Source organism: Pleurodeles waltl, chromosome 3_1 (genome assembly GCF_031143425.1).
Source record: "Pleurodeles waltl isolate 20211129_DDA chromosome 3_1, aPleWal1.hap1.20221129, whole genome shotgun sequence".
In the NCBI taxonomy this organism is placed as follows: Eukaryota; Metazoa; Chordata; class Amphibia; order Caudata; family Salamandridae; genus Pleurodeles; species Pleurodeles waltl.
The window spans coordinates 121944146-122088324 of record NC_090440.1 but is presented as its reverse complement, the minus strand read 5'-3'; positions in this window follow the sequence as shown (position 1 = coordinate 122088324).

Below are 144179 nucleotides of genomic sequence, written 5' to 3'. Positions count from 1 at the left end.
AACCTACAGCTTAATTACTGGTTCCCTGTTAAGATGAGGAGGATGTTCCCTAAGACCATGGACGTCTCCGCATAATGGTACTTATGATACCTGTTGTGTGTGAGACAGTGGTAACCAGGGTATCCGTAGATTAGTTCCTAAACACCATCATTGGGGGTGCCATGTCATAGATTAATTCTTGCTCTGGGCAAGACTGCTGGTTTACGGACAACAGTACTTATGTTTGCAGGTGACTATGCCTGTCGCAACTGTCTCCCAACCCTTCCGGCTCACAAGCAGTACCTCACCAAAAATCCAAATAGTAAAAGGTGATTTGTGGCAGCCTTTACACATGGACTCAAGAGTGCAACATCTCAGGGAGTGTTATGGTTAAACAGAGATTACCCCTTTCTCAAATTAACAACATGTCTCAATCAAGCACAGGCAATGAAGGAGATGCAGTAAAGTTTTCAATAAGTTTTAATACCAAAACTGCAATCTACGATAAGCTGCATGGGCTTCAGTGATTAGGATAATGAACAGTGCAAGAAGCAGAATTGTGAACACAAGAGTCATTAAAACAAAGATCTCCACCATCTTGCAATAACATGAAATGACATGAATGATTAAATATGTCCTAATACCCTAGTATGATGAACCTAAGCTCTAACCTAAAAAGAGCTAGGTGTATTAAATCTAATCTGTCAATGCCTTGTCCATGAGAAGAGCGCCCCTACCCTCGTTTTCCTTGGAATGAGGTCTCTGGATCAGACTAAGTTGGGACACGAAGACTGGGTCAGCGTCAAGGCGACGTGCAGCTTCGATAGCAGCGATGGCATCTGGTCGGAATCCCTCTGACTATCTGTCTGTGTGCAATGTATTTATACAGATCTGATCTGACCCCTGATGTAGGTCTGTTCCCAAACAATAGATAACAAGTTATGTTGGGACGGCAATTTATATAAATATTACCCTTGAAAGCGCAAAGAGGGAAAGTACCTAAAGTGAATACCTACTGCTTGTTTATCTTTTGCCACTTGATAGTGACCCCTTAGCGCGGTCTTACTGTTAGCATGAAATGAAAACATTAGCTATCTTGAAAAATATAATTAAATAAATGTGCTAAAACAGAGCAAACTAAGTAGGCTAAAAGTCACTGGGTGACGGGGGCATGAGTCTACAAGCCAAAGAGCTAATCTAACTCCGGCTTCCCATTAAAACAAGATAGGATTCACTACACTACAACTGTGCCAAGTTTGGTGAGCCTGCGACCTCCATTAGCTGAACTGTGCAATAGCCAGCTGTACTGGACCCTCAACTTCGGACATGCAAAAAAATAGTCCACTCCGGACTCTCCAAGTACCAGAAGAGAGTACCAGTCAAGGGACTTAAGGACACCCAAGAACCACTCCCCAAAGTGGCCTAACTGACCTGCAATCCACCCTCCAAGTGACTTGCCCCCTGTTTTCAAATGCTCCTCTGCTCACAGCTCTTGGCTGACCTATCTGCTCTGCATCCGATCTCCCTGGCTCTTGCATCAGAGAACCAGCTGTGCTCTAGGGGTCTTGGACACGCTCTTGGACAAGCTCTACAGTCTAAGGGGACCCATCTGACTCACCTTTAAGTCTGCCTGTGCAGTGCACTTCCTAGTGGTTCCCCTTGACTTGACCAGCTCTAATATTTTCAGCCGCTGCTCTAGGAAAGAACAGGAAACCACCTGAACTTCCCAGCTAGCCCACAGGACATCTTGATGACCTCAACCTAAAACCACAAGTCTGATTTTATATGCATTTCTAAAGTTTTCCCCCATAGACTTTTCTGGTGCATAATTAAGCACAAAAAGACTATTTTTGCTGAACATTGAAAAATCATAACTTAAAAAATGCTTACCCAATTTAGGTGATCTTATTTTTAAAAGGTTTATAAAGACATAAAATGTTTTTGTAAATTGGTCTGGAGTTACTTTTGTGCGTGTGTTCACATTTATTGATGTTGTCAGTACAACAAATGCTTAGCACTTCTCCAAGACTGGCCTAATTGCTCGACCAAGTTACCAGAAAAAGTAGAGCATTAGGTGGTCTAGTTTTTACCTCTGTGAACCAATGTAGGGTTACTCTGACTCTCTGCACAGTGCTTTTCATTTGTGTACACTATATAGAGAGCCAGCCTTCTCCATGTTCTGGTAACATTATTACTTTAAACGTTTCATTTATTAATGCACTCTTCTTCATGTGTTTATCCAATAGTTTTGGGAGCACTTCAGACATCTCCATTTGAAACTTGGATCAGGAATCACTTTCCTGGTTGCCACCGTTGGTCTCTCTAGTAGAAATAACTTTTGCCAGTGATTGAGTTAAGTAACTGTTCTATCACTACTCCTTACAACATTCTTTTAAATGAGGTGATATTACCTCCTTGCCAAGAATTAATTCTCAAAACAGACTCTGGCTTTTTTGAAGGTCAGCATGTCGTGTTACCTTCTTTTATCCTGTTACTACACATGATAACAATAATGACAAGGAGGTAACAAGGATTGAGCAGAGATTTATGGGAATATGAAAGAAAAAAGAGTACGGCCCATTCCATAAGTCAGAAAGTCTATTTTCAATGTAATCATTTAACTTGTAAGGATGCCTGTGTCGAGACAATGATCCTCATTATGACCCTGGCGGGACATGGACCGCGAGTGTTGTGGTGGCAGTCTCACTGCTGCAGGTCCTGCGGTGAACACTGCCATATTATGACCTTGGCAGTTTGGCCACTGCCAAGCCACCGCTTCCCCGCCCGTCCTGCCGCTTTAGCACAGCCCACCGGGCTGGAGGTTTACACCTCCAGCCTGGAAGGAGTTGAATAACCAACAAGGCTATTTCCACTCAGGACACTGCCATTTTTTTCTGGTGGTCTCACCACCATGAAAATGCTGGCAGAAAGGTATCCCAATGACAGAAACTTGTGTACTGTCACCGGTGTACCCCCGAAACACCTCTGCACACATGCATGCATGCACCCACACACACACAATCACACAGAGACACACTCCCACTCACACACACACTCACAACATTTTCCCCATAGGCACATATACATACTCATTCACATCACACATGCACAAATTCACTCCCATTCCCCACCCCTCACCATAACTACATAGAAACATACATAACCCCCACCCCCTCACTCATCTTCACACAATCACCCCCCACCCCCAATCGTACCTCACTGCATGCACACAAACACACCATACACACATACAAACATACACGCACACGCACACACTCGCACCCCCCTCACACCTTACTCATTCACCCATGCACACACCCCTACTCCATCCACATGCAAACAAACACACATCACCATCACCACATTTACACACAGACACACAAGGATGCATGCACAAACCTTACCCCACATTCATGACACACATACACATGCACACACACCCCACCCCTCTTCCCTTGCACATGACACTTACCTCGTCCGACGAGGTGCTCCTCCGTGAGGAGACGGGACTTGGCACTCCCACCGCTGGCAGCACCCCACCACCAGAAGACCACCACACAGAATTACTGGTCATAATTCCATGGGTGGTCTTTTTCTGACGTGGAGGTGCCAGCAGTGGAACAGCCTAAGTGCCGCTGACCACCGTCACGAATGCTGCTGGATATCTGACTGCCGGCGGTGCGGATATCTGGTGGCAGTAATGTTAACGGTGCTCTTCTGGCAGACGCAGCTGGAGCGGTCTTCGGAAAAGACCGCTCCATTCGTAATGAGGGCCAATGAGTCTCAAAATGTAGAACTAGGACAGAGAAGAACTGGATTCAAAGTAATGAAGACAATGAGTAACCAATCAGCTCCTGTAAATTATTAAATAAACAATGGAAACATGTTAAAACTTAAAAAGGGTACTTGTAACTTTTGTCTGAAACAATTAAAAAATGAGTAAATGTCATAGATAACTTTTATGGTAAATAAACTTGCACCTTTTGTTAATGTTCTAATTTTAGTTCAGGGTGTTTCTGTCTTAAGTTTTCAAGTTCCAAAATTAATTAATTAACAATACTTAGATGTCCTTTTGCAAACTTTCACAGTTGTTTCTTAAGTACTCAGTAATGTCTGACACCTAAACATTTGGGGCTCCTTTTCTTTTTGTGAAATTAAGACCATCATTTCAAATTTTAAAACTTAACATAATAATTAATAGTTAAATCAGTTAAACAACCCACCTTCTTTAAAAGCTATATAGGTTTTTAGATAATTTTTTTAAAATTGAATTTGGTAGTTAAAAAAGCGATGAATGATTGTTAAAGTTGAATGTCAACTATCAGTCAAAGACTAAGGGGCTGATTACAAGACTGTAGGCCACAAGAGCGCCAGACTTGCGGTGGCGGTCGGCCCACTGCAGCTGTGGCAGTCCGACTCACACATTAAAAGGTTGGCAGGCAGACCCGCCAACTGACTGCTGTCCTTGCCAGGATCCTGAAGGACTGATAGCGGCCCTGGTTGTAATCAGCCGTGGCGGTGCTGAACTCAGCACCACCCTGCTGACTGCAACTTTGTTCTCCACCAGCCTTTTCATTGCGGTTTCACCACTATGAAAAGGCTGGTAAAGAACAGGTTCAGTGGGTTGCAGGGGGTCCCTGCACTGTCCATGCCTGTGGTATGGGCAGTGTTGGATTCCCCCTGCCCAGCACCCTTGAAATACGCACTGTCTGCTGTGCAGACAACACACATTTCAAGGGTGCTGGCGCACCCTGCATACAGCATCATTGCCATGGCTCTATTATGAGCCACGAACATTGCGGTGGGGAGACCGACAGCACCGCATCAGTTTCCTCGTCTGGAGTTTGGCGGACAGATACTTCTAATGACCCCCTAAATTCTTCAAACCTTTGTTATAGACATTGTAAATGGATAATATGTTTTCCACTTAGAGAATAATTATATTCTACGTTCTGAAGTTGAATTTTTAATCCAACTCTTCTCCTATTAATAAAAACTTCTAATCACTGTAGATTCCTATAGGAAATATTCCATTCTATCCTATTTAATTGTTTTTCTGCTAGTGCTCAAGGAATCAACCATAGAGAAAAAAAGCAACCCTGCTCAATAAATGCATGGACTATCCATTCCCAAAAGCAAAATGTGCAAACCATCTTACATTTTGGCCTTACTGAGTCTTATCAGCGGGATGAAGCTTGTGTCCAAAGGGCTCGGACCATCATGTGGCATTCTGCACTTCTACTTATGAAGGCTGCCTATGACCACAAATCAGAGACAGATGGGTGAAAATGATTGAGCCACATGAAAACCTTTACAGGTGTTAATGAGTGATATATATGGAAAAGAACAATGTGGTTTAGAAAGTCACAAAGCTTACCTGCAGCAAATGGAGTGAAGGCATTGATTCTCACAAATGTCCCTTCTTTGTAAAGGAAATGTCCTGAATTGAACTGATTAGGTGTCACCCAGTATTGTTTTTATTATTATTATTATTATTATTATTATTATTTATTTATTTATTTATTTATCAGTGTGTTCAGTTAGTTAAAAACATTACATTGAAAGAAGGGAAAAAAGAAGAAGAAAAAAAGAAGAAAATCATAAAATACAATAATAATAATCGTTTTTGAGTCAAAAATATTCATCTGAGTTGTGGAGTATTACAAAGTTGCTTGCTGGCTAGTTCTGCACATTTGTCTTGCTTGTTCGGTCTCTTGGAGATGGTGCCTTAATTTTCCAAGACTTTAGCCAGTCTGCAGCTGAGCTGCATGTCATCCCCCTTAAAGCCTGTAAGAATCACCGGTCTGCCCCATTTGAAGCCAGACTGGTCGTAAGAGCCTATTACGATCCATTGTGGTGCCTTTGCACAGGCATATCTGATAGATCAGTGTTTCCTGAGCCAACCTACATAGTCAACAGGTACCGTTATATTGACTTGTGTCCACCCAGGGAGGTGGGTGTATGTTGGATGGCAGCCCAACTGGTATTTCATAAAGACTGCTTTGGTCCTTGGATTAACTGCCGCTCCCAGATAGAATTGCAGGGTTAGAGTGCCGTATGATATTAAAAACAGCCAAGCATGGCTTTGTTTTGATAAAGCCTCTTTATCCTGAAGATGTGAGAGAGGCTTGATACTTGCTTTCATTGCATGTTTGACAAGCTGGTGTGAGCTGAGTTGCGGTAGTTGGTCTGCCAGGCCCAGTGTTGTCAGAGAGGACTCAAGGTAGAGACGAAAGGGGGAATTGGGGTCCGTAGTCATTTCCACCCAAATAAAAGAGCTTCAAGAGCTTATGGCTTAGGTTGATAAATGCCCCTTTCCTTGCTAGTGACTGCCTAATCAAGCCGAAGGGGCCGGTGAAACATAATTTGATAAACTGAACAGCCTCTTGAAGAGCTTGGCGGTCATTTTGTCCACGTGCTCGTCACCACAGCCTCTTAGAGCTTCGCTGCCATATGTGCTTGTTGGAATTAGTTTAGCTTGGATGACTTTTAATAGCGGAATTCAAGTTGATGAGGAGAGCATTTTTTTCTGAGAATTAAGCTGTTGCGTTGAGTAGCCTCTGCAGGCCTATTCTAGTGTGACTGAAAAGGATGAGATCGTCAGCGTACATTAAGCTTGTCATAGCAGTTTGCCCCAACCTTGGTGGATGTGAATTCAACTTGTCCAGTTCCGCCGGTAAATGAGCCAAAAACAGATTAAAAAGAAGGGATGCAAGTACACATATCTGGTGCTGACCCTGGAGGGTGGGAATTTTCCTAGAGAGGTGCGTCCTGCCACCCAATTTGACCCTCACCCAAGTATCTGTCTGTAGGAGGACAATTGTTTTCAACAGCTTTGGTGGAATGGCCCAGTTTGCGAGATTAGATCATAGTTTGCCTCATTCTATTAGATCAAATGCAGCTTTATAGTCTATAAACAAAAGAAAGAGGGACTTCTTGGCACATTGACATTGATCAAGTAATAGTGCGATGGCCATGAGGTTGGCAGTCGTAACCATCTCTTTGGAGAATCCAGTTTGGGTAAACGGGATCAGGTTATGGACAGCAGCCCAGGTTTCAAGCTCCTCCAAGAGCATCCATGCAAAGATTTTGATTCAACATCTAGAAGTGCAATTAGGCAGTAGTTTTCCAGGTTGTTGGTCACACCCCTTTGAAGATAGGAGTGATGGTTGAACATCTCCATGCTTGCGGAATGATGTTAGTGGCGAGAATGCAATTGTAGAGTGTCGAGAGGTGCTTTGCCCAAAAGTCTGGATCCTCTTCGTGCAGGGCAACAGGGATACCATTGGGTCCCAGTGCTCCCTTCTTCCGGAACTTAATAATTCTCTTCCTCGCTGTATCTCAGAGAAACGGAAAGCAGCTGCGTTATTGTTTTAAAGAGCCAGTGGGGCTTCAGGCTAATGCTTTTGCATGGGGAGGGTGAACTCGCCTGCGGGGCCCTTAGTTTGAAAGCCAAAATGGCAGGAGAGGAGCTGATACCAGATGGGGTCAGAGATGTTAATTATGGGGCGGGTGTGTGTTGCAGAGCTTAGGCTATTTATAAACCTTCAAAACTGTATTTGCTGATTTGTCTTTGATGTGTGCAGGAGTTTTCGTGCTAGCCTGGCTGCCTTGTCTCTTTGGTGTGCCCATAGGTGGCCTCTGTAGGCCAGTCTGTTGGTGGAGACCAGTGCTCTCAAGGCCTCATTTCTAGGTTCTTTCTGAAGACGGTGGAGGGTAACGTTTAGTTTCCGTTTAATTGTCTTTGTGTGCCTTCTGGATGTAAATGGTGCTAGTAGGATGCCACAAGGTCTGCTACAAACTTGTCAAAGGCTGCTTGTGGTGTTTGCACAGGGCCTGTGAGGTTCAGTCTAAGGGACAACATTTGCTTGGCTATTTCTGCCAGCGCAGGAGTGGTTTTTGAGGACCACTTAATTCGCCTACTGTTAGTTGTATTTGTTGCTCGCTGCAACGCATCTGTAGGTTTGTGATGTTCAATTGGATGAACAAAATGCAGCTCTTGTGGTAAGTGGTCACTCTCCACTCTTCTTGCTACCTGAAATTTCAAAATTTTGCCAAATAGGGGTAGAGATAAGATTGTATAATCTATTATGATTTGCGCCTTTTGATTAAAAAATGTAAATGAAGGAGGTTGATCCGTATTGTAGCAGCCGTTGACGGATCGAAGGCCCATTGCTTCAAGAAGAGTTGTTTCTCTGGCACGTCTTCTTTGCAAATTCCAGGTGGAATTTGGGGCCAGATGTAGCAAGGGTTTTGCGACTCGCAAACGGCGAAAAACGACATCTGCAAGGCGCAAAAGACTCTCCGCGATGCAGAAATGCATTTTGCGAGTCGGATCTGACTCGCAAAATGCGTTTCCGACTCGCAAATAGGAAGGGGTGTTCCCTTCCTATTTGCGACTCGCAGTTACCATCCACTTGAAGTGGATGGTAACGCATTCGCAAACGGGAAGGGGTCCCCATGGAACCCCTTCCCCTTTGTGATTGATCACAAAAAAAAAATTCTGAGCAGGTAGTGGTCCTATGGACCACTGCCTGCTCTGAAAAATACCGAAACAAAAGGTTTCATTTTTTTTTTTAAATGCAGCTCGTTTTCCTTTAAGGAAAATGGGCTGCAGATAGAAAAAAAAAAACTGCTTTATTACAAAACAGTCACAGACATGGAGGTCTGCTGTCTCCAGCAGGCCACCATCCCCGTGAGTGCCCATACTCGCAATGGGGTCGCAAACTGTGACCCACCTCATTAATATTAATGAGGTGGGTCTTTGCGACCCCATTGCGAGTTGCAGAAGGTGTCTGAGACACCTTTCTGCATTGCAAATTGCGAGTTGCAATTTGCGAGTCGCACGGACTCGCAAATTGCAAGTCGCAATTTCCGTTTTTCCTACATCTGGCCCTTGGTTTGGTATCTGCAAGAAGAAGCTCTGCAGTGTGGTGGCTTCATCAGAAATCTCGGATCCCAGTAGGTTCATGTTGAAATCACCATTTAAAATCAATTGGGGACATGGAACGTTATTAAATAGTTCTTCAATATACTCTTTCCACAGTCATGCAGCTTCTAGTTTGCAGGTTTTCCCGGTGGGATACAAATGTTTATTAGGGCTAGATGGAGGGGAGAGGAGCGTTGTGTCGCAGAGAGAAAAACTGTCAGCAGATTTTTGCACGTGACTGGAGGCATGTGGTGGTGCCCCTTTATTGTTGAACTGAGATATGTGATAAGCCTGCCAGTCAGGTACCCAAAGCGAGCCCTCCTTGTTGCCGGGACAAGATAGCTCACAAGTCCTGAGATTGTAGGTCGGGATTCTGTCCAGGTCTCTTGCAACATTATTATGTGGAATGTTAGGTAGTTAAGCAGGCACTTGTTCTCCAATTTGTCCAGCAGCCCATTAATGTTCCAGGACCATATCACAAAATTAGATTTTTCCTCTTGGTTGCTGGTATGTGGCCTATCCCATTATGATTGCCCGGGTCCTATGCTCAGGATGCTGGGTAGTCAGCCACACTCTTTAGAGAAGGGTGAAGCTCTGGAGCAGGGTGGGGGTACTGTGCTAAGCCGGACTTCCCGAGGGGAGGGCATCCTACCGTGAGAGTTCCTTGAATTCTTTGAAGTTTTATTGAAGGCGCTGGGTGATTGTTGAGACCCTCAACCGCCCTGTTGGTTTAATAGAAGATGTGGTTAAGCGAGGTGTGCTGCGGTGGTTATATGTATTCCCCAGCTCCTGAGAGTTGCACCTACTCCAAGCACTTGCTCTGCTACCTCTGTCGAGGTCCAGGTCACTTTGGTTAGTTCATTCGTCTGGGGTGCCGAGGGTGGGATAAATTCCCCAGAGGCCATATCTGCCTAGGTAAGATTTGCAGTCTTGGGAAGCTGTCCTAGAAGCCATAGAATGTTCCCGCAGGTCAAATGTGCCTCTCCATTTGTATTCTGGGTGCAACAAAGTTGCTGTAGAGCTTGTGCCACAGTTGCGCAGGATCAGCGGGGGCTCGTGGGGGCTGCTTGAGGCAGAGGCATTGTGGGGCTGATCCTGTTTTGAGGTCCGTAGTCTCGAAAGTAATTGGCACTGTCGGTATGAGGTTCCTCTCTTGCGCCCTCGTCCTGAGCCTTTCTTGACTTACTAAGTTCTAGGAGAGTTGGACCAGGCAAGATATTTTGTCAGTCTGCTGTAACAGTGAGGGGCATGTTTGATGAAGCACATTTGTCAGTTGCCGGAGAGACAGTCTGGGAAATGCCTCCTTTGGCAGTGGTGTTACTACTAAATTCTCAGATAGAGGCGTGTCCTCAAGATTGGTTTAGTAAGGATACGGAAGTAGGGCAAGTTGTCATTCCGGGAGGGCTAGCTGTCCCACCCTTAGTTTCTGATTGGGATGTATGTGCTTGGGTCTGAAGCCCTAAAGGAGAGCAGGGTGATATTTTGGGACTCCCTGCCTGGTTGCTGAAGAAGGAAGTAATTGTCTTCTTCTTGAGTGCTCTTAGCCTGTGCTTCCTCCCTTTCCATTCGCATTTCTTCCAGGGTGGTGTGGCAAATGATTTTTGGCTGGGGTGTCAATTGTGGTAGAAGGAGGAGGGGCCCCAGGGATAGGAGGAGGCCCTGAGTTTTGGCTCCCAAGGAGGCATCTCGACGAGTGTAAGTTTTGCAAGAAAGTTTAAGGGAGCCGTACTGCCTGGTTGTTTGCTGGCATTCGATGTCCATGTGTTTATTCCTGTGCATAGGGCTTGGAAGGCTCCGAGGGCATATCCTGCAGACATGTTGTTAGAGGCTGCCGGGGTTGTCGCTCATAGGGTTGGAGGCAAGTCTGGGAATAGCCACCTCAGTTTGGGCCAAATCTCTTTTAAGTCCACAAAGACGCTGCTTAAGGTTCCTGATACAGATCCTAGTTTATCCAAGGTTTATCCAAGATTGAAGAACGTTTACAAGGACAGGCAGGTAGCCAGGAATCTTCAGAGTTCTGGGCTCTAACTATCAAATTGTTGAGATCTGCAATTTTTTAATCAATTCCTGAAGTGAAAACTGCAATGTATTCAGCAGCTAGATTTGAGTGTCCATTTAGTGGACTGGAGGTTTAGGGCTTCGATGGTGAGATGGAGGGTGCTCTGTATGATGTTCGAGACTGATGGTATATCTGGGGCTGTGTCAATCTCAAAAGGGATATCGGTGTCCTATTAGAGCTTAGTGTTGGAGCAGGGCCCTGCAGGTGAGCGCAGAGTGCAACAGGATTGGCTCTACCCCAAGGCGCCATCTCCGTCTCCATATTTTGCCACAATTGCCTCCCATTCCAGAGAGGTAAGTGGTGACGGATTCTGCTGTGAGCAGCTTGCTGGTTTGTCCCAGAGTGCAGAGCTGTCGGGAGTAGGCTGAGGCAGTGTCCGCCCGTTGAGTGCTTTCGGTGCTTTGATGATTGCTGGCTCAAGATTGGGTCTGCTCGCACTGTGTTAGGAAGACTATTGCAGGTACAGGCTCTTGGTAGATAGTTTGGGCTCAAGCCTAATTAGTCTAATGGGCATGGATGGACTAAGCTGACATGCTGGGATGGCTGTCTTGGTGGTGATGACAGCAGAGAGGGAGAGAGAAGATGGTTGGGGTCTACTAAGTTAAATATGACTGTGCAGCTGTTGCTGCTGCCAGTTTCGTCTGTGGGTGTGCACTCCATCCTGGGGCCGTGTGAATGGACCTGTGGCACTATAAAGGATTTATTTGTCATTTTTAGGGAAGATGGCCCAAGAGGCAGGAGACTGATGGGCTTGATGGGTGCCCAACAGTTTTAAGGGTGGATTTGGAGCTAAACCAAAGGCGGCTACTTGGCTGGTAATAGTTGGTTCCAGGGGGGAAGGTAAACCTGGAATACTTGGGTTTGTCACATAGATAGTTGAAGCTGGGTCCTTAAGAAGAAGACATTTTGCATCAGTTTTGGACTGGCACTTTGCAGCTGTAAGAATGTCTTTCACAGTCCTCTGAGTTCCTAGGTTGATCCTGCCGTGGGACCCTTAACGGTCAGTTGTGTTGATCAAGTTAGAGCAGCTGTTCTGTAGGGACAGTGACGGATCAATGGTATCAACGACACTGACTAGAGTCTCAGGTATGTCAGTCCCCCCTGTCCAACTTGGCTTCTTCCTTTGGCGAGAGGTGGTGGGAGGCCTAGTTCGTCCAGGGAGCATTTTTAGGCTTGCAACTCTCTCGCTCTCTTGCTCACCCAGTTGTCAGAGTCATTCAGGAAAGAGTACAGATTATATGCTACGTATGTCACCTGCAAGTAATAAAATTAAATAGTTTGCTACAGTGACATACACAGCACAAAACTACACTCTGTGTTACAACACATATAAAAATCAGAAAATATCCTATTTTTTATAGCAAGACTTGTAAACTCTGTTTAGGCCATTTCTTATTGATGATCGTTGAACTAGAAGACAAAGAAAGCTTTGTCAGATGTTGGTAAAAAAAAAAAGTTGGAAGAAATTGTGATAAAATACTAAGGCCCTCATTATGACATTGGTGGTAAATTCCACTCACCGCCACATTGACTGACGCCAACATACCGCCGCCACTGCGGACATCCGTTCACCATATTATGACACACACACCCCAATCTGTCACTATTCAGCCACATACACAATTCTACCACACCAAAGGTCAGTGATAAAGTGGCGGTATGCAGACCCACACCATTACGCCAACAGAACTACGTACATCACATTATGACTCACAAATCACCACAGTGGACATTCAATGGCGGTAAACCATTGGTGGTACATACCGCCACACTCAAAATACATACACCTGACACACATACACACACCACACCCATACACCCACAGCACTAAAAAACACACACCCACATTACCCACAACCCCTTATGACCAAACCATTGGCACGAGACAGACACCACGACCACAGACAAGACCAGAGACACACACCACCATCACCTATACACCACCCACACATCCTACATCACAACACCCGAACACATCACCCAACACACCCTCACTCACATAACTCACACAACACCCATGGCACCACAAAGACATCCCCAATTCTCAGAGGAGGAGCTAAGGGTCATTGTGGAGGAAATTATCAGGGTAGAGCCACAGCTATTTAGAGCACAGGTGCAGCAGATATCCATTGCAAGGAAGATGGATCTATGCTGGAGGATCATGGGCAGGGTCAATGTCGGTAGACAGCCCCAAGAACCAGGGAAGACATCAGGAAGAGGTGGAAAGACCTACGGGGGAAGGTGCGTTCCATTGCAGCAAGACACCAACTTGCTGTACAGAGGACTGGCAGTGGACCCCCACCTCATCCCCCACAACTAACACCATGGGAGGAGCAAGTCTTGGCATTCATGCATCCTGAGGGCCTGGCCAGAGTAGCAGGAGGACGGGACTCTGGTAAGTCAACTCTCTATTACTATCAACCTCCTACCTGCTTGCCATCACATACCCTCACCCTCACTCCCAGTACTCTACCACCTCCCACACACCCCACCATCACATATCACTCACCCCAATGCCAAGCCGTGCATGCCATACCAATGCATGGACATCACTCACAGACCTGCATGAACACCTATTACCAAAGCATGCACGCTAGAGATAATCAGCTAGCCCACCACACACCAACTTACACAGGTTAAAGCTGCCAGGGCAAATACAAACAAAGAGGGAACCTACTGATGCACAATATGTCATGCACAGAAACAGTAACACTGCATTTACATCCCCACAGGTACCCCAGCCAATGTCAGTGGCGAAGAGGTGCCAGCACTATCCAGTCCCCTAAAAGAAGAGGCCCACAGTGATGACAGCAACTCTGGTCGCCTGGATCTGGATGACCAACCTGGTCCATCAGGGACCTCAGGACAGTGAGTTACCCAGGCACAGTCACACACTACCACAGAGCCTCCCCCCTCAGAGAACACCACAACAGCACCCACCCAGTGTACCCATACCTCTCTCCCCAGGACACATCAATCAGCAGTGTGTCCACCACTACAGGGACCCCAGGGCACACCTCATACACAAGACAATCAGGGAACTGGGGTCAGTGGCAAAAGGCACACGGTTCAGGGGAGAGAGGCACAGGACAACAGGGAAACTTGGAGGAGTGCTGTGAGCCAGGGGGAGTACAGGCCCAGGGAACCAACTCTCCAGGAGGCACTCACCAAGATCCTGGGAGCATACCAACATTCCCAGGAGAAGCTGGGCCAGTTCTTGGCCAATGTGAAGGAGAACAGTCAGCTGCATGAGGGACAGTACCAGGGGATCAGGGAGGACTTGCAGGCCATCAACACCACCCATGTCTCCATAGCAGGGGTGCTGGCAGACATGGCCAACATTATGAGGGAGGCATCCTCACAACAGCGGGCACCTGCCACTAGCCAGAGCCAGACATCTGGACTGCCTTCCACCTCCGCTGCCACTAGTGAAAAGGAGGCCCCGCCACAGGAACAACAGGCCACCAGCGCCCGTCCCCCTGCAGAAGGTGAACCACCCTGCATACGTTCCCTGCGATCCAGGCAGGAGCCAGAGGCTATTGCTAAGACCCCCACCAGGAAATGAGACTCTCTTGATTGTCTCCCTTGTGTCCCACTCTGTCACCCTGTCCACCTTCAACTGCCATTGCTGCCCTTCCTATGTCCCCTTGGACAATGCACCTGTGCTACAAATAGACTAGAACTACACCCTGGACTTTCCTCCACCATCACCTCATCCCAATGTGCTTGCACCTCTACTTCTTAGCACTCTGGAAGGCTCTGAGTGGCCAGTGCCAGTAGGTGACGTCAGAGACCCCTCCTGATAGGTCCTTAGCTGATAAGGTAGCCAATCCTCCTCTCAGGGCTATTTAGGGTCTCTCCTGTGGGTTCTCTTCAGATTCTGCGTGCAAGTTTCCTTCAGGAAACCTCTGCAACAACTTCAGACTCTTCTGACCTCAGATCAACTGCAGCCTGCTCCAAGAAACGCTGTAACTGAAACAAAGTGTTTACACAAGGCACTTTTCTTCAGCAACTTCAGCTCAAAGTCAGCAACTGCAACAGTTTCCATGGTGTGCACGTTCTGGGGACTCCCTGTCTTTATCCTGCACCAGAAGGACAAAAATAAATCTCCCTTAAAGTGACAGAGTCACTCCCCTGCTCCAAGCAGACACCTTCCAAGACGACGACTGGTACCCTGGGACTCCTCTCACAGCTACAAGCATGCTCCTAAGGACACAGAGGGTAGACATCATCACATAGACTGTCCTGAGGTCCTGCTGACGCAATTTGGAGGAGGTAAGACCTTGCCTTTCCTGAGAGCGACGGTACCCCTGTGTATTGCATCTTCTTCGTCTCCTGAGGCCTCTGTGCACTCTTTGCAAAGTTCCTTCATGCACAACCTGGCCCAGGACCCCAGCACTCTATCTTGCGATGCATAACTCGCTGAGTTGTTCTCCGGCGGCATGGGACCTTCTTTTGTTGTGCTGTATTAACCATGTTTTGCACCTCCTTTGAACCCAGATCCTGCGACTCCTGGGGGTGCTAGCTGGTATCCTGAGGGCTCTCTAAAGTGCTGAGAGCCCCCTCTTCCTCCTCACATAGGGTTGAGGTCCCTCCTGGGTCCATCCAGCGCCATTTTGACACAAAACGCACTTTTGTCGTAGCCAAGGCCTGTTGGTGACTTCCAAGACAAAATCTTGTCTGCAACGATCTTCACGCCGTGGGGCATCTTTTGCATCATGCAGGAACCCGCTGGCATCTTCCTAGGGTGCATTCCTGTAGTCCTCGACTAACTGGGTACTCTTTTTTTGCATCCTCTTCTGGGTTGGCAGGGGCTCCTGTCCTTCCTGGAACTTCTCTAGACTTCTGGACATTGTCCCCTTCCTTTGCAGGTCTTCAGGTCCAATAATCCAGCAGTTGTTCTTTGCAGACTTGGTTGGCTACTGTAAAATCCCCAAACGAGGTTTAGTGTGTCCTAAGGAAACTTGCAGTACTTTACTCCTGCTTTTCTGGGCTCTGGGATGCAGTAATTTACTTACCTTTACGGTATTCTTACTCTCCCAGCGATTCTGCACACACTAACCTTGTCTAGGGGGGAATTCGTGATTTGCATTCCACTTTCTTAGTATATGGCTTGTGTTGCCCCTAGACCTATTTTCTATGGGATTTCCTACTGTTTGCATTGTTCTATGATTATTTACTTATCTAATTTTGGTGTCTAGTGTATATATTGTGTATAATACTTACCTCCAGAAGGAGTATTGTCTCTAAGATATTTTTGGTACTGTGTCACCCAAATAAATGCCTTTATTTTTGGTAACACTGAGTATTGTCTATACTTGTGAATAAGTACTGTGTAACTATAAGTGGTATTGCAGGAGCTTTCCATGTCTCCTAGTTCAGCCTATGCTGCTCTACTATGGCTACCTCTATCAGCCTAAGCTGCTAGAGCACTGCTACATTTCACTAATAAGGGATAACTGGACATGGTATAAGGTGTAAGGTGTAAATACCCAAGGTACCCACTACAAACCAGGCCAGCCTCCTACAGCATGATGTTCATTTTTAATGCATAAATGGCATTTGTCCTGTATGTCCAATTTTAGAATGTGATGCAGTTATTATTCAGGGCCTGCCCCCCCCTGAAATGGCGTCTGCCTGTCCTATGTGGGGGGACACGTGGAAGTGAGGTAATTCCGCTGTTGTGCGCTGTTGCGGTAGGCGGTCGGGAGTTGCCGTGCAACTCTTCATTGGTTAATATTGGGCCCTATGGGGTACAGTGGCCAATGGTGATGTACGTCGGTGGTGACGGTATGCAGCGCCGTGGACGTAACCGCCATTTTCTATCTGATCACTCACTTGCTACGAGACCTTCAACAGGAGAGGACCAACACTGTATGTGCTGCTGTGACCTGTATCTGGAACCTACTATGGCTCGTGTGACTGGGGAAAGGGCCCCTGCCGTCACCTCAGCGGAGTTGGAACAACTGGTGGATGGGGTCCTACCCCAGTATGGACTACTATATGGGCCTCCAGACCAACAGGTGAGTACACTGTAAGTATGATGCATGGGGCATGAATGCATGGAGTGGTGTGTGTGAAGGCTTCGTGTAGGGGGGGGTTGGTGGATGTATCCTGGGCGGTGTGCAGCTTGTGTGATGGGCCCTGTGAGTGCAAATGGCAATGTGAAGGGATATGGTGGGCCACAAGTGTAACAGCAGGGCGGTCTGACCGATACCTTTTCCTTTGTGTATTTCACTTCAGGTCAGCGCCTATCAAAAGCACGTGTGGACCCTGGGGGTCTGCAGGAGGTGGGGCACCCACTGTCAGAAACAGTGGGAGGACCTGAGATGCTGGGCATGGAATACGGCGGAGGCCCAGCTGGGGACGGCCTCCCAATGAGGAAGGGGTGCCTGTCGAACCCTGACTCCCCTGATGGCCTGCATACTGAAGTCCCACAGGCACTTACACAAACACCATCCAGATGCAGACATACCAGCATCCACTGCCTCCACTGTGTCCCCCTCCTCCTCCTCCTCCTCCTCTTCTCCCCTAGTTGTGTGTAAACTCACACCTGCATGCACTACATCCTCATCCGCTACCACTACCGCCATCACCACCACACCTAGCAGAACACACACCTCACTGGTAGACACCACCACAACAGCCATGCACACGTCCCATGTGTCCTCTCCCACTGTGTGTTTCCCCCCTCCCAAGGTACACAACTGCAAGCACTCAGACACCCAACAGCCATCCACCTCACAACAGCATCCAGCCCATGCACCTGCACCCAAACACAGCAGACACCTCCCACAGCCACTCCCTCTTCCTCCACTCCCAATCCTTCTTCCTCTTCCCACCCCAATGTCCCTAAGAAACCTTTTCTCTCCACCATTGACCTCTTCCTTAACACGTCTCCCCCCCGCCCTTCACGTCTGGCCAGGGTGGCAAAAACCCAGGCAAGTACCTCAGTCACCCAGTCCATGGGCCCAATAGTCTCCACACCCACTTGTGGTGGGAAAGGATCCGGGGCACCAGGCAGCATCAAGGAAAGGGTGCCTGCCCCAAGTGCTGCCCGGAAGGGCTATGAGCCATCCCCAGTTACTGCCATGAAGGCTAAGGAGCCATCCCCAGCTGCTGCCAGGAAGGGCAGGGAGCCAGTACCAGCCTCTGCCAGGAAGGGCAAGGAGCTATCCGCAGCTGCTGCCAGGATGGGAAAGGAGCCTGCCCCAAGTGCTGCCCGGAAGGGTGAGGAGCCATCCCCAGCTGCTGCCAGGAAGAGCAAGGGGGCAGCACCAGCAGGCAGGAAGGACAAGTGGCCTGGTGCAGGGACTCAGTCGGAGCCCCCACCACCAACCATGGTTGAGCATCCGTCCGAGGCTGCCGGGGATGGGCTGGAGCCTCCCCCCACCACCAGCAGCAGCACCACCACCATCAGTGGGCAGCCATCCAAGGCTGCAGGGGATGGGCTGGAGCCTCCCCCCACCACCAGCAGTGTGCAGCCATCCACGGCTGCATGGGATGGGCTGGAGCCTCCCCCAACCAGCAGCAACAGCAGCAGCACCATGACCACCAGTGGGCAGTCATCTGAGGCTGCAGGGGATGGGCTGGATCCTCCCCCCACCAGCATAAGCAGCACTACCATAACCAGCAGTGGGCAGCCATCCGAGGCTGCAGGGGATGGGCTGGAGCCTCACCCACCACCAGCAGCAACAGCAGCACCACCACTGAGCAGCCGTCACTGCCGGTGGACAGTCTGTAGTCCTGCCTCCATGGGCTGCTGTGCAGCCTGCCCCCTGCAAATCCTGTGGGAATGACACCCAGCTTAGAGACTGTGACCTTGCACCCCACAGGATCAGAAGCACAGGGCTTGATGCCCCCCTCCAGAACCAGTGGGGATGACACCCACTCACCCCATCCTCCCCAGGATCAAAAGAACAGGACACAATGCCCCCTCAGAACCAGTGGACAAGTCACTCACCTGAGGGACTGTGGCCTTGCACTCCCCAGGACCAAGCACAGGGCATGTTGCCCCCTCCAGAGCCAGTGGGCAAGTCACACACTTGAGAGACTGTGGTCTTGCACTCACCAGGACCAAGCACAGGGCATGCTGCCCCTCCAGAGCCAGTGGGCAAGTCACCAACTTGGGAGACTGTGTCCTTGCATCCCCAGGACCAAGCACAGTGCATGTTGCCCCCTCCAGAACCAGTGGTTTTGTTCTATTTGCCAGCTGAGGTGCCCCCTATTCCAAGTCCCCCTGAGGTGCCTGCCTTTTTCCAACAGATGCCCCTGCAGTGTTCTCTCCATGTTACTGCAGGTGACAAGTGGGGGCTTGGACTTTGGCCTGTCGCCCACACACATTGAGGACTGGGCAGTGTCCCTTGAACTGTACATATGTATATACCATTAGATTGAGTTGTCATATTTCTACTGGATTTATATTGCTACACTTTCATCAATTCCTGCAGTCCTTGCATTATTCCTGAGAGATACGGGTCAATATGTTTAATTACTGCATCTGATTGTGTGTTTGGTGTTGGGGGTGGGGGTGTTGCGTGTTGCGTGTGTGTCACTCTCTTTTCCTCCCCCATCCCCTGTGTGGTAGGCAGCTGTACTCACCGTGGTCATCTTCGCCATCGTTGGTGTTCGTGGTGGAGTAGGATGTAGACAATCATTGGGAAGATCAGACGTTCAGGCTCCATGGCGGCATGGTTGTTCCCTGTGTCTCCAAATGTGAGTCCATTCCCTTCTGTGTTCTGTTTCTGCCAGGCTTTCGATGTCATTGGTACTACCCCTGAAAAGGTGGCAGATTTGTGTCTCTTAATACTGTGTTCCACCTGGCTGTAGAGGCTATTGTTTCCGCCCTGGAAGTCGGTGTGGTAAAGTGGCCGTCTCTTTGAGTTCGCACCGCCATGGTCATAATTCGGCGGTAGTTACCACCAGCCTGATGGTGGTATTACCACCACTTTATCAATGACCTCCAGGGTTGTAATGAGGGCCTAAATGTACTGGACTACCACAATTGTGGTGGTATTTAGGGATCAGGAGGTTGAGCAGCACTCTTGCATTTAAGAAACATGGGGCCAGATGTAGCAAAAATAAAAATTGCGACTCGCATTTTGCGAGTTGATGCGACTCGCAAAATGCGAGTCGCAAATTGGAATGTCAGAAACAAAAGCGATCTGATTTTGCGACTCGCAGCCAGACTCGCAACGCTGTGTGCGAGTCGCAATTTTGCGAGGTCGCTGTTTGTGAGTGTGCAAAAAACGAACTCGCAATTAGCGAGTGGGTGTCGCAAATTGCGATTACCTTCAAAATTGCTTGCAGGTGCAGCAGAACACTCCAGAAAGCATACCAGAACACTCTGGAAACACTTCCTGGCACATGATGATGACATCACAGCCAGGAAGTTAACAAATACACCTGGGAGGAGGGCTCAACAGTGAGCAGTGTCTCTGCCACTGACAGTAGGGTGCTGAGGAGTGGTAGGCACAGCACCATGGACGCAGCAGGGACCAGCCAGGCTGGCAGGAGGGGCAGGAGATCATAGATAACAGCCAGGACAGATTAATGTGGCACATGGCGTTAATGTGCCACATGACTGGTTGGCATTTTCCTGCCCATGGACAATTTCAACTTGTATATAGTTTCTTCATGACATTAATAAAACAGTTATTTTTGTTCCACTTAACAAATGGTTAATAGGTGAGTATGGTGGGAGTTGACACGTACCGTCCAAAATATTGCGTTGAAATGTGGTCCAGTCTCAGTCTGCCTTGATTAGCTAGACTCCTATCCCCATGATGGCGATGTGGTTGTTCTTGCTCTTCATCATCAGGATCTGGGTCTGCAGGGGTGAGAGGTAGCCCACGTCGGGTGGCTATGTTGTGGAGGATGGCGCATGCGACCACAATTTTGAAAGTGGTAATGGGGGTGTATTGGAGGGCGCCTCCACTGCGGTGGAGGCATCTGAATCTTGCCTTCAGCAGTCCGAAGGTGCGCTCGATCAGGTTCCTGGTCCTCTTATGCGCACTGTTGTATTGCCTCTCTGATTCAGTTCTTGGTGTTAAAAACGGAGTCATGATCCAAGGCCTTAGAGCATATGCACTGTCACCTGTTGGGCACAAAAGTACACTGTTAGGAAGTCCAGATAGTCGTGCACAGTGACCTGTGTGTATGTCTGCAAGTGTCTGTGGCTCTACCTAGGAGGTAGCCGTCTCCGAATTCCCCACGTTCCAGGCGTTGATGTATCCCACTATGCCTAAAAATGTATGAGTCATGGGTACTGCCTGGAAACTTAGCTACGATGTCCGTGATGACGTAATGGGCATCACAAACAACCTGTATGTTGAGCGAGTGGGTACACTTTCGGTTGCGGAAAATGTGTTCCAGATTAGCAGGGGGGCATATTTGAATGTGTGTCCCATCTACACATCCAATGACATGGGGAAAGTGGGCAATGCGGTAAAAGTCCAGCTTGGTGCTGTTAATTTCTGCCTCATTCCTTGGTAAGTATATGAAGTGAGACCTGTGCGTGACTAAGGCATCTAGGAATGCCCTGAGGAACCTTGACACTGCACTTTGGGATACCCCACCTGCCACGGCAATGACCCCCTGATAGCTCCCTGAGGCCAAGAGGTGCAGTGCGCATAGTACTTGCACATGCGTAGCGATGGCGCAGCCACGCAGAGTCTTGTGTTCTAGCTGTGGTTTGAGTAAATCTATTAATTCTAGAATGGCTGCGCTGCTAAGGCGGTATTTATCATAGATCTCCTCTTCAGTTTGCTGGAAAAGAGTATGCCTGGTTCTATATATCTTCTCCTGTCTGTGGCCCCTCCTCCTCCTCTGCTGGGCTGCATAGACTCTCCTCCTCACTGCTATCAGGTATATCTCCGCCATCTTGAGTAACCCAGATGGCTTCTGGGTCTCCTTTTATACTTTGGTAATGGTTACCACCTGCTATGAGTTAGTGGTAAATGGGACATGCAAACTGGGCTTTTTGCGACTAGTCGCAATTTGCGAGTTGCTATTGCATATGGGTTGCGACTCGCAAATTGCGACTCGCAATTTGCGGGTCGCAAAATGGGGTCGCAACAGATGCGACTCGCAAACGGATCCCATCGCTTTTTGCGAGTCGGAAATGGGCTTTTTGCATCCCATTTCCAATTTTGCACTGTCGCAAATTGCGATTCGGCCCGTTTGCGAGTCGCAAACGTTTGCTAATGGTCAGTTAACTCAATGAGGATTCTTGTTTTCTGTTTAAACAGTAAGGTGATTTTAAACATATTGGCCCTCATTACAACATTGGCAGTATTGACCACCTACTGCCATGGCGACCGTAGATGACATAGGGCCTGATTACAACTTTGGAGGAGGTGTTAATCAGTCCCAAAAGTGACGGTAAAGTGACGGATATACCATTAGCCGTATTACGAGTCCATTATATCCTATGGAACTCGTAATACGGCTGGTGGTATATCCGTCACATTTGGGACGGATTAACACCTCCTCCAAAGTTGTAATCAGGCCCATACTGTCGCCGTGACTACCAGCGGCCCATCCTCATTATGACTGTAGACGGAATTCCGCCAGAAGGCTAGCGGAATATCGACGATGGTCACAGTGGTGGACGGCGGTAAGGTGGTGCTGCTGTGAGCAGCAGCGCCACACCAGCAAAACACTGCCGACCATACAATGAGCAATGATACGGCCTGGCAGTGTTTTGTTAGTGGGTGCTGCTGTTGGAGAACCCCCTGCAAGCAGGTAAGTCGAGTTCTCAGACAAGGGAGGGGGGTGGGGGTAGGGTGTGGTGTGCGTGTTTGGGGGTGTTGTGTATGTGTGTGTCTGGGGGTGTGTCTGTTTTTGTGTGCATGCATGCAGGTGTGAGTCGCATTGAATGAGTGCGTGAATGACTGAATGTGAGTGTACATGTATGTTGTGTGTTGTGAATGTGTGTGTGCGGCAATGTATGTTGGTGTGTGTTGGGGTGTGCGGTTATGTATGTCTGCATGAGTGGGTGGATATGGGTATGCGTGTGTGTCTGAGTGTGCATGTGTGCACGTGTGGGTGTGTAAATGTGTGGGGGGCAGGAGATGGAGGGGGAGGGTGGGGGAAGAATCTGAGGAGGGTGAGGGGGGCGTGGGAGACCCCTATCAGTGCCAGGGAAGGAATTCCCTGGCACTGATAGTGCCTACCGTCTTGGTTTTCGTGGTGGTACGCTTGCCATGAAAACCATGGCGGTAGGCGGGGTCATAATCCTGAGGGAAGTCTCCAGCCCAGCAGCCGTTACCACCCTTGCGGACGGAGTGGTACATTTGCAGTTTGGCTAGAGCCAAACCGCCAATGTCATTATTTGAGAAAAGGTACCACCAGCCTGTTGGCAGTACCTTACCCCAAATTACAGCCGACCACCAGGTTCATAATGAAGGGATTTATGCTGTAAGTGCTTGGGAAATTTGAAACTCAGAGATATTCATAATATTCCATTTAATAACCAATTGAAGATTTATAAAACAGACATAGCCACAATAACTTTTAAGTCTCTTTAAACATGTGCATTTGTTAGTACAAATGTTTTTAAACTAAGGTGTGGGGTTGACATTAGGAATGCTGATGACATCAGCTCTTATATTTGATTACTTTTGATGTCACTTGTATGATGTTTTATCCATCATACAAGGATGGTTACATTTCAGACTCTCACATTTTCTGAATACCAGGCACTTGTAAATCTATCTGTTCATACTAGGTTTTGCGAATTGTGCGCTTTGTGTCCACAAAAACTATTTATAAAAGGTTTCATAACACACTGTGCTCTGGGATGAGATGAGCAATACGAATGACTAGGCTCAAGTTGGTATATGAATATGTTGAAAATGTCTAGCTCATGAGATGTTATAAATGCTGTCTGAAGGACTATTACAGTATATCTCTTACATTAAGGAAAGAAGTATGTGAGTGACTGAATTCAATAGTTATAATAAACATGAATATGTAAGGACATGCCAACAAATTACTAAAATATTTAGGCTTTTATAGATAGTATCATGTTTTGTTTTCCTCTTGCTACTCCTGTTTTTTTTACTGATCTATGTGTTACTTCTACAATTAGAAATTCATTGATAGACCCATTATACCAAACTAGACTTGGTATAGGAAGACAAACATGAGCAGCGGGGTACAGATCTTTGTGATATAGTTTAGGGCAGATTTGTTTTACCACAAAATGGCAGAGATGCAGCCACTTGTTCAAAGACACAGAACAAGACGGAACCCTTTTAATTTACTAGATCCAAGGAGGATCTTACATTCATATCACTTTTCAAGACTTGCAGAAATGGTTCTTATACAATGGTGTGAGACAGGAATTATTTAGTTGCTGATATTCCAGGACCTTTGCTAAGCAACCTCACAGAAATCTAAGATGATCCCAAGAATGATACTGGAAATGAAATATCTTGCACATTTACACACATTGTAAAACTAATTTCTATTTGTGCATTTTGGAATTTTAACTTTGTAAAACTAGAATATGTCCAGGAGGTACAACAGCTTTAAGTCCTTACTATATACACTGTAGCTTTTCTACTTGTACATAGTGGCATGTTCTTTGTCAAAGATTTAGCTCTGATTGGACCTTGAGTTTATTAAAGCTAATTTCTTATCTCATACAATTTGTAAGTTTCCAAAGCTCTTCTTCCTCCTGGGGCAGGCTGAGTTAACTCGGCTATCCAATGGATGTGCAATATTGTCTGAGTCCCTGGGACATTAGTGATAAACCAAAGTATCCATCATCAATACTTCCCTTTAGCTTTTGCTGAAGCACTCATACAAAATTACTCAAATACTGGCTGAAGCCTAAAGAGACCTACAGTTACTTTGTGACCCATGGCAATGAGGCCACATAAAGTAACAAAGTAACATCCTCTTGTGTTGAAGAGCAGCAAGGAGGTAAAAACTAAAGCCCAATTTTAGAATATATAGCGGATGGTCTGTCGGTCCATCACAGCAGCATAGGGATGTAGTCTACTGCCCTGGTGGTAGAGCAATCACCATACTTTGAGGTCACTAGGGAGTTTTTTTTTTCTTTCAGAACAAACTCCCACAGCAGGAGTTTTTTATTGAAAAATCAAAAAGAAATTTAATTGACATGTTGAGTGTTTCTTCTGGCAAGTGGAGATGTTCTGGACTGCTAGCTTTCCCAGCTGGTCCCTAGTAAGAAAAAGAATGTTGGAAGGTCCACCCTAAAAAGTGCTAATGGTCTTTGGTACTTTGATCAATGACTCAATGTCCGACAGGCAGTGTTTTTTGCTTCAGCAACATGGCAGTTTCCCTCAATATAACTAGTGCAAGGGAACCACAGGTGTTTTGAAAACGCAAACCAAAGGCACAACTACACACACACCACAAACACCCATTCATCAGTCACGCACCCCACACCTCACCACATCATGGTGGAGCAAATAGTCACGGTAGAGCCACAGCCGTTTGGAGCACAGGTACAGCAACTCTCCATTGCAGGAAAGATGGAGCTATGGCAGAGAATCATAGGCTGGGTGAACGCGATGGGACAGCATCCACGAACAAGGGACAACATCAGGCAGAGGTAGAATGACCTCGGGGGGGAAAGTACATTCCATGGCTGCAAGGCACCAGCCCGCCATCCAGAGTACTGGCAGTGGACCCCTTACCTCTTTCCCCTCAGCATGGGAGGAGCAAGTCTTGGCAATACTGCATCCTGAGGGATTCACTGGAGTTGCCAGAGGACTGGACACTGGTGAGTCTATATGGAATACCTATTCCCCCCATCAGTATCCAACACCATAGCAGCCACCAAATGTCCTGACACCTCTATCCCCAGGACACGTCAATCAGCAGTGTGCCCACCTTTCCAGGGATGCCAGTCCACACCTCACAGCCAAAACAATCAGGGTCCTGGGGTCAGTAGCAGTGGGCACACCATTCAGGGGACACAGGCACAGGGGGACTGGACACATATAGGACAGCTGTGCGCCAGGGAGAGGACAGGCCCAGGGAACCGACTGCTCTGGAGGCACTCACCAATGTCCTGGGGGCTTACCAACAATCCCAGGACAAGATGAGTCAGGTGATAGACATCATGCAGGAGAACCAGCGGCAGCAGGAGGAACACCACCAGGAGATCAGGAAAGAATTGCAGGGCCTCAACACCACCATGGTCTCCATTGCAGGGGTGCTGGGTGATATGGCCAACATAATGAGGAACTACACAGCACACCAGCGGGCCACTACCACTAGCCGGTCAACTGAACAGCCCTCCACATCTGCTGCACCTAGTGGACAGGAGGCCCTGCCAAAGGACCTACAGGCCACCAGCACCCCTCCCCCTGCAGAACCACCCCACAAATGTTGCCTGCGACCCAGACAGACATCAGAGAAACTTGCCAAGACCAAGACCACCGCCAGGAAATGAGACCCTCCTGAATGTCCCCCTTGTGTTCCACTCTGTCATCTTGTCCACTTTGAACTGCCATTGCTCCCCTTCATATGGCCCCTTGGACACTGGGCCTGTGCTATAAACAGACTGGACCAATATCCTGGACTTACCTCTACCATCACTCCATTCCATTGAACTATTCCTTCTATATTTTTTACTTCAATAAACACCCTTGAACACAACTTGAGTGATAGTGCTTTATGTGACCAAAATGTACAATAATTTTACCTGTTTCATCTTGTGCAATTGTCCTGAACTTTGCGATTCCATCCACAAAATGGCCTGTAGAAGTTTGTAGTCATCACATCAGTACACAGATGTCACCACACCAACATTTGCAAACTGGGAAGGCATAGGTGACAGTCAGTTGGGATGCTAGGGAAGTGACTGTCATCATGCTACAGCCACACAGAAAAATAAATAATCAGAGGAATGGTCAGTTCCACTGTCTTACCTGTGTATCATTGGAAGTACTGCCATATGACTGATGTCCTGTTGTCCACATCCTCATCCTCTGCCTCCTCACCCTCACTGTCCTCAGGGTCCACTGCTGCCACAGAAACAGATTCACTCTCCTCCTGCTCCTGCAGATAGTGCACATGTTGTCTGATGGCCAGGTTGTGCAACATGCAGCATGTAACGACTATCTGGCAGGCCTTATCAGGGGAGTAGCAGAGGGATCCACCTGTAAGATGGAGGTGCCTGGACCTTGCCTACAGGAGACCGAAGATCCTCTCAATTATTCTCCTGGTTTGCCCATGAGCATCATCATACCTATTCTCAGCACCTGCCCTGGTATTCCTTACAGGAGTCAAGAGCCACAACTGGTTTGCGTAGCCAGAGTAACCTACAAGAAGTGAGGGACAAACATTAGCCTTTCACAATGGAGTGGGGGATGACTTCTGAAGCCATACACTGACATACATTGGGTGGGGACTCAGGCTGACCTATTAGCCACACCCTGTGCCACTGTAGTTGTGCTATCACATGTGGGATGCTGCTAGTCTTCAAGACAAAGGTGTCATGCACTGACCCAGGATACTTGGCAGTGACGTGGGAGATGTACTGGTCCGCCAGGCACACCATTTGCACATTGAGTGCAAAAGGGTGAGCATCTCCTTCACCCCAAGCACCTCATGGTTTTGAACCCAGTGAGCCCTGTTGCCCTCAGTGAGGAGGCTATTGACCACCTGAGATCCATCTATGCAGGATAGTCCACCATAGTGAATGCCATCCAGGTGCTGGCATCCCAGATGCAGCAATGCAATGCCTACCTGGAGGGAATCCACAGTGGGTTGGCGTCCCTACAGATATCGTTTCAGGCTCTGGCGTCCTCTCTGATTGCAGTCAGTGTCCCTGTTCCTACAGTCCCCCCTCCAACTACCACTTCCCAATCCCAATCTCCTGAACCCCAACCCACCTAATGCACACATACAGACAAGCATGACACAAGAGTGGCACAGACAAGCACAGGCAGCAAACCTCAAGCCTAAATCACTCACACAAACAACAGACAGTGGCACACACAAGATCATCCACTGCCTCCAATGCCTCCCCCTCCTCCGTCATAGTCACATCCATACTCAACACTGCACGCACTGCATCAACAGCCACCACCACCATCACCACATCATGCAGCACACCCACCTCACTTGCAGACACCTCCACAACATCCATCCACACGTCCTGTTTGTCCTCTCCTATCCTGCTTGCCCCCTCCTAAGAGACACAAATGCTCACACTCAGATATCCAACAGCCATCCACCTCACACATGCACACTGTCCATGCACCTGCACCCAAGTCCAGCAAATTGACACCCCCTACAAACACTCCCTCTACCTCCTCTCTCATCCCTCCTCTACATCCCACCCTAATGTCCCTAAGAAACTTTTCCTTGGTCTATCTTGACCTCTTCCCTCCCCCTACCCCTGTACTGCCTGTAAGAGCAGAGTCCCATAGACCAAGCCCAGCACCTCAGCCAAACTGTCTGCCACTGCTCCCACCAAAAAACCCGCTGTTGGCACTAAGGGGGCCCTGATTGTGACAGCAGCCACTCCTGGTAAGTCCACACCTTTGCCTCAGAAAGGGTGGGCTAGGGTGATGAAACCTAAGGGACAGAGGACCGGGTCAGTGGAGGCACCTGGAGGCAAGGACATAAGTTACATGACAAAGGCCAAGGGGGGGCCGTCACAAGAGGTTACACAAGGATCCCCCTGCACCAACAAAGAAAGCCAAGGATACCCCTCCTCCACCAAAGAAAGCCGAGGAGCCCCCTCCATCACAAAGAAAGCCAAGGAGCCCCCTCCACCAGCAGAGGAACCCAAAGAGCCCCCTCCACCAGCTGAGGTCAAGGAGCCCCCTCCACCAGCAGAGGACCCCAAAGAGCCCCCTCCACCACCTGAGAGCAAGGATCCCCCTCCACCAGCAGAGGGCAAGCAGCCTCCCCCGCCAGCAGAGGAACCCAAAGAGCTCCATCCACCAGCTGAGGGAAAGCAGCCCCCTCCACCAGCAGAGGGCAAGGAGCCTCTTTACCAGCAGAGGAACCCAGAGAGCCCCTTCCACCATCTGAGGGCATGTAGCACATCCTCCAGAGACTGTGGCCTTTTACTCTCCTCCAGAGACTGTTGGGCAAGGATCCCCCTCCAGAACCAGTGGGCATGTTACCCACTCTAGGGACTGTGGCCTTTCACTCCCCTACAGAAACTGTTGGACAAGAAGCCCCCTCCAGAAACAGTGGGCATGCTTCATACTCCAGAGACTGTGGCCTTTCACTCACCTCTAGAGACTGTTGGGCAAGAAGCTCCCTCCATAACCAGTGAACAAGAAACTACCTCTAGCTGAGGTGCCCCCCACAGCTCGTTCCCCCTGAGGTGCCTGTCCATTTCCAACATGATGCCCCTGAACAGTAGAGTCCGGATGTTCTCAGGAGTCAAGTTGGGGCTTGGACTATGCCCTGTGACCATGTGGCCTTTGGTACTTTGGACTGGCCAGTGGCCCAATGTGTACATTGCCGTCTGCATTTTGATTTCATGATTCATTATGATGGCTGTTGGCAGCAAATTACAGTGTTCGTTCTTATGCATTGTGGTCCTTACATTTTTTGCTTGTGGATCATGTGACAGTCATTTTACTCTGCAGCAGGTTCTGTGTATGGTGGGTATGTGTATGGTGTGGGTTGTGTGTGTCACTCTCCTTTTCCTCCCTCCCTCCCTTGTGTGCTAGGCAGCTGTACTCACACTCGTCATCGGAGTTGGTGCTCCACGACGGCTATGGCGTGGAGAGCATCGGGAAGTCTTGGAGTACCGGTTCCATGGCGGCTGCGGAGTCCACGGTGTCCCTGATGGTGAGTCTTTTGTTTTTATGTACTGTACCACTTCAGAAATCCGGGTGGTTTTCTATTTCATAATATGGTGGGTGGTACCTTGACTTCCGCCTGGCTGTAGGTGGCTACCGCCGTGGTCAGTGGTGTTAACGCCCTGGCGGTTGGTGTGGTACATTCGCTGTCTATGGGAGGTATCACTGCCATTGTCCTAATTTGGCAGTAATTACCACAAGGCTGTTGGCGGTATTACTGCCACCTTAATAGTGTTGGTCAGTACACCGTCAATGTCATAATGAGGGCCTAAAAGTGTGAATCTAGTCATTTGGTCGCACTAGACCAGGGCAAAGTCAAGTCTGAGGATGACTGAGATGGAGCCCTGCTCAATTACAGCAAGCGGGAGGCCTCTGTCAAACATTTAGCTTCGCACTCATTCTTTCCTTGAAGATTTTCTTCATTAGGACGAGGTCACCAATCCGATGAGACCTCCCTGGAGCCCTCTTTGGATACGCATTGCAGGAGACCTCAGTGAATAATTCTACCTTCGGACTAATATGATTGTTGAGGACGGAAATCTTCGCCAATGCCAAAGCTTATTTCTTGATCTGACAAGCCTAGAGACCTCCTTAGATACGCTGCGCCAGACGTTCCAGTCAGTTTTTTATGTTCTGATTTTATCACATTTTTGGAGCTTTTCACTTCTGATGGTGGTCGACCTTCCACAGCAAGCCAATTTAGATGCAAGGTCGTCGGATCTCCTTTCCTGGAGCCCCTGGTGAAATCATGGAAGTTTTCAGCGGTACGAACCTGCAAGTCAGGCTGGGTCGTGGTTGAGGCAAGCCAGCTTGACACCACAGAGGGTCTGTCCCTTTACAGAGCTTTTTTCAAAGGTTTTCCAAACTTCTCCAAACTTCTGGATCTTCTTTCAGGAGGTCTTTGAAGGTCCTTTAGGAGTCCACAGGTCACCCCAAGGTTCCAAAAGCTCTGAGTTTCTTCTTGAGGGTTAGGACTCCAACTCTCAGAATGCACCTGGTTCAAATCCAAAAATGACCACTTGTCACTGGTTAGTTGGTTTCTTCAGGTTTTGATGCAGGGGGCACTGGTTAGCTATTTCTTACCTATAGAAAGCAGGGAGTCCCTTTTTCAACCAGTGGAAGACAGGCAAAGTCCTTTTAGTGGAGAAGCCCAAGTGTGCAGTTGATGCAGTCCTTCAGAGTGCAGTGTCCAGGTGCAGGTCTGGGGTCCAGCAGTACAGTACTTCTTCTTCTGATGTTGTTCCATGTAGGGATCTGGGGTATGGGTGCAGTTCTGTCATTTTTTTTTTTTTTATATATTTTTATTAACATTTTACTTACAAACATTTATAGTTCCGATACTGTTTTCGTTGTTTGCTTCCTTGCTCATACATGTTGATCATTATTACATTTAGGTGTTTGAAAAATCTTTATCTTGTTAACAAGATGCTCGTGATTTAGGATGATTCTTAAGCATGCATACATTAGGTATTCATAGTCATTTCTTATAACAGATATCAATCCGGTTCTATGTGAAACTATATACACGATGGTGACATGGGGTGTCTGTGCAGTGTTGTGAGGGGGGAGCTGTGTAATTAATTTATTCAGTTCTGTGTTATTCCCTAATTTCTGAGTCCAGAATTCTAAGGGGCGGGATCTCTGAATGTGATTTATGATGCACTGATACTATCATACTCAATCCCCTTTAAGGCCTGCTGTGTTGTGGTGTTGTCTGACTCTCTCTCTCCTGTGCCTGCTGTGCTGGTACAGGCCCCACCTCTATGTTCATTATTTGGCGTCGGTGTACTACCATATACTCCTTCCCCTGTTGTTCTAGGCTATCGGTTGTTGCTCAGTGAGTTCCTCTTACATGGTCTCCGTGTTCCCACTTATCTAGTATTTCCTTCCAGTAAGGGGCAATGGGTTTCGAGCGTAATCCCCTCATATCCTCTTGTCTCAGTACCTGCAGCTCTGCCCTACCCCACTTTGTGACATCCCTTCTCCAGCTCCCTAGAGGAGGGCTATCAGAAGATCTCCATCCAAGGGCAATCTGCCTCCTAAAAAGAACCAATGCTAGGTCCAGGAATCTAGCCCTTACCGACCCAGCAGCTGCTTCGATATGCAGCCCCATCAGGCATACCGATGGGGACCGTTCCAGTTAAAGCTCCAGTAGCACCCCCAACTCATCCAGTACCTCTTCCCTGGCATGCCAGATCCCGGAGCACTGCCATAACATGTGGTCCAGGTCTGCATCCAGCTCGTCACACCTGGGGCACATTCTAGTTTCGCCTCCGTAAATGATGTTTAATCTATGTGGGGTGAGGTACGTCCTGTATAAATAATTATATTGAATGTTCCATAAGCGTGTGTTTCGTGATACCGTCTTGGGGTATACTAGTGCTCTTTTCCAGGCCGATTCTGTCAAATCTTCCCCTATTGTTTTTTCCCACTGTTCCCTTAACGCCTGTAAGGGTACCGTGGAGCACTCAACTTGGGCCTTATATAATTTAGCGATCAGGTGAGTTTCTTTACCCAGTGTCAGGAGGAGATGAAGGATCTTCTGTATCTCAGGTTCCGCATTGACAGTGTCCCACAGTGACTTTATGCGGTGTGTCAGATATTGATACAACAGGAACCTTCCACCTGGTACATTATTCTTATCAGCCATATCTGTAAATGATCTCAGTATACCCTCCTGGAAGAAGTCGCCAATTGTCTTCACTCTGGCCCTGGCCCAGATTCCCAGCCTGTGGCCCATCAGTGATTTATCCGGTGAATCCTGCACCAGCACTGATAATGGCAGGGCCGGTGAATAAGCTACTCCCATCCCCACCCGCCGCAAGGAATGCCTCCAGCAACATGTCGCAGCCTTCATTAGGACGCTTTCCTCTCTGTGTGCCCCACCTCGGAAAATCATGTGTGCCAGTATCCTATCCACGTCCTGCACCCTGGTGTCAGTACATCTATCCAGCCGATCTCTCCCCGCAAGTCATCTGGCCACCCACTGTAGTTGACAGGCCAGATAATAGAGCTCAAAGTTTGGCACACCCAGAGACCCCAGGAGTACTGGCCTAGAAAGAACAGCCAGTGATGTGCGTCTGCGGCCTCCGTCCCATATAAGTTCCCTGAGAAGTGTGTTTAACTCAAGGAACCATGCTGAGGGCAGGGGTACCGGCAGATTAGCAAAGAAGTAGAGAAGGTGTGGGAGCATGATTATCTTAGTTAGGGATACCCTAGCTGATATAGTTAGTCTGAGTGATCTCCTGAATCTCACCGAGGATCGGAGCGAGCGCAACGCTCTACCCAAATTACCCTTGCGGAAGTCCTCTAAGTCATGAAACACCTGTACACGAGGTACTTAAAAGTGCACGGGCCCATACCACATCCTCAGGGCAAGAAGAAGGTCGCTCCCCGCCTGCCGTCATGGGAAATAGAAAGGTCTTACCTCGATTCAGGCGGAGTCCAGAGACAACACCAAAATCATCCAATGCATTCAAGGCCCTATCAAACCGGTCTCCCCATTTCTCAGGTATATTAATACATCATCCACATAGAGTGAGATAATGTGTTCAGTCTGTCCCCATTCCACCCCACGGTCTCTACCTTCCGTTCGGAACCGGGCTGCAAGCGGCTCGATTGCCAGAGCAAACAATAGGGGGCCTAACGGACATCCGTGTCTAGTTCCCCTGTGTACGGGGTATGTCTCGGAGATTCGCACTCGTGCAAGGGGAGTCGTGTATAGCAGGTCCACCCAGCGCACCCAACCCTCACCCAGCCCCATCCGGAGCATCACCAAGCGTGGGATGTCCCATCTCAATGAATCAAAGGCTTTTTCAAAATCTATTGCCAGCAGCATCGCCCCGTTGGGTTTTGCAGCTTGCGGCATATGTAATAGGCTAAACAGGCATCTCAGATTAGGGAGTAGCTTCGCGCTGGAATGAATCCATTTTGATCTTCATGTATTAAATTGAAGATATAACCAAGCAGTCTATTGGCCATTAGTTTACTCAAAATTTTACAATCACAGTTTAACATTGACAAAGGTCGGAAGTCTGTCACTGAAATCTCACCTGTGTCTCGTTTGGGCAAGGGGACCACTAGAGCTTCCCTCAGTGATCCCGGTAGAGAACCCCGCTGGAAAGCCTCTGCATACATTTCAACTAGCTTGGGTGCCAACAGTGTGGAATACTTCTTGTAGAAGTCTATCGGGAGCCCATCCGTACCTGGAGTCTTCCCTGCCACTAGTTGTGCTATGGCATCTTTTAGCTCTTCTAATGTCAAGGGCCCCCCCCAGACCATCTCCTTCTTGCTCCGTCAAAGCATTCAATGGTAATGCGTGTAGGTAATCTTGAAACAGCTCGGTTTCCAGGCTATCCGGTCGCCTATTCAGGTGGGTGTAGTACTCTCTAAAGGCTCCATTAACCTCACTGGGTGTCTTTTTATGTATTCCCTTTGCATCATGCACACTCACTATAGGCGTCCCCTCTCCTCCTGGTCTCACCAACCATGCCAGCATCTTCCCCGACCTACCCTCCTCCGTTTGTATTGAGGTCAGGTATTTCTGTGTATTGTGGCATCTTAACTGTTCTTCGGTCTTAGCATGTGAGTCTTTCGCCTCTTTGAGTCTATCGCATTCTGAGGCAGTTCTGTTCCTCTTCCTTTCTTCTTCGTGGATGATTTTTTCCAGGCCTATTAACTCACGCTCTAGCAAGCGCATAATCCCAACAGTCTGGCTCATGGAATGACCTCTCACTGCAACCTTTAGCATCTCCCATTCCACACCTCTAGTTGATGCAGAGCCTGAGTTGGTGTTAATGTGGTCTGTAAGATAGGAATGGAGTGTCTCTCTGTATACTTGTTCCTCTAATGCTGCTGGGCCCAGTCTCCATAATGGTATAGGGGGTCTGTCTCCAATTGCTCGCCGTGTGCAGAGTAGTGGGTTATGATCAGACAGGGTACGCCCTAGATACTCAGTGTGGGTCATGTTCTGGGCTACAGCAGCGGAGCAAATCACCCTGTCAATTCTGGTGTGTAACTGGGCCAGGTGTGAAAAATAGGAGTAGTCCCTATCGTGTGGGTGTTGCAAGCGCCATACGCTTAGCTATCTTATACGTTGCTGCTCCAGCCAGTGGTGGGGTGGAGCGGTCCAATTCCGTATCTAATACACTATTAAAGTCCCCTGCTAATAGTAGCTTCCCCCCATTGGCGTGTGAGGTGGCTCGTGTGAGGTGGCTCGATAGGCGCTGCATAAAGGGTATCCTGGTTAGGTGCGTAGATACTGCTAATGGTGATTGTAACTCCATGCAGTCTGCCTTCCACAACTACAAACCTGCCCTCTTGGTCTATGTCCACGGCTTTAACCTCAAAGGGGACTCCCGCTCTCACCCATACCAGTGCTCCCCTAGCGTAAGCCGAATACTTGGTGGCAAATTCTGTCCCCTCCATCTGCGCATAAGTTTATGTATTTCGGTGGAGGTAAGGTGAGTCTCCTGTAACATAGCGACGTGTACCCCCCACCGCTTCAGATATAACAACACTCTGTACCTTTTAGAGGGTGATCCCATTCCCCTGATATTCCAGGTCAGAAAGTTGTATTCATGAATGTTAGCCTATTTAAGGTGGAATTGAGTCCTTCCGTACCCCCGTGTGCCTCGACCCCCCCTTCCAGCTGTTTAGATTTGTGTAGAGCGTTCTCAGTGCTTCTGTCACCATCTAGGAAATACAAATGTAAACCCCAACGCCCGGACCCCAGGGCGCCTCTCAAAGTGTAGGTTGCCCATAAAACATTGCAAAAGTGAAGCAATAACAACAAGTTGAATAAAGTTCTCGCCATCCTGTCTTGTGGCCGAGAAACTGGTAGGGGGGTGGGTGCATGTCCGTCGGGCCTTATCCATATGACACTCCTCACCTCGTGATCAGGGTACAAAGTTACTTAGCCCAGCTTGTCTGCCCTCTGTGGGGTCACTCTGGGTGCTTCCCTCAAGTTGCCAGAGCCCCCCCAGAGGACACAGATGCCCGATCCGAATCTCCACTACTGCTATCCACTGATGGTGCACCCCACACACGGACGCCACCTCGTTCAGTGCATCTATTTTCGCCAGCTCCTTTTGGGCCGTGGTTGGTCCCGCCCGGGATCTGTTTCTGTTATGCTGTCTCCTCTGATCCCCTCAGCCTGTGCGGCCCGCGCGCCCGCCCCAGCTGCACGGTCCTTCCGCCACTCCTCTCGCTTCTAGCCATTCCCATGTCTCCTCTGGTGTTTGGAAGAACATGGTTTTACCGTCCGAGATCACCTTTAGTTTGGCCGGGAAGAGAAGGGAGTATGGTATCCCCGCCTCTCGGAGTGTCCTCTTCACTGCCGTGTATGAAGCCCGTTTCATCTGTACTTCCACAGTGAAATCGAGAAACAGCGTCACTGCACCATTTTCGACTTTGAATGACCCACCTCCCTGGCCATCTAGAGCAGGGTATCTCTATCCCGGTAGTGCATTAGTTTGGCTATCACGGCCCTCAGTGGCCTTCCCGGTGCCAACGGGCGCAAAGGGACTCTATGGGCCCGTTCCAGGGAGAAGAAGGGTGAGAGGAGCCCAGGGGCCACGACTGTGTGCAGCTATTTCTCTAGGAACTCCACCATATTCGGACCTCAGGAAGACCCACGGCCCGTATGTTGTTTCTGCGGTTTCTCCCTTCTGCATCCTCCACCCTTCGCTCTAGACACTGCATCCGGTCAGTCAGGTGGAGGACCATGGCAGCGAGATTAACATGTTTCGTGTGAGCTCCGCCAGTGTTATTTCTGTTTCTTTCACTCTAACCACCAATTTGTGGTGGTCGGCTCTCAGTAGTGCCAGTTCATCCACCACCTGGTTAATGTCATGTCTCATAGTTGTTTTTGTGTCTTCTATTGCACCAAGAATCTCATCAAGGGTAGCCTGTATCGTAGACTGTGTGAGGTCTTCCATCTTCTTTTTTTCATTGTCACTGGTGGTTTTACGGTGCAGGGTTTTGTTTCTGGCCTGCAGCTGGTAGTCATCCGGGAAAAATTGATTGGGGGCTAGTTGTCAAACAGTTAAAGGATCACTCAGCGCCTTGTCACCCAGCCTGCAGATTCACCGCCGGTCATTCTGCTAGGCTCGGTTGCCAAGTTCCTCTGTAAGGGCTCTGATCAGGGATGTTCCAACCAGCTATCTCAATCTGGTTTCGGCCCAACACTATCCATCCACATTAATGTGGCATGGGCGCCCTTAGGAGAACCATGACAGCAGCTTGGGCGGTTCCAGTGGTTGGATGCTGCTTCCAATTTTTTGTCCGTAGAGGACTCCGGCGGCTGTGATGCCGTATGGCGGGGCGCCCCACAACCGGGGGCACCACTCTGGACAAAGTCAGTCCCGCTCCAGTAGCTCACTCTGTCTTTTCCGGTGGGGTCCCCTCGCCCACCATCAGCAAGAGTGCTCCCCCAGGTCGGGCCACGACCCCCGTCTGGTTGTTCCTCTAGGGGCCCCACCACAAACCACCGATAGTGTAGCCACCCATAACCTCAGCGGTGCAGGAGGGCCCAGCCACAGCTCTGCGACCCCCAACAACAAGCCGGGCACGCACCAGAGGCCCAAGTCCAAACCTCACCGTCGGCGCCCTCCGTGGTACGCCAGCTCCGCTCTCCACCGCGGCGCAGCCTCCTCCGAGCCGACCCAGTCCGGATCTGCCGACGTCACAGGCAGGCAAGGACAGCCGGGAGGCCCCCGGCTCCGAGCCGCCGCCGTGGGAGCACACCAACTAGCTGGCCGAGGGGGATCACCCCTGTCGACCCGACAAGTCTAGGCGCACCGGCAATCCGCTGGGAGCGCGATCCATCCCCCATGGCAGCGTCTCACCTCCTCGGCCCAGTGAGGCGCACCTGCGCACCGCGGGCCCGTCCGGGCCCGGTCTCCAGCCATGCCCAGGCCCGCTCCCGAAGTCGTTCGCGGGCACTTCCGAGCCCCAGGCACCAGCCGAACGTTCCACGTAGGGGCCCCGGTATTCCCCAGCATGGCCTGCGTTATTTGTTCACAGGAGGAGTTGATTATTGCAGAGCCTCAGGATTATGCGTCTGCCATGTTGGTGCGGTTGGCCAGGCCCACAAGTTCTGTCATGTTTATTCTTTCTCCTGAGGTGAAAAGCAGGGGAAGCCACTTGTCCAATCACAGGCAGGTCACTACCCTCTTGGATGAACACTTCCAGGGAAGTGTGGCAAAATCAATCCCAGGGAGCATCATTCCTTAAAAATCCAAAATGACAGAAACTGATTTTTGAAGGTTAGGTCTGGCAGAGCCTACCCACTGGTATAGCAAACAAATCCTTAACACACCCCTCTCCTGCCCTCTCCTAATCTAAACAACAGGGCACCTGGTTGTCTGTGTTTGCATTAATTGGGGGAGGTCCTGAGCTGCTCCAAATGTCCTTCCCTCCATTAAAGACAAATTTGGCTGCTCTTTCCCCATCCTGTTTCACCATCTGCTGAGGCAAATCTCCTCCCCCAGACACTTCCTTTGTGTTCAGCCCAGGCCACTTCACACCTCATCGAGGCAGCCTGGCCAGGCTACCAGAGGCTGGCCAATCGGAGAATGGCACTACAGGGCTGAAACTGGAAACTTTTAGGAAGAGTTCTAAAACTCCTCCCCCAAAATGTTATATTAAATCCAACAAGGGCAAGTTGTTGCATTTATTATACCATGTGAACAAACTTGCCATATCTAGCTCCTTTGGAGGCTTTATTAATTAAAATACAAAATCTCCCCATTATAGCCTATGGAGCCTAGGGAAAAACACATTTGTCCATTTTTCCTCACAAGGACTTATAAAACATATTTTATAAGGTTCCTGCTTAAAGTTACACTACACTACTCACAACCCTGGGGGCAGCTAGGGCACACCTTAGGGGTGACATATGTAAAAGTAAAGTAGTTTAAGACTTTGGAATTACGTTTAATTCCAAAGTCGAATTAGCATGTAACTTTAATTTCAAAGCACCCAGCAAGGCAGACCTGCCTTTTAAATTACCCTGGGCACCTCAGCAGTGTACCTATGGGGGGGCACTACCTATGTTGGAGTCCCTAAACATACATGTCCTACCATATGCTAGGGACTTATAGGTAGGTTTATGTAGTCAATTACAATTAGTCTAATTTGCATGCTCATTTTACACCAAGCACCGGCCCCGGGACTGGTTAACAACACCCAGGACACTATCAGAGTCAGGAAAACACCATCAAAAACTGAAAAATGGGGGAAAACGTTAGGGGTCTTCTGCAATCAGCCTCATTTTCTCACAGTCCTCTGGTTACATTTACATGTAGTTGAGGTGATTCTGATGTCCCACATTTGAGAAACTTCTGTTTTTTTTCAAGAAGAGATTCCATCCGCTAAAAGCAGCCAAAATCAACTGTTGCAATTCTGGGTCATAATAAGGAAATATAGAATATTGAGGCATGGGAAAACTGATTCCTGTGATCATTGCTATTTGTAAAGGGACAGAAAGGTTTCCCACATATAAGTCCCTCACAACTCTGCCCTTTCAATGAGGTGGAGATGAACCTTGAATTTTGTAGGGCATATACAATATGGGTTTTGTTGAAAACAAATCTGATTTAAAACCAATTCAGATTTTGGAATTTCTATGATTCCAGGTGGATACCATGTGTTTCTTTCTTGCCTTCACAATTCCAACTTGGTGATCATTAAAAATAAATATTGCTATTGAATTAAAAAAACAGTTTGCCATTTGAAGTTTGTCAAGGGTTATTTTGTTTACTTTCATCTTCAATTTATGTTGGGTTCCATGGTATTTTGCATTTCATGATCCTGCAGTGTATGAGGCTTTGGTCACTTTAGCAAGGGTTGTTAGTATGGAACTTAGGTAGTTTTAGGTCAAGTCTCGAGCATGGAATTGATTTGATGGTTAGAGATCCTGGAATGTTGCAATGGTTGAACAATCTTTGACTCCTTAATGGATTTGGTAGTGGAATTACATGACAGTGGCTAAGGCTGTGGAATAGGTGTATGACAAAAATACCAATATAAAAATATAACGTACAATAAATTATTTTGCACAAATATCATCACTACTGTTGGGAATGGCTCATTTTGCAGGGTCATCCCTAAACGTTTTGCATCCTTCCTCCTAATTTTTCTGACCTGTTTTTGGTGGCTTTAGGACTCTGGGCACTTTATCACTGCTAACCAGTGCTAAAGTGCATATGTTCTCTGTATAAATTATATTGTTGATTAGTTTATCCATGAATGGCATATTTAATTTATGATATATTCCTGTTTATGAATAATCCCCTAGGGCTTGACCTGAGCTTGCCTCCTGTTTTGAAGTCTCAGGGCCATCAAAGACTTCCTCTGCTAACACCTGGACTCTCTCTCCTGAGGTTGCTGTCCTGCCAAATGGTGTCCAATCCAGTCCCTATGCCCTTTGATGGTGAAGTTGGCAGAACAAGAGCTGAAAATCCACCCACAGAACGCTGTGCAGGGAAATGTTCAATGCACCATCTGCAACACGGCTGATAAACATTGTGCTGCCGGCTATGCGGCTAAAATCAAAGCTCCACCTGTATCATGGCTGGGAGATCGATGCATGGTGGCTGGAGAAATGATGTGCAACACCCACTTGCGGCTGCTGATAACAACACAAACCCCACACAGCGTGGTTTTCTAACACCATGCAACTGAATTTCCCAGGCATCGTCTATGGGCGTCAAAGTCATCCTGACTCTGCGTGGAGCCGAGGTGCTCTATTGAGGAACTGATGCATCACTCTCTTGCGAGGGAGAAAAATGATGCATCACCGACCCAACCGGAGAAGAAACGATGCACAGTCTCCCTTGGGAGGAAGGAATCAACGCATTGCTGGCTTTTCTGACGCACACTCGCCTGTGCAGATTTATTTTAGACCTGAACCAGGCACTTTGTGTAGAATCAACTTTTCCATTGTTTTCTATGGAGTAAGGGACAGATGTATCAGGCTCCCGGTTTGCATTTCTTAAATAGCAAATTGGGATGTATGAAATTTGCAATTCGGTAATAGTGATTCCTTAAAAATCGCAATCACAATTTGTGAGTTCCAAATACCGAATCGCAAAAATAGCGAATCAGTATTTGGAAATAGCAAATTGCGATACCGGCAATCTGGAACAGCCTGATGACATCACAACCAGGAAGTGAGTCAGTGCATGCTGTTTCCAGAAGCCTCAGCCACAGGGGCAGACAGCCAAGCACCTGGGAGGCAGTCTTGAGAGTCAGCCAGCACCAAACAAAATAATGGCTACTGATGGGAATATGAAGGAGAAAGGAGAGAGGAAGTGCAAACTTAAATTCAGTGAGCAGGAATTGGAGTTGCTCACAGAAGAGGAGGTCAGGAACCATGACAAGTTATGTGGAAAACACTCAATACAGGTGCAGGAAAGTGAGAAGAGAAAAAATGTGGTCAGACATCCAGACCAAAATATGCGCAGTGGGTGTTGTGCAGCGCTCCATTGAGGAGATACGCAGGCGTTGGTAAGACTTGTGTTCACGTGCCAAAGAGAGGGTAGCAAACGGGCTGAAGGAGGCAAGGAGCAATAGAGGAGGATCACCCAACCAGACACCGTCTACACCAATGGAAGACATGGTGGAGTCAACATTGCTTCCTGTAGCTGTCAGTGGTGTCACTGACATTGTCACCTCAGGCACACCCAGCACCAGCAAAGGTAAAGTCAGTAATGATGTGTTCCCCCATATGTACATGTACAGATGGCCCTTAGAAAATATCTATGGCACTATGCAGTGTGATAAGTAGTCCATGCCACATTTTACATAAACAAAGCAATGCATAATGTGATTGGTAGTCCACCACCCTAAAGTGCATCTACCACATAAATAGAGAGATAGTGTAAAACCAAACAGATACACAACACAAAAGACTTTCAGAGATACTATGCCAGGGTGAATTTAATCCCATTACGCAAGTATGAGAGTACATATCCAAGAATGATATGCTGTGCATTGTTGTTGCAGATGTTCTGGGCCCTGATGCAGCAGAAGGTGGAAATGTGGGGGATTGTGAAGGTCAGCCACAGATTGACTCAAACACCGGTGAGACCATCATACAAGCACCAACTAGATGCAGAGCAAGAGTGCTACTCCTCCCTGAGTATAACCTTGACTCAGATGAATTGCTGGGTGAAGTACCCACACCACCCCCAGGGGCTAGAAGTACCAACAGACAGCAGTCCCTGCCCCAGCGTCAGTCCACTCCCCGCAGAAGTCGTTGCAAAGAAGGCAGACAGTGTACAGAGGAGGGTGAGGGCCCATCACTGTTTGGTGGCCTTGAGGCTTCCATGCTGGAAGAGCAGTGTCTGCAATGTAAACACATGAGGGCAATGGGCAGGCAGTTGGTGTCAATCGATCAGAACATGGGAGCAATGCATAGGGAGTTTGAGTCTCTCAATGACAACATGAAATCAATGCACAAGCAGGTGGAGTCTCTCCATGACAACATGTGAAAGCTGCATGAGGGACAGAAAACAGCAGCAGAACATGCAAGGGAGATGACAAATGCCATTAGGGAACTCTGCAATGTGATGCAGCAAGAGCATGACAGTCACCGTAGACACCATCACCAATTGATGGGCAGGTCAGAGGGGTTCTGTAGATCTGTCAATTGGCTCACTACCACAACTGCTTTGGTGTCACTACGTGCTGTGGGCATGCAAGTGGAGTTGGCACATTGCAGTCGGGACATTGCACAAGGATTGGTGCAAATCACCAATGTTTTGGGGACAATGCAGACAGCCCGGAGTGCTCCAAACAGCGAACTGGGTGGTGGGGATAGTGAGGAGCTCTCTATCCTTAGCAGTCCCACAGCACTTGTGATGGATCCTAGGCATCAAAGTACCAGACACAGTACTTTCTCTGAACACACAACAAGAAGTGCCACCGAGACCACTGAGCACTCAAGTGGAGTGCTTGGACGTAGAAAGTAATGTTGGGAGGTACAGGGTACTTTCATATCATCTAGCAATGCAGTGAAACTATGATGCTAATAGTGTCACATTGTAACTAAGATCTGTTTGTGTATAGTGCTTACCTATGTCCTAATCACACATATATTACCTGAAGTCAAGGCAATAAAGATGCTACTTTCAGCAAAACATAAAAGTAGACGTGGTGTTGTCATTACTTACATCAGAAATAGTTGCGTGTGATCTCAGCACGTCTTTGTCTGCCCTCTGCTGCACTGCTTCTGTCTGCTGGCTGAAGGGGTGGCAAGGGAGCATCATCCTCATCGGTGTCAGGCTTTGTGGGTTTCACTGGTATGCCCCTCATTGTTGCGATGTTGTACAACATAGCACATGTAGCCATGATTTTGCAGGAGTTTTTGGGGCTGCATTGCAGTGCACCACCACTCTTGTGCAGGCATCAGAAACGTCTCATCAGCAGGCCGAAGGTCTTCTCTACAACACTGTGTGTCGTCCTGTGTGATGCCTTGAACCTTCTTTCGCCTGGCGTGGCAGGATTCAGATAGGGTGTTAAGATGAAGGACCGCACTGCATATCCACTGTCTCCTCGAATGACAGGAGAGTAAAATGAGTAATTTTATCCGTGACATTACATATACATTAAGGCGACATTGTCAACTATTACATTACCAAGTAGGTATCCTTCGCCAAACTCCCCAGCAAGTAGTCTTGTGTGTATTCCACTGTGCCTGAAGTTGTAGGAGTCATATGTGCTATCTGGCCACAAGATCTGTTATTACGTTAGAGGCCTTGCTTATGACTTGTATGTTCATGGAATGTGTACTCTTTCTGTTCCGATAATCATACTCTGTGGCAGATGGTGGACAGAGAGCTACATGTGTCCCATCGATGCAGCCAATGACATGTGGAAATAGGGCAATCTGGTAGAAATTGTATTTTGTTTGTTGCAAATCCTGTGGGGTGTTGGGGAATCTTATGTGCAGATGGATTTTGGTAAGCATGGCATTAAGGAATGCATTGAAGAAGCGCAAAACCGCACTCTGTGAGACACCTCTGGCTGCTGCTATGAACCTTTGATAGCTTCCTGAGGCTAAGACACACAGGGAGCATAATACCTGCACATGGAGTGGATATGCTATTGGTCCTGTGTGTGTTTCACTACAGTAGGGGTTGTAGATCAGCTATCAGGTCAAGTATTATGGCTGAGTGTAACCTCCTTCTCTGTCTGGTCAAACATAGTAATGCGCACTCTGTAAATGCGCTCCTGTCTCCTCCTTCCTCTCCTCAGATCTGCCAGGATCCTCATCCTCCTCGCCATGATATAGAGTGCAGACATTGTGAAAAATTCTGGGCCTCTTTGTATAGGTTGCACCTGTTTACCACCTGATTTCAATTCCTGGTAAATTGCAAGTGCAAAACCGATTCAGTGAAGAATTGCAATTTACGACTGGTTGATGCATTGCATTGCGATTTGGGTTTTGCGATTCGCAGTATGCAATTCGCAATATCTCGTCACAATTGTATGGAATTGATATTTTAGCGATTCCTTAAAATTGCACTGCAAATGTGTAGTAAGGTAGCCTCTTTCTAGCATTGTTACCCCCACTTTTGGCCTGTTTGTGAGTATATGTGAGGGTGTTTTCACTGTCTCACTGAGATCCTGCTAGCCAGGACCCCAGTGCTCATAGTGGAAACCCTATTTGTCAGTGTGTTTAACCAAAAGGATTGTTACATCCTGCTACCCTGCCAATCATGATTCCACAAGAAAGTTCACTTACACCAGCTGTGTCAGAGATGATTCAACAACTCCATCAAACCCAGAAACAAATCCAGCAACATCTAGATAAAGCTAAACAAACGTATAAGAAGCACTATGACAAGAAACATTGTGAAGGACCCCAATATAAGCCAGGTAATAGAGTGTGGCTTTCCACACGTCAAATCAACTTCAAGAAAAAGCATATGTTTAATCCCAAATTCATAGGTCCTTACACAGTCCTTTAGCAAATCAATCCAGTGACCTATAAACTGATGTTACTAAGGTCACTACGTATTCATCCAGTGTTTCATACTTCACTCTTGAAAAGAACTGTCCAAAAAGTCCGGTCCCAACCAGCTCCAGTTCTACGACAGGGAGAATTGGAATATGAAGTTAAACAGGTCCTGGATTCAAAATTTTGAGGTCGTAATCTCTGGTATTTAATATCTTGGAAAGGTTACGGTCCTGAGAGCAACTCATGGGACTCCGCATCCAATATTCATGCTCCACGACTAGTGAGGCGTTTTCAGTGCCTACATCCAGACAAACCAGGCCCTAGAGCGCGTTTGGGAGGGGGGAGTACTGTCAAAATCAGGACAATGCGCTCTCTACGGGCGACGTAGATTCAAAAACCCAGTCCTTAAGCAAAGGCATATTTCATGCATTATGTTTTTATGCAGTATGTTAACCTTTTGCATTGCAGAGCTTTTACCTTCTAGAAGCCTTTCTTGCAGCATGGTTGGGTGTGGCTTGTGGGCGGGGCTTGGCTCTATATAAGGGAGCCAGCCCAGCTCCACGTGCTCACTATTCAGAGGTCCCGATGCAGAGCAGTAGCATTTTCCAGAGCTCCTGTCCCGGAGGCCTAACCAGTCAATTCTAGGCCTGCTCTTACTAATTTGGTGATCTTCAGGCAGGGTGGTAAGGCGGAGGTCGGGTTAGGCCCGACTCCGTTTTCCAGTGACATTCGAGTTTTGGGCCTAAACTTGAAATCACGTGTACGCAATCATTTCATGCCATTTGCATTGTGAATTCCAAATCGGCAATAGTGTGCGCGATTCTTTCCAGGCATTTATTTCTTGGCTTTCAGATCGGCAGTGTGCGCGATCATTTCATGGCATTTGCATTGTGAATTCCGAATCGGCAACAGTGTGCTCGATTCTTTCCATGGATTTATTTCTTGCCATTCAGATCGGCAGGGCGTGCGATCATTTAATGACATTTGTGTAGTGAATTCCGAATCGGCAACAGAGTGTGCAATTTTTTTCCTTGCATGCAAATCTTGAATCATAGATTGCGCGTGGTGCACAATCATTTCATTGCATAATAATCTAGATGTTCGAATCGGCAACATAGTGCGCGATTCTTTGCTGATGTTTAACATTTGAAATACAGATCGTCAGAGTGCGCAATCATTTTCACACATTGAAATCTAGATGTGCAGTTTGATTAAGGTGCATAATATTCCCTGAGCATTTAAGTCTTGAAACTCTTAATTAGAATGATGTAGCAGTTTTATTCATGATTCTAGTACAATTCATTCATACAGAGAAAACCAGGTGTTCTTTAACCTTTGTTATAATACCGTGACTATTCCAGAACTAATTAGAGAGTATTACTCAATGTTCATAGTACTCTTGAAACACGGATTCAATAGAGTGTTATTCAATGTTCATAGTATTCTTGAAACACTGATTCAATAGAGTGTTATTCAAGATTCATAGTATTCTTAAAACACAGAGTCAATAGAGTGTTATTCAATGTTCATAGTATTCTTGAAACCCAGATCCAACACAGTGTTATTTATTGTTCCAAAAATATAATATGTTAATTCTGGAATGTTCATGAGAAAACCTTGTATAACCTTTTCTTGATTTCCAGGTACCTAGATTCTTGAGGCCTAGTTATAGTTAAGCCTTAGTCCATTCATGTTTTCAGTATAAGTGTTTATTTGAAACAAAACTTATTGAAAGTCATTGTGATTAATCTTGCAATTGGGTCTTCTTCCCCGCTGTTCCCAACCCCAAACCCATTCCCCCACCTGGCCATTCTTTAACTCTGTGCTATATAACTAGTGGAGTTTGGAAGTGCCAAGAGGTGGACATGTTGGGAAAATGCGCAAGCCCTGAGGATCTGGTCTCCCTGACAAAACCTGAACCAGAACCTGCACCCTGCCAATAAGAACTACCTGGCTGCCTAAAAGACTCACCTGACTGCTTTCTGAAGAGCACTGCTGCCTTGCTGTTGCCCTGCTGTCTTGCTGCTCTCTTGCTTTGCTGCAGAAGGGCTCTCCAAGGGCTTGGATAGAGCTTGCCTCCTGTTCCCTGAAGTCTCAGGACCAAAAGGACTTCTATCCTGCAGCTGAAATCCCTGTGCGGCGAAAATTCGACACGCCGCCTGCCAAGAATGACGCACAGACTGCTTGCGGTGAAAATTTCACCGCACGCCGAGTCCGGAATGCAGCCCGACTTTGCAACAGAAGATCGACGCAGCGCTAGCGACACTACCAGAACTTCAATGCACAGCCGTACTGGATCGACACAAGCCGACTCAGAACAATGACGCCTGACTTCCTGAGAGGAATCAACACAGCACCTGCTGTGCGGAAGAAAATTCCACACATCGCCTACCGGAATCGATGCAGCTGCTGTGACTTCGCGCCGCAACCCAAGGATTCCATGCATCACCCCAGGGGCGTCTCAAAACCCCGGAACCCGAAGAGGATCCAAGTCCGTGTGCTGGAAATCGATGCAACGTCTTCCCCACATGAAAAATAATGACGCAAGTCCGTGTGCGAGGGGGCGAAACCGACGCATACTCACCGTTTTCCATGCATCTTCTCCTCCGCGGTCTCTTGTGAGGATTTTTCAACACATACCAGGTACTTTACCCTGCAAGAGACACTTGTTGTTTCTAGGAGAACTTAAGACACTTTTTATTGCTTTTACAGTAATCTTTTAACTCTAAAGACACTTGATATAACTTTCAGTGATATCCCTACATTTGCTTATTTCATCTTTAATCGTTTTGACCTGCATTTATTCAGATAAATATTATATATTTTTCTGAACACTGTGAGGTTTTTAGTGTTATATTGTGGTATTGTATGAATTATTGCACAAATACTTTACACATTGCCTTCTAAGTTAAGCCTGACTGCTCAGTGCCAAGCTACCAGAGGGTGAGCACAGGATAATTTGAATTGTGTGTGACTTACCCTGACTAGAGTGAGGGTCCTTGCTTGGACATGGGGTAACCTGACTGTCAATCAAAGACCCCATTTCTAAAATAAACTCTCTAAAAGAACATACTTTCCCTAACTTTGATTGTCTTGAGAATAGTAAATATACCTTCTCTGAAGCCCAACACTTTCCCTTCTGTTGCTTAGACCAGAGAAGGAAGACTAAATGTAACCCCTGCAAACTCCAACACCTTTCCACGCTTTACTTTAATTTGAAGTATAAATAATACATCTAACCCCTTCAAAGTCCAAAACCTCCCTACTGTTCCTTAGATCAGAGTTGGAATAGTAAAGCTAACACCTTCAAAATCCAGCACTTGACCAACTATTGCTTGGATTGAAGTGGGAATAGTAAAGCTAACCCCTCCGAAGTCCAACAGTTTTCCTACAATTGCTTAGATTGGAGTGGGAGTGATACATCTAGCCTCTCTGAAGTCCAACAATTTCCCTTAGTTTGTTTCTGTGGGAGTGGCAATAGTAAATGTAACCCCTCTGAAGTGAAATACTCCATGATTTTGATTATGTTGCAGTGGTAATAGTAACTCTAACTCTAGCAAAGGCCATCACTTTCCCAACTCTTGAGCAAGTTGGAGTGGGAATAGTAAATCTAACCTCTCAGAGGTCCAACAGTTTCCCTGCTTTTGGTTACACCACATTGGAAATAGTAAATGTAATCACTCCACACCCTAACACTTTTCATACTTTTGAGTAAATTAATGTTATATTATTTATTTTTTCTATTGTTTATTTTCTCACTCATTTTTATTTATATTTTCTGATTGTTAATATTTATATCATTTTTTTAATGTACTTTTTATAAGAATGAATGTTTACATTACATTTATTTAATTGATTAGTTGAATATTTTTTTTTATATATTGTATGTAATCTTAACTTTTTAGTTAATTATAATAATAGCAATGTGATTTTTGAAGTATTTAAATATTGCAACTCAACCTTCCAATGGGGCGGCTGTTGAAGTGAGCTAATTATTGGATGCCTATTTGAATCACTCAAGCTGCCAGGTGAGACCCTCTCTCTCCTGTTGAGAAGGCTCTGTTTATCCTTTATTATGTCTAGAATAGCTCTAAGAAATTAAATGCTCCTTAAGGGTGTAGAGAAGATTGTTCTTTGTTTAATGTTATCCCTAGATCATTGAAGAGCTGCAGACAGTTTGCTGTTGACTCGGTAGCTGCTCCTAATGTGTTTGCTTTGATTAGCCTAGGTAAGGCAGGTACAGTTTTGTGTGGCAGGGGGTGGCGCGCGCCACTGGGGACGTCGGAATTGCGGTGCGTTGGCTGGTTTGGGGCATTTTTGCATGTTTTTTGGTTGTTTTGCATTTGGAACACATCAGAGATTGGCTGGTTGGGGACACTGTGGTGTTGATGGTGTGTGTTCGCATGTGTGGCATCGTGCTGCAGCGGGGCATCGTCCACTGCACCCTTCGCAGTGTGTTTGCAGATGGCTGGCGTCGTGGATGGTCGTGTGTGTGGCTCGCATGTGTGTGTGGCGCAGGTTGTGCGTGTTTGCCATGGGGAGAGGGTGGCAGTGTGGCGAGCGTGTGTGCAGTGCCTGGTTGCCTTTGGCTCGGGGTGTGTGCTTTGGCGACTGGTTTGTTGGTTGGCCGGGTGTATGTGTGTGTGCATCACATGGGGCATTGTTGTACGTTTGGTTGTGTGGATGTGGCATCCATGTGTCCAACCCTGGGATGCGGGTGGAAGTTGGAGTGAGCGGGGGCATGTGTTGGTCGTGTGTGTGTCGGCACCCGCAGGGTGTACTTCTGGGTTTTGGGGTCACGTGGACACCGCATGTGGCGTGGCGGGCGCCGGATGGATGGCGGACGCGTGTTCGTGTCGGGGGTCCACGGTTTCTGCATCCTATGTCCTGGAGTGTTGGTGGGAGCTTCCTGGGCCCTGGTTGATTAGCCTATTATCTAAATAAGGGGATACTTTGCAACATTTCTCCCAAAGCAAGCATCTATTGGTGAGATGCACTTTGAATACATTCTACAGCAGATTTGAAACTGAAAGGGAATGAACTTGATTTTATGACAACAATCATCCACCTGGAATATCAGGAAGATGTTATTTATGGGATTGGTAGGAATATAAAGTATGCATCCTGTAGGTCCAAAGATGTCACATAGTCTTTGTTTGGTTCAAACTAAGCCCAGCATGATCAGCAATGATCACTTTTTTCTGACAGAATCATAAGTGTTGACAATAGCCTCTTTACACGCAAGTGTAGCCTCCTAGTAGGGCATTGAAGCATGCAGCTTATTAGACACATTGTGCACCATGTGCTAAATGACTATATAAAATCTATAAAATGAAGCTGTCATACATGCCATGAGTGTCATCACGTTTATCACCTCAGTCATATCATACAAGGTCATGAACGTTCTTTCCAGCCTCCTTACGTGTGGACTGTGGCATTATGGGAAATGTAGTTTGTGTTGCAGTTTGTGATGGTTCTAACACATTTCTATGTATAATAGGTTAGTAACCTAACATGATGAGCACGCTGGTTTTCCATACACACCATGTAACCTATTCACATATGGACTGGTTACAACCTAGGCAGATGAGATTACTCTGTCACAAACATGACGGATATCCTACCCACCGTATTACAAATTCCGTTATATCCTATGGAACTTTTAATACAGTGGACAGGATATCCATTAGGTTTGTGATGGATTAATCCCCTCCACCAAGGTCGTATTCAGGCACATACAGTCTAATGGTTCTAGCTGGTGAGTGAGCACTAATGTATTTAGCGCCTCTTTCAAATCATCCGACCCAGATGCTTACTTTTTTCCTCCGACCCCTTCTCCTACTTCAACCTTTTCTTTGGGTTGATTTGGTCATGCTGACATTGTGAATCTCAATTATGTTACATATACAGGTATAGTACCAGTTTAACTGTATGATAAAACTGGGATACTGAAGTATGCAAACATACTACAGGTCATAGTACCTGTTAGAAATGGGGTCTTTGGTTGACAGTCATGTTACCCCCTGTTCAAGCAAGGACCCTCACTCTAGTCAGGGTAAAAGAGAATCACCCTCAGCTAACCCCTGTTTACCCCCTTGGTAGCTTGGTAGAGCATTAGGCTTAACTTCAGAGTGCTAGGTGTAAAGTATTTGTACCAACACACAGTAACCTAATGAAAACACTACAAAACGACACAACACCAATTTAGAACAATAGGAAATATTTCTCTAAACAAAACAAGACCAAATGACAAAAATCCAACATACACAAGTCAAGTTATGAATTTTTAAAGATTAAACTCAAAAATAGCGCTTAGAAACACAAAATGCTTCGATGAGGGGTTAACACGGCATTGTGACGGAGTCGTTAGCAACAAGCCGACACCAGCGGTGCCGGACCCAGAGTCGCGTAGACCCCCAAATACAGTAACTTTTGTGAAGACTGAAAACAAGTCGTTGCGCGAAGTCGGGGAACGCCGCATCTGTGCAAAATGTTGAATCCACGCACTTCGAGTGGCGTCGGTGACGATGTGGTGCAGCGACTTCCACAGAGTAGCGGACTTCAGCGGGGCTGCAGCGGTGTCGGGCCTGGGAAGGTCGTTGCGTTCCAGCGAAGATCACAGAGTCGGTTGCAGGCGGCGTCACCGGAATCAGCAGCGGCGTCGGTCCGAAGTCGTCCGTAGTCTATTTCCTTGGATTTCCACGAGCTTTCCTTTCAAGGGCCCAGGGACTGGATAGGGCACCACTTGTCAGAGCAGGAGTCTTTCCAGAGACTCCAGGTGCTGGCAGAGAGAAGTCTTTGCTGTCCCTGAGATTTCAAACAACAGGAGGCAAGCTCTAAATCAAGCCCTTGGAGATTTCTTCACAAGATGGAAGGCACACAAAGTCCAGTCTTTGCCCTCTTGCTCTGGCAGAAGCAGCAACTTCAGGATAGCTCCACAAAGCACAGTCACAGGCAGGGCAGCACTTCTCCTCAGCTCTCCAGCTCTTCTCCAGGCAGAGGTTCCTCTTGTTTCCAGTCTGTGCTTAACATGTCTGTGTTTTGGTGCCGCGGTCGAAATACACATACTCGTACAAAACACTACCACATTGTCCAATTCGAAACACACACACCTGATACACATACACACACCACTCCCACACACCCAATACAATATAAAACACACACCCACATCACCCACAAACCCCTACGACCAGAAATTCTGAGAGAAGGCCAGAGAGAGACACCACAGTCAACTACCAAGCATCCACAGGCACACAATACCAATACCCACAGAACTTCCACGCACCTCACACAACACACCACTAAATAGCACCCCACCTATCACTACACACTCCACCCCACACATCATCCACACCACCCCATGGCACCTCAAAGACACCCCAGGTTCTCAGATGATGAACTCAGGGTCATGGTGGAGGAAATCGTACGAGTAGAGCCCCAGCTGTTCGGGACACAGGTGCAGCACACCACCATTGCCAGGAAGATGGAGCTATGGAGCAGAATAGTCGACAGGGTCAACGCTGTGGGACTGCACCCAAGAAATAGAGACGACATCAGGAAGAGGTGGAACGACCTACGGGGGAAGGTGCGTTCCATGGTATCAAGGCACAACATCGCGGTACAGCGGACTGGCGGCGGACCCCCACCTCCTCCCCCAGAATTTACAACATGGGAGGAGCAAGTCTTGAACATCCTGCATCCTGAGGGCCTCTCAGGAGTCGGTGGAGGAATGGACTCTGGTAAGTCTCATCTTCACTACTTCATCCCCCCCACCCCACCTGCATGCCAACTCATACCCCCACATTCACCCCCACCCCATCACAACTACCCCTTGCAAATGTCTCACCATCACAACCCATCCATCCCAAAACTTAGCCCTGCATGCGGCCCCAAAGCATGGACACCCATCACCAAAGGATGCCCAATGCACATACCCATCACCCCCCCAAAACACCGTCACAACAGCCCCCACAAAGGAATGACAGCACTGGGGTACACGGGCACCCACCCATTGCACGCCATTGGCACACACAGAAGCAATAACCATACTTTTATACCCCTGCAGGACCCGAACACCAGGTAACCACGCAGGAGGGTCCACAAATGTCCACTCCACCCCCAGAAGAGGCCCACAGTGATGACAGCAGCTCTGTCTCCCTGGATCTAGATGACCAGCCCGGTCCATCGGGGACCTCGGGACAGTCGGTTCCCCTCAGACAGTCACAGGCCACAGCAGACCTTCCCCCCTCTGGGAACACCAGCACAGCACCCACCCAGCGGGCCCATACCTCTGTCCCCAGGACACGTCAATCAGTGGTGTGTCCACCACTACAGGGAACCCAGGCTAACCCACCACCCCAACAACAACAGGGACCTGGGGGCAGTGGTAGTGGGCACACAGTCCAGGGGACGGAGGCCCAGGGAAACAGGGGAACTGGGAGGGCTGCTGTGCGACAGGGGGGGGACAGGCCAAGGGAACCCACTCTCCACGAAGCCCTCTCCTCCATCATGGGAGCATACCACCGCTCGCAGGAGACGATGGCGACGGTCCTGGCCAGGTTTCAGGAAATCCAGCTTCTGCAGGAGCAACAGTATATGGGGTTCAGGGAGGAACTGAGAAACATCAGTTCCGCCATGGGTACCATCGTAGTGGCACTGAATGAGTTAATCACCACATTGAGGAACACTGTGGCACCTCAAAGGGCCCCTGTCACTAGCATGGACCAAGAACTGGCTACCACCTCCGCCGGCGCTAGTGGACAGGAGGCCCCGACACAAGACCAACAGGCCACCAGAACCCCACCCCCTGCAGAAGGAGAACCACCCCGCAAGCGGACCCTGAGATCCAGGAAGAAGACAGAGTAACATGTCAAGACCCCCGCCAGCAAAGGATACCGCCCTGATTGTCATCCCACTGTCCCACATTGTCACCCTGTCCAACCTTAAACTGACCCAGCTCCACTTCCCACAGGCATTTGGACAATGCACCTGTGAACCTGATAGTCTGGACTCTGCCATGGACAATGCTCCACCATCACCCCTCACCGATTTGCAACCATCCATCCAAATTAGAGCACTTGAATAAACACACTTATTGCACATAAACAATCTGGAGTCTGTCTGTGATTTTAACAAATGTATTAGACATGACAGTGCCAACATTTTTATTCACATTGTGATGCCAACAAACCGTTATCACACAGCTGTAGTCCATGGGGAAACAAAGCAGATGTCACGCAGTGGGGCCCACAGCTCTGAAAACGGAAGGGAAAGTCACAACACAGTTACCATAAACTGGGGGAAAAAGTCAGACAGTAGAGAGGTAGGAGTCTTTATGTAAATGTAATATGCCGGTGTGTACTCTTACCTGTGTGTCACTGAAAATATTGCTCTATTACTGTGTTCCTGTTGTCTATGTCGTCCTCTTCGGCTTCCTCTTCTTCACTCTCCACAGGCTCCACAGCTACTACAACACCACCATCTGGACCATCCTCCTGCAGAAAAGGCACCTGGCAGCGCAAGGCCAGGTTGTGAAGCATACAGCCACGATGCCACAGGCCACGATGATCTGGCACACCTTCTTTGGTGAGTACATTAGGGATCCACCTGTCATATGGAGGCACCTGAACCTGGCCTTCAGGAAGCCAAAGGTGCGTTCGATCACCCTCCTAGTCCGCCCATGGGCCTCATTGTAGCGTTCCTCTGCCCTGGTCCTGGGATTCCTCACTGGGGTCAGTAGCCAGGACAGGTTGGGGTAACCAGAGTCCCCTAATAGCCACACCCGGTGCCTCTGGAGTTGACCCATCACATACGGGATGCTGCTATTCCGCAGGATGTAGGCGTCATGCACTGAGCCAGGGAACTTGGCATTAACATGGGAGATGTACTGGTCTGCCAAACAGACCATCTGTACATTCATCGAATGATAACTTTTCCTGTTCCTGTACACCTGTTCACTCCTGCTGGGTGGTACCAAAGCCACATGTGTCCCATCAATGGCACCTATGATGTTGGGGATATGTCCAAGGGCATAGAAATCACCCTTCACTGTAGGCAAATCCCCCACCTCAGGGAAAACGATGTAGCTCCGCATGTGTTTCAGCAGGGCAGACAACACTCTGGACAACACCTTGGAAAACATAGGTTGAGACATCCCTGATGATATGGCCACTGTTGTTTGAAATGACCCACTTGCTAAGAAATGGAGTACTGACAGCACCTGCACTAGAGGGGGGATCCCTGTGGGTTGGCGGATGGGTGACATCAGATCTGCCTCCAGCTGGGCACACAGTTCATGAATAGTGGCTCGGTCAAGCCTGTATGTCAGTATGACATGTCTTTCCTCCATTGTCGACAGGTCCACCAGCGGTGTGTACACGGGAAGATTCCTCCATCTCCTCGCATGTCCCAGCGGACGGTGCCTATGAAGGACAACAGCGAGCACAGAGTCAATCAACCCACAGGTACGTAACCACAGATTGCACACAACACGATTCACTATGCATTGAATGGTTTGTATGAGTGTTGAGGAAAGGCCTAGGTATGTGTGACGCAGTAGAAATTAAGCCATGTGGACCCTTAAAATGGCGGCTGCCTGACCTGTGAAGTGTGACAGTGGGATGTGAGGTCAATGCGCTGGCGTGGCACACCGTGGCGGTAGGCGGTCGAAGACCGCGGCGCAAAGCCGCATTGGTTAACATAGAACCCTATGGGTTTCACGAGCCAATGACGATGTGCGCCGGCGGTCGCGGTACGCACCGCCGCGGTACGCACCGCCGCGGTACGCACCGCCGCGGTACGCACCGCCGCGGGCGTGACCGCCATTTTCTATCTACTTAATCACTCGATACCTGATCTTCCACAGGAGAGGACCTACACTGCAAGTGCTGCTGCGACCTCCGTCTGGAAGAGACAATGGCTGCTGCGACTGGGGAAAGAGCCCCTGCCTTCACTTCTGAAGAATTGGAGAAACTCGTGGATGGGGTCCTCCCCAGTATGCGCTACTCTACGGTCCTCCAGACCAACAGGTAAGTACACTGGGACCATGCTTTGTGGGCAATGCCTGGATTGAGTCTGGTGGATGAAAGATGGTGGGGAGGGGAGCGATTGAGGCATGCATCAGACGACAGATGAGAGCATTGGCCACATGGCAAGGGTGGGGATGGGGGGCCACTCACATCAAGCATGCAGAAGGTGATGATTTTTTTTCTCCCCCTGTACATGTCACATAGGTCAGCGCCCACCAGAAAATCGCTATTTGGCGTGCCATCGCCAAGGACGTCCGGACCCTGGGGGTCCACAACAGACGGGGCACCCACTGCCAGAAGAGGTGGGAGGACATCCGATGCGGGAGCAGGAAGACGGCGGAGGCTCTGCTGGGGAGGGCCTCCCAACGTAGGAGGGGTGCCAGTCGTCAATTGACCCCCCTGATGTCCCGGATCCTGGCGGTGGCCTACGCCGATTTGGATGGGCGCGTGAGGACATCACAGCAGACACAAGGGGGTGAGTACACTCATTCTGGTGACTTTGCGCGCAGTGGAGGTGTCAGGGTGGGGGAGGTGGGCTGTGGGTATCCCTAGGCCAGGGCGATTTCTGTAGGCTAGGCTCCTCCGTAAGGCATGGCCCTGTGCCCCCGCCCCCCACCTCTGTAGGGTGCCAAGTACAGCTATTCATAGCCCTGTGTCATCTATGTGTGCAGTTGTCGTCCATAGGCTTGTAGGCCATGTCCCACTGATTGAATAGTGGACCCCAAGTGAGCAGCGTAGTGCAGGGGGCTTCTGTGTCTGTCCTCTCCGCCAACGGTAGCGGTAATCCATGCACTCAACATGTCTTTCTTTCTCCCCCCCCCCCTTTTTTGTGGTCTTCCTGTTCATGTGTGCATTAGCATCATCAGGCGGAGGAGAAGTGGCATAGGAGCACGAGGGAGCTGCATCCCACATGGCCCTGGAGGGCCATGCAATGGACTCTGAGTACACCAGTGGGGCGGAGGGCGAGGGGAGCTCCACAGCGGGGACTCGTGCTGATGTCAGTGGCAGCGACTCATCCTCTGAAGGGAGCTCCCTTGTGGTGGCGGCAACATCCGTGCCCCCCGCAACAACAGGTACAGCCGCCACCCAGCGCACCAGCACCGCCCTCCTAGCAGCCCCTCAGCGTTTGCCCCATGCCCGCTCACCCAGGAAGGGGGGCATCTCCTTCGCCCCAGGCACCTCAGGCCCTGCCCCTGTCACCCCTGCTGCCCTCAGTGAGGAGGTCATTGACCTCCTGAGGACCATCATTGTTGGGCAGTCTACCCTTTTGAATGCCATCCAGGGTGTAGAAAGGGAGGTGCACCGGAGTAATGCATAACTGGAGGGCATTCATTCGGGTCAGGCTGCCCATCAGCGATCGTTCAACGCTCTGGCCTCAGCACTGACGGCAGCAATTGTCCCTGTCTCTAGCCTCCCCCCTCCAACTTCCTCCACCCATACCCAATCCCCTGTACCTCTGCCTATCCCAGACACACCTACAGACCAGCCTGCACACACCTCAACACCCAAGGGAAGCTCATCCAGACATAAGCACCACACATCACACAAGCATTCACACAAGCAACATCCACGTGCAGACACACCAACACCCACTGCCTCCACTGTGTCCCCCTCCTCCTCGTCTCCCTCCTCCCTCCCTCCACTCACACTTGCATGCACAGCATCTTCAGGCACTACGTCCATCACCAGCACACCCACCAGAACACTCCGCACACGTGCAGTCACCACCCCCACTACCATTTACACGTCCCCTGTGTCCTCTCCCAGTGTGTCTGTCACCCCCTCTTCCAAACCACACAAACGCAGGCAGCCACCCACCCAACAGCCATCCACCTCACGACAGCCTCCAGCCCATGCACCTGCACCCAAAGACACCAGACTTCACACTCCTACAACCACATCCTCTTCCTCCACTCCCATACCCATTACACCTAGCCGTCCCTCTCTTTCCAAATTGATTTTCCTTTCCAAACTTGACCTCTTTCCAACAACTCCCCCACCTCGTCCATCGAATAAGACTGCAATCAGCACCTCAGCAACCACCAAACCAGGACCTATCAAGTCTGTTGTCCAAGGACTGTGGAGTACCCCACCCTCAGGGCAACTAGTTCTGCTAGGAGCCAAGGCACGGCCAGCCCACCCCCGGAAAAACACTCAAAGATTACCAGTGCCCGGCGCGAGAGGCAAAGGACACCAGGGACCAAAATCCCTACCCTGGCTCCGGCTGGAAGTGGGGTGCCACCTGGCACACCGCCAAAGGTGGGAAAGGGCCACAGACGACCAGGGAAGGGTGGGAAGGGCAGCACGCCCGACAAGTCAGGCAGCAGGCCAGCTGCCCAGGAGGGCCCCACCAGCCCCAACCCAAGTGTGCAGGAGGACACCCAGAGGCCTGGAACGGCAGGCCTTAACGGCCCCGCAAGCCAACAGACAGATGGGCAGGAAGGCCCCGCCAGCCACATGTCAGGTGGCGAGTGACATCCATGCCTGCGCTGGAACCGCTGCACTGGACACTCATCTCAAGCACCGCTGAACTGGGCCCTTTCACTCATGCACCGCTCCGCTGGGCACCGCCGTATCAAGCACCGCTGAACTGGGCCCTTCATCTCAAGCACCGCTGCACTGGGCCCTTCATCTCAAGCACCGCTCCGTTGGGCCCTTCATCTCAAGCACCGCTGCACTGGGCCCTTCATCTCAAGCACCGCTGCACTGGGCCCTTCATCTCAAGCACCGCTCCGCTGGGCACCGCCGTCTCAAGCACCGCTGAACTGGGCCCTTCATCTCAAGCACCACTCCGCTGGGCACCGCCGTCTCAAGCACCGCTGAACTGGGCCCTTCATCTCAAGCACTGCTGCACTGGGTCCTTCATCTCAAGCACCGCTCCGCTGGGCACTGCCGTCTCAAGCACCGCTGAACTGGGCCCTTCATCTCAAGCATCGCCCCGCTGGGCCCTTCATTTCAAGCACTGCTGCACTGGGCCCTTCATCTCAAGCACCGCTGCACTGGGCCCTTCATCTCAAGCACTGCTCCGCTGGGCACTGCCGTCTCAAGCACCGCTGAAATGGGCCCTTCATCTCAAGCACCGCTGAACAGGGCACCGCCGTCTCAAGCACCGCTGAACAGGGCACCGCCGTCTCAAGCAGCGCTGAACAGGGCACTGCCGTCTCAAGCACCACTGAACAGGGCCCTTCATCTCAAGCACCACAGAACAGGGCCCTTCATCTCAAGCACCGCTCCGCTGGGCACCGCCGTCTCAAGCACCGCGGAACTGGGCCCTTCATCTTAAGCACCGCTGAACAGGGCACCGCCGTCTCAAGCACCGCTGAACAGGGCACCGCCGTCTCAAGCACCGCTGAACAGGGCACCGCCGTCTCAAGCACTGCTGAACAGGGCACCGCCGTCTCAAGCACCGCTGAACAGGGCCCTTCATCTCAAGCACCGCTGAACAGGGCCCTTCATCTCAAGCACCGCTCCGCTGGGCACTGCCGTCTCAAGCACCGCTGAACAGGGCACCGCCGTCTCAAGCACCGCTGAACAGGGCACCGCCGTCTCCAGCAGCGCTGAACAGGGCATCGCCGTCTCAAGCACCGCTGAACAGGGCCCTTCATCTCAAGCACCGCTGCACTGGGCCCTTCATCTCAAGCACCGCTCCGCTGGGCACCGCCGTCTCAAGCACAGCTGAACTGGGCCCTTCATCTCAAGCACCGCTGAACAGGGCACCGCCGTCTCAAGCACCTCTGAACAGGGCACCGCCGTCTCAAGCACCGCTGAACAGGGCCCTTCATCTCAAGCACCGCTGCACTGGACCCTTCATCTCAAGCACCGCTCCGCTGGGCCCTTCATCTCAAGCACCGCTGCACTGGGCCCTTCATCTCAAGCACCACTCCGCTGGGCACCGCCGTCTCAAGCACCGCTGAACTGGGCCCTTCATCTCAAGCACCGCTCCGCTGGGCACCGCCGTCTCAAGCACCGCTGAACAGGGCACCGCCGTCTCAAGCACCGCTGAACTGGGCCCTTCATCTCAAGCACCGCTGGCCCATTGGCGGAAGGGGCAGTGCCGCATCTGTGTCGGGCAGGGCTGCACGAAGCACTCTGGGCACCAGTCCCCCTCCAGAACCAGTGGACATTGTCATCCACTTGAGAGACTGTGGCTTTGCACTCCGCAGGATGGTACAGTGAGCAACCCACCCACTGTAGGGACTTGAGAGACTGTGGCTTTGCACTCCCCAGGATGGTACAGTGGGCAACCCACCCACTGTATGGACTTGAGAGACTGTGGCTTTGCACTCCCCAGGATGGTACAGTGGGCAATCCACCCACTGTATGGACTTGAGAGACTGTGGCTTTGCACTCCCCAGGATGGGACAGTGGCCATGGAGGCCCCTCGTGGATCTGGCGTTGTGTACTCATGTGGCTGAGGTGCCGCCCCTTCCCTTCCCCCTGAGGTGCCTGTAGTTTTTCTATCTGATGCCCCTGCAGTGTTCTCTCCGTTGGTGTCAGGTATCCTGTGTGGGTCTTGCCCATGTGATTTGGGCCCAGTGGTCCACGGACAATGACTGCTAAAAGTATTCGACTTTTACTATTTATGTATATATTAGTTTTAAATGTGTGATATTTTTATATGCCAATAATACAATATATTCGACTGTTTATGATCATTTCATTTTGTCTTTGCATTCTTCCGGGGGGTTTGGGGGTTGTAACAGTGATGTATTGGTATGCATTGATGTGTGTGTTGTAGTGGGTGAGGGTGGTGGTGGGTGTGTAACGTATGTGTGCCCGTAATATTTTCTCCTCCCCCCTCCCCTGTGTCGTAGGTGCAGTACTCACCGTAGTCTTCTGCGCCGGCGTTCGTGCTCCTGGTAGAGGAGCAGGAATACAATAGCTGGTAGGATGTGTAGTTCGGGTTCCATGCTGTCCAGATTCCTCGTGGGGTGTATGGAGGTGAGCCTTTTCCGTTTGAAATGTCTGTTTCCGCCGTGTTTTTATCGGCGGGGCTACCGCCCCGGAAAAGGTGGCGGATTGGTGGGTTGTGATAGGGTGGGCGGTACATTGACTCCCGCCTGTCTGTTGGCGGTGACCGCCGCGATGTTTGTTTGTCCCGCCGTGGTGGGCGGAGTGTTAATGTGGCAGTCTATGTTGGCGGTTTCCGCCAGGGTCAGAATTCCATTTTTTAACCGCCAGCCTGTTGGCAGGTTAGCCGCCGCTTTAACACCGACCGCCAGGGTTGGAATGACCCCCTTAATGTGGCGGTCTCTGTTGGCGGTTTCCGCCAGGGTCAGAATTCCATTTTTTTAACCGCCAGCCTGTTGGCGGGTTAGCCGCCGCTTTAACACCGACCGCCAAGGTTGGAATGACCCCCTATATGTCCTACCTTAACCATACACTGCATCCTGCCCTTGGGGCTACCTAGGGCCTACCTTAGGGGTGTCTTACATGTAAGAAAAGGGAAGGTTTAGGCCTGGCAAGTGGGTATATTTGCCAAGTCGAATTTACAGTTAAAACTGCACACATAGACACTGCAGTGGCAGGTCTGAGACCTGATTACGGAGCTACTCATGTGGGTGGCACAACCAGTGCTGCAGGCCCACTACTAGCATTTGATTTACAGGCCCTGGCACCTCTAGTGCACTTTACTTGGGACATACTAGTAAATCAAATATGCCAATCATGGATAAACCAATCACATACAATTTACACAGAGAGCATATGCACTTTAGCACTGGTTAGCAGTGGTAAAGTGCCCAGAGTTCAAAAGCCAACAGCAACAGGTCAGAACAAATAGGAGGCAGGAGGCAAAAAGATTCGGGATGACCCTGCATAAGCAAAAAAATCCAACAGTACCCATATCCTTCCTGATTCTATGTGACTTTCACCTGAATCTCTGCAATGATAGAATGTAAGAGTGTGCCCTCCTTTATTTACTTTGTGACATATGTGAGAGAGGTTATGAAGTGTCACTCACCATTTAGATCATTAAAGGTACTCCGCCACACAACTACCCATTTGAAACATATTTTATACATGTGGGTTCTTGTATCGCCTCATTTGACAGCCAACTAAAAAAGCATCTCCAATCTTATATGTACTATATATAATTCACCATTCTTAATATATTTGATCCATATCATATCTTACAAATGACTCCTTTGGTGGAACTATATGCACAGGGAGAGATCCATCCCTGACGCTGGCACCAGCTGTATTGAGCGCACAGTGAGAGGAGCACTTTGTTTGTTTGTGTGTGTGTATATATATATATATATATATATATATAGGAAAGCACATAAGGAATATTGTTGTCTAGTAGAGAACATAAAGCATGCATTTCTCCATCATAATGATAATGCTAGAATTTCACTAAAACTGAAAATCTAATTTGGTTAATGAACTTATATTTAACTGGTAAAAAAAAAAATGACGTTTATGCATATTTTTAAGTAACGCTCCGTTATATTTTAACCTAGTAGTCACTTTATTACAATTTTCTATTCCCCGGAGAAAAAAACACAACACCATGGTTTGAAATAAATCATGCTGAATTTAAATGACTAAGCCCTTTGATGAGGATCCGATGCTTTTTGGCCATGGTTCAATTAGAAAGCAAAGTGCACTTTTTATTTCCATTAATCTTGCAAATGCCTTCTAAATGATTTGCCTCTCAACACTGGAGTCCTGGGATCATTCATCATGAATGCAACGAGATGTGATTCTTGAACAAAACTGCAAATGTCTAATGAATTAGCAATTAAGCCCAAATGAGAGGATGCCAAAAATGTATTCAAAATTAGACTATATTTTAAATGAAAATAATGGTTATAAAATGTTTTTCAGGCAATATATAAAGAAGCTCCATTTCAGCTACAGTGCAGTGAAGTGAAATTAATTAGCCATGATACATTTATGAATGTTTCCTTTAATTATATCATGCCATTTGGTTAATTAAATGTGACAGTTAAACAAGTGCAATGCTTTTATAAGATTGTTCCTCTGCCGTGTAGTGTAGGTATAATGAACAGCAGTGGCTTCTTTTTATTGAAAGAGTGGTTGATATATGTAGACCCATTAGTAATGTTTGAAAAAAAAGTGCTGTGGTGCCAAGACGCAAACCGATTTGGATATACAAAGTAGAAAGAATATCAGATTGACTGCCTCAACAAAATATCTAAATGGATTTCTAAACTGATGTTGTTTTTCAAAAACGTTATGGCAAAATTATTGTTAAGCTATCATTTGTTTTCAGAGAAAGGAAGTAAGTGAAGCCTGCCATCCTGGATCTTATATTATCAGCTTTCAAGATGTAATTCTTGTATCCGAAATGTAATGCAAGTTGTATGTACCAATGTTTGCATGTGCTCTGCACACTTAACATGAAGTAAAATTGTCAATATGCAATTGGCTTATTTCCAGAAAGACCATGGTAAGTTAATGTAGAGAGTCCACCGGTGGTTTGGTGTGAGAAGGTGGTTCTGACCATTAAATCCTACTGGATTTTTTTGCTTTTTGATCACCTGATTTTTTACATTTTACAGTGGGGGAGCCACATAATCTGTTACTCACCCACAGTAAACTCATGGTAAAATGGACTGTACGTGTTTACTGCCAGTGTCTGCCTTTTAAGACAAGGCCGCTGCGATGCAGCAAGGATAAGAGGCACATGGCTGATTACATGTGCACATGTGGGCACTGTGAGAAACTGGGGCTGATTGCAGAGGCCCCCTAACTTTTTGCCCCCATTTTCCACTTTATGCTGGTGTTTTCCTGACTCTGATGGTGCCCTGGGTACTGCTAACCAGTCCCAGGGCCTGTGCTCTGTGTAAAATGGATATGCAAATTAGGCTAATTATAATTGGCTAAGTTAACCTACCTATAAGTCCCTAGTATATGGTAGGGCATGTAGGTTTAGGGACCACAGCATAGGTGCTGCACACCTAGGTGCATTGCTGAGGTGCCCAGTGTCATTTTAAAAGCAAGCCTGCCTTGCTGGCTGCTTTTAAATTAAAGTTATATGCAAATTCGACTTTGGAATTAAAGGTACTTCCAAAGTTTTAAACTACCTTATTTTTACATATAAGTCACCCCTAAGGTGTGCCCTATGTGCCCCTAGGGCTGGGTGCCATGTAACTATAAGCAGGGACTTTATAAAAATAGATTTATAAGCCCTGGTGAGGTAAAAACAGCCAAATTCGTTTTTCCCTCATTGAAGTAAATGGCCTTCATAGGCTAGAATGGGCAGACTTTATTTTAAATTTTAAAGTCTCCTTAAATGTTACATACCAAGAATTTGGTATCAAATTGATTGTTATAATAAATCCCACAACTTCCAGTTGTTGGATTTAATATAACTAGTGCAGGTAAAAAGTTTAGACTTTACCTAAAAAGTTGCCAATTTCAGCTCTGCATTGTTTTTGCTGCTGTGCTCTGATTGGCCAGCCTGCAGCAGCTTCTGCCAGGCCACTTTAATGAGGTGTGAAGTGGCCTGGCTTCACACAAAGGAATGTGCTTGGGGGAGAGAATCTCCCCTCAGCAGAAGGGGAAGCAGGAAGGGGGAGGGCTGCCAAACTGGTCTTCAAAGGCAGAGAAGGACATCTGGAGCACCCAGCAACACCCCCACATCCTGCAACCCCAGACAGCTAGGTGCCCCCTTGATTAGATTAGGAGAGGGCAGGAGAGGGGTGTGTTTATGATTTTTAGCCACACCAGTGGGTGGGCTCAGCCAGATCTCTCCTCTAAAAATCAGATTCATCCATTTTGGATTTTTAGAGACTGTTGCCTTCTGGGATGGATTTGTGCCACACTTCCCAGGAAGTGGTCATCACAGGGGGACGACCCTGTCCCTGATTGGAGGACCAGGGCCCCCCTGCTTTTCACCCAGGAGCAAGGATAAAACTGGCAGACCTGCACCCACGCCTCAGATCCCCACCAAATTTCAAGAAGAAAGAACTACAAGGAGAAGAAGGACTGCCCTGCTGGACCCCTGGCCTGCACCTGGACCCTGCACTCAGAAAGACTGCACCAGCTGCACACTTGGGCTTCACCACAAGAAGGACTTTGCCTGGCTTCCACTGGTTCAAGGAGGGACTCCCTGTTTGCTACAGGTGAAAAATTGCTAACCAGAGTCCCCTGCACCAACTCCTGAAAAAGTGACCAGCTGACCACTGTCCAGTGGCCAAAAAGGAGTTTGCGCCAGGTGCATTCTGGGAGTTGAAGTCCGCACTTCCCAAGGACCATCACAGAACTTCTGGACCCTTGGGGTGAGCTGTGGACCCCAAAAGAACCTTAAAAGAACATCTGGGTGAAGCCCCAGAAGTTTGGAAAAGATTGGAGAAATTTTGGAAAAAAGCTCCATAAAGTGACCGACCCGACGCGGAAATTCTAGCCGGCTTGCCTCAACCGCGACCCGGCCTGACTTCGTGGTTCGTCCCGGTAAAGAAAAACATCCAAAAAAGAGACTAAGTCCGAACGTAAAAAGTTGACCGGGACCTTCCAGCCATCGTATCCGAGAAGGGCTCCACGGACGTCGGATCAAGATCCAGGTTTACCCCGGTCGAAGGATTTTCATCTCGAAAAAACGACTAAGTCCGAAGGTAAAAATCACCACAGAGGAAACCGACTTCGCGTATCCGGACAAGGGCTCCAGGAGGTCGGATCCAACTGGCAGGTTCGTCCCGGGGAAGAAAAACATAAAAAAAAAAGACTAAGTCAGAAGGTAACTTTTTAACCGAGGCCTCCCGCGACTTGTAGCCGAGCAGGGCTCCATCGCGGTCGGCCTGAAAGTTTGACTTTGCCCCGGTCCTGGTGCAACCAGATGACCCGATTGGCGCTTTTTGTTTCTAAGCGCTAGAAATAATAATACTTTAACAATTCATATCTCCGGTTCCCCTGAACCGATTTTAATCGTTTTTGTGTCATTTTAAAGATAAAAATATAAGCTATTTTTATAAATTGGTTTTGGATTTTTAAACTGTTTCCTGTGTTTTATTTAATTACTGTTTTGTGATATTTGAATGCTTTACACTTTGTCTCCTAAGTTAAGCCTTGACGCTCGATGCCAAGCTACCAAGGGTAGAGCTGGGATTAATTTACTGAGACCTAACTGTACTTTTGTGGAGGTTTGTGGCTTGTTGCTAGGTGTAGGTACCTACCTGCCCTACCAATAACCCATTTTCCAACATGCACACATGTGAGGGATGCACTTGGAAGACTCCTGTCATGAGCAGCCCAGGAGCTCTGTAGAGGTAGCCTGCCACAGAAAGGACTACGCAGAGTTTAGTGGTGACCTGGAATATGCCTTGTAATATGGTTGTACACATTAAGGGAAATCAGTATGCTTTACGGTCTTCACTGTAGTGACACTCCATTATACTCCTATGTTGAGGCCCCCTAGGGCACAACTTCAGTTTCCTAGAGTCTACAGACTCCAGAGTTGTGGCAACATACAATGTAACCTGTGTGAAAAGAACACTCTTTGAAGAGCAAAAGCATCTCTGTAAAGCTTATGGATCATCCAGGAATGTCATATTTCCCTGACTCGGCTCAGAATCAGGGCACAGGCCTTTGTGTCCCTGTGGGCTGGGATATTTACCTTTTCTCTCGAGCTAAGTGCTTAAGTCAGCTCTGAGGGAAGAAGAGAGTGGGTGAAATGTTCTGCATCGATCAGCTAGCTGTCATCCTCTGCCAGGAAGAGGGCCTGCTCCAGGCCACTCAACCAAAAAGCTCTGGATCCAAACCCGAGGGGAGCTCTTTTGCTGGGGGTAGGCCTGATAGTGATGTCAGTGAGGGGTGGAGCTCGGACCCCCAGAGCATATGTCGCAAGTGACTCCTGGGTGACGCCATATTGAGCTGTCTCAGAAGACTGTGCAGGGAGGTCGGGACAGGGACAGAGAGGTGATGTGGCACATCATGACAGGCTAGAGATGCAGCCCTGCTAGATACTCCCTCCCCCACTTAAAGGTCCTGCACAGGAGGGAGAGCTCTCTCTGGGCTGTGCTTTCCTGTGAAACACTGTGACTGAAGGCTGGCACCATAGGCAGTTGGAAGGAAGAACCCCCCTGGATCAAGGATTCTGCTTCTGATTAACCAAAGGACCAGCTGGCGAAAAGATTGAGCTCTGCGCAAGGAGGAGAGGTGCAGAAGAACGCAAGATGAAAGGCTGATGCAGGAAGCCAGTAAAACCTTTCTCTACAAGGTTTGGCATCTATGAGCCCAGGAGGCCAGAAGACAGTCTTACCACAAGGAACAAAAAGAGCCACAGATCGTACACATCAGTCCAACGGGACCCGAGATATGCCCCTGTGAAGTCTGGTGGCCTTTGACCCCCACCTGCTGATGGAGCTCTGCTGCTGGATAACTATGATCCACCAAGGGAGGGGCAAGCCCCTGTAGGCTGTCTTGGAGAATTAGGAATGAAAGGGGAAGCTCAGTTGGACTTTCCCCCAGCATTGTGGGGGCCCCACAACCTCCTCCCTGGGCCCCGTGGAGTTACTAGGGGACAGAGCGCTATTGCACCTCCCGCAAATTAGAAGAAGGGGCCCAGGTTCCCATCCCTGGGTGGAAATATGCAGAGGAAGTGCCCTTGCGCTATCACGCTGAGGCAGGAGGGGGCCCAGGACCCCATCCCTGGGTTCAATACTGTATTTGACGCACTCCTCCTATGTGGTCTACTTTCCCCATTTCTGGTGGGACTGGCACAGCAGCATGCGTAAATGAGCCTGCCCAGGGGAGTGGGCAGGCCAGATTGCTGCTTCCGGTTCCCGCTGCAGCACAAGAGAGTGCTGGCTGCTCGAGAAGCTGGTGAGGACACCCAGTGGTGGGCTTCCCAGGTTGTCCTCCACTGGATTTGGATGCCCAAAGGGTGCTCAGGTGGGACCTGGCACCCTAGGCGGAGAATGCTGCATAAGGACACATACATACCATCACAGTGTGAAGCCACAAGCATGACAGTGCAAGGCTGCTCTGATAAAAACTACATAGAAATACAACTGGAAAATGGGAGCGTCTCTCCCCGAAGCAGTGGAGAGCTGCAGCTTCAATATTTCTTGAGAAGTCCAAGGAGTGCACCTTAACGCCCTGTGTGGCCTGGCCTGGACACATTTGTGCCTCAAAATCCCTTGTTTTGGCTTCATTGTGGACCCACAGGAGCAGGGTCCCCACCAAAATGGACTACAGATGCAGGGGAGCTTCAAGCGCCCCTCCCTCTAAAATAATTCCAAAGTCTCCACCCATAGTTTTAGGGGACTCAGAAAGGATTACACCTCAAGGGTTTTGAAGACAAATCAAGCACTGCCCCAGTCTGGAGCCGTTGTTCTACAACTCAGGGTGTTGCTCTATCTAGGGGGAAAAAGTATGATTACAGTGTTTGTGACCTAAAGTGGTATAATGAAAGGCTTCATGTGGGCCCACATTCTGTAGGAGAAAACAGCTGTTAGTGCACATTTGTGTTTGTTACAAGAGTGTTGCACTTTAGGGACTATGTCAAAAGTGCAGTATTGTATGTGGAAAGTGAGTCAAATATATGGTGCAAGCACCCTCTGGGGTGAAGATCTATAATTACATAGTGATGTAATTATAATGTGATGGCTTTTAGGGGCCATTGTTAAAGTGCGTATTTCATGCAAGGAGTAATTCTGATAGCACAAAGCAGTCAAACCTGCCTATAACATATTCTTGCAAACACTTTATTTTAATGAGACTAACAGCCCTTTGTGATCAGAGAATATATGCTTTACTGCCAGTATTAATTGCACTCACCTAAAGTATACTCAGATATTGCATTGGAATGCAATTGAATGTTTTACCATGTGATTGGTTGGTTTAAATCTCTGTGTGGGAGTGACAATAATGATTATGCAATGCCATCCAGAAGTATTTACATCAGCTTGTGTACGTTTGTACATTGCTGCATAGTATTGAGTAGTGTGTGTGTAATAAATGTACTTTTTTGTTTTTCAAAAGAAAAAGCACAGACAGGACAATCACTTTATTGATTGTTAATATTGTGTACTTGTGTACAGTAATTACTAGTCCACACCATATCCCTTGAGTAGGCCTTGGACTGCTCTGTTTCCCTACCCTGTGAGAGCCACGCTCTACAATGGGTTCCCAGAGATTGGTTCCCAGTGGAGGGCAAACGTGAGCCCGTTACTTATGTAGGCCACAGAACTAATGACCCATTTTCTAACACATGCGGGCATATTTATACTCTGTCTGCGCCGAATGTGCGTAAAAAGTTTTGACGCACGTTCAGTGCAAACCTTGCCCCATATTTAAACTTTGACGCCCGACCCCGCGGACATCAAAATCCCGCCGTGTGCGTCATATTTTGGATGCGGCAACCCGCCTTACGTTATTCATATGCAAGGTAGGCGTTGCTGTCCAAAAAAAAACTTAAACGGCTGTGCGTCATATTTATGCTTTCGGCCAAAAATGATGCACAGCCAGTAGGCGGAGCAGGAAAATGACGCACAGCCTGATTTGTGTAGAAAATTAACACCTGGGTCAGGGCAGGCGTTAAAATGGGGCAAACACATCTGTATTTAATCAGAACACACAGAAGCATCAGCAGAGCAGCAAAAGGGAGACATGGAGGTGATTCTCATCCAACGTGCACGCAGACGCAAAGCCCAGCAACAACAACAGCAGCTACCACAACACCAGCAGGGACCCCAAAGGCACCGCAGAAGGCAGGAGAAAATATTCAGCACCAGAACAACCCTTCATGGCCTCAGGGAACATGACATCATCCAGGGGTACAGGTTGAACTGGCAGGCCATTCAGCAGCTGCTGCAAAACATAGAGCTACAGTTGGCACCCACCTTGCTGACACCCCGCACCATCCCAACAGAAACCAAGCTGCTAGCTGTACTTCACATGCTGGCAAGTGGCTCTTTTCAAACAACTGGCACCCCGGTTGCTGGAATATCACAGCCATCATTTTCTGCCTTTTTGCCCAAAGTACTGGATGCTATCATTGGACTCACACCCGCCACATCTGCTTCCCAAACACACTGCAGAAGCAGCAGGAGACAAAACAGGGGTTTTACCTCATTAGTGGCTTCCCAAACGTCCTTGGTGCTATCGAATGCACACATGTACGCCTTGTGCCATCTGCTGCAACTGAACACCTCTACCGCAACAGGAAGCACACACATTCCATCAATGTGCAGGCCATTGTTGATCACCAAGGATTGATCACCAACATTGTGGCAAAATATCCTTGGAGTGTCCATGACTCATTCATCTTCCGTCACAGCACCATCAATCAGCACTTCCAGGATGGACGGTATGGCAATGGACTACTTGTTGGTAAGTACAGAAACCTACTTATATACACACTGCACAGCAACCCTCTAGGACACACAACACATACACCACAACAGCAACATGTCGACAGGAACACACTGAGGTCGTGACATCGGTAGCCATGTTTCATAGGTCTGCATTTAACCTGTCACACATCTAAAATTAGTGTACAGTCTAATGTTAAGACGTCAATGATCACAACGTTTGGAGTGGTTTGCCTAATTGTCACCTTGCAAAATGTAAACGTCTCAATGATGTTTAAATTAATCCATTGCAGAAGTCTAAAGGTATGGGATGTCCAGGGTACATTGATGTGAATGTGTTAACAACACTGTCAAAATTAATATGTGTATGGAATTATCATCTCACCCCCAGTGAAGACACAGAGACAGCTGTATCACACGTCACAATGCTAGGGAGTGCACACTGTACTGTAAATCCCAAAACATACTGCTGACAACCGGTCAGCAGGCAAACACTTGTTCAGCCAAGGAAATAACACAATGCAGATGTTACATCCTACAAGCCTAAGAAGGAACACTACAATACAAAAGAGTCACAGACAACACAAGACAACTACTGACATGCAAGGTGATTTCAATGGGGCAAGCTACATCAACATGATCCCATTCATTTTCTTTTGCAACTGATCAGGGGTGTAGGATCCAGCCATGGATAATGACACCATTTGGCAACACAAGCACTGCAGCAGAGGGTGCCTACAATGATGCACATAGGAGGACACGCAGCATAGTCGAGAGGACCTTCAGCATCCTCAAGTCGGGATTCAGGTGCCTTGACATCACTGGTGGTAGCCTCCTATATTCCCCTGAAATGGTCTGTAAGATCATTATAACATGTGCCATCCTGCACAACATTTGCATAGAAGGAACATTCCCCTCTTGGAACCAGAGCCACACATGCCTGAAGAGGAGGAAAAGGAGGATGGTGGCCTGCAACATGAGGGGGAACAACAAAACATGGCAGCTGGATTGCGTAGGCGACAACATATCGTGAACAATTTCTTTTAAAACTAAACACCATCACCACTGTATTAACTAATGTAAATAAACACCGATAATAATCACCATATCATGGTCTGGGTAATCATTTTTTCTCACTTTTATCTCTAACTATCAGAATAACAGTGTAGCCTCATGGAGCATTGCTGATATACAGATCAGGACACGGAAAATCCCAGAGCAATTGTGATGCGTATCATACAACAGTCACAGGCACACACACTGTAAATGACATATATCCTGTACATTTCACCTTTGAAGGCCAATAGCAGAGGACCACACCTATTTCACACATACATGTTTGCAACATCGTTCATCGCAGCATATGGCACACAACTAAGACACCATCACTCAATAAGGGGAAAGCAAGCCTTATACATGACGCAGTTGATGTGCTATTGCATTGGTAACAGGAATGTATGACCAGACCCTTGACAGCAGTAAGTCCAACTACATCCAATCTTTGCAAGGACTATCTGTGACTGCAGTTCCATATAAGCAGAACATAGACAGCACAAGTGCCACACCTATGAGAAGCATTGTGCACATGACCTTCCATGTACATGTCAGCCCATTTCCTAACTCCTGACACACCCATGCTCCTGGTCACAACCAACCTGTCTGAAGAGGTCCCTGGAATGGTAATATGTGTACCCCAATATTCCCTCCTCTACACACACAGACAAACAATACTAATCCTGTGTGCTACACCCTTTCCTATGTTATTCCATTGTCATAGTAGATCTGACTGCATGGACATCAGGTCAATTAATACACTGGCTTATAGTTCCTAAGCTCTGTTTTCACCTGTAGATTGCTTCCCGTGTGAAAGGTACTGTTGGCCATTTGAATTCAAATCTCACATACAGGACTTGTGAGAAACTGATGCAGTACACACCTGCGATCACCTCCATGCACACCACCCATTTGAACATGCACTGCCCCTGCTGATGCCTGGAACAGCATAGAAGTTTCCATTTTGTCAAATACACTGTTATGCATTGCTACTAATTAAAACGTGTAACACATACCTTGGGTTTATGTGTCACCTTCAAAAACACAGGACATACACAGTTTTCCATGTCAACTGTCTTATTCTTCCTCTGACCAGTCTTAGTCAGACCACTGATTATGTATCTTGTTAAATCGCTGGATCCAGATTTACCCTGCATCCTGTCAGCCTGACTGACACCTGTCTGTGCGTTACCCTAAAGGTTCCTTGTGGCTACATATGTACCACACTTGCATTAGCAAACCTCTCATTCCTCAGAGGGTATTTTGTCATGTGCTTCATCAATGCATACCCAAATACATTGTATAGCATCATCTGCTTTTTAATTGTACCATATTAGTAAAATTGTCTTTTAATACCAAAATCATGGCCCATCCCTTGCCTGGGTCTCATGTATGCATGAACGACAAAGTGTGACAGTGTACCAGGGCTGTATGCAGGGACTGGGTATGGTGCCTCCAGCAGAACCAGCTACCTCTGATAATGTCAATGGAAAATCCACACGTTAGGACCCTGACAGTTCACATGCTGAATCACATTGCTCACAACATATTGATGGACTGTGCGTGCTGAATAGCTGCTACATTAATCAACACGGAGGCTATGATATTCCCAGATACAGTGAGAACTTCACAGGCTAACCTGTGTACAAATGTTGTAATGACACCTGCCGGAACATGACACCTGAGACATTATCTCACTCAGCACACCAATGTTGCCCTGTTGACAGTCTCATAACACGTCTTCAGTGACAGGGTGGGGCCATCCCCATGTACTGTAGGTTCACATGTCCTCATCCACTTTACTCACATTGATCTCTGAAGGTTACTCAGTAGATACAGGAATAGCTGCCACTGACTCATGATGAGCCCTGGACGTAACTGTGACAACATACACCCCTAAAAATATACAGGATCAACATTGGACCACACACATGAACAAGACACCTCTGTGCAATCACTGGAAATATGTGGAAACGTGCTGCCTCGTCTGCTGGTCCACCACTGCCACTGGAGAGTTGTGGCTCAGTCATATGACCACAACTGTGGCGTCATATTGCATTTGTGGGTCACCTTAGGCTGGGTGGGCCAATGGCATGGTACCCACTTCGTCTATGCATGTGTCTGACTCACTGTGGGTTCACCAACAAGTGCCTAGGAAGCAGTTACCAAAATTCTAGGACATGGGATGGCCAACTTGTGGACCATTGACATGAACAAGCGTCTGCCATCTATCCGTTGCATGCTTTGTCATTTGTGGTGTCTAAGTTACCCAAAATCTTGGAAGTGCACACAACAGATGTTGCTACACGTATGACTAGCACATGTCCTCTCTCATTTCCACAATGACTTGCATCTAAGGTTTGGACACATTGACTTCACATTCATACAAGCATATTTGCAATAATGCATCTTGTGATGCACACACACTGGGTCGACAACTACATTAGTAGCCAATGCACACACATTGAGCTATAGGCATTGAGGTTTTGTTCTCATGATCGTCACCTTGCTATCCTCTCCTGATGCCAAACATGCCCAAATTGTGCAATACATATATGTAGGCCACACATATGGCCATCTAGTGCGTCAGCCAAGCGTCAAAATCCAGTTAAGGAAGTAGCGGGTCATGGTCTGCAGCAGTATGATATCTCACATGTGAACATACACCATCAACACCAAAGTGGGTGCAATCAGCCTACCTCAGTTGTGTCACAAATGTAACATTACATAAAAATGGAAAAAATACCCAAAACCAGTTCATGCCCTGAAATTTTGATACATGACGCGTATGCCCGAAAAACGATGCATAATGCCCTGAAAATTGGTTAAGTGTTAAGACTATTTACAAATATATGGATGCTGGCTAATTTTTACTCTTGTGCGTCGAAAAAAATGACACACATACTGTATGCGTGAAAAAATATGACGCATAATGATAAAAACGGTGGCCATTTTAAGCAGGAAGTGATGTAATAGGATATCCTGTTTACAGATTATGTACAGTGGGGATACTTTCACTTTCACTTTGCAGTCTGTGATTCTTCTAGACTGTGTGGCTGTGTTCTGAGTGTTGACCAGTGAAATTGTGCTTTTGTCTCCTGTGTGCTCCATTACTTGTTAGTTTGTGAAATAAATATTGTTGTCTGAGTGTGTTTTGTGTACAATTGTCCAGTATTATATTGTGTTTGTTGTTTGTGGGAGTCTGTTGTGGGTAGTGCTAGTTTGGGGATAGTTGGGCTCTTTTAGTTGTTAAGTTTACTTTTTTTGTACTTCTACTTTCCCCCTTTTCTCCTTTGTTCTTCTTTATCCCCTTTTCCCCTTTCGGTGCTAAGATGTTGGGTAGGCCACATCTTGGCAGGATGGGTGAAGAGAAGCTTCGGGGGGTTTATATGGCTTGTGTGCCATTTCCTCCTACTCATGATCGAGGCAGGGGTCAGGGTGATACAGGGGTATCAAACCAAGGCGAGACGAATCCGGTGGGGAAAGGTCCTGCATTACTTGCAGCGCGTGTATGGGAGCCAGAGGAATGACCACCAGCTGAAGCACTGCTGGGTGGACCTCATCACCAGGGAGCAAGATCTGCTGGACCACCTGGGAATAGTGATTGGTGGCCCTGTTGGTGAGTACAAATCATGTAAATGTGCACAATTAAAAGCTCTGTAGTGACATCAGATGATTTGTACAATATCTGCCGGCTAAGTTGCTGACTGTGTGGAATGCTTCGGAAACATACAGGGTCATTGATGGACTATGTGAAGGACCACAATTGCTAGCTATCAGGAAGCACGTGCTCTGCAAACTTACAGAATACTTTTGCTTAATGTAATTTGGTGCCACCTTTGTGTCAGACAGCAACACAAAATAGGAGCCAATCATGTCTATATAGGTCACATTTGGCAGTGAAGTATAGATTTTCTAAAATATTGGCAACCTTTGTTGACACAATAGCTACACTGACTTTCTAAACAGTACATGATGCAGAAATTGAGTGCTGGCTTCACGTCAATTGATGATAGCAATGTGGCTCAGACATATGTCTCATGTGTGTCTGGTGAGTGTGTAAGGAAAGCATTTTTTGAAGTTCTATGACTGTTAGGGATTATTGTGGTCCTTCATCATTTTGGATACATGTCAGATCTGGATTTGGAAACATAGGGAAAAGGTGTAAGGTGCCCTCAGCTAACATCTTACACTGGTATTTGGTGTTTGGTGTTCCACCTTTCGTTTAGGGATGGCATGCCAAAGGTATGCAAATGGGTTCATATATCTATGATTGATGCAAATCACCATAGCTGGGCCACATCGAATGAAGAAACTGTAACAACATGAGGGCTTACAAAAGTCCCTGCCCCTCTGTACATTGTACCTATGTGTGATAAATGTGTCATGGCCACATAGGCTGTTTGACTGGTAATGCAATCCTCAAGTAACCAGGCTTTGGATGTCTCTCTTGGATGCACATGATAGGACGAATACACGCCATTATTATGTCTGCTCACTTATGACGGAGCATGTTTGCCACCACAAGATAGTTAGGGCCACTGCATGTGTGCAGATATGTGTGTAATTGTCACAGGAGACCCATGCAATGTACATCTTAGCCGTGCTATATCAGATGCAGTATCATCATGTCTGAGTGGCTTTAATTACTTATGTCATCTTACACATAGTTTTTGTCTTTGGAATTGTTGGTCAGTGCACAGATTTTGAGCACATTTCTTTCTTCCATGCCTTACAGGTGGACCGGCACCCTACACTGTGATCGAGGTGACTTCATTTGAGGACCCCGACAACTCCAGTAAGTGTTGATATGTCTGTAATGTGTTGTGTTTGCTGGTGATATGTGATGGACTCCTGTGTGTTGAACCCATAGCAAGGTATGATGCGCTGGCCCATCATTTGTCTTCTTCCATGAGTGGGATTTCAATTTATCAACATTTTAGAGTTGGCCAATGCTCATCCTATTGTCTTATTTAGGGATTCTAGGTCAGTCCTGTAGGCCCCGCAATGTGAATGGGGATGAGTCATGTGGATAACACTTCTATCAGCAAGAGTCACACTGGACCTAATCTGTGATTTAGTCAGCCTGTCAGACCCACATTCTCCCAGAATGGGGCTGCTTAATGCTTACCCAGAGACTTTGGCTTCCCTATTCACTAAAGTACTTATTATACTGTAGGTTGAACTTCCTAGCAGCATGTAGCTCCACATGTAGTGCTACAAGTATGTGGCACTTGAGTGCAATGGTCTAGGTGTGCATGCAAATCATGACCATGGGTGTTCTTGCAACTCTGTGTCTGTTGTAAGTCATGCCTTACTGGAAGTATATGATGTGGACAAAGGTCTGCATTTCCAGACATGTGTGGCGCTGGGACTGGTCAAGGGTTTGCTGTCTCCTATTTGTTGATAGACCTTACCTGTGGTGTGTGTGTAGAGCAAAACACATGTCCAGCTTTCTATAGCTTCCTGGGTGTCCATGTTGTTGGAAATTGTTAGTTGTTTCTCCACCCCCCCTCAAACACAGGCATGGGTTTGTGAATAGTGTACCTAGGACTGATGATACCAGTATGTTACACAGACATGTAAATCAGTGAATGTTTGGTCGGAACCTAGTATACACACTCAGGTATAGCACATGAGTACTAAACTAGCAAGTCCATTTACAACTTGCAGATCATGTGGCCCTAGATTTCCATCACGTACACTGACATTTGTAGCCCTGGCATTGGCGCTGGATGTGCTGCATGATTGTGAGCAGACAACTGGCAGCACTCTGATGCCAAATTAATGCCAGTTGTCACCCATCTTGTAGGGTTTGGATGTGCTATGTGTGATACGACCTTTGTAGGCTGACTTGCCATGTACTTCCTCAGGGACATTCAATGATCTGTATGATGATATAAGCTGTTACAAGTACAGTCAATGTACTGTCTGATTTACTCCTTGTGCCATTTCACACAATACAGTTTCTAATGTAAATGTTTTGCCTTTGTCTTCACAGCTGCGAACATGACACCCATCCAGGTCCGTGAGTTCCAGAGGCGGGCAATGCGTTACCAGCATATCCTGCTGGTAGAGTCGGGGTTCAGACGAATGGCCCGAAGATACAAGAATGAATGGGCCTCCGGAGCATGGAGGGCTTTCCCACAGGGTGGCCCTACTTTTCCCACCACAGCCACCACCAGCACAACCACCACTTCCACCCAGGTGGCACCACCCACAGCTGGGACTGTTGTCCCAACATCTGCAGTTGCTCCAGGCCCTAGCAGTGGAACACCGTCAGGGCAGCCCATAGGCTTAGACTCTACACACCCACACACGTCCTCAGCTGGTACCCAGACCGCCCCAACTGCAACAGTTGACCCTGCAGCTTTTCAGGAAATGCAAAGAAAAATGGACTGTGTCCTATGGAAAATTAGTCACCTGAGCCGGGAAGTTCGCCATATGAACAGGCGTGTGCGGTCCATAAAGCGGACCCTCCGGAAGGCCAACCTCTAGACTTTTTAAATGGACATGATTCCCTCCCCTCCCTCCTCTTTCCTTGTTCTTATACTTAGTGGGCTTAGTGTTAGGTTAGTATAGGCTGTTAGTTTGGTTAGTGTTAGTGGGTGGGGGTCCTTATTATTTCTATTTTTCTCTTTGAGTGTGTGGGTGGGTAGGTGGGGGGCTATGTTGGGGTTCTTGTGTGTCTACAAAAAATTAAAAAAATATCAAAAAATACAAAAAAATATAAATTTGTTTAGTATAGGATAGTATGTGTTTAGGTTAGTATCTGTTGTCCTCCATGTGTCCCGTCTCATAAGGGGGGTGGGGGTTGATGTTTAGAACGTTTCCTTACATGTGATAAGTAAGTTTAGCTTAGGTTAGTTAGGGACAGTTGTGGGTAATGAGTAGTTAGGGTAGATTAGGTTAGGTAAGACTTTTCCCTGAGTTTCCTCTTCTGTTATTACCATTTAATAAGTATATAGTAAACCCTTTACAGTATGTGTTAAATGCTTGTTGATCAGGGCCTTGTCATACGTGTATATGAATGTTGTTCTATTACATTTGTGTCCTATGCTAGGAAAAAATCCCAACTGAGCTGTATGATTGGCAGCTACCCCACAGCTACCTTGCAAAGATTCCACCATTCATTGCAACCACCAATTACAGTTAATACGGATCCCAACATGTTTTTTTTCAATAAGTATGTTTTCAAAGTCACAAACAGTGCTTCCAGATTTGGTATTTGGGGAAATGTTTTAGGTCTGACTGCAGTGTGATGTTCAAGGAAACCCTTATAAGGTGAGTGGTCGTAAGCACTCTTGTAGTATCGTCTTCATGACTCACAGACATAATTTGTAACACCGTTCAGCATGATTACTTATTTGGATGGAAACTCAGACACCTTCATTCATGCATTTTTTGGAGTGTTTGCTTAGATTTGTGGGCACTGTTATATTTGTTAGTATTGCATGGTGACAACATTTTGCTGCCACTATTTGATGACTTAGATATCCCTTAAGGAAGCATTATTCTGTCCAACACAGCATGATGGTGTATGTTTTCTCTTTTCGTCCGATTTTACCCTCATGAAGGGCAGAGTATAATTCAATCCAGGCCACTGTGCAAAGTTATCTGACTACATAATTTCAGGACAGTTGTATTGAAAAGCTACATCATTTGACAGGAGGCACATTTCAGTTATCTACTGCACAGTTGATGTGTCACATTACACAGAGACAAAGTGGTTGTGTAAGTGCTATTTATTAAAAGTGCTGTACATTGTCCATGATTGTGAGTCCATTATAGTGACATCTTCCATTGTGATCCTACACAAGTGGTAAAGGAAAATGCATTTGACATGCTGGGGTGATGTGTCAGACAGTGCAGAGGGACAGGATTTGCAAATGAGTAAGTGAGAAACAATCACTGGGCAGGATGACAAGATAAACAGTGGTTTGCTGAACAGTCATTGAGTACAGTTGTTGTAAGACTGGCATGTTACAAAGCGCTGGACCTTGGTAATAGTTGGCCATGTGGCAGGGACTAGTGCTTCCAGGTACTTTTCCGTGTGAAGATGATCTGTTCCATGTCTTCTTCTTCTGATGTGTGTGTTGCCTCCTCTGTTCTTGGTGGTGGTGGTTGTGAAGGGGCAACACACACCTCAGTGTTAGAAGACGTGGAGTCGGACATCCCGGTCGCTGCTGCCTGTGAAGGTCTTAAGGGCAGTACTGCTGCAAGGAGGATCTGCTGATTGTTAAGAATAGCAGCCACATCACGATGGGAGGCAGCCAGGTCGGCCCTGAGAGGTTCAATGTTGCATTTGTGCACACATTGACAGGATTGCTGTTGTAGGTGTTGGGTCAACTGTATTACAGCTGTGCTGATTTCCTTCAGCCTTTTTTCAAGTTCCTGCAAGATAGTTGTTCACCCTTGCATAGCTGATGCCTGTTCTTCAGTTGACATCATGCACTAACGCACCCCCTCTAGGCTGGCTGCCATAGTTTGCATCCCCACCCACACCTCCTTGGCCAGCTCCCGCTGTACTCCGACTATAGTTCTCTCAAAGCTGGTGCCTGTGTCATCTGAGTCCTCAGCTGTATTGGAGCTGGCAGGTCTTACAATTGGTGTTGTGGGTGGGTCCTCTACGATGGCTGCTTGTTCTGAGCTCCTCCTTGTGACTGAAGGTGGGGTCTGGAGGTTTCCAGGGACATCTTGGATGGTCTGCTGGGTGATGTTTGTCAGCTCGTCATCCATGTCATCAGGGTATTCCTGGACAGGCATATCCGCAGGAGATCCATCGTCCTCTGCAATGAAATAGGGTACAATTAGTGTGTCTGTGTTGTGGCATTGGTGATGTGACATGCCTGCCTTGTGATGAATTAACATTGTGATTTTGTTTCCTGTTCATTGCTCCAGTCTGTCAGATGGGCATTTTCCCAGGCCTATGGCCCACATGCATGTCACATGTATTGTACTAAGTTATTAGACTTGTCGGCATCATCTCCTCCTGTGTTGTTTTAGGCCAAATAGTGAATTGCCACCTTCTTGTCCTACTCAAGCCTCTGTCTACCTCCATTCTCATGGTGAGGCCTTTCCCTGGCTGTGGGTGCTCTGATGGCACTAGCAGCACACTTAACAATCTGGACCTGCCCAGTCTCTCATCTTTCACATCCACTTATATGTAGTTGACATGTAGCGTATCCTATGCATAGCATTGTTATGGCATGATATGGATGTTAGGATTCGTAATGTGTACAGCTGATGTTGGGGAAAGTGTGGTACATTGGATTGCCCTGATAGTCATAGCAGTGTCCTATTTCCTCCTCTGACCGTGCAGGTGTATTTCAGTGACCAGTTACATGTCTCCTCCCCCTCAATGCTGTTGTCTGAGCAGTAGGACATTTGGGGTGTTGCATTGTGACCCAGGCACAGGATGGACCCTGGCATATGCTGCATGGGTGTGTCCTGAGTGCTGTGTAGCTCCTACTGTTGGTGACATTGGCTGATGTTTGCGGCAACTATGGGCATTCACATTTGACAGGACTGGAGCCTTTGGGGGTCATTCCGACCCCGGCGGTCAAGGACCGCCGGGGTCGGCGGGAGCACCGCCAACAGGCTGGCGGTGCCCCGCAGGGCATTCTGACCGCGGCCGTTTGGCCGCGGTCAGAACAGGAAAACCGGCGGTCTCCCGCCGGTTTTCCGCTGCCCTCAGGAATCCTCCATGGCGGCGCAGCTTGCTGCGCCACCATGGGGATTCCGACACCCCATACCGCCATCCTGTTCCTGGCGGTTCGCCCGCTAGGAACAGGATGGCGGAATGGGGTGTTGTGGGGCCCCTGGGGGCCCCTGCAGTGCCCATGGCAATGGCATGGGCACTGCAGGGGCCCCCGTAAGAGGGCCCCACAAAGAATTTCAGTGTCTGCCTAGCAGACACTGAAATTCGCGACGGGTGCAACTGCACCCGTCGCACCATCCCACTCCGCCGGCTCCATTCGGAGCCGGCTTCCTCGTGGGAAGGGGTTTCCCACTGGGCTGGCGGGCGGCCTTCTGGCGGTCGCCCGCCAGCCCAGCGGGAAACACAGAATCACTGCGGTGGTCTTCAGACCGCAGAGCGGTGTTCTGTTGGGGGAACTCTGGCGGGCGGCCTCCGCCGCCCGCCAGAGTTAGAATGACCCCCTTTGTCTTGTTTCAGGGGATTGTTGAAGTTGTCATCCTCAACCCACTACTTTAGGTGTGTATGATCCATGGGGACGTTACTGCCATTGGCTACTTGACCAGCATACACAGCGGAGGTGGTAGTGGCAACTATTGTCACTGTTGCATTCCAGTTGTCAGTATGGCTAGAGGTTGTTAATTGGGCCCTAGTTAATGTAGGGGGTATAGTGGCTGACTTGTGACAGGATGTCAGTTTGACGTTGTGCCCTTCTCTCCTGGCGTGGCTTTACCTTTTCTCCATCGTTGGCATGGCAGCATGCCCCCATGGGACTGTTGTTGGTGTACTGTAATGGTGTGCCCCTGCTTCTCTCTGTGCAGCAGGCCATGTCCCCATGCCATACCCCTTTACCAATGCCACTCCATGAATATGATGACTTCCATGCATGTTGTGCTCGGTATCCCCCCCGCTTACAGTTAACATTAGTGCATTTTAATTCCCCATGCGACTTACCTTGCATGTGCGTTGTCTCCTGGTAGTCTGTGCTGTCCTGTACTTGAATCCCTGTGACGATCTCCTCAGGGATGACGGCTGTGGCCATCTCCTCCATGTGGTCCAGGGCCTCCTGGTGTGCTGGACTCCCACCTCCAGTCTGCAGTGCTGCCTTCCTGTTCCTGCCCATCTTTTCCTTGGTCCTGCGCTTGCAGTCATGCCAGAGTTTCTTGCACTCGAATACTGTTCTGCCTACTTCTGCCACACTGTTAATCTTGTCAACAATTTGTTGCCATATTGCCTCTCTCCTACTGATTGGCAACTTTGAGGTGACAAACAGTTGGTGCTGGTGTTCCGTCACCTCTTTAACCAGAATTTCCTGTTCCTCTGCACTGAAGCGACACTTTCTTTTCTTCTTAAAACTGTCCTGGGTCTTGTGTGGGTCCTCCTGGCTGGTTCCTGGTCTGTTGTCATCTTCCTGGGGTCTGTACAGGCATCTGGGATCCATTTTGGCTCTCCTCTGCTGAAATGGCTGTGTTTGAGGGGAATTTTGACGCTATTGCGTTAAAAGATGCTGCATATCCGGTGTGTGGTGTTGTAAATCGACCCACAGTCATTTCCACCGCGTTAACGTCGTTTTGCTTTACGACTTGACGCTGCAGTGTGTGTCAAAAATAATGACTTACACCTGTGGTTTGCGCCGCCGGGCATCAAACTATAAATTTGACGCCCGTACGACGCACAGAAATGGCATTACTCGGCTGTAATATTTTTGACGCAAAACTGCGCCGGCGCAGTTTTGTATCAAAAAGTATAAATATGGGCCATGGAACTTAAATGTCATATGTGGGCTCCAGTATGGCTTTGTACTACCCACAAGGCAGGAGTACAAAAGCTTAGCTTCAAATTGACCATTGTGCTGCATGGCTCCAGGTTGATCACTGTGAGGCACAGCTTCATAAACCTAAGTAACTTTTGTCAGGGAAACATTATCTGCCATGTAGAATAACCTACCTTTACACGTTTGAGTCACACCTAAATATCCTGTAGTCAACAGATGTAGATACACGCATTTGTAAGATGGAAATTCGAACATTCAAGATAATACATTTGAAAGTTAGTCTTGAGGAGCTCATGTGCCAACTACATATGGGTCACCCTCTTTCAGTCTCACCCCTTCTCAGACGGGCATATCTAGCAGGAGTAAGCCATCTTCCCTCAGACAAATTCCGAGTTAGAAGTAAGTCCCCATTTTGGCACATGGACTGGCTCCTTGGAGAAGACAGAAGTTCCACAATCTTTGCAGTAGGCCTGGCTAAGGCATTGGTGGATGCATGTATGTATTTCTGAATTCGTGTGCCTTTAATATTTCTAAAGAGCGAACCCAGGCAGAAGGCAGCGGGAGCGCTGTACAAGGTCATTAGCAATCATCACATACATCCGTAGTTGTATGTATTACACAAACAACAGTGTATTTCACGGGCACACGTTGGAGTACACTGGTCCCAATTAGGTACTCTATTACAAGCATATTTGTTATGGCTAGTGTTATGGCTATTGATGGTGAGGGGAACGGGGACGAGTGAACCAAATAATGACAACAGTACATGGAAAGGTCTGGACAATGTTTAGCTTCATCACCAAAATATAGGTCTTGAAATACATGGGTGAGGCTGTTGGACTCTAGACTGTGGCTCCGCTATGCTCACGATGTTCGGGGTGATGCTCTTGGATCATGCATTTTTGCATCTTTGACATCACGGAGTGTAAATCGAATTATTAATTCATGAAGAGTAGAACGTTGCTGGACCCTTTCAGAAAGTGAAAACTGTGTTTATATGTTCGTTAGAAGGCAATTGTTAGATAAATGTGTCACTTGTCGTAAAATGAATATTTGCCGGAAGCCTTAGGCAGCAGCACACACGGGAAATAGACGACAAAACAGACAGCCTAAGGGTTAAGCGTACTATAGACTATTTTGGCTTGTTTAATGTCAGAATGCCAGTTAATCCAAGAACGTGAGGAAGTTCCTACAATTCTGCTGCTCCAGTTGATCTCCCCAGAATAGATTAATTGGTAAACTCAGACTGAGTTAAAAGGCAAAGCTTTTGGGGTTTCCAAAGTTTTTGCCAATCGTGCACGCGTATATGCGTCAAAACGCAGGCCCATGCCCAACTACCAATCCTTAAATGCGTTTTCCTTTAAGAAAACGTACTCCAAGATGCTGATGTGCGCTCGTGTCATGCCGAATATGCATACATTGTTGCAACAGATCTACCTTCAGACAACTAAACCTGTCTGCATCGGAGGCCTGCAAAGAACAAACGTTTCGGTAGGCATGAGCCAGAATAAAACAGAATGATGAGATCAGTTCAACTGACATAAACCTACACTGACCGAAATCCAATATTGAACATCGCATGAAATCCACACTGTTTGCTACGGGACCCATATCAGAAAAAAAGGTCCTGTGGCTTCTTACTCTTGAGAAATGTATGTCATGGCATATCTGAGCGAACTTTGGGACCTTACACATTTCTTAATCAGCAAACGTGCCTTTGACGGGTAGTGATGCTAGCTAGCAAGCCCAGTAGCAGCCACAAAGGGTGTAATATTACATGGGTTTCACCTCTTAAATTGTTCTCTCAACTTCTTCCCAAAAAGCAGTAGGAAGATCCGTGGGAATTTGTAGTGTGAAGGTTTGGGAAAAAACGTCAGTCTACTTCCTAAATCAGTAGGGTTGTCAAGTATGCAATATGTACCTAAATATTACCAATTATTTGATTATTTTCTTTGCGCTCTGTAACGTGCATTGATGCACTATTCTTTTCTTTGGAGCTATATCTGCCTACTCTATGTGTATCGCATGAATATAAATATAAAATATACGTTATTAACTAAGAGTGTGTGTGTGTAATATACGTTCTCTATTTTTTCTGATCCTATTTGAGTTTTTTAGTAAAACAGCTAATACTATTTTTAGTCTTCTCTATATAAAACGTTTGTGGGGGTTAGTTGCTGCGACTGGGATGTGCTATGACTAAGTGATAGCAGTATTTCTATTTTTATGCGTCACCGTCGCCACTGTCAACAGTAACTATAATTTCAGAGGGAAGCCTAATTGAGTGTTTGCAATCTGCTCCATATAAATACGCAAAGACATTACTACCATCTTTTGAACCCGTTCTTTTTAAAGAAACAATAATCCAAAGCATGTATTCCATGATGTATGATAAGGAATCAGGCTACAGGTAAGTATCCAATAAGTTGTGACAGCTGTCCGTTTCACGAATACTTATGTTAAGACAAACTTTGCATCCCTGTAATAATGCAAAATTATGCTTGGAAAATAATTAAACTCTGTGGCCAAGATTAAATTTTGGGGATGGAACCACACTTACTGGGCATTGAAGAAATATAAAAATGTTCTGGATAATCATTAACAATATGAAAATGCCCTCAAACAATAATAGGGCTGCTCACAGACCATCATGTCTGCAGGGGGTCAGTGGGAGTCCAGGTTCAGGTTTAGGTAACAAGAGGACAAGGCAAGATGAAGAGAGGCTCACCAGTAGCTGCTGTACATCAAAGCCCTTCCTTGAGAAAGTTATTGTTAGTTGGGCTGTGTGAGAGAACAGGGCTGATTGCAGAGCCCACCTAACTTTTTGCCCCCATTTTCCACTTTTTGCTGGTGTTTTCCCGACTCTGATGGTGACCTGGGTACTGCTAACCAGCCTGTGCTCTGTGTAAAATCAGTATGCAAATTAGGCTAATTATAATTGGCTAAGTCAACTTACCTATAAGTCCCTAATATATGGTAGGGCATGGAGGTTTAGGGACCACAGCATAGGTAGTGCCCCCATAGGTGCACTGCTGAGGTGCCCAGTGTCATTTTAAAGGCAGGCCTGCCTTGCTGGCTGCTTTTAACTTAAAGTTACATGCAAATTTGACTTTGGAATTAAAAGTAGTTCCAAAGTCTTAAACTACCTTATTTGTACATATAAGTCACCCCTAAGGTGTGCCCTATGTGCCCCTAGTGGTGGGTGCCATGTAACTACAAGCAGGGACCTTAAAAAATAGTTTTATAAGCCCTGATGAGGTAAAACAGCCAAATTAATTTTTCCCTCATTGTAGTGAATGGCCTCCATAGGCTAGAATGGGGAGACTTTATTTTAATTTTAAAAGCCCCCTTAAGTAACAGATACCAGAAGTTTGGTATCAAATGAATTGTTATAATAAATCCCACAACTTCCAGTTGTGGGATTTAATAAAACTTGTTCAGGTAAATAGATTTAAACTTTACCTGAAAAGTTGCCAACTTCAGCCCTGCAGTGTTTTTACTGCTGTGCTCTGATTGGCCAGCCTCTGGCAGCCTGGCCAGGCTGCCTTGATGAGGTGTGAAGTGGCCTGGCTCCACACAAAGAGATGTTCCTGGGGGAGGAGATCTCCCCTCAACAGATGGTGAAGCAGGAAGGGGGAGGGCTGCCAAACTGGTCTTCAAAGGCAGAGAAGGACATTTGGAGCAACCCAGCAACACCCTCACATCCTGCAAACCCAGACAATTAGGTGCCCCCTTGATTAGATTAAGAAAGGGCAGGAGAGGGGTGTGTTTAGGATTTTTAGCCACACCAGTGGGTGGGCTCAGCCAGATGTAACCTCCAAAAATCACTTTCAGCCATGATAGATTTTTGAGGAATGTTGCTCCCTGGGATTGATTTTTGCCACACTCCCCAGGAAATTGTCATAACAGGGGGAAGGACCCTGCCCCTGATTGGGGACCCAGGACCCCCCTGTTTTTCACCCAGGAGCAAGGATAAAACTGGCAGACCTGCACCCACACCTCAGATCCCTATCAGGTTCCAACAAGGAAGAACTACAGTAGAAGAAGGACTGCCCTGCTGGACCCCTGACCTGCACCTGGACACTGCACTCTCGAGGACTGCACCAGCTGCACACTTGGGCTTTACCACTAAAAGGACTTTACTTGTCTTCTACTGCTTCAAGAAGGGGCTCCCTGTTTGCTACAGGTACAAAAAAGCTGCCCAGAGTTCCCTGCATCAACTCCTGCAAGCAGAGCCCAGCTGACCAGGGTCCTGTGGCCATTTGAGGATTCTGACCAGGTGCATTCTGTGAATTGTAGTCCCAACTTCCAAGGAGCAACTCAGAGCTTCTGGAAGCTTGGATCAAGGTGTGGACACTTCAAGGACAGAAAAAGGACCTCTGGAAGAAGATCCAGAAGTTTGGAGATGTTCTGAGCAACTCCATAAGTTGAAGAGGTGCATTGTGGGAGTTGTAGTCCCAGACCTCAAGAGGCACACCAGAGACTCTGAACCCTTGGCTGGTGCTGTGGACCACTTTCCTGAATCAAACACTTCTGAAAGTAAGTGTGACCGTGTTACCTCGCGGGTGGCCTGAACTCTGGACTTTGTTTCTTTCCAGTGTGACCTTTTTTAACCCTTTGAGCGCTAGTTGCTTCTATGCGCTACAAAGCATTAATTCTCTAAAAATTCCTATCTCCGGTTCCTCTTATACGATTTTATTCATTTTGGTGTCGTTTTAAAGCTAAAAATATTCCCTATTGTTATAAGTTGATTTTGGATTTTTTATCTGTTTCCTGTGTTTTATTTAATTACTGTTTTGTGATATTTGAATGCTTTACGCTTTGTGTCCTAAGTTAAGCCTTGTCGCTCGTTGCCAAGATACCAAGGCTTGAGCCAGGTTTAATTTACTGAGACCTAACTGGACCTAAGTGGAGGTTAGTGGCCTATTTCTAAGTGTGGGTACTTACCTGCCCTTACCAATAACCCATTTTCCAACAGGCTGGATGGGAGTGCATCACAAGTAATAATTAGGAGAGGCTGACATTTTTGGCTGCAGCCAAATTTGCCAATCGCTGTGTGGGGAATGTTTCCCCTTGAGGCTCCAGAAATGTTAACTCAAGAGAGATTGGTATTCCCTAGCACCATTTACTAATGTGGACAGTCATGGTCAGGGAGGAGCTTCTTGAGTAGATTTGCTAATGGCACTCTACTGTGCTCGAGTGGTATTAAAATCAATGTGAATGGCTGAGTGGTCTTGCACACCACATGATTCTGTTCACAGTGATTTTTTAGCATTCCTCACTCTACTTGTGCTAAACTGCAGTTTGAGCAGGACGAGCACTAAAACATGCATATTTTCCACCTGGTGGCAGAACTCTGCAGAATCTTGTTGCATTGCGTTTTTATGTAACATGGCTTCCACCAACCCTTACTAATAATATAACTATTCTTGATAGGTTCAGTTTCAGTGAGTTGAAGTTGAGTTCAACCCCTGGTAGCTGAGGCACAGTGCAGACAGTATTAACTAAAGAACATTTGAAAAGCATTTAGAAGTGCCAAAATCATAAAAATCAAAATCATAAAAAAGTTAAAACAGATAAAAAGTCAAATACAGAGCAGTGTGCAAACCGGTATATAAAAAACGGGGAATAGGTTAAAAACCACAATATCACCAAAACAACAAAAATCCAGTATGGAAAACCAGAGATATATTTTTGAAAGTGTTAGGTAAAAGTAGTGCCAAATAGCGCAACATGCCAACTGCAGGCAGCTGGTCATGCCAGACAAGGACAAGGGTAAGTTGTAAATTTGACCATGATGGAGCGTGGGTCAGATACATGGATCAGATTCATCCCCAGGCAGAAAGGTACCTTGCCACTTAGATAATTTGAGGAAATATAGTTAAGGCTGTACACTAGATCCCAAGATGCTCTTGTCAATGACTGGTTCATGACAGATGAAGTCTCGGTGAAGCCGTCGAACAAAGTGGAAAAAGCTCAGAGTGGGAAATGTCTAGATTTGGAGCCGAGTAAGTTGTTGATGTCAATCTGACTCTGCTTAGCTTCAAGCCCAGTGAGGCTTTCTACCTTTGGACTTAGGCTCTTTCCTGGAAGTCAGGTTTCCATAGAGGGGCAAGGCTGCAAGCTATAATCAAGAAGAGGCTCAGCATCGTCAGATGCCAGCTGGCACAGTCCAGCTGAAGAACGTAGCGGGAGCTGCGGAAAAGTCAATTGCACCAGCCATGCACCCTCAGCAGACCAGTTCTACAAGCAACAAATTTAGCAAAAAGTATCATACTCATGTTTTAGGTTTAGGCATGTGGAGTACACTTTGAAACCACCTAAGGGGACCAATATATCAGTATCAGCACTTGAGGGTCAGGACTCCCTACAACAAAAAACAACAGCTGGGTCCAGGGAGGCCCAGTGGGAACTAGTCAGATGGTCTGCTCAGGAATAAAGGCCTCCATCAGTTTATTATGTCCTTGTAGCCTAACAGGACAACAGCCAACTGACCTTCAGAGATCACTCCTTTGTCCTGCATATTTGTGAGTGCAGGACCAGCCCTTCGGGTCCCGGCACAGGTCTCAACAACAGGGGCAGTCCTTGTTCTGTTTTCCAAAGTACCAACACTATCCTGAAGAGGGTACTCTAGGCGCCACATTTATGCCTTGCACTGACCCGTATGTGGGGGTGACTCCTGACACCTCCCTAACTAGTAGTGAAAAAGTTCTCAAGGGTAACCCTACCCATTTTTAGCACCAGTTCCTGTGTGCCCTACTACAAACATTCCTAAAGAGCCCTTCTCTACTTAAATCCAAAAAGACAGAAGTTTTCTTCTTATGTGCAGCGCTACTGTGCCCACCCTAGAAGTGTGTCCAGCAAAAATATCAACTCCTCCTCCGTGGTCACTTAAAACCAGTACTGGCTCAACTCCTCCCCATTTGAAATAGATACCAGGATGACTAGAGGGATACAGGAGTGGCCAGGCCCAGGTGTTTAGCTACATCTGCCTGTGAGAAAGTAGGCCCCCTTGAAGTTAATTAAGTTCCTGGACACTGTACAGATGGTCGGCCTGTCAGAGGAGCAAAAGCACTCCCCACACCCAAAACCTTTGTCTCAGCTCTGGGAGCAAAGTCACATCTCATCAAAGGTGCTATTCATCTCCTGAGTAATAATAGGACATATATACAAACATGCTTCTAGAGGCCTTAGGTAGGTAGAAAAAGTGACGTATTAGCACTCTTTGAAAAAATATTTAGCAAAAAAGGTGTTTGTTGGCTTCTTGGGGGCGAACATGGCATACATTTGTGTTTTTACTACTGCATGATAGCAACCACCTTCTGTTGAGGGGAGCGGTTTTGTGGTCTAGTTTCAACTTTCCTGAGACTGGTACGGACTTGGAAAAGATCACTATGGCATGACCACACAGCCGGTAATACTCACTGATTTTGCACAACCCTGCACTGTTGGTTGATGGGGGCGAATGAAGCATACTTTTATGTTTTTTAGTGCCGCATGATGGTCCCCATCCGCTGTTGAGGGTAGCAATTTTGCGGTTTAGTTTCTGCTTTACCGAGACTCAGAGGGTCTTGAAAAAGAGCAACCTGGCATGAATGTGCCGAAGGCATGTCAAAAGCACTCCGAAGGCAAGCCCGTCGGCGCCTGTCAGCCTTCCAGAAGAGAACAGCGCTAGTTATGCTGCCAGTTCAGAATAGACAGACTCCGATGATTACCTACTCAAGTAAGGAATTAATTAGATTTATGTCCAAGCTAAACAATGCTAGTGAAGAACAGAATAGAGGACGGAGGGAAGGACATTATAAACCCCTATGAAGGAGAGGGAGGTAGAAAGAATGAACCAGGAGTGATGTCATGAAGATGTGGTCTTATAAATGCTTGCTCATTGGCAAAACATTTGGTTGAATTGAATCTTATACATGATTCAAATGAATGGGATCTTCTTTTTGTCATTGAAACTTGGATCCCACCTGGCTCAGCAGTTGACTTGGGCTTTATCTGTCCATACTGCTACAAAGAAATTCGAGGAAAGGAAAGAGAGGGGGAGGGGTAGCTGTTAATTTTAAAGATAAGTGGGAGGTGACTACTCTACAAATCTATAAAATTCAAGTGGGCTGAACTACTGGGCTTTGTTCTAAAAGGGAATTGTAGGGCAATATTTTCTGGTCTTCTGTGTTATAGAGCACCAGGGCTCATGATGGAATTTGCACAGCTGTTTTTTGAAGATGTTCATCAATCTTGCCCAGACACATGCTCATTTCTGGGTATTCTGGTGTATGTTTTAGCACCATGATACCTGTGAGGCGAACGTGCACTTTATAAATTAGTATTAAGAATAAAAATCTGACTTTACCAATGGATTGGACTTGTTATAAATATGATAAAACATTGCAAACATTATTTATTGTTTTATAATATCCCAATGATTTGTTATGGAGCAGCTAAAGCTGCTGCAGAGAAAGTACCTTTTGGGGCATTGTCCCTGTACAAATGATTTATATTAAGCACTTACATGTCCTACTTTTAAATAACATGTACCCAGCCTTATTTGGTATTAAAGTCTCTTTGGGGGTGATGTGAAAATAATATTTAAAAGAAGAGTTTAGTCCTGTCCCAGTGGTTATTTGGATAGGCTACAGTGGTAGGCCTGCAGTCATATTTTGCACTGTCACTTTATTAGAAGTATGTAGTGTGATGCATGTTAATAGTGGCAGCGAACTAACGGACTGTAGGTACACTACGTACCATATGCTACAGACTTATAGGTAAGTTAAATTTGTCACTTAGTAGTAGCTAATTTCAACATGTTTTCAGGATCTACACACATGCACATGCACTGGAGCCTGATTAGTAAAGTCCCAGTTGACAGAGGTAAAAACAGCAACATCAGTCGAAAACAATGCAGGTGATCATGCAGAAAGAGGCATTTTTTTTCACCAACTTTGAATATTACAATGTTAGTCTCACAAAGATGGACATCTTAAGAGACATTGAGATGGAGTTAACCGGCAAGATGCAGAGCCGGGCTTCTGGATAGTGAGGAAATAATAAAGAAATTACGGTCTATGGTTAACCTGAAGCCTTGATCATCTACCCTAGAAACAAGGCACAGGCAGTGCTTATGGCTTTTTTCAGATTTGCCAACAGATCTACATTTTTGCATTTTTGGGTGTTAGTTTTATGAAATGAAATAGGGAAAACAGCAAGGTGTAATCTAGACTGTTTACTGAGCTGAAAGAAAAGATAGATTGATGCAGAGCTCTGAATTTGGTGAAGCTTTTAACTAACATGTTCTCATTTCACTACACCGTTTGGAGGAATCATGACAGAATTCACCTGGTATGGGAAAATGAAACCATCAATCAAAAGGCCTTCAACAGAAAGTTGAACCTTGCCACATAGTATTTATTATCACTAATCCAACAAAAGTAGCAGCAAGATAGTGAGGACCCAGCTGGAGTAAAGGCTGAGAGAGTTGCTTTTCTAAGACTATCGGCTGAGGCTTTTTTTAAATTTGGGAGGTACTTAATAGAATTGTTTTGTTGGGAAATAAAATGGGATGTGCTTCGAGCAGTACCACTCACCACATACCAAGTACCAAATTAGAGCTTTGCCATTATTACAATAAACATTCAATGCTCAGTGGTAAAGGAGAGATTATCTCTGACTCTCAGATTTCTTTGAGATTAAGAGCCTCAGTAGGTGTTCCTGTGTCCCACATCAATTTTGGTGCTGTAACCATGTAAAGTATTTGTAATTTTAGGAATTTTGGCCCATATTTATACTTTTTGACGCAAAACTGCGCTAACGCAGTTTTGCGTCAAAAAAATTAGCGCCGGCTAACGCCATTCTGAAGCGCCATGCGGGCGCCGTATTTATTGAATGACGTTAGCCGGCGTTAGCCGCCGGCGCCGTCTGGTGTGCGTTAAAACAAACGACGTACACCAGGCAGCGCCGGCGTAGGGGAAAATGGAGCTTGGGCGTCAAGAAATGGGGCAAGTCAGGTTGAGGCAATTTTTTCGCCTCAACCCGATTTGCGCCATTTTTTTTCACTCCCAACCCCCATAGAAATGACTCCTGTCTTAGCAAAGACAGGAGTCATGCCCCCTTGCCCAATGGCCATGCCCAGGGGACTTCTGTCCCCTGGGCATGGTCATTGGGCATAGTGGCATGTAGGGGGGCACAAATCAGGCCCCCCTATGCCACAAAAAAAAAAAAAAAAACACTTACCTGAACTTACCTTAATGTCCCTGGGATGGGTCCCTTCAGCCTTGGGTGTCCTCCTGGGGTGGGCAAGGCTGACAGGGGGTGTCCCTGGGGGCATGGGAGGGCACCTCTGGGCTCCTTCAGAGCCCACAGGTCCCTTAACGCCTGCCTTTTGCAGGCGCTAAAAAATGGCGCAAAAGCGGCCGTACGTCATTTTTTTTGACCCGCCCACTCCCGGGCGTGAATTCACGCCCGGGAGTATAAATCCGACGCACATGCCTCGGAGTCGATTTTTTAGACTTGAACGCCTACCTTGCATCTCATTAACGCAAAGTAGGTGTCCACGCTAAAAAATGATGCAAACTCCATGGACTTTGGTGCTAGACGCGTCTAACGCCAAAGTATAAATATGGAGTTAGTTTTGCGTCGAAATTGCGTCAAAAAAACGACGCAATTCCGGCGCAAACGGAGTATAAATATGCCCCTTTATCTCTAGTAATTCAGGTTGAGATTAAATGAAAAATGAACATAATGAAGCAACTTAATACTCTTGTCTCTTAGTTCTCCATGGATTTCATGTGCATTGAGTTCTTTACAAATTATTTTAACATCGTACACAGTAAAAAGTCATATTAGCATTATGCCAAATGTCTTGAAGACAAGTGAAAGGGAATCACAAACTTATACAGGCATTTTCTGTGCATAATAATAATAAAATAATTAGTTGTAGCGCAATTTCAAAGTTTATTTATTTATTCTTCATTTTTATAATGCCCCTTTCCTCACACTTAATGTGGCTAGGATGAGTTTGTAACAAGTGAGGAGAAGGAAAAGGAACTGGAGAAGGATAAGGAGCATGTCACTATGGAGTTGAAGTAGTGCTATCTCACAGCATGAGCAATGAGCAGAAGTAATTAAGGTATGAATTTGGAATCCAGCCCATGTTTGACAATCCATTCCAAAACGTTTTAATTATTTTCAGATTTTAAAGGGTATAGAGCATGAGAAATCATGTATGGCTATGCGTGGTTTGGTCATTTCAGTAATTTGGCAGCATTCCTTCAAGGATTTTCCTTTACAATTCAATATTGTCTATGTGCTACAGTCAATATCTAATAAGGATAAACTTTCCTGGGACAATGTATTTCTCATAATTTAGAAGGTCCGTTGAGGTGGGTATTGCATTAATCATTCAGCTCTGGGGGTGCATTTAAAAGGTAAGAAATGCTTCCTGAGGCATGATGAAGTTTTAATCCGAAAAAAAATATACCTCTTTGTCTTACTTTCTACAGAATTCTAGGGTCAAAAGTACTGTGGTATGTAACTGGCCCCTTGACATATCTCAGTAATAAAATTGTTGTCCAGAGATGTTCATTTTTGATTTTTTTTTTATCATTAGAGAAGTAGTTTACCATAGGTAGACATTGCTAATCCGGTCTGATTTTTCTGGACGACATTTTTTAGATGATGTAATATTTCAGGAAACATGAGACTTATCTACTGCATTTTGGTGTCAAACCATAGGTTTTGGGGTCAAGTAGTCTTATAGAGACAGACAATAACTTCTCAGAGCAACCTTTATGACATTTTCTAAGATGGTAGCTCTATAATGATGTGTTTTAGCTCTCAGATTGCTAATTTATTAAATATTTTTTATGTTTCAGGTTTTCTGTTGATTCAAATTCCTAAACTTGAGTGAAGCAGGTGGTAGCCGAGGATCTTTACATCCTGACAGAGGGTTGCTAACTACAAAATCTGCGGACTCCTTCAACAAAGAAAAATGTAGCATATGCATAGCTGCTGGACAGAAGAGAGTTTGAGATGCTGCAGAAATATGGCAAGACAAAGTTCACAAAAGATTAAAACTGATCGGTGAAGAGGACCAAATATTTTATCCTTGTAACAACAAGTGATACAAGTTTTATAAAATGGAAAATAAGGCTGGAAAAAATGTAAAAAAGAACTGATAAAAGAACAAAGTAGAACATGTGAGTCTCAAAGGGCAAACACGTTTTTATTTGCAGCTAGTTTCTTCCAAAATGAAGTTTTCAGCTGAGTAGCTGATCTAAACAGCAAGGTGAATGTATTTGCAGCAGATTTGTATGCCCACCCGAACTGCATGCATGTATAAATTTGAAAATATTAATGTACAATGAGCTCCCAGCAGCAACATAACCACAAGCCTTCACTTATGTTTGCATTCTTTGATATAGCAAATGATGTTTTCCAGCCACTCTTGGTTGCTGGCTATGGGTTCACACTCAGTGAGATCAGATAAATAATGGTCAACATTGATGAAACTGTGTTGATCCATAATAATAAATGTTAGATTTTTTTGGTGAGAATATAACATGACAAAATTTGTTTTTGTAAGTCTAACAGAAAGAAAGAGTCACTTATTGTGCTCTCAACTGATTTGACTCCTGAATTTCTTGCTGCCTGAATAGGATCACATGATCCAGGAAACTCAGAAGGAATCATTTTAAGAAATGTCCTAAAATATTTAGATTTTGGGCTTAATGACAAATTTTGGGTTGCCCCAGAGCTCCGCAAAATCATGGGAGTCAACATTAATGCCTGATGTTGTCTTAACATTTTTTACATCATTGTTTAATATCAGCAAAGCAAAACTGTTAGAAACTAAAGTTCCTGAGTTCAGAACAGAAGCCAACAACATTGATGTTGTCTTAACATTTTTTACATCATTGTTTAATATCAGCAAAGCAAAAATGTTACAAACTAAAGTTCTTAAGTTTGGAAAAGAAGCCAACAACATTGATGATGGCTTTGAAAATATAAGCGAAAAAGTGAAAGACAATCCCAGGAACCGACAGGCTTATGCTGTGCAAATGTACTGTCTTTTCCACATCATGTTTAATGAATTACAACATGGCAAAAAGAAAACTCCATTACACATGGTTATTACCCACCAAATATATGACACATGCAAAAGTAGACTGCTAATCACTTCAAGACAGCTCTTCTTTGTTCGGAACATCCAGAACACATGATACTGCCACAGTACTTTTTAAAGACTTTAACAATGAAGTACCTGGTGTAAATTAAGCTGTGTCAGCTGTAGGCATACACAAATGAAGCTGCAATCTTATAAGCCAACTGCTTTGCCAATGTGTGCAAATTCACTACAAGCCATCAAAATGTCCCAGTCTACTACAAAGTTTTAAAGTGGCTGAGGACATGGATCTTCTTCTATCTGATGCTACAGTCTAAAAAGCTGATTGAGCTGAATTTATCAAAACACTTATTCGGTGCTGACTGAAGGATGAAGAAGAAAAGCCAGTTCCTCTGTGTTCTGGAATTCATGCTCTGATCTCCCAGAATACCATCCAACTGAAGAAGGTTGGGTTTTTACCTAGTAATACCATCTCCGGTCACAAACTATGCAACAGTATACACAGCTCTAAAGAAATTCCAAAATATGAATGCTCAGCATGAAGACCAGCCTATCCTGACAATTTTCTGTGATGAATGTGTTTTCCATTTTGTAGCTGACATTTTTATGAGCAAGCCAGTAGAAGTTGATGATGTTTATCCTATGATGGGCGTGTCCACATGACAAACGTTGTGTTGTGGTGTGCAGGAAGTAATCTCAGTGGATTTGGCATAGACAATGCACTTTTTGAGGATGAAATCTTTGGAAGCAAAACTGTCCAGTTGGTATTGAGTGGAACTCAATATGCCCATTCATTCCAAGGTATGCTCATCATATCTGAAGCTATACAAACATTGCATTATAATTCTCTCTGGAACAAGAATGACATTTTAGGTTTTGCACATCTTATCTCAGAAGTGAACAAGGCACAGGGTGCACTTCATTCAAAAGACATAATGCAAAGCCAGGCAATGTTCAATACACTCAGTTCAAAATCAGAAAACCTGAAAACCAAGTTTATAGGGTTTGTCAAAGCATGTGAAGAAAGATAAGAACTTTGCAAGTACTGGGGAAATGTTTTACACACAATAGCTCTAGTGAAAAACATTGTACATGCTGAGTGGGAAGGTGATTGTGAGCTGCACATAAAGACTGTGGAGTCACTGATTACTGTTGTTGGACCAGGCCCTTTTTGTTGAGTCATCCCCGCACTTTTTGCCTCCTTCCTCCTATTTTTTATGATCAGTTGTTGTTGGCTTTAGGACTCTGGGCACTTTACCACTGCTAACCAGTGCTAAATTGCATATGCTCTCTGTCTAAATTGTATTGTTCATTGGTTTATCCATGATTGGCATATTTGATTTACTAGTAAGTCCTAGTAAAGTGCACTAGAGGTGCCCAGGGCCTGTAAATCAAATGCTACTAGTGGGTCTGCAGCTCTGATTGTTCCACCTACAAGATTAGCCCTATAAACATGGCTCGGACTTGCCACTGCAGTGTCTGTGTGTGCAGTTTTAAACTTCCAATTCAACTTGGCAAGTGGCCCAAACCTTCCCTTTTTGTACATGTTAGGTACCCCTAAGGTATGCTTTAGGTAGCCCCATGGGCAGGGTGCAGTGTATTTAAAAGGTAGGATATGCACTGGTGTGTTTTACATGTCCTGATAGTGAAATGCTGCCAAATTCAGTTTTCACTACTGCAAGTTCTATCTCTCTCATAGGTTAACATGGGGACTGCCTTTAACTATCTTTTTAAGTGCAGTTCCCCATTGAGAGAAGATGCAGATGTGGAGTTTGGGGTCTCTCAACTCACAATTTAACATCTTTTGGTAAAGTTGTTTTTTTATTGTCAGTTTCAAAATGATACTTTTAGAAAGTGGGCATTTTCTTGCTTAACCATTCTGTGCCTCTGCCTGCCTGTGGAATCCAAGTCTGGATCAGACTGACAGTTAGGCTGTTTGTGAATTCCACCTAGACAGTGACACAAAAGGAGTTGGGTAGTGTCCTGCATATCTTGATGAGTCTCCTGGGCTAGAGTGCGGAGGGAGGAACTGACACCTGCACCTGAAAGGGTTGTGCCTGTCCTCACACAAAGCAGTCTCTGACCCCCGGGTGTGTGTCTCGGGCCAGGCCTGAGCAGAGCAGGCTCTTGTAAACAACAAAGATTTTTCTTTGAAGTTTGCCTACTTCAGAGGCAGAAATGGGTTTAAGTGGTGGACCCAAAATTCCAGAATTTTAGAACACTTCTGGATCAAGAGGAAACTCTGCCAAGGAGAAGAGCTGGGAAAGGAGTACTGCTGTAAGGCTGGACTTTGCTGTGTATCCTGCTTTTGAAGTTTCACCAAGGGCTTGGACTGAGCTTGACTCCTGTTAAGAAGTCTCAGGGTCAGCAAAGACTTCACCTACTAGCCTTTAGATTCACTTGCTTTGGACCCTAACTCACCAGGTGGTGCCTATTCTAGTTTTTGGGCCCTTGGGAGTGAAGGTTGATTAAAAAAAACAAGAAAAAACAAGTGCACCAATGCCGGATTGCGCCAGGACTGATGCCGCTGCCCAACCCTGCATGCCACCTGCAACCAAAGCTGTGGTCCCCGCTACACTGTGATGACCCTGACTGACATCACAGGCATGATGCCGCTGCAGCCCCACTGAGGTCCCGTGACTTTGTGAGTTCTGAGTGCCATGTCACCCACGTCCGTGATAACTTACTCTATCGTGACAGCTGCAGCTCAGTGGTGTGACCATGGCCCCTTGAGGTCGCTCCACCACATCTTGACACGCCGGACATCAATCCCGCCAGAACATAAGGAACCGATGCTTCGGACGACCGTGCCTCATCTCCACTGCTCCACAGTAAGCACCTGACACTTCTCACTGATGTCTCTGCTCCACTGCTCTGCAGCATCAGGACCGATGCTAAACCAAATCCAGCGATGCCTCGCTTCCCCTACTCTGTGCACCAGATTGTTTCCTCACTTTCAAAAGGTACTGTACCTGGAGGTCGGTGCGTCTTCAAGACTGACACCATTGGCGTCGTATTGTTGGAAACAACTCCATCACTATGTCGTAATAACACAAAATTAAAGTCTTTGTTTTTCTAAGCACTATATTCTAGTTTATTACTTGAAAATTCATAACTTTGCTTGTGTAAATTGGCTATTTTTTTTAAACTAGTGTTGAGTGCTTTTGTGGTGCAATGTGCAAATACTTTACACATTGCCTCTAACTCAGAGGTCTTCAATCTGGGGGTCGGGACCCCCAGGGGGGCCGTGGAGAACTGGAAAGGGGGTCGCACATTCCCCCAGCTGATCCTTAAAATGCCTCACCTGAACTTTAATTTGAGTCTCCTGTGCTGTGAAAGCCACAGACAGCTAAGGAGACTTTCAGCCCAGGGCTTCTGCTTCCTGAATGAAAAGCAAATGTGCTCTACGTGCTGATCTGCAAATGTAAAGGGTGCATGGGAGCAGCTTTAAATGATCAAAGCTTTGTGAGGACAAACATTTATTTTTTTTGAGGGGTAGTGCGAAGAGTTAACAACTGAGCTGTAAAGTGCATGCTTTTAATTGTAAATGTATTTACACAGCGCTTACTTCACCTGGAGGTGTTGAAGGGACAGCTATTAAAAAAAAAGGTATTGAATATGCTCTGATATTACTTAAATCCACATTTTGGAAGCACAGTTTTATAATAAACCTTTTTGTAGTGGCCTATATTATACTGCGTGCAATGCAAGTATAAAATAATGCCTTTTTATATATTCACAGTGCTTTCTGTCACAGGCTGTGACCTCATGGCACTAAAAATACACAAGTCACTATTCTCAACTGTACTAACAAAGATTTAGTTCTGTTGCTCTCCGGTTAAACACAGACCTCTGCAGTGCATTAACTAATAGAGGTTTCATAATGCACTACAGTGCATTTCCCAATGAGTAACAACTTTATTTTATTTATTTTTCATTTCAGCTGGCTATTATTTTATATGTAGCTACCTGGCGGTGAAAGACTTAAAAAAATTTAGAGAATATTTTGGGTTTATTTATGAGAGGCTTGCGCTGCTGGAGCATCACTTTTTTCGATGCTCCAGCATCACAAGCCTCTCAATCGTACCTATGAGCTGACTCAAAGCCACCCTGAGCGGAATGCATGGCCTTGTAGACATGGAGTAAGGCAAGGCAGTGCAAGTCGCTGCATTGCCTTACTTCACGTCAAGGAGGTGTTCCACAGGCGTAGTGGTGGGTGTTCCTCTGCAACACAGATGGATTTTGACGCTGCCCCAGATTTACAAAATCACGTAAACTGGAGCAGTACCAAAACCTTACGTCTCCCCAGAGCACGCATAACGAGGAGAAATGTTTTAATTTCTCCTTGTTTTTTTCTCTTTCCATGTGTGCTGCTATCTGCCACACATGTAGAAAGAGGTACAATGCCTTTCTGGATTGTTTTTGTGCAGGAAGGTGCTCCTTCCTGCACAAATACAATCCTGCGTATGTTGGCACTAGGCAGCAATTGTGCGCCAGCGCAGGGGGAAAGGACAGAAATGTACTGTATTTCATAAATACGGTCCATTCTTGCCCTTTTGTATTTGAGTGTGGCAGTGTAGCTAGAAGACTTGCAGCTCTGCCCCATGTCAATTCCTAATAAATGAGTACCTTTGTTTTTAGCCACACCCTTGACCACGCCCCCACACTCACTGATCTTTGATTTGCTAAACACTTTTTAATATTATTTCCTCACAGTAAAAATGATTTGCTGTGTGAAATGGGGATGTTTATTATTTTTGATGATGAGGAGTACGAGGTTCTAGAAATTTTTATCAGGAGGGGATCCTTACACCTAAATTTTTTTAAGAGGGGGTCCCGGCATCAAAACGTTTGAAGACCTCTGCTCTAACTGCTTGTGCCAAGGTTCCATGGGGTGAACAGGGGTTATCTGACCTGTGTACCTCCCTTACCCTAACTAGAGTGAGAGTCTGTGCTTGAACAGAGTGCAAACTGACTGCCAACTAGAGACCCAATTTCTAACAACTGTGTTTCATGAATTTGATTGCATAAACTACCTGAGATATGAATCCTGGTATCTGGAAAGAGTGAAGAAGCTAAAGGTGGAAAAACCATACCTCTCCAGAAAATTCATCCAAAGGCATTTGGTGAAAGACATAAAGATAAGATTCAATACTGTAGCTCCAGATATGAAACTGGAACAGACGATCCAGAAATTAAAGAAAATGTCCAAGGGAATGGTTGGTCATCATTGTTTGGTGTATACATAAATATGTGTTATCTTTGGCAAACAGTTCTTTATTACATTCATATTACAAAACAATTATTAATTCATCTGGAGCACAAATAATACCCTAATTGCAAAACAGTATCCTAGAATCTATAGTACCAGGCCGTAGTCTGTCTGAACTCAAGTCCCCTAGAAAAAGAGACCCAAAGTAGTATTTTTAGGGACCCTCACACACACTATGGGGTCATGCTTCATCATCTGCTCTCACCCTGGCCCCTAAGAACCAGGGTGGACTCAACCATATCCCAGGGAGCACTTTTTCTGATGGGGGCTTAAAATATGGATAAGATACCAGATGGCCCCTCCAGTTTTCCTATTAGGATTTGGTGTTTTTAAGGGGTGGTAACTATCCCTACACTCTAATTGTTTGTCAACATGTTTCAGCCTCTTCTAAAGCCTTTCAGGGTCACATGCTTTCATCACTTAATTTGCAATGCCCCATAATTGACTTGTGTACCTTCAGAGTAATATTGTCCTTATTCTCTGCTGAACGTGGAAATACTGTAGGGCATTTAGTGATGCCCTTAAGTTATATATTTGCATTGTATTAGGGCTGGTTAGAGCACACACCTGCAGTCAAACTCACATTAATGGTACCCTGCTGTCATTATAATCTAAATTTCTACTGCTTCACCCAGACCAGCACAGGTGAAGTGGTAGAAACTTAGGTTATACCTGTGCCATGGTACCATTCAGGTGAGTTTGGCTGCAGGGACTCCAGTCTAGGAGTTTATCTTTGGAATTACATGATTTTTGTGGTGGTCAATAACTTCCAGGGAGGCAAGGCTGGAACTATAACCGGGCAGGACTGCACAAGGCTGGATACCTATTCTATCAGGACATGCTGAATCGTTTTTCAATACAGAAACAACAACTCTAGACAAGACAAATTTGGATTTATTTTCCACCTTAGGTAAATCATCCCTTGGCAAGCTGCAGCAGCACATTGACCCAGTCTTCTCCAGGTGAAATAAATGACTGAATTCTACTTATGCAAGGTAGGCGTTCCTGTGCCTAAGGCCTTAGCGCCATATTTATCTCCCGTGCTAAAATAAGCACAGGGGAGAGGGGTCAAATAATTGTGCAAATATTGCTTTGCACCATAATTTAACACCTGGGTCAGAACAGGCATTAGGGAGCCTGTGGGCCTATTTCCATGGTGGAACAACATTGAATAATACCACAGGTGTCCTCCCCAGGCCCCAGGGACACCCCACCCACACCAGAGGGACAGCGGGCCTGAAATGGGCACCATACATGGCACTGGGAGCAATGGCCCTGCCCAGGGGCCTTGGTCCCCTCTGCTGGCCATTGGGGTGGTGGGCATGACTCCTGTCTTTTCTAAGATGGTTTTGCATCAGAAAATGACGCTAGGCTGGTAGAGTCATTTTTCTTTTACTGTAACCTGCCTAGCATCAATTCTTTGGTGCATAACCACCTTTCCCCATACCGCCAGCCCCACCCGGCTAATGTCATTTTTTTTAACACTAGCCTACCCTTCGCACCGGCTTGTACCATTCCATAAATATGGTGCCCGGCTGGCCCTAAAGAATGGTGCAAGCCAGTGCAAAACTTTTTGATGCAATACTGCGTTAGTGTAGTTTTACACCAAAAAGTATAAATATGCCCCTAAATATGGCATGAAATGACTCAAATAAATGGTGATGATAAATCCAGCAACTTGCCATTGCTATGCTTATCATAACTAATACAAATATAAGTTATAAGACTTTCTTTTCTGTAAGGCAAATTCCAGCCTGCTAGTGGTCTCTCCCCATTTGTCAGCCCTAACAGGTCTCAGTGATAAGTGGTCTGCTCTGAGCAGAGGTTATCTGATGGGAAAGGAAGATAGATACTTACACAATGCCAGGAAGGTGACTGAGTAAATGAAGCTGAGGTTTCAAACAGATGTCAATCAGAAAGAAATGCAGCCAGACCTGCCCTATCACCCTATACCCCACAGATAAATAGTGAGCATTGTGAAGATATTTGCAGATGTCAGTTAATGGAAATGAGCTACACCACTGGGTTGGTTTAACCAGGTCTTGCTCTTCTGGAGGAAAATCATCTATCTGGGAATGTTAAAGTGCAGTGTTCTATGGGAAAAGAAGATTCCACACTTTGGAGGAAGTTGTTATGCTTCTGGGTGGCACTCTGCCGCTCATTGGATAAGGATGCCCACTAACTGTCCCCCCAAGACGATTCAATAAAAGTGGCTGATCTGCATGTGCATTTCAATCTTGCTTCCTGAAATCACAAGAAGAAGAAGGAGCAGTACTACTGGAATCGTGGTCTGCAACCCAGGGACTGCACTCTAAAATACTGCTCCTGTTGCATACTGGAACAACAGCCCTAAGGACTTTGCCTTGCTTCAAAAAGGACTCAGGAGTGGACTCCATGAAAGCTTCAGATAAACAGAGCTTCACCTGCACAATCTCCCTAAGAAGACCCCAGCTGAACAGTCTCCAGATGTATTTGGAGAAATTGGCCAGGTGCCTTCTGGGAAATGTAGTCCCAACATCCCAAGGACCATCTCAGACCCTTTGTTTGGTATTGTGGACACCCACAGACCCCTCCCTGGAAATAATAACAATGCTAAGGACTGTCTTGCTGAAAACCTGGTCTGCACCAAGAAAGACTGCACTCAAAAAGGACTGCATCTACTGCACACCCTAGGCTTCACAAAAGAGGAATTTGCCTGGCTTCTAAAGGATTCAAGAGTGGACTCCCTGTAAGCACCATGATTAAAAGACCTACCAAGAGTCACCTGCATCAACTCCTGGCAGAAGAGCTCAGCTGAACAGTGCTCAGTGGACTTTTAAGGATTTGGCCAGATGCATTGCTGGAGTTGGAGTCCCACTGTCCCAAGGAGTAACTCAGAGATTTTGGAACCCTGGACTTGGGTTGTGGACCCCTTTCCTGCATCAGAAAACACTTCTGGAAGTAAGTGTAAAAGTATTACATTGTGGACGGTGAGAACTCTTGACTATGTCCCAGTCCAGTGCAACCATTTTTTTAAACATTTTGAGCGCTATTTGCTGCTAAGTGCTAGTTTTACATCTCTGTTTCCTATATTGGTTTTATGTCATTTTGACGTCATTTTAATTACAAAAACATTTCTATTTGTATAAATTTTTGTGTGATTTTTATTGTGGGTTGTGTCTTACTTATTTACTGTATAGGTGAATTGTAATGCTGTACATACCTGTCTCCTAAGTTAAGCCTGACTGTTCATTGCCAAGCTACCAGGAGTTGAGCCAGGTGTTAATTTGTGAGACCTTGACTGGACCGAACATTGTCTTCGGGGCATTATTGTTAGTGGTAGGAATATACTTACCTCTACTGATAACTAGCCTCCAACACTGTGCCACTAAGAAGGTCCTGTTAAAGACTAGGAGATACCTTCCCTGTCATTTACAAGTGAAAATAGGTAGTGCTAATGCTGCCAACTGTTCCTGTCTACCTCCAGATAGCTCATCATTGTTTAGTGTCAGCAGCTAAAACCCCTCTTTCCTTCCTGGGTTCAGAAAGCTAGCATCTTCTTAACAAACATTATTTACTCACCAAACTAAGGATGAATATTTCAGCTCTTCCATTATTAACTCACCCAACTAAGGATGTGTATTTCAGCTCTTGAGGTGTGATAATTGGCAGAACTGGATTTAAACGTGTTCTGCATCAGGCAGCCTAAAATATATTTTTACCAAGTTACTTTTTGAAACTGGAAAGGCATGGCGTGCAAAAATCAATCGATTAAACATAGATCTGTGAATGGGGGTCAATGTGTGCATTGTTCAGTATTCTGTTCTTTTTGCATTTGTTGCCCTAAATGGGAAGGGTGTGCCCAGATGTGGGACCCCGTAGCAAGCCATTCACCTAAACTCAAGGTGATTCTGATGAGGCAATGATATACCCTGAATCCAAATGAGAGAAGACAGGGCAGCAATGAAGGACAAACTGCAACCCTAGGAGTTTCCAAGGAAAGCTGGGGTTGTGATGAAAGAGAAAGAGAGACATACCAGTATTTGGATTTCTTTCCTCCAGACACCACTGGGCTCAAGGATATCTGGATTCTGGTTCTGGATTCAGGATACTGGCAATCAGTATTATTCAGATATAAGGGTCTGGACTCCTATTTCCCTGTAATGAAACCACACTTGAAAACAGGAAAAACCCCAGGTGATTCAAGAATTATCCAGGAATTATCATGTACAAGGATTTCACTGAGAGAAAATAACTGGGTCAACTATTTAAAATTCTTCACTAGTTCAAGAATTTCAAGAGTTCAAGGATCATATGCAAAGGTGCAATGGCAATCAGATTATAGTTATCAATTGTCCCAAATATCTTTAGAACACCAACAGCAGATTTGATAAGAAAACACTAATTGAATGCCAACCATGAGCACAAGATCTAGGAAGGTACGGCTATTACAAGAAATACAACTTTTCTCTTATGTCTTTTCAGTCACAGGAATTGATCTGAATATTCTTGCTAGCTTTAGATAAGTTTGATTATTCAGCGCTGATCAAGATCCCACATTAAACAGAAAAACTGGTGTTACTTTATTTGGGATGACTCGTGTCTTTTTGCCAGTGCAAGAAAGCGCAATGCGAGAGAATTGCAAGCTGCCCGCCTTTTACAGGTAGTGTGGTATCTGTAAAGAAGATTGGAAAAACTAGGTCGCAACTCAGGAAGAACACTTTTTGCGAGGAGGAGTCTGTTGATGTGAAGGTATGGATGCTGTTGTGAAGACACGACTGCAGCTGCGAAGGAAAGGCTGCCGCAGACTGGAGAAAGGTATGCATCACTTCCAAGTTCAACAAGACTAAGCAGGATTTAGTCTGAAATGTTGACTTTTATAGCCAGCCCAAACCAGGTGCAAAGAAACAGAGAGACTTGTTAGTCATTATTGCAATTGCACATGTGTCTCAACTGTTGTTTTTCCATTAGGAGGATCAATTAAAGAACTGGCAGTTGTTGATAGTTGGCATACGCTTCCTGAATTACATCGGTGAGGCCCAAGTGGTTGTTGACAGTCAAAATGAGCTTCCTGGATTACCTGGGTGAGGCTCAGGTGTTTAGAAGTTATCTTGACAAAAAAAAATGTTCTAGATCTGCTTCAAACATTGCCACTATGTTAATAAATGAGTTGGCAAGTTACCCAAGTTTCCAAAGGCATAACATGATTCAAACTGGTAATGTGAAGAAAAGAAAATAACATCTCTGATATCACTCATAAAGGGGAGTTTTAAGGCATGACTAGGGCATGACTAGCCCTGCTCACAGCTGGGACCATCACAGTCCTGTGCTTGCTATGCCACCAGATTCAAGCTAGCCTGGCTGATGAGGGATGATTCCCTGAAACTGGTCCCAGTATGCTTGTTTCCGGTCCAGGAAGGACCTGAGCCAGCAGGCCATTCTGGACTGTTCTCATGGGGATCAGGGTTGAGACTGATCTGGGTCTGTCTGGGCCCAATCTGGAAAGGCATGCAAAAATATAATGGATGGAACCTGGATCTGTGACTGGGGGTGAATGTTTGCATTGTTCAGCATTCCGTTCATCATCTGTTCAATGCTGCCCTAAATTGGAAGATTATGCCCAGACAGGGGTCCTGCGCTTCCTATGCAACAGGATTCAAGCTAGCCTAGCTGATGAGGGGTGATACCTGAAGCCGGTCCCAGGATGCTAGTTTCCGGTTCAGGGAGGACCTGACTTGGTACTTTGGGCTGGACTGATCCCATAGGGAGCAGGGTCAAGACTGATTTGCATATGCCAGGGTCCAAAAAAAAGTGGAAATTCATGGCATGCAAGAAAACAATGGATTAAACCCAAATATGTGACTGTGGGTGAATGTTTGCATTGTTCAGCCTTCTATCCATAATCTGTTCTTTTTGCATTTGTAATCCTAAATGGAAAGCGTATGCTCAGACATGGGTCCCGTGCTTGCTATGCCACCTGATTAAGGGAAACTGGCTGATGAGGAGTGATGCCCAGAAACCTATCCCAGGATGCTTGTTTCCGGTCGAGCCAGGACCTGACCTGGCAGTTTGGTTTGGATTGTTCCCAAGGGGTGCAGGGTCAAGACTGATTTTCATATGTAATGGCCCAAACTGGAAAGGCCTGGTGTGTAAAACAGATGGGTTAAACCCAGATCTGTGACTGGGTATGAATATTTGCATTGTTCAGCATTCTGTCTATCATCTGTTGTTTTATTATTATTATTTAACAGCACTCTGCCCTGTAGGCTTACAAGTCTTATTTTGGGAGTGAGAAATTAATTTCTAGAATTAGTTTTTTTTCTCCATGACAAAATCAATTTTCCTTGACGTGTGTCACTACAGTGTATTTAAAGTGCAGCCCAGTCAGCTCACAGTGTTGCTCATGACAGACATATATTTTTTGTTATACATGTGTGTATCCCCCAGATAAAATTTACCTTTCCATGCCATAGGTGCATTTAGTCACCATTTACAATGGGTTTATAGAGCAGTTAAATAGTCCAAAGAGAGGGTTCCAAAGTGCAGCACGTGTTTGATGTTAAGCACACACCCTTTCCTATAGATTAGCAACACACGGGCCTGATTCACAAAGGTAAACTTACAATTTTGTATTAGTTTACAGTTGTTTGCTATTCACAAAAGTATTTTGCTAGTAGTGTCTTTATGAGTGCGAGACTCAGTACATAAAAAGGTACTACTGTTCCATCTTTTTATCCAGGGAGACCCCACAGTCCTAAATATACTGCTAGTAAAATACTTTTGTGAGTAGCAAAAAATTGTAAAGTTACACAAAATGATAAGTTTCACTTTGTGATTCAGGGCCACGAAGACTGGCAAAAATGGAAGAGGCACAACACAAATGAGTCATTTTTCATAGACATAGCTTTAAAGAATTTATGAAGGTGATTCTGTACCAAATATTGAAATGCTGATACAGTGCAATATGATAGATAGACAGATAGATAAAAGGTATTTTGCCATGGTCATGAGGGCGTATTGACCTGGATGCCCTGAAATTATTAGTGAAGATAACCAGCCTCGTGAATTTTTAAGGACTTTGATATATTGATTGACATTTTTGTCTACTGGATGTATGGTTTCAATTTGCTTTCAAAAGGTCAGTGGGTAATGTTGTCAACACATGCTCTTATGTGTCAAGTATCCATTCATCAGTTCTTAGGAAGATAAAGAGCTTGTCCCTAGTTGCCATGGTGACTGGTTGTTAAATTTCTGCCAGTGTTTCGAGAATTCAGAGGAATATGTGTAATTTGAATGCTGTTTCTTTTCAGAAAAACATCAGTTTTATTTTGACAATATTTGAATTCAGATTTCAATAAATCACTCTATGATGTTGTGAGAAGGATTAATAACATTAAAGGTCAATTGATCAGAAAACTACAAAATATTATTCTATATTTAGGTTTTCTGAAGCACTACTGAACACATGCACGATCTGTGCAGTCAATGCATCACTCCAATACTTGTCACTTGCTGGGTATGAAACAAAGATAAAGTGTGCATTCAGGTATGAAATGAGCCAGAACTAAAAGGTTACTGGGAATCGAAGTTTGTCATAGGCCTGTCAGATATAACACCCAGTAAATCAATGTAGACATAGTGCTTTTTCTTTGAAAATGACATATTCTTCAATACACACAAACCAAATCCTACACACACAATTATAAATTGATGTAAAATGGCAGATGGAAAAGTAAATAGGAACATTCTCTCAAGCGACTCCCAAACAGCAGGGGCTATACATTTTAAAAGGAAACAGAAACAAACTAAGCCCCTAAATGTAAACTAGACCAGGAAGGTTTGAGCCCCCTTTAACGTTTTGTGTGCCAGTAGACTCTAGCCCCATAACCACAATACCCTCATGTACAATCAGAAAAATCATGTTGTATGCAAGTATAGAAATATCAGTCCTACTGGATTTGTAGCAGGGCGTTCACCATTCAACGAAAAAGCAATAGCTTCACTTCAATATAATTACAAGAATATGAAGAAATGTTGGGTCAGATGTATCAAAGTGTTTTTCCCATTCTGTGTCAATGGGAAACGGCCCGTTATCTTTTACAGTTGAAGGGTCATGCATGAAGGTGCCTGCCCCATTCCTGCACTGTGGGAATGTCTGTGTGACTATGTGTGTGCGCTAAAGTGAGAGAGAGTCAGTGAAGGAGTGAGTGAGAATAAGTGACAGTATGGACGAGTATGAGTGAGAATGAATGTGAGTGAGGGAGATGACAGTGAGTGTAACTGACTGTTACTGTGTGAGACACAGTAAGACTGGGTAAATTAGAATGAATGAAAATGAGTGGGCCTGGGTGAGACAGAATGGGTAAGAGTAGAATGAGTGAGACTGAGTAGGTCAAAATGAAACAGTAAACAGTAAACTTGGGCCCATATTTATGCTTTTTGCCGCAAAACTGTACTAACGCAGTTTTGCAGCAAAATGTTTAGTGCCAGCTTGTGTCATTTAACAGCGTCAGCCGGGCACTGTATTTTTTTAATGGAGCAACCCGGTGCTAAACTTGTGCTAGCGTCTTCAAGAAAGATGCTAGCCGGGTGGGGGTGGGGGTGGAGGTAGGGAAGGAGGGGGTTGTGCAGCAGAAAATTATGCTTGTCTGGTTTGGCGCACAACCACCAAAAACATGACTCCTGTCTTTGGAACGACAGGAGTCATGCCCACCACCCCAGTGCCCAGCACAGGGGACAAGTGTTCCCTGGGCATGGCCATTGCACCCTGTGCCATGCAAGGGGCCGCAAGTTAGGGCCCCTAATGGCACTATAAAAAACAAATACTTACTACTTACCGGGGATGGGGTCCCCCATCCTCTGGTGTCCCTCTGGTGTGGGTGTGGGTGTTCCTGGGAACTGGGGAGGGCACCTTTAGAGCCATTCTATGGTGTTTAACCATGGAAAAAGGTCCACTGGTCCCCTAATGCCTGGACTCAGTCCAGGCGTTAAATAATGGTGCAAAGCAAGCTTTGCACCATTATTTAGCACCTGAGTCATTTTAGCACAGGGGGAAATATGGGGCTATGTGGATAGCAGCATTTTTTAGATTGGAACGCCTACCTTGCATCTCAATGATGAAAGGTAGGTTCATACATCAAAAAAAATATGCTAACTTCAATATTTTGACGCTAGATGTGTCTAGCGTCAGAATATAAATATGGAGTTAAGTTTGTGCCAATTTTGCGTAAAAAAATGATGCAAATCTGGCGCAGAGTATAAATATGCCCCTAAGTGCATGAAAGTGTGAGAGAATCCTTGAAGAAAAAGCTCATTGGAATTCAAGCCAAGGATTACGCTCCACCACTTTGAAAAGTCACCATCCGCCACTGATCACATCCACTTCCAAGGCAAATCAAAAGCCAAAGGAGCACTTGATCCAGTCAGTAATCTCTCCTGGGATCCCTAATCCTCTTCCTTAGGTAGTTTATGGTGACAACTTACAACAACAACAAAAAACTGAGGTCACTTGAGGAAGACTATATTACTATTGGACGCCCTTCGAAAAAATCTCAACCTATTTGGAGATTCTTCTGTCTTTCTGGGTCTTTAACTGGCCTAACAGCTGGCACTCTCCTCACAGGTACCAGTAAGGAAATAGTGTGTCTTTCACTCAGTCCTTTCTCTTTAGGTTATCTTTGACACAGGTCCACAAAGCGGAGGGAAAGGACTTCCTTGGTGGGTATACACCTAGCTTAAAGCCTCACACTCAAGATATGGGGGATTCTTATAGTATGTTTCTCTGGTCCCCTAGGGGAAGGGACCTCCTGGCCACAACCTTTCCAAGGGGTGATTAAAGGATCATGCATGTGAATATTTGTCTCAGCAAGTGCCCCTAAAAGCTACAGCACCCTCTACTAGATATACCTAGCAAAAACATGAACAGGTGGCAAATTTTACAAATATCTTTGTCCCTTACAGGCTAAATTGGAAGAACATGATGGAAGACAATTCTGTTGTTTTGATCTTTGAGGCATGCTCCAGCCACCAGGATTGTTCTTATGTGTCTCTTCACCCTAAACCTTTCAGGTTAAGTTTTTCAGTGTTTTCAAATGCCCATTCACAGCCTCTTGACACTGCTGCGTCTTTATTCTTAGCATCAGTTGGCTGCAAAAGTCTGGAGTTTCCTTCCTGTCCAGCCCTTACAAGTCTCCTGAGCCCAGATCTCTTTCTTTTAGCAGCATCCAACAAGCCTGACAACTCTCCCAGCTGACTACTCTGCAGGTAGCACTCCTTTGACTTTCTGCCACTTGTTTGTGTCCACACACAGGACAGGCAGCTTTCACTGCCTAAAGCCCTCTCCTCTATGCCCCCGATCTCGGAAGGGCTAGGCAGGGTCAGGCTTGGCTAACCAGGCCCAACCCTGCTTAGCGCTTCCGAGATCTGGCACAGTCAGGACTCCGCGGGTCATGGAACTCCTCCACGAAATTCCAATGAATTTTCAATCAAAGCCATGGAATTCCACGGAGTCAAACTCTGTGCACACTGCCCAGGCCAAGCTTTAGATCACACTGAAGCATGAATACTGCTACCTTACGCATAATAGATCATGTGTTACTGACTGCAGATGAAGATGACCTCTGACTCCTGATATTGCTAGTCTTCTTAACTTCCTTAGACAGTCAACAATCTCAACCGCATGCACAGCCTGGACCTTTGAATTGGATTTACTTGCAATGTCCAAACCATACAGAACTCAGGGGCCAGGCTAATACTCAACCTCACCAGACAGACCCACATCACCCCATACTTCAAGAAACTCTGTTGACCCTTCATAAATAAAAGATGCTAGCTCAAGATGCTGTTCCACACCTAAAAAGCCCTTCAAAACCAAGGGCCAGCATATATCAACCCCCACATGAATTTCCACCAAACATACGGACAACTACTTTCTGCCTAACCCTCTCCAACCTACTCACCCGCCCCCCCCTCTGCTAAAGCAACAATGAAGGGTACTTCTTCTCCTACCCCTGCTAAATCCTAGAATGACTGCCCCTTCACCTCCAGACAACCTCCTCTCTCCTAGAGTTCAGGAAGGAACTCAAGACCTGGTTGTTCATCTGAACCCATCCAAAACAGCAACTCCCTCTGCGCCAGGATACCCTTACAGGTGATTAGCCGAGACAGACCCACATCACCCCATACTTCAAGAAACTCTGTTGACTCTTCATAAAGAAAAGATGCTAGCTCAAGATGCTGTTCCACACCTAAAAAGCCCTTCAAAACCAAGGGCCAGCATATATCAACCCCACCTGCATTTCCACCAAAGATACGGACAACTACGTTCTGACTAACCCTCCCCAACCCACTCACCCGCCCCCCCTCTGCTAAAGCAACAATGAAGGGTACTCCTTCTCCTATCCCCGCTAAATCCTAGAATGACTGCCCCTTCACCTCCAGACCACCTCCTCTCTCCTAGAGTTCAGGAAGGAACTCAAGACCTGGTTGTTCATCTGAACCCATCCAGAACAGCAACTCCCTCTGCGACAGGATACCCTCACAGGTGATTAGCCAAGGTTTATAAATCATGTTTGATTCAATTCAATGTCTTTAACTGGTCTCATCCTACCATTTCTACAGACAGCGGATTGTTCAAATGGGCCCTTCCAGGTCTCAAAGTATCCTTATAACCTGTTGAGTCTTCCAGGGTGTCCATAGTGTACCCTGTCATCTTGAACCCCTAGATGGAGCTGCTTGGTGCTCTACTCACAGATAACAGCATCAAGATTCACCAACATGCTAATGATACACATCTCTACTTGATGTTTTCTCTGCTTCAGATATCCAACCTCTCAAATTCTGCCTGCACATTATGCATACCTAAATGTCCTGCACCTACCCAAAGCTCAATCCAATCATGGCAGAATACAGGTTATTTGCAAAGAACTACAGAAAAAACAGACTTAATGTGTCTAACATGTAACATTTTACATGATCTGCTGAATTTGATTGCTGGTGTTTAGAATCTTCACACTGGGGGCTGCCGTCCTGTGCCCAGTGTATGTGACCTGACGCCTAAACCATGTAAAATCCATGAGTGGCATATTTTACTTTCCTATAAAGCAATACCATATGATGTAGAAATACACCTATGCATGGAAAGTTAAATGTCACCTCTGAACTGCAGCACTTATTGTGTCATCCATGAGTGTGAGACAGGGGACACATGGATTCACACCTAAGATTTTCACTAGGCTAATAAAGTTTCAACCTGCAGCCCAACCTGCAACGATAACGATTTTTACAGGGGAAAAATATGAAAAAGTCACCCCCCCTATGTGAGCCTTTTAGCCCACAATGAAGGGGGCTAGATAATTAGAAATGGGATATGAAAATGTTTGTTACCATGTTCCTGTGCATGTATATATCTATATCTATATCTATATCTATATCTATATCTATCTATCTCTCTCTCTCTCTCTCTCTCTATATATATATATATATATATATATATATATATATATATATATATAAATTAAACATACAAAACCATAGAAATTCACCTGGTAAAGCTAGAATTATTTAAAGTAACTGTAACTCACGCTTAAGGTAACTATAACTCGTGCTCCTGCCATGCACAGTTATCTGAGCAAGAATTCTATTGTAGATACTGCAATGGCATTATCAATGATGTTACCAAAGATGTTGTGCATGCTGTAATTTGTGGGGGAAATAAAAATGCATGGCGAGGATGCAAGTTATCGTTACCTCAGGAAGCGAGTTATAGTTACTTGAAATACATCTAACTATAACAAGTGAATTTCCAGGGTTTGGTAAGCTTAAAATGTGAGCCTAACCTTAATGTCCCTGTAACCTTTGCATTGTTTTCCAGTGAATGTCTATCAGTTCTTATGAAAGTAAATAAATTTTCATTACTATACATTAATGCAACTACCGCAGCACAGGCCTTCAGCCAACCCCTATAAGCATTGACCCGCTACGCTGTGCATGGCCTTGAGCTGGGTGCCGCACCCTGCAGCCAACCCTTGTTACTACCCAAACCTGCAACACACATGGCCAAATGAGGTATGGGTGGGGGTTGACCACAGGGCCTGGCCTGCAGCCAGGCGCTGTGACCAAACCCCCTAAACACCCAACCCCGCACTGCGCATGGCCTTTGCCCATGAATGGCAGGAGTTGGCCACAGCCTATCTCTCTGAGTGTGAGTGTGAGTGTGAGTGTGAGAATAGTTGTGATAGGGTGTATCAGGGTGTGAGAATGGCTGTGAGAGTCACAGGGTGTGAGAGTGGGTGCATCAGTGTCTTACTGGGTCTGTGAGTGGGTGTGTGAGAGTCTGGGTGGGTCTGTGAGTGGGTGTGTGAGTGTCTGAGTGGGTCTGAGAGTTGGTGCATGAGGGTCTGAGTGGGTCTGTGAGTCAATGCATAAGGGTCTGAGTGGTTGTGTGAGTGGGAGTGAGAGTAAGAGAGAAAAAGAGTGAGAGGAAGAGAGATGGAGCATTTTTTAGGCTTTGACGAATAGTATACTTAGAACAAGATATTTCTGGACAAATTGATAAGAAAAAAATGTATTTTGTCACTTAAAAAGAGTGGGATCACCTTTCAGTATGAACATGAAACTTTTGAATTTTAAAAGAAATTAAAGAAGGAAACTGTCACGGGCACACTTTCAGTGTTAGGGTCTGTGACCTTAACCTTTAGGCCATAGATGACTCCTTACTATGTTGCTTCCAGACATATCTATGACAGTCAAACCACACATGTGATTGGAAAGAAACATGAATGTTCCATCACTAGGAAGGTTTAACAGTCAAAACACTAGTAAAGAAACAAACACACTGCCAAGTGATACTAGGATTTGAACCTTCAGCCTACTGAGTAACAGCATAAGACCTTGACTGGTAGGCCAGAAGTGACTATGGCCCTCATTACAACTTTGGCGGTAAAAGCCGCTTACCGCCGTGTAGAAGACCACCAAAACACCGCCGCGGCTGCGGAATCCCGTCACAGCTATTATGACACACATCTCGGAATCCGCCGAAATTCACCCACAGTGTTAAACCGGCGAAAACAATTCCTCCACCGCCACACCAACCGAAACACGCCCATGCTATCACGACACACGAATCCACGCGGCGGTCTTTCAACCGCGGTATTCCATTGTCGGTACACACCGCTGTGCTCAAAATACACACACATCTCCAAAACACAGCCACATTGGACAATTCCAAATACACACACCTGACACACATACAAACACCACTCCTACACACCCAATTCAATATAAAACACACACCCACATCACCCACAAACCCCACCCACAAACCCCTACGACCATAATTCACGAACGAAGGCCAGAGAGACAGAGAGCACAGCAATTGAGAACCCCACCACACAGAGAACCCAGGATAACCCACCACCCCAACAACAACAGGGACCTGGGGGCAGTGGTAGTGGGCACACGGTCCAGGGGACGGAGGCACAGGAACACAGGGGAACTGGGAGCGCTGCTGTGCGACAGGGGGCGGACAGGCCAAGGGAACTCACTCTCCACGAGGCCCTCTCCTCCATCATGGGAGCATACCACCCAGGAGACAATGGCAACGGTCCTGGCCAAGTTTAAGGAGACCCAGCGCCTGCAGGAGGAGCAGTATTTGGGGTTCAGGGAGGAATTCAGAACCATCAGCTCCGCCCTGGGCACCATCGTAGGGGTGCTGAAGGACAAACAAAAGACCATGAGGGACACCGTGGCACTCCAAGGGCGCCTGACACTAGCATGGACGATGAACTGCCCACCACCTCCATCGGCGCTAGTGGACAGGAAGTCCCGCCAAAGGACCACCACACCAGCACCCCACCCCCTGCAGACGGACAACCACCACGCAAGCGGTCCCTGAGATCCAGGAACAGGACAGAGCAAGATGGCAAGACCCCCGCCAGGAAATGAGACCACCCTGATTGTCCTCCCACTGTCCCACTTTGTTACCCTGTCCATAATTTAACTGCCCCAGCTCCACTTCCTATGCCCATATGGGCAGTGCACCTGTGTGACAAATAGACTGGACTCTGCCATGGACATTCCTCCACTGACCCCCATCACCATTTTACAACCCCCCTCCATTTTTGAGCATTTTTGAGCACTTAAATAAACACCCTTGAACCACAAAACAATCTGGAGTCAGTCTGTGATTTGGTAAATTTGTATTATCAATGACAGTGTCAAAATGCGTTTTCAATTGTAAAGCCAACATACCTATGTCACACATCACAAGTCGTTGAAGGATGCAAGCAGATGACACACGTTGGTAAACACACCTGTGAAACCGTAATGGAAAGGTACAACTCAGTGACCATATAGTGCTATGGAATGACAGACATGATAGAGGTAGAAGTGTGAAAGTGAATGTAATGGTAAAAAAGAAATGTTCTCACCTGTGTGTCACTGGAAATATTGCTGAATGACTGACTCCCTGTTGTCCATGTCTTCCTCCTCAGCTTCCTCCTCATCACTGTCCACAGGCTCCACAGCTGCCACAACACCGCCATCTGGACCATCCTCCTGCAGAAAAGGCACCTGGCGTTGCAAAGCAAGATTGTGAAGCATCAAGCAGGCAATGATGATCTGGCACACCTTCTTCGGTGAGTAGAATAGGGAACCACCTGTCATATGAAGGCACCTGAACCTGGCCTTCAGGAGGCCGCAGGTGCATTCGATCACCCTCCTAGTCCGCCCATGGGCCTCATTGTAGTGTTCCTCTGCCCTGGTCCTGGGATTCCTCACTGGGGTCAGTAGCCATGGCAGGTTGGGGTAATCAGAGTCCCCTAAAAGCCACACACGTTGCCTCTGGAGTTGACCCATCACATACGGGATACTGCTATTCCGCAGGATGTAGGCGTCATGCACAGAGCCAGGGAACATAGCATTTACCTGGGAGATGTACTGGTCTGCCAAACATACCATCTGTACATTCATGGAATGATAACTCTTCTGGTTCCTGTACACCTGTTCACTCCTGTGGGGGGGGGACCAGAGCTACATGGGTGCCATCAATAACACCTATGATGTTGGGGATATGTCCAAGGGCATAGAAGTCACCTTTAACTGTAGCCAAATCCTCCACATGAGGGAAAACGATGTAGCTCCTTACGTGTTTCAGCAGGGCAGACAACACTCTGGACAACACGTTGGAAAACATAGGCTGGGACATCCCTGATGCCATGGCCACTGTTGTCTGAAAAGACCCACTTGCAAGGAAATGGAGCACTGACAGCACCTGCACGTCAGGGGGATTCCAGTGGGATGGCGGATTGATGACATCAGGTCTGGCTCCAACTGGGTACATAGTTCCTGGATAGTGGCTCGGTCAAACCTGTAGGTGATGATTAAATGTCGGTCCTCCATTGTCAACAGGTCCACCAGCAGTCGGTACACCGGAGGATTCCGCCATCTTCTCAAATGTCCAAGCTGATGGTGCCTAGGAAGGACAACAGCGACCACAGAGTCAACAAATTTCCAGGTATGTACCCACAGATACACAGTACACGACACCAAACACAAAACTCTTCCTGTATGTGTGTTGAGTGTAGGCCTAGGTATGTGTGACGCAGTTGTAAATGAAGCCATATGGGCCCCAGAAATGGCGGCTGCCTGACCTCTAAACTGGGACAATGGGATGTGAGGCATCTGCGTTGGCGTTGTACACCGTCGTGGTAGGCGGTCGTAGACCGCAGCGCAATGCTGCATTGGTTAACATTGGTCCCTATGGGTCCCAGGAGCCAATGATGAAGTGCGCCGGCGGTGATGATACGCACTGCAGCGGACGTCACCGCCGCGGACGAGACCGCCATTTTCTATCTGTTCAATCACTCGATACCTGATCTTCGACAGGAGAGGACCTACACTGCAAGTGCTGCTGTGACCTTGGTCTGGAAGAGACAATGGCTGCTGCGTCTGGGGAAAGGGCCCCTGTCTTCACTGCTCAGGAGTTGGAGAAGCTTGTGGATGGGGTCCTCCCCCAGTACACAATACTCTACGGTCCTCCAGACAAACAGGTAAGTACCAAGGGAGCACGTTGTATGGGCTATGCCTGGTTGTAAGAAGGAAGGGGGCAGATTTCAGGGAACATGAAGGACTGTGAATGCATGTGCCACATGGCAAGGGTAGGGATGGGGGGCACTCAGATCGACAGGGCAGTTGGTAATGACTTTTCTTCTTCCCCTGTGCATGTCATGTAGGTCAGCGCCCACCAGAAGAAGGACATTTGGCATGCCATCGCCAAGGACGTCCGGACCCTGGTGGTCCACCAGAAACGGGACACCCACTGCCGGAAAAGATGGGAGGACATTGGCCGCTGGAGCCAGAAGACGGCGGAGGCTCAGCTGGGGATGGCCTCCCAACGTGGGAGGAGTGCCCGTCGCACCATGATCCCCCTGATGTTCAGGATCCTGGCGGTGGCCTACCCGGAGTTGGATGGGCGCTTGAGGGCATCACAGCAGACACAAGGTGGTGAGTACACTCTCATTCTGGGGACTTTGCGCGCAGTGGAGGGGTCTGGGTGGGGGAGGAGGGATGTGGGTTTCCCTAGGCCAGGGCGACTTACGTAGGCTAGGCCCCTCTGTAATGCAGGCCATGTGCCACTCCACCCCACCTCAGTAGAGGGCCAAGTACAAGTATATATGCCCCTGTGGCATCCATGTGTGCAGATGTCCACCATAGCAAGGTAGGCCAGATCCCAGGAATTGCATCTGTAGTGGCCAAGAGCACGGCGTAGTGCAGGGGGCTGCTGTGTCTGTATTGTCCGTCAACGGTAGCGGTAAGCCATGCACTCAACCTGTCTTTCTTCTGTCGCCCCCCCCCCCCCTTTTTGTGCTCTCCGTGTTCTTTTGTGCATCAGCATCATCAGGCGGAGGTACAGTGGCACCAGAGCACGAGGGAGCTGCATCCCACATGGCCATGGAGGGCCACACCACGGACTCAGAATACACCAGTGGGACAGAGGGCGAGGGGAGCTTCACGTCGGGCCCAGGATCACCAACCAGCGACACGGACTCGTCCGCCGATGGGAGCTCCCTTGTGGTGGCGGCACCATCTGTGCCCCCCACTTCTACAGGTACAGCTGCCACCTCCCCAACCAGCACCGCCCTCCCAGCATCCCCTCATCATTCACCCCGTGCCCACTCACCCAGGAGGGTAGGCATCACCTTCGCCCCAGGCACCTCAGCCCCTGCCCCTGTCACCCCTGCTGCCCTCAGTGAGGAGGACATTGACCTCCTCAGGTCACTCACTGTTGGGCAGTCTACCATTGTGAATGCCATCCAGGGTGTAGAAAGGGAGTTGCAACACACTAATGCATTCCTGGAGGGCATTCATTATGGTCAGGCTGCCCATCATCGAACCCTGCAATCTCTGGCCTCAGCACTGATGGCAGCCATTTTCCCTGTGTCTAGCCTCCCCCTCCAACTTCCTCCACCCAGACCCAATCCCCTGTACCCCATCCTATCCCACGCACACCATCAGACCAGCCTGCACACACGTCAACACACAAGGGAAGCTCAGGCAAACATAGGCACCACACATCCAACAGGCACTCACACAAGCATCACCCACATACAGACACAGCAACATCCACTGCCTCCACTGTGTCCCCCTCCTCGTCGTCTCCCTCCTCCCTCCCAGTGTCGTCTACACTCTCACCTGCATGCACTACATCTACAGGCATTAGGACTTGCACCAGAACACCCAGCACCACACCCCGCTCACCTGCACTCACCACCCCCACTACCATTTACACGTCCCTTGTGTCCACTCCCAGTGTGTCTGTGACGCCCCCGCCCAAAGTACACAAACGCGGGCACCCACACACCCAACATCCATCCACCTCACGACAGCCTCCAGTACCTCCACCTGCACCCAAAACACCTAAAGTTACTCCTCCTACAACCACCTCCTCTTCCTCCACTCCCAGACCCCCTCCAGCTACCCATCCCAGTCTTCGTCAGCAACTCTTCCTCAGCAACGTTGACCTCTTTGCCACCACCCCCACCCCTGCAATTCATAAGTCCCATAGTAGCACCTCAGCCAAATAAACTCCAGGACCTGTGGTGCGTGCTCAAGGTGTGTGGAGTGCACCGGCCACCAGGGCAGCCAGTGTGACACGGAGCCAAAGCACTGCCAGTCCACCCCCTGTGAAGCACCTCAAGTTGGAAAGTGGCCGACGGGACAGGGTGAAGACTCCTGGTGGCAAAACTGCTCACAACGGTCCCAGGGGGATTGCAGAGTCAGCTGTGACTCCTCCAAAGGTGGTGAGGGGCCAGAAGAAGTCTGCACAGTCTGGTAAGAGCAGCACGGCGGAGAAGGGCGCCATCCTCCCCGGCGGCCGGGACGCCACCGCCAGCACCATCGTCACTGGTCAGGAGACTACCGCCAGAGTCAGTGCCCAGGAGGGCAGCAGTATCGTCACTGGTCAGGAGACCACCACCAGAGTCAGTGCCCAGGAGGGCAGCAGTATCGTCACTGGTCAGGAGACCACCGCCAGAGTCAATGCCCAGGAGGGCCCTGGCAGCCACAGCCCTGCTGGGCAATGAGGGACCGTCATGCCACACACCAATGCACAGGTCAGAGACCACCATGGCAAAGCACCGCTGCACAAGGAAAACACCGCCATGGTGAAGACCGCTGAACAGGGCAAAGCACAGCTGAACAGGTCAGAGACCACCATGGTGAAGACCGCTGAACAGGGCAAAGCACCGCTGAACAGGTCAGAGACCGCCATGCAAAGCACCGCTGAACAGGGCAAAGCACCGCTCAACAGGTCAGAGACCGCCATGGCAAAGCACCGCTGAACAGGGAAAAGCACCACTGAACAGGTCAGAGGCCACCATGGCAAAGCACCGCTGAACAGGGCAAAGCACCGCTGAACAGGGCAAAGCACCACTGAACAAGGAAAACACTGCCACATCAAGCATCGTTATCCCATGTGCAGCTGGGACAGTGACGGGCACCATTCTCCCTCCAGAACCAGTGGAGACATGCATCCGCTCCGTCTGTCCTTAACAGGATGAAGCACTCTGGGCACCAGTCCCTTTCCAGAACCAGTGGAGACCCTTATCCACTTGAGAGATTGTGGCTTTGCACTCCACAGGATTGAACAGTGGGCAAACCACCCACTGTAGAGACTTGAGAGACTGTGGCTTTGCACTCCCCAGGATGAAGTATTGAGCAAACCACCCACTGTAGAGACTTGAGAGACTGTGGCTTTGCACTCCCCAGGATGGTACAGTGGGCAAACCACCCACTGTAGAGACTTGAGAGACTGTGGCTGTGCACTCCCCAGGATGAAGTAGTGGGAAAACCACCCACTGTAGAGACTTGAGAGACTGTGGCTTTGCACTCCCCAGGATGGCACAGTGGGCAAACCACCCACTGTAGAGACTTGAGAGACTGTGGCTTTGCACTCCCCAGGATTGAACAGTGGGCAAACCACCCACTGTAGAGACTTGAGAGACTGTGGCTTTGCACTCCCCAGGATACATCAATGGGCATGGAGCCCTGTCGTGGATCTGGCGTGGTGCTGTAATCCGGCTGAGGTGCCCCCCCCTTCCTTTCCCCCTGAGGTGCCTGTTGTATTTCTATCTGATGCCCCTGCAGTGTTCTCTCCGTTTGTGGACAGGTATCTAGTGTAGGCCTCGCCCATGCATTTTTGGACCAGTGGTGCACGGACATTGATATGTGCATACCTGCACTACTTCTTGTAATGTATATAATTTTGAATGTGTATATATATCTGTATATATTTGGAACTGTATTTTGATACATTACAATGTTTGAACTGATTTCCTTTTGTCTTTGCATTCTTCCGGGGGGGTTGTGGGTTGTTACTGTGATGTTTGGAAATGCATTGGTGTGTGTGTTGTAATGTGTGAGGGTGGGGGTGGGGGTGTTGCGTGTGTGTGTCCCTGACTTTTGCCTCCCCCCTCCCCTATGTCGTAGGTGCAGTACTCACAGTTGTCTTCGGCGCCGCTGTTGCTGGTGTTAGTAGATGAGCAGGAAGACAAGGGCAGGGAGTATTTGTAATTCCGGCTCCATGGTGCCTCCTTCCTCGTGGAGTGTGTTGAGGTGAGCATTTTCCCATTGCAAAAGCTGTTTCCGCCGTGTTTTTATCCACGGTGAATCCGCCCCGGAAAAGGTGGCGGATTGGCGGGTTGTGATACTGTGGGCGGTACATTGTCTTCCGCCTGTCTGTTGGCGGTGACTGCCCCGCTGCTTGTCTGTACCGCCGTGGCGGGCGGTGTGTTTAAGTGGCTGTCTATGTTGGCGGTTTCCGCCACAGTCATAATTCCCTTTATTTGTCCGCCGGCCTGTTTGCAGTATTACCGCACCTTTAACACCGTCCGCAGGGTTGTAATGACCCTCTATGTTTTGCTCTGCATCCAAACGTAACTATAAATCCTGAACCAAGCATCTTGCTTGTCTGTCTCTGTGAAGTCATTGCATGGAGAGACCATTGCAATGACAATCTCTCTCTCTCTCACTCTCTCTCTGTCTCTCTTTCTCTCTCTAGTCCATCCCACTAAGGGATGGAAGAGAGTGACATAATTGTGGGTGGAGCCTCAAGGCCCCTGAGATCCTAGCCGGCTCCCCACATTCCGAGGGAGCTAGCATTGCTCCCACAAGCAGGGAGCTGTCAGCTCCCACCAAGCAAAAGCAAACAGCTATGTACTAGGGATGGGCACCCTGGGAATAGTAGGAGTTGGCCCTGGGAGGTGGCAGTCTCAAGGGCCGTTACTGGCTTCACGAGGGTGGCCGCACAGCCTCCCTCCAGTGTCTTCTGGCCTAGGGGAGGTGGTGGACCCCGGGGCTTTGGTGTCCACAACTCATTCTTTTATTGTAGCCCTGGGGAGGTGGCAGCCCGTGCAGCCCCCGCACTATATTTGTTTAAAGCCATGAGAGGTGGCGGTCCGCATGCCTGTGGGCGGGCGTGCACTCCCCCATTTTATTTGTTTAAATCCCTGGGAGGTGGTGGTCTCCAGGGGTGGGGGGAATGCATGCCCCTCAACGTTATATTTGTTTAAAGCCTTAGGGAGATGGCAGTCCCCAGGGCTGCAGGAGGGGCCATGTGGTTCATCTGCACTGTATTTCTTAATAGCCCCATGGAGGTGGTGGTCCCCAGGGTTGCGGGGGGGCTAGATAGTGCCCCACATTATATTTGTTTAAAGCCAGAGGAAGGTGGCAGTCCTCAGTGCTGCGGGGGGTAGGCAGTTCCCCTCGCATTCCAAACGATCGCGGCAGCCCGCACTTTTTTAAACATTCTTGCTACTTATTTGTGACGTTGTCAGGAAAACAGGGCAACAAGTTTCTAAAATAGTGTTTTTTAGCTCTGAGCACCAGAGCTTAGGAGTGTTTTGTGGGTCTATTTTTTTGTTTGCCTGGGAACAGGAGTTTAGCTTAACTTCGGCTTGCAGGCTTGTGCCTTTCTATCGTGATAAAAATGCTCTTTCTTATTATTCAGTTTTATTCATTTTAGTATTGCTTGCAGTTCTTGCATTTTAGGAGAATTATTTTTATTTGTTATAATCAGTCACCATTCCGTGAAAGCATCATTATCATTAATGTATGTATCAGATTGTCATCAAGTCCCTTTGCTTCATGTTAGACAAAAACAGAATGTGAACAGGTCAGGCATTTTATTATGACATTGCTGATCCAAGTTTGCTCACACAATCTGACGCATAGGTACATACCCACGTCAGTATGTCTGCACAGACAATAACGTGGGCCTTATAAAAGCACGCTGTGAGACCAAGGTCATTAGAGAGGGTTCCACCCAGGATATTTTATCTATACAGCATGTCTCTTTGCAGCACACCTCAGCCTTTGTGTCTGTACACTGCCTGACTTGGAGGCTGAAGGCCGATCTTGCTCTAAGGAAACGGGGGTTGGGACACTTCTCATGGACATGGGCTGGGTAAATTAGGTTTATCACATGTTGCTCTCTTTGGGGTAGCCAGTGCAATTTAGGGGGGAATTTGTGTATTCATGTTTACTGCAAAATGTTGGGATTGTTCATATTCACATCACTATATTTCAGGATTCAGATTTTGTCTGTTGTAATTATCCTAATCATTGTATCTCATGTAATTTATTGTAGATTGCAGTCTTTTCAATAAATATATTCAAAAACTATCCTGCATCTCCTTTCTTGCTTGTGTGAGTAAGAGACGTATTGTTAATGAGAGACAAGGGTAAGACTTGTTCCATCACAATTTTCAATGAGAGGTTTTCAGAATCCACGCTCTAGGCTATAGTCACGATGATTCTACCTTGGCCCCTTGTCTTACTTTTCAATCTTTATTTCTGGGACTCGGCTGAAGCCAAGTCCCAAGATGGTTGCCAACACTTCCTGACTGAAGTGTTGGCAGCCAATCAGAGCTCTGCATTTCCCTGCAAGAGATTGTTATTATTCGCAAAGTCGTTGCAGCCAGAAATGTACAAATTTGGATTTCCTTTAATGTCTCAAAAACTACTGAACGGATTTACACCAAATTACTGAATGTGTAATCTCGGTACGGACAGCTACCTTTTTGCCAAATTTGAGGTAATTCCATCTAGTGATTTGGGCTGTAGTCATGTTAAAAACTCCTACGGGAATTAACGTGGAAGACCCACTTTTTTACTGCCAACTTTTCCTTGGCCCCCACTTGACGCTTCGCCCCAAAACTACCCATGCACAGCAAGAATCCCACACACACTGTTTTGGAAAATCTGGTGAAAACTCGTCAAACTGTGCAAAAGATATGGGCAAGTCAAAAAATGTCTTTTCTATTGAAACATCGTCCCAAGTATAACAACCTACTGCTGACTGCCAGTTGGTAATATATATAAATATATATAGATATATGAAAAAGCACAAGATATTGATATCAATCTCCTGGTAAACACTAAGCGTTTTTTTTTGTCATAAGTGTCATAAAGTGGCTGCATCCTTATTTACTGATGCATTTCCGCAGAAATGCCTTGTTCACAGGAGAGCAGTTGCATTACATACATGTGCTGTTTATCTGCAAGTGTCATGTGATGTTGTCAATACTTTGACTCCCATAATGCACATGTACAATTGCCACAAGAGATTGTGCATTGGGCCCCCATCATGGGCTTGCAAATGTCCCTGGGATCACTACCTCCCCAGGACGATTATTACATTGAAAGCAGGGGTGCTGTGCAAACCCCCACAGCCCTGGGGACCGCCACCTCCCCAGGGCTGTAATTAAAATAAATGAGGGGGGGCAGGTGGCTCTCCCATAGCCCTGGTGCCCACCATCTCCTGGTATCTCAATTTGTGTGTCTGTTTATTTCCAGTGTTTTGAATGTTAAAGGCATACTTATGTCTGGACACTCTAGAGTAATACGTCACATGTGACCTAATGGTTAGGGACTCCGACTATCACACTTAAGGTTGTGGGTTATAGTCTAGGTGTGACTGTGGTCATGTCTATACTTCAATTTCTTTCCAAATTTAGGGTCCATATTGAAAGGTGATCATTTTACTTACTTGACAAGTGCATTTTTCTTTTCAATTTGTCTGAAAATATCTCATTCTAAGTATATCATTCATCACAGCCTGAAAAAGCTTTCTCTCTCTCCCTCTCTCAATTTCTTTCAGGGTAGTTAATGGGGCAAGGCTGCAGCCAACTCCGATGCTTAGAGTTGGGTGGTGATAGGGGTTGCCAGCAGGGCCTGGCCACAGGCCAGGACCTGTGGCCAACCCCCGTTATGCACGGCTGAAGGCCTTGCATGGCACAGAGTTGGGTAGTTATTGGGGCTTGGCCATGCTTAACTGTGGTTGGATGAAGGTATAGTAATTAAAATTACTTTACGTTAAAAAAACATCAATCAATCAATCAATCAAACTATTTCTAAAGTGCACTACTTACCGTGAGGGTTTCAAGGCGATGGGGGGGGGGGTGCTGCTACTGCTCAAAGAGCCAGGTCTTGAGGTGTCTTCTGAAGGTGAGCAGGTCCTGGATCTGTCTTAGGTCATACGGTAGGGTGTTCCAGGTCTTGGAGGCGAGGTAAGAGAAAGATATGGCGCTGGAGGATCTGCGCCGGATGCGGGGGACAGAGGCGAGCACAAGGTTGGCGGAGTGGAGTTGCCTGGTTGGGGTGTAGAAGCTGAGTCTGCTGTTCAGGTAGGTTGGTCCGGTGTTGTGAAGTGCTTTGTGTGGGTGGGTGAGGAGCTTGAAGGTGATCCTCTTGTCGACGGGGAGCCAGTGGATGTCTCTTAGTTGGGGGGTGATGTGGCTGTGGCGAGGGACGTTCAGGATGAGTCGGGCGGAGGCGTTTTGGATGCGTTGGAGGTGTTGCAGGCGTTTGGATGGGATGCCTGCGTAGAGTACGTTGCCGTATTCAAGCCTGCTGCTGCCGAGGGCCTGGGTTACTGTTTTTCTTGTTTCGGATGGGATCCATTTGTAGATTCTGCGGAGCATGCGGAGGGTGTTGTAGCAGGAAGAGGAGGCGGCGTTGACTTGTTTTGACATGGAGAGGGATGAGTTGAGGATGAAGCCGTGGTTTCGTGCGTGGTCGGTTGGCGTCGGTGGGGTGCCCAGCGAGGTAGGCCACCACGAGTCATCCCAAGCGGATGGGGTGGGCCCAAGAATGAGAACCTCTGTTTTGTCTGAGTTTAGTTTCAGCCGGTTGCTTCTCATCCAGTCGGCGATGGCTTTCAAGCCCTTGTGGAGGTTGGTTTTGGCGGTGTGAGGGTCCTTGGTGAGGGAGAGGATGAGTTGGGTGTCGTTGGGGTAGGAGATGATGTTGAGTTTGTGTAGGCAGGCCACTTGTGTGAGGGGGGCCATGTAGATGTTGAACAGCGTCGGGCTGAGGGATGAGCCCTGGGGTACGCCGCAGATGATGTTGGTGGCTCTGGATTGGAACGGGGGGAGGCGGACTCTCTGGGTTCTGCCGGAGAGGAAGGATGTGGTCCAGTCGAGGGCCTGGTCTTGGATCCCTGCTTCGTTGAGGCGGGTTTTCAGAGTGTGGTGGCAGACAGTGTTGAAGGCGGCCGACAGGTCTAGGAGGATGAGGGCTGATGTTTCTCCATTGTCGAGATAGCTTCTGATGTCGTCTGTGGCTTCGAGGAGGGCGGTCTCGGTGCTGTGGTTTCGTCTGAAGCCGGACTGGGAGGGGTCGAGGATGTTGTTGTCTTCGAGGTACCGGGTGAGCTGTGCGTTGACGATTTTCTCAATGACCTTTGCCGGGAATGGGAGCAGGGAGATGGGTCAGAAGTTCTTCAGGTCTTTGGGGTCGGCCTTAGGTTTTTTGAGTAGAGCGTTGATTTCGGCGTGCTTCCAACTGTCTGGGAATCTTGCTGTTTTGAAGGAGATGTTAGTGACCTTCTGTAGGTGTGGTGCAATGGCTGCATCTGCTTTGTTGAATATGTGGTGTGGGCAGGGGTCTGATGGTGAGCCGGAGTGGATGGAATTCATGGTCTTGTGAGTTTCGTCGTCGTTGATGTTGGTCCAGGAGGTCAGGCGGCTGGAGCGGGTGGAGTTGGTGGGGGGCAGGGTAGGTGTGTCCGAGGTGTGAGGGGGGTTGAAGCTGTCGTGGATGTCTGTGATTTTTCGGTGGAAGGCGGTGGCTAGGGCGTCGCATAGTTCTTGGAAGGGGTTGATGTCATTGATGGTGGCACTGGGGCTGGAGAGCTCCTTTACGATGTTAAAAAGTTATTTGCAGTTGGAGCGTTGTTCTCTAGGTGAGTTTTGAAAGAGGATCTTTTTGCTAGTCTGATGAGTTGGTGATGGCTGTGTGTGGCGTCCTTGAGTGCTGTGTGGTTGTTTGGTGTGCGTTCGAGGAGCCATTTTTGCTTGAGTTTACGGCAGTTGCGTTTGGAGGCCTGGAGGTCATTGGTGAACCAGGGGGCTTTTTTGTTGATTTGGTTGTTGGAGGGCTTCTTGAGTGGTGCAAGGCGGTTGGCGCAGTCGTTGATCCATCGGTTGAGGTTGTGGGCGGCGATGTTGAGGTCGGTGGGGTTGGTGGGTGGTTTCTGGGCTAGGGCGTTGGTTAGCTGATCTTCGGTGACTTTGCCCCAGCGTCGGCGGGGTGGTTGCTCGGTCATGTGGTTTGTTTCTTGAAGGAGAAATGGATGCAGTGGTGGTAGGTCCAATAGAGTTCGGTGGTGTGATTGAACGTGATGTGGTCGCTTGTGGAGAAGATGGGTTCAAGAGTGTGACTGGCTGAGTGGGTGGGTGCGTTAACAAGTTGTCTGAAGCCGAGGTTGGCGAGGTTGGCGATCAGGGTGGTGGAGTTAATGTCGTTATTGTTTTCAAGGTGAAAGTTCAGGTCCCCGAGGAGGATGTAGTCCATGGAGGCGAGTGCGTGGGTGCTGGCAAGGTCGGCAATGGCGTTGCTGAACGGTGCCCTGGGTCCAGGAGGTCTATAGATTAGCGTTCTTCTGAGGGTGGTGTTGGGGTTGGTGTGGATTTGAAAGTGCAGGAGTTCGGCGGAGCTGAGGGAGTCGTCCAGGAGGGTCTTGACTTCGAGGGTGGCTTTGTGGACCATAGAAATTCACTGAAAAAAATCAAAGGTTACAAGGACGTTATAGTTCGGAAATAGAATTTAAAAAACCTTAGAATTTTCAAGGTGAAAGTTCAGGTCCCCGAGGAGGATGTAGTCCATGGAAGCGAGTGCGTGGGTGCTGGCAAGGTCGGCAATGGCGTTGCTGAATGGTGCCCTGGGTCCAGGAGGTCTATAGATGAGCGTTCCTCTGAGGGTGGTGTTGGGGTTGGTGTGGATTTGAAAGTGCAGGAGTTTGGCGGAGCTGAGGGAGTCGTCCAGGAGGGTCTTGACTTTGAGGGTGGCTTTGTGGACCATAGAAATTCACTGAAAAAATCAAAGGTTACAAGGACGTTATAGTTCGGAAATTGAATTTAAAAAACCTTAGAATTTTACTAAAAAAAACAAAGGTTGCAAGGACGTTATAGTTAGGTTCTGAATTTCCTCATACAAAACCATACAAAATCATCAGTTATAGTTAGAGGTATTTCATGTAACTATAACTTGTGGCCTAAGGTAACTCTAACACACGTCCTCAGCAGGCACTGCTAATTATCACAGATATTACAGCACTCATGACAACTTTCAGTACATAAATAAAAATATCAATAAAACATTAGTGGTCAAAATATTGAAAAGAAAACTGTGCATGGTGGAGACGTGAGTTTTTGTAAATTTAGAACCAAACTGTAACTTCCCTGTAACCTTTGTTTTTTCAGTGAGTTCCCTTTATTTTTTGCAATTCTATTTCCTAACTATAAAGTCCCTGTAGCCTTTGTTTTTTTCAGTGAATAGAAATATGTGTGTGTGGGGTGTGTGTGTGTGTCTGTGATGTTTGATATGTTATAAATAAATTATCCTGTAAAATATTGTATGCCACATTTATATCAACATTTTGGACCATATGTAAAAATCTACTTATTCACCAAATCAGATGTTTTGTGGCTGGTGCAAAGCTTTTTCTAATGTATTAAACCCATTCCATGCATCATTAAGTTGTACCATTTGTAAATTTTCAAGGTGAAATTTCAGGTCCCCGAGGAGGATGTGGTCTATGGAGGCGAGTGCTGGCAAGGTTGGCAATGGCGTTGCTGAACGGTGCCCTGGGTCCAGGAGGTCTATAGATGAGAGTTCCTCTGAGGGTGGTGTTGGTGTGGATTTGAAAGTGCAGATGTTCGGCGCAGCTGAGGGAGTCGTCCAGGAGGGTCTTGACTTCGAGGGTGGCTTTGTGGACCATAGAAATTCACTGAAAAAATCTAAGGTTACAAGGACGTTATAGTTCGGAAATAGAATTTAAAAAACCTTAGAATTTTACTAAAAAAAAACAAAGGTTGCAAGGACGTTATAGTTAGGTTCTGAATTTACTCATACAAAACCATACAAAATCATCAGTTATAGTTAGAGGTATTTCATGTAACTATAACTTGTGGCCTAAGGTAACTCTAACACACGTCCTCAGAAGGCACTGCTAATTATCACAGATATTACAGCACTCATGACATCTTTCAGCACATAAATACAAATATCAATGAAACATTAGTGGTCAAAATATTGAAAAAAAAACTGTGCATGGTGGAGACGTGAGTTTTTGTAAATTTAGAACCAAACTGTAACTTCCCTGTAACCTTCGTTTTTTCAGTGAGTTTCCTTGGTTTTTTCAATTCTATTTCCTAACTATAAAGTCCCTGAAGCCTTTGTTTTTTTCAGTGAATAGAAATATGTGTGTGTGGGGTGTGTGTGTGTGTATGTGATGTTTGATATTTTATAAATAAATTATCCTGTAAAATATTGTATGCCACATTTATATCAATATTTTGGACCATATGTAAAAATCTGCGTATTCACCAAATCAGATGGTTTGTGGCTGGTGCAAAGCTTTTTCTAATGTATTAAACCCATTCCATGCATCATTAAGTTGTACCTTTTGTAAATGGGTTTGCAAATGGTTATTGATTCACAATTTGCAAAGCTCATGTATTTGATATAACTTCAGCATTTCAAATCAGTACAATAGGTATCAATGGTTTGAAACTGTAATTCTAGGTAGAAACCATTGACCAGATACAGACTCCAAAGTTGGGGTGGTAACTGATTCTCAAAGGAGGATCATGTCTGCTTTTATTGAAGCTTTTCACAAATGGAAAATCTTTTTTGAAGCAGTTCCTTTTCCTGTGAAAAGCCATGGCTGCTTTAAAAAAATAATTTTTTTAATATGTTCACAGAGATGGTGGTCTGCTGTCCCCTGTGGGCCACAGTCTCTGTGAAGCTAGTCAATTGGAAGGACTTGCAGTATGCAACCTGAATAGTGAATATTAATTAGTCAGGGAATTCTCCTACCCCCTCGTATTCAGCAATTTCATTCATACCAACAGGCTGAAGGTAATTACTGCCAAATTATAACCATGGTGGTGATAACTCCCATAGACAGGCAATGTACCACACAAACCGCCAGGGTGTAAACCCCACTGACCACGATGGTAGCCATCAACAGCCAGGTGGAAGACATGGTACCGCCCACAATATTACGACATAGCAAACCACCAGGACTTCCGGGGCGGTACCAACGCCATAAAAAGCCTGGTGGAAACAGAACACAGAAGACGAAAGACCCACCATCAGAGACACAGAGAAGATCAATGCCGCCATGGAACCAGAACTTCAAGTCTTCCCGATGCTCACCTATGCCATGCTCCACCTGGAAGACCAATGCCAATGAAGACGACGACGGCGAGTACAGCCACCTAGCACACAAGGGAGGGAGGGAGAAAAAGGAGAGTGACACACACACGCATAACACACACCATACACAATACCAGCTGCAGACAAAAACCAGTCTCACAGGACACACATCATAATAATGCAAGGGCTACATTTAGCCAGAACTGATAGTGTAATTTGATGCCAGCAGCCACCATATTGTCCATGTGACAAGAGATATTTGAGTCATTGTTCAGAAAGGGCCAATGGCCAGTCCAAAGTACAAAAGGCCCACATGGCCACAGGGTACAGTCCAAGGCCCAACTTGTTCCCTGACGAAATCCACACTACACTGTGCAGGAGCATCATGTTGGAAATGGCCAGGCACCTCAGGGGGAAGGGTGGTAGGGGTCACCTCCGCTCCTTGCCCACTGCTGTTGGAGGGGGCCTCTTGCCTCTCTTAGTTGTTGGAGTGGGAACCTTCCATTTCTTGGGTGGTGGAGTGGGATCCTTCCCTCTCTTGGGTCTTGGAGTGGAATCCTTCGCTCTCTTGGGTAGTGGAGTGGGATCCTTCCCTCTCTTGGGTGGTGGAGTGGGATCCTTCCATCACTTGGGTGATGGAAGGGGTTCCTTCCCTTTCTTCCCTCCACGACTAGGCGGTGCCTCCTCTATCCCCATGGACTGTTTGGCTGAGTTGCTGGGCTGGGTCATTGTGACCCTGCTCTTACAGGCAGGACGGGGTGGAGGTGCAGGGAAGAGGTCAAGTTGGGCAAGGAAAAGCTTCTTAGGGACGGGGCAGATGAGGGATGATGGATGGGAATGGAGGTTGAGGGAGTGGTTTTTGGAGGTGTATGTCTGCTGGACTTGGGTGCAGGTGCGTGGACAGTGTGCTGATGTGAGGTGGATGGCTGTTCGGTGTCTGAGTGCTTGTGTTTGGGTATCTTAGGAGGGGGCAGACATGGTGGGAGAGGATACAGGGGATACATGGATGGATGTTGTGGAGGTGTCTGCAAGTGAGGTGTGTGTGCTGCTTGGTGTGGTGATGGTGGTGGTGGCTGTTGATGCAGTGCCTGCAGGTGTGAGTGCGGATGTGACAGTGAAGGAGGAGGAGGGGGAGAAAGTTGATGTTGTTGTGTGTGCAACTGTCTGTTGTTGTGTGAGTGCATGTGCCTGAAATGTGCTGTCTGTGTTTGTCTGTGCCACTCTTGTTTGATGTTTTGTGTGCATGCTCGTCTGTATGTGTGCATGGGATGGGTTGGGGTTAAGGAGACTAGGACTGGAAAGTGGTAGTTGGAGGGGGGACAGTAGGAACAAGGACAATGGCTGCCATCAGAGATGAGGCCAGAGCCTGTAACTATCTCTGTTGGGTGGCCAAACCACTGTGAATGCCCTCCAGGAATGCATTGCATTGCTGCATGTGGGATGCCAGCCCCTGGATGGCATTCACAATGGTTGACTGCCCTACAGAGATGGCTCTCAAGAGGTCAATAGCTTCCTCACTGAGGCAGGGCCTGAGGTCCCTGGGGAAAAGGAGGTGCCCACCCTCCTGGGTGAGCGGGCACGGGCAACTAAGTGAGGGGCTACTGGGAGGGCAGTTCTGGTAAGGGGATGGTGGCTGTACGGGTAGCTGGGGTGGTCCCAGAGGTGTCCGCCACCAACAGGGAGCTTCCATCGGAGGAGGAATCAGAGTCAGTGTTATCACCTCCTGTCGCCGCTGTGGTGCTACCGTTGCCCTCCGTCCCACTGGTCCCCTCAGCGTCGATGGACTATGCCTCCTGGGTCCTGTGGGATGCAGCTCCCTCTGTCATCTGTGTCCCTGCTCCTCTGCCAGATGATGCTAATGCACACATGATGACAGAAGAAAAAAGGGAGGAGAGAGAAAGGTAGCACTGGGAGAATAACATCACAACACCACAGATTACCATCACACACAGGGACCAGGATTGGGCACTATGCATCTCAGGTACCACAGCAAGATGAGAGCCAATCCCCGCCAACTGCACCCCTCCTGGTAGTCACTAAGCCCTGTCTGACATGGAATGCAACCTAGCTAGTTTACCAGATTTTGCAATGCAACCATTGCCCTTGAGCTGCATCACGCTACAATGTCTGACCTGACATTAAGGTGCACCCACTAACTGACACCCGCCACCAGGATTTCATGCCACCTACCAATTATAGTTGTAACGCCCACTGTACTCACCCCCTTGTGGCTGCTGTGATGCCCTCAATCGCCCATCCAGCGATGGGTAGGTGACCTCCAGTATGTGGGCCATCGGGGGGTCAGGTTCCTGCGGGCATCCCGCCCTCGTTGGGAGGCCACCCCCAACTGTGCCACGGAGGTCTTCCGGGCCCAGAGTCTCAGGTCCTCCCACCTTTTCCTACAGTTGGTGCTCCGCCTGCTGTAGACCCCAGGGTCCACACGTCCTTGGGGATGGCATGCCTCACTCCTTTCTTCTGATGGGCACTGACCTGCAGAGAAAACACAGACAGGAAGACACCATTACACATACAATCCAGCCTGTCACACATATGGCTCACAAATCCCATTTCCAGCTCCATTGGCACATACTTCACGCATCGCCGACCATGTATGATGCTTGCACACACATCTCCATGCAACCTTGTCACATGCATCGGGCCCAAGGTGTACTCACTTGTTGGTCTGGAGGCCCCTACAGCTGAGCTGTCCATATTGGGGAAGGACCCCATCCACCAAGCGCTCCAAATCCTCTGAAGTGAAGGCAGGGCCCCTTTCCCCAGTCAGACGGGCCATGACAGGATCCAGACACAGGTCACTGCTGCACAGGAATCAAGTGAGGATTTAGATTGAAAATGGTGGTCACGTCCGTGTGGTGTACACCGTCACCACCGCCGCTGATCTCCATTGGCCACTGTACTCTATAGAGCCCCATGTGAGCCAATAAGGATTTGCATGGCGTGGCAAGACCGCCTTCCGCCACGACACCCAACATCGGCGGAGTTACCTCACTTCCACCTGTCCCTAGATACAGGACAGGGGGGTCACCATTTCATGGTGGTAGATTACATTCAGATAATCCATAACTGCGTCATTGCTACAATTTGCACATACATTGACATTTCCATTGTCCCATTACATCAATGCTCAATGTGCACTGAGGAGGTGGTTCCATTGTTAAAATTGTGACACCCTACTCACTCTTGTGTCCCTTAGATACCTACCACTGCGGATGAATAGGAGGAGGAGACAAGACCCAGTGTACAGACCCTTTGTGGACTTGGCTACACTGCAGAACAGGCACATAATACTGACCTATACACTGGAAAGGGCCACAATCACAGAGCTGTGTGCTCAATCGGAGCCTGATCTGAAACCAGCTATCTGAAATCCCACTGGGATCCCCCCTCTTGTGCAGGTTCTATCAGTGCTCCATTTTCTGGCAACCGGTTCTTTCCAAGTGACAGTGGGCTTGGCAGCAGGAATGTCACAGCCAGTGTTCTCAATCGTGCTGGAAAGGGTTTTGTCTGCCTTAGTCAAACACATGTGCAGCTACATTGCTTTCCCCCAGATGGAAGATTTGGCCACTGGGAAGACAGGATTCTATGCAATCGGACATATACCCAATATTTTTGGGGCTACTGATGGTACACATGTAGCTACAGACAGCTACAGGTCATTAAGGGGCATATTTATACTCCGTTTGCGCCGAATTAGTGTCGTTTTTTTCGACGCAAATTCGGCGCAAAACCAACGCCATATTTATACTTTGGCGTTAGACGCGTCTAGCGCCAAAGTATGAGGAAAGAGCGTAATTTTTTTGCGTGAACGTCTTCCTTGCGTTAATGAGATGCAAGGTAGGCGTTCCCGTCCAAAAAAATGACTGCGACACAAATGCGTCGTATTTATACTCCCGGGCAAAAATCACGCCCGGGAGTAGGCGGGGCAAAAAACCCCGCATTTGGGCCTCTTTTTAACGCCTGGGTCAGGGCAGGCGTTAAGGGACCTGTGGGCTCAAAATGAGCCCACAGCTGCCCTCCCATGCCCCCAGGGACCCCCCCTGCCACCCTTGCCCACCCCAGGAGGACACCAAAGGATGGAGGGACCCATCCCAGGGACATTCAGGTAAGTTCAGGTAAGTATACATTTTTATTTTTTAATATTTTTTTTTGGCATAGGGGGGCCTGATTTGTGCCCCCCTACATGCCTCAATGCCCAATGACCATGCCCAGGGGACATAAGTCCCTTGGGCATGGCCATTGGGCAAGGGGGCATGACTCCTGTCTTTACTAAGACAGGAGTCATGTAAATGTCGTCTGGGCGTCGTTAAAAATGGCGCAAATCGGGTGGAGGCGATTTGTTTGCGTCAACCTGACTTGCACCATTTTTAAGACGCCCTAACGCCATTTTCCCCAACGCCGACGCTGCCTGGTGTATGTGGTTTTTTTCCACACACACCAGGCAGCGCCGGTTTGCTAGCGCCGGCTAACGCCATTCAATAAATACGGCGCCCGCATGGCGCTTCAGAATGGCGTTAGCCGGCGCTAAACTTTTTGATGCTAAACTGCGTTAGCGCAGTTTAGCGTCAAAAAGTATAAATACGGGCCTAAATGTATGCTATCACAGGGTTCAGATCATTTGCACATGATGTGACTATTTCCATAAATGCACATTTTCATCACATAAAACACTTTCACTCAAGTTCTGTTCAAGGGTGTTTATTGTAGTGCAAATAATTGACGGAAAATTGCAATGGAATGGGATGATGGTTGAGTAAAGTCCAGAGTATTGTTCCTGTCTGTTTGTAGCACAGGTCCAGTGTCCAAGGGGCCATAGGACGGGGGCAAAGGAAGTTCAAAGTGGACAAGGTGACAGGGTGGGACTCAAGATGGAAATTCAGGAGGGTTTCATTTCCTGGTGGTGGTCTTGGCAAGTGTCTCTAACTTCTGTATGGGTTGCAGGGAACATTTGCCCGGTGGTTCTCATTCTGCAGGGGGAGGGTTGCTGGTGGCCTGTGGGTCCTGTGGCAGGGCCTCCTGTCCACTAGCTGCAGTGAAAGTGCTGGGTTGGTCAGTAGAATTGCTAGTGGTAGGGGCCCGCCTGTGTGCTGTCAATTCCCTCATGATGTTGGCCATATCTGCCAGCACCCCTGCAATGGGGACCATGGTGGTGTTGAGGGCCTGCAAACCCTACCTGATCTCCTCCTGCAACCGCTTGTTCTCATGCATGTTGGTAAGGATCCTTTGGTAAGCACCCAGGACATTAGTGAATGCCTCCTGTAGAATCGGTTCCCTGGGCCTGTCCTCACCCTGGTGCACAGTGATCCTCCCAGTGACCCTGTTCCCCTGTGTCCCCTGAATGGTGTGCCCATTGCGACTGACCCCAGGTCCCTGATTGTCTTTGGGTGAGGTGTGGACTGTGGTCCCTATGTAGGTGGGCACACTGCCGATTGACGTGTCCTGTGGACAGAGTTGTTGGGACGTTGGGTGGGTGCTCTGGTGTTGGATACTGATGGGGGAGGCTCTGTGGTGGACTAGGAGTGGGCTGGGGTGGCCGACTGACCAGTGGTCCCTGATGGGCCAGGTAGTTCATCCAGATCCTAAAGTCCAGAGTTAGTGTCATCACTGGGGGCATCTTCTGTTGGAGGACTGGATAGTTGTGGCACCTCCTCGCCGCTAAGATTGGCTGGTGCACCTGTGGGTATGTAAATGATGTATTATGCTTCATGTCTGTGACATACTGTACATCCCTAGCTTCCCACCTATTGTTGCTGTTGGCCTACCACCTTTGTTTGTGTATGGTGATGGATTGTGGGATTGTTAGTTCTCCATGCTGTGCTGTGCTTTGGTGATGGGTGTTCATGCAGGGCTGGGAGGAATGTGCATGCAGTGGGTATGGAATGCAGGGCTTGGCTTTTAGGATTGTTGTTTGTGTTGGTGCACTGTGTGGGATGGAGTGGAGTGATGGGTGTCAGGGTGAGGGGTGGTGGTGGCATGCAGGTATGGGGGGATAGGTGGTAAATATTGACTCATCAGTGTCCAGTCCTCTGGCAACTCCCGTGAGTCCCTTAGCATGTAGTATTACCTAGACTTGCTCCTCCCATGCTGTCTGATGTGGGGGATAAGGTGGGGTCTATCGCCAGTCCTCTGAACTGCAAGCTAGTGTCTTGCTGCCATGGAATGTACCTTCCCCCATAGGTCATTCCAGCTGTTCCTGATGTTGTCTCTTGTTCCTGGATGCTGACCCACATCGTTCACCCTGTCCACGATTCTTCACCATAGCTCCATCTTCCTGGCAATGGACATTTGCTGGACCTGTGCTCCAAACAGCTGTGGCTCTACCCCGACTATTTCCTCTACCATGACCCGCAACTCCTCACCAGTGAAACGGGGATGCCTTAGTGGGGACATGGGTGTTGTGTGGTGTGTGTTGTGCAGAGGATGTTAAGTGATGTGGTGGGGTGTTGGATGTGGGGTATGTGACGGATGGATGGATGTTTGTGGTATGTGTGTGTTGTTGTTTCAGTGGTCTTCGTGTTAGTCTTGTGATGATTATTGGTATTCATAAAGGGCTGCGTGTAATGTGGGTGTGTGTTTTATAGTGCAATGGGTGGGTGGGCAATTGTGGTGTGTGTATCAGTGTCAGATGTGCGATTTCATTTAGGCCAATGTTGTGTTGTTTTGTATTGGGGTGGCCATTCTGAGCGCGCCGGTGTGTACCTCCATTGGATGTCCGCCGTGGTGATTTGTGCGTCATAATGTGGTGGCAATTGTTTTGTTGGAGTAATGGTATAGGGGTTTGTTCCGACACTTTGCCACTGACCTTTGGGTTGCTAGATTTGTGTATGTGGCAGTATTCTATTGGTTTGTTTGTCATAATATGGCAAATGGATATTCGCCACTGTTGGCCGTCACCGTGGCTGTAAGCTGAATTTACCACCAATGTCATAATGAGGGCCATTATCTTATAATATGGTGTCAGTTTTTGCTTTGACTATCTTACCTTTTCATATTGTTCAATCTCAATACATTTCCAGTTAAGCAAATTCTAGAAAAATATGAGAAATATACAAAAAAAGGACTGTGCAAAGCATGAGTAATGCATTTAGTCAAATCCTAAGCCACACATATAATTATGGCTCATTCGCAATTTGCCAAATTTTACAAATATATTGGAGGTTTATAGGAAAGCTATGTGTGAGGTAGAATGTACAGAACAATGTATCAGCAAATGGTATTCAAACAGTCTGTCCGAAATGAAAAGTAGGATAAACTTGCAACTTCTTCTAAAGTATTTTTTAACAATGCCAGCATTGTTGGTAAAGGTGGAACACATTTTTTTTTTTATTTAGCTAAAATGCTCTTATTAGCAGCATACATGTTGCCCCAGATGGTTGGAGCAGAAACCACTATTATTTTTGGACAGTGGTGCAGTGTTCTAACTTCTTTTGTTCTGTGCCACTATGTTTCCACATTACTATGTGTTACTGCGGGGAAATGCACATCACAATAGCCTGCAGCCTACTCAAATTTGGGCCGTCCATCTGATTACAGGATGTTGCTTCTGGCTGATTTATTGAACTTTGTATCTCTTAATTTAGTGCAGCATTGGCCACCCTTAAAAACAAACTGAATACTTAATACAATAAAACTCAAAAAGCCCCCCTTCAGGGTTCAGGCCTTTCCTCACAACCTGATCACTATTATTCCTACTTATTTCCCTAGTTATATGCTCATACACTCACTCCATGCACATGCATACACAGAGTATCAGATACTAATTTCGGGTTACTCCAAAACTGGTATTTTCTTTTTTGCTGGAGTCCTAATGAGAGAAAAGAAACATAAATATGCATGAACACTGACATTACAGGAAATAACTGAAAGCCAAATGAAAAATCTAAGGAGATAAACATTGTACATAGTGGGTGGGAGAAAATGCGTTTATTCATGATAAGCCAGCATGTGCCAGCTGTGTAAAATCAAGTGGGCCACAATTGTGATATCACAACATGATGCAGCACATTAACATGCACTTGTAAGCCCATACTCCATAAACATGAATTGAACATCAAGTCTGAAGTGCCATGGTGGAATCTGCACACACGCAAACCTACTGAAACTAACTCTTATCCTAACGGGACATTACTAACCCCAAAGAGGAGCAATGGCAGGGGAACTCGTCGCCACACACTGTGAAGGGAAGGAAAGCACATAGCAGTATTTCAGCCCAAGGGACCCACAATATCATCCATCAAGTTGTCCAACTCCACTGTCATAACTTACTTTGTCAAAGGCCTCCCACCATAGGTGCATCTATTTAAGATCTCCTATCTCCTCCAGCACTACTGCTTATAGCTACAGCTCGGGTTTAAGTGTGGTGGCAACATGTGTATGCTAACAGGACCATCACACAGTGCAATGTAATACGTGTAATGAGTGTGTGCAACAGCCTATTCCTCAAGTTAGTGATTATATTCAAGGAAAAGAAAACTGGGGGATATCACTCATTTCCTGCCCTCTTCAATATATCTCAGTTCTGTAAAATGATAGTTTTTACTGTCTTGGAGGCTGGTGTAAATGTGGTGACACTTAAGTCTGTCACCCTCCTCCATGCCAAAAGTGGTACATGTTCTAAATTTTAGTTGATCCCTGATGAAGGATAAGAATTTTTTAATGGATCCAGTAAGTACATATCTTATGATTTTAATAAAAACATATGTTGCACTGCCATTGTAAACTAACAATTGTTTTTTGTTGCAGGTTTCTGAAATTGTAAAAAAATTATCTGCTGTCAATGATTAAAAGGGACTACCAAAAGAAGATGTGAATTTGTAAATATTAATGAAGAGTTTATATCTAGTAAACAAAACATTGGACATGAGATTGACTGAGATCTGTGTGTATTGTGTCAGCGAGATTTACCAGAGGTTTTAGTGTGTCCAGCTAATAGTAAACGTTCTGATAAAGGAATTGAGTACAAAAGTTTGCTTGACAATCTGCCGGCTTTTGACAAAATAAAAGGACTTTGATCAATCTTTCAAGAAAAAATTGTTAAAGCATCATGATGCAGTTAAACTATTCTTGAATGAAAATGTGTAGAAACAAATTTGACAAACACAGCGTTATCAAAAAAAACTAAACTAGTTCAAGACAGTTCTCAAGAGAGTACTGCAAAGTGTACGTGTGCTTCATTTATAGTTGGTGAATTGAAGAAGTGTCAGGAGCAGAGCTTGTAAATGTACATACGCTTGAATTAAGTAATCGAGTTTGAGATGCTGCAGTTGCATTAAGTGACTTAAAAGTACTCACCGATTTACGTAGTGATAATATGGTTGCAACCGAAGTGCAGTACCACAAAAAAGCGTCTTGTTAAATTTTATAACCGGCTTCGGCAAATACAGAACAAAGAAAAAAGTGGATACAATAAATTGATATTAATATATTACATGGTGCAAGGGAAAATTGTAAACTATTTCGAAGATACACTTCAAAAATTCTGAGGATCAGCATTATTTACTTTATCTAACATCAAATTACTTGTAGTTCGTCGTATGACAGAATTAAGTCTAGAAAATGCAGACACAGTACATAATTTAATGAAAAGATTCTTGCATTCATATCAGAACTTACAGCTGAACCAAAAGGTAGAGATATTCTTCTAATACACAAAAACGATATAGGAGAATATATATTCAGCGTCTGTAAATAAAATGTTCTTCAGGATGGTATCTGCCAGGCCAATGCAGCTGTTATTATTTGAAAAAGAAATGTTTCAACTTGAAGTAGATGGATTTAGTGGACAGTCTCAACAAAATTGCCAAGAAAAGTCACGTAGAGACTGCTATGCTAAATATAATACGAATGATTATGAAAGGTTGTAACATTTCAAATGACAGCATAGTAAATGATGAGAGGAGTGCAGCTTTGTCAGACTCACAGCATGTTTGGTATCATATCAGTAAGTGTAAGAATGAAAATCCTAAAGGAAACATCAGCTACAAACAAGATAATGAAACTCCACTACCTTTTCACATTGGATTAATGGTGCATAATAAAACTCGAAAATGGCAATTACTTGACCAACTGCACAAAATGGACGTATGCGTATCATATGAGCGTGTTTGAGAAGTGTCAGCAGCAGTAACCAATAAACAATGTAAGCAATTCTGCAATGACAGGGTTGTATGTCCAACAGGCCTTCAACTCTTCATGTTCACTTGTGCTGCAATAGACAATATTGACCAAAATCCCTCATCATCTTCATCCATTCAATCATTCCACAGAACAACCATATCTGTGATGTAGAGAAAATCAGATGTATAGGGTAGATCATCCTTCTTCAAAATTAAAGAAAATGAGTGGCCCAAGAAATGTACTTCATCTCTACCAGAGTGGTATTTATAGTTACCATGTAGAGTGACAAAAAACAGCCAGATGTAACTGTAAGTAATATCAATGCCTTCCATCCTCCTCTGATTCATAATGAACCTAGGCCAGACGAATAGCTGCAGATGATTCAAACTCTTGATCTCCATACGTAACCAATGTAAGCCACACCAGTTGGGCTGCTTTTCACTCCAACAGACGTGGGTCTGTCAGAAAAAGCCATAGGGCCTGATTTAGGAAAAGTGGTGCTGCACCAGTGTAGGGCCACTGTTGTTGCGCCTGTTAGCGCCCCCTAATTTCACAATGTATGCATCGTATCCATGATACAGCACACCATGGTTGTAGTTAGGAAACCAGCATCAAAATTTGTGATGCTAGTTTGGAGCTTTGAAGGATTAGAGTCAACAATGTTGACCCTAATGCTCTAAAAAGCCAATTGAGGTCCATTACAAACAATAAAGTGCCTGAGCAGGCGTTAAGAGCGACAAAATGAATGATGCAAAGAAATCTCTTTGATTTGAATATAAAAAAAAATCGGCCCTCCTAGTGGGGGAACACCCCCTTTGCTAACATTATGACTGGCGCACGCATAATGTAGCACAAAGAGTTACAAAGTGGTGCAATGCATGCATTGCACCACTTTGTGAATTTGACGATGTGAATTTGGCCTCGTTGGGCCACATTAGCATAAAAACTTATAAAAGTAATAGGGCCTCCTAAATCTGCCCCATAGTTTATTGCTACCATTATTAAATGAGTCAATAAGAGCTCCTATATGGTACGCCACTGCTTTGTTATACTGAAGCACACACTGGCCACAACTAACCTTACTCAGACTCCTGTGGTGACATGTGATCAACCAGTCTATGCAACAACTAAAAAATTACAGTGGTTACTTCCAGAATTGTATGGGAAAGACAAAATGGTAGTCATGATGGGAGCATTACAGAGTGAAATGTCTCTCTTTGCAGTTTTAGGAGATTGTTTTGATGGTAGTGGATGGGATGATGTTTTAGGTGAAGCCAGTGTTACCAATGAGGGTAAAGTTGGACAATGTCTAAAAGGGTCTCATGCAAAAAAAATCCCTTCACATCCTCGAAGATAGTATTGCATCACTCTATATACTTTTGAAGAAGGCTTTTGATGTATATACTGGTGGGCAAATATCCATGAAATAATGGATTACTACTTTTTCAATTTCTTATAACCCTGCAAATGATCTGTCTTTGGATGTTTGCTATGGACCACACCCACTATGTCAGGTGGATGCCAGTGTTCATTAAAACAGCTGAAAACAAGAATTCCAGATGTTTATGAAGAATTGTCAGTTGGATATTTAATTTCTTGTTAAAGTGGTAGACCTTATTCCTGCATATCTCATGACCAGATGCACGAGCAGTGTAACAACAATATATAAAATCAGACTGCGGGGCACTTGGTACTTTTGATAATCCTAGTGCATTAATGAAATGGATGAGGTCTTGATCTGTAATTGTCAACTTACTGGGACAATGGTCCTCATCATGACATTGGCTGTAAGTGACAAAGTGGTGGAAATACCGCCAACACCATCCGTTAGGGCGTTAACACCACGCATGACGGCGGTCGACATAAACAGCCAGGAGAAAGGCAAAGTACGGCCCACCATATTATGACACAGGAAACCACCAGGAATTCCGGGGCGGTGCCAAAGCCATCAAAAACCTGGTGGAAACAGAACACAGAAAACGAAAGACTCACCGACAAGTACACAGAGGACTCTGCCATCGCCAGGGAACTGGAACTGATGCTCATCTACGCTATGCTCCACCTGGAACACCAACGCTGATAAAGACAACAACAATCATCTGTTGGGGGACTGGATAGTCGTGACACCTCCTCTCCACTGAGATTGGCTGTGGAACCTGTGGGGATGTATGTGATGAATTATGCTTCATGCCTGTCACATGTTGTATGCACAACCCCATCTTTCTTCCCCTATATGGTTGCTTTTGCCCTGCCACCTTTGATTGTGTATGGTGATGTATTGTGGGATTGTTAGTTCCCCTATGGTGTTCATGCTTTGGTGATAGTTGTCCATGCAGGGCGGGGAAGGCTGTCCATGCATTGGTATGGCATGAAGTTCTTGTCATTGTGGTTAGTCTTATGTGTAGGTGTAGTGTGTGGGATGAAGTGGAGTGATGGGAGTGAGGATGAAGGGGTGTGATGGCATGCAGGCATGTGGGTGATAAGTGGTAAATGTTGACTTACCAGTGTCCAGTCCTCCGGCTACTCCAGTGAGTCCCTCATGATGCAATAATGCCAAGGCTTGCTCCTCCCATGCTGTGAGCTGTAGGGGTCCACCGCCAGCCCTCTGGATGGCGAGCTGGTGCCTCACTGCCATAGAACGCACCTTCCCCCGTAGGTCGTGCCACCTCTTCCTGATGTCGTCCCTTGTTCTCGGATGCTGTCTCACGGCAACCACAGCACATATAAAGCCTACACCCACAAACAAAAGCAGCTATGACCAAAACAGTCATAAGAAAAGAAAAGCAGGACAAATATGTAACCTTCAAACAAACATGTTGGCCCAGATATATGTAAATATATATATATATATAATAAAGATTACGGCCATAGG